This window comes from Xyrauchen texanus, chromosome 31, assembly GCF_025860055.1.
Source record: "Xyrauchen texanus isolate HMW12.3.18 chromosome 31, RBS_HiC_50CHRs, whole genome shotgun sequence".
Taxonomy (NCBI): domain Eukaryota; kingdom Metazoa; phylum Chordata; class Actinopteri; order Cypriniformes; family Catostomidae; genus Xyrauchen; species Xyrauchen texanus.
This window is the reverse complement of record NC_068306.1, coordinates 35,371,976-35,512,577: the sequence shown is the minus strand read 5'-3', so window position 1 is coordinate 35,512,577 and position 140,602 is coordinate 35,371,976. Positions and strand designations below refer to the sequence as shown.

Below are 140,602 nucleotides of genomic sequence, written 5' to 3'. Positions count from 1 at the left end.
CAGAGTTTTCCACGGCTCCGCCCCCGAAGTCCTCCACGGTTCCGCCCCCAGAGTCCTCCACGGTTCCGCCCCCAGAGTCCTCCACGGCTCCGCCCCCAGAGACTATTCTTATAGCGGCTCCACCTCCCAGGCCCCTTGACCCGTTCCCTGTCCTGTGGCCACCTCCCAGGCTTCCTGACCCGGTCCCTGTCCTGTGGCCACCTCCCAGGCTTCCTGACCCAGTCCCTGTCCTGTGACCACCTCCCAGGCCTCTTGACCCAGTCCCCGTCCTGTGGCCACCTCCCAGGCCTCCTGACCCAGTCCCTGTCCTATGGCTGCCTCCCAGGCCTCCTGATCCACTCCCTGTCCACCTCTCAGGCCTCCTGACCCTGGTGTTCCGCCTGGTCTCCCTGACCTTGCCTTGTTCCTCTGCTCCCCTTGTGCCCCCCTTGGACTGCCTGTTTGCCCCTTGTGCCCCCCTTGGACTGCCTGTTTGCCCCTTGAGCCTCATGTTTTCCCCTTCACCCCAGGACGATTTGTTTTTTGTTTTTGTGCTTTTTGGAGCATCTGGAATCCGCTCCTTAAAGCGGGGGCTCTGTCACATTCCCTGTTGTCTTTTGTTTTTGTTCTTTTATGTTGAAGTTCTTCTTCATTTATTTTTAACAATCCACACACCAAGTTGATTTTAATGCATGCGCCAATTATCTTGTTCGGTTATTCGGGTTTAGTCGGGATGTGGGAATAAAGAATGTTTATTGCAATGGATTTCCTCAAACGCAACTCAAAATAGCAGCGCTGTGAGTTATAAGTCTAAATAGCACTATACAAAGGTCTTCAAATAATGAATCTCACATCTCACAAGTCAGACAAATATGATAAAACTTTCACTACCTGTATTTGCGCTCTGCCCGTGCTGGTTCACATTTCCATGTCATGTTCGTGGAGATACACTGCTGCGTTTAAACAGCCCCTTTGAAGTACCTTGATTTTTAAATGGTTTAAAATCAAATGACATTGAACTTGTCTAATTATTGTACTTAATCTGCACACCAGAGCAAAAGGGAAAAAATACTGTCTTACCGTTTATCAAGCATTGGAACTTTGCTTTGTTAAAAACAACCTGGAATCATGAAACTCAATGCATGTGTTTCGAGATGCATTTTTAACTTTACTCTGTGATCCCACAATGGTGTTTTATTGGCACTTTAAATACAAATAAATAAATATGATTTTGATAATAAAGAATAAAGTAAAAATTATGAGAATAAAGTTGTAGTATTATGAGATTAAAGTTGTAATATTTTGAGAATAAAGTTGCAGCATTATAATATAAAATTTCATATGAGAATAATTCAAAATGATTAGAATAAAGTTGTAGCATTTTGATATTATAGTCATAATATTTTGAGTATAAAATAAATAATTATTAGAATCAATTTGTTGCATTGTGAGAATAAAGTAGTATATTAAAGGGAAAAAAATCTCAATATTAGGCTCAACAGAGCGTCATTATCACAATGATAGAATGAATGCAGAGCCAGCAGCTTTATTAATGCAAGAGATGGATGTGGAGGATGTTGTTAAATTTTAGTACTACTTTTGTTTAGGATTTAGTAATAAAGAAATCCTTGGTCTTTTGGCACATAAGCACAGAGTTATTAGTATCCGGACACTGCAGCGGTTAGGAAATGTAATTTATTCAGGAGAAAAAAACCAGACAGATTTGCACAGTCCCTCTCGGCATTGTCATTGGGTTTTCCTCTCTAAACAATACTGTTACTGAGGGGATGTTATCACATACAATACCTTGATATGGACTTATATAATTCACAGCAGTTCCAATTATTTTTCACTTCACTGAGTGCAAACCTTTATCTCAGCCCTCCCTTCACAGGCACACACTTGTTTAAAACTCGTTTACTCAGTCGCGTGATGCCATGTGAAGATCGGACGTGTGAATGGCGAGCTCTGCGCACTTTGCTAGTTTTAACACTTTGACATAAACTGGTGTGATTCGATGTACTCTGTTCCATTACTGTTCTAGGAGGACAATAAGTCAAAGAATTCCAAATCTTCTGGCTCTTACATGCTCAAGCTGATGCCCCTAAGCAGGCCACAAGCCTGGGAGTCAATTTAGTCAGGGAAGTGTGAGAAATGCGGTGAGAGATGCTGAACATGACGGCAATGCTGTTGAAGGTTGTTGCTGACTTGGAGGATCTTGATGTTATACGTCGATCGATCACTGCCATGGAGGCGAATTTCACAGAGGTGATTAAAAGAGTGGGGGATGTTGAGAAACTGAACGATTATCTGGAGTCTTCGGAGAGGGGATTACCTGCTAATCCGCTAGCGACCATGGTGGATTTGGAGCATGTCTTTGAGAAGTTGGAGGATATGGAGAACCATAGCCGGTGGAATAATGTTCGTATTATTGGAATACAATATTATTGGTCGAAGAGGGACAGGATATGGTGAAATACCTGGATGGGCTCCTTCCGAATATGCTCAATATAAGCAGGCCATAAGCTGGAAATCGAGCGAGCTTACAGGGTTCATGCTTGACGATCTGTGGAGGGAGGCAGGCCCCGATCAATTCTGGCCAAATTTCTGAGATCATCTGATAAAGATCTTGTGTTATGCATGGTGAGGTGTAAAGGAAGGCTTTCTTGGAAAAACCACAACATTTTCTCACAACTTTTGCTAAGGACAGCAAGCGATGTCCTTTATATGAAGTGAGTAACTCATCTTGTGGTACTCACGTTGCAGCCGAGTGGATCGGCTCACTGAACATTCACTTGACTGTTTGAGGAAACTGAGCACTTTTTTTTGTGCTGGTTCCACTTAGCAGCTTGAGTTTATTTTGTAGAGTAACACACCTACAGGACAGTTTTATGGATGAACCTTTTAGTTCTTTGTACTTATTCCTCCTATTGGCTGGAGTTTGATTTGTGGAGTATTCCTTGCAAATATATTGTGAGTGATTAAGCCATTTGTTTGCACTCATGTTGCAGTGGACTGTCTCACTGAACATTTGTTTGACTGTTTGATGAATCTGCACATTTTTAACACACCTTCAGGACAGTTTTATGGATGAATCTACAAGTTCTTTGTGTTTATTCTGCCTTTTGGCTTCAGTTTGTTTTATCTTTTGAAGCGTAATTCTGTTTCACAAAATTTAGAAACACAGGACTTGAGTAATCAATGGCAAAGTTGTCGTGGGGTTTCTCGTAGGCATGTATGGATTGTTTGAGTTTAGAGGGATGGACGCCTGTTGGCGCTCTCATGCGCGGGATTTTTCTGTTTGTTTGATTCTGGGGGATGTTCAGGATTTGATGCTTGGAATGTGGTCTTTATAATCTTGTTTTTGACAAACAATATATTTTTTTTATACATCAAAATGTTAAATGTAAATATGAGTGGAATGTCTATCTCCACGTTGAATATGAATGGGTTGGAGCACCCCATAAAAAGAAGGAACGTTATTTTTCTTCTTAAGCCTAAGAAATATGATCTAGTGTTTCTTCAAGAATCGCACCTTTCTCCACAGGAAGCTGAAAGATTTGGAGCAGGGGAGTCATTACACTGGTAAGTAAACATCTACAATTCAAATGTCTCAAACAGAGCAAAGATAAATTAGGAAGACTCATTATTGTTTTAGCTGAAATTCAGGGACAAAGTCTTATTTTGGGTAATATTTATGCTCCTAACATTGATGATAAGGCATGTTGCAAGCTACTGGCACCCCTTATTATATAATAACTGGAGGAGGCTTTAATCTTTTGATGGACTCAGTCCTTGATCATAGTGAAGCAAAAGTGAGCAAGCCCCCTAGAGCAACATTAATGCTTCACAGGATGTGTAAGCATTTTGGTTTTACAGATATTTGGAGACTTTTGAACCCATCTGGTAGGAACTATACATTTTTCATCAGTACATAAGCTTTACTCTTGAATAGATTTTTTTATATCTAAATCCCTGTTGTAAATATCTGTTGCTGATTGCTCAATTGGACATTTTTTAGCCTCAGATCACGCCCTGATGTGTTTAGTGGTGTTGCCACATATGGAGAAAAAGAAATCATATAGTTGGTGCTTTAATGTATCCCTTTTGCAAAATCATGAATTCCAACAAATGCTAAAGGCTGAAATCAATGTCTATATGGATACCAACTGGTCCTCAGTATCCTCTGTGGGTATGGCTTGGGAGGCACTTAAGGTGAGTTCATAAGGGCCAGATCATACAGTATACAGTAAAACATCCGAAGCACAAGAACTCGTAGAATTGGACGGGAATGTTAATAGTGCCGTGACAGAAGTGACACACCAAATGTTGTCTAATGGCCTCAGGGAAGTTACCTGATTGAAATACAGATATAATACTCTTTTGTATTATAAGGTGGAGTTTTGGCTGTTCAGGGCAAGACAGTCATACTTTGAGTTGGGGACAAGGCAGGAAACGTCTGGCTAGATATTTAAAACCATCTACCATTCCCTCAGTAAAATCAGCTGGTGGTGAAATATTTTGATATTAAAAGCTTTTAAAGAATTATATCTTGATATCTGTAGTTCCACATCTTAATCTGCTGATGAGGATATTAGAAACTTTGTGGAACCATTTGAACTTCCTAAACTGACGACTGAGCAAAAAAAATTATCTTGATTCTGAGATAACCTTGGAGGAGCTTGGCAAGGTAATTAAGGCCTTGCCTACAGGCAAGGCTCTGGGGCAGATGGCTTTGCCACTGAATGTTTTAGATCTTATGCTACAGAACTGGCTCCACTTTTTCTAGAAGTTTATACAGAATCATTAAAAAATGGAAAGCTTCCACCAACCATAAAACAAGATCAGATCAGTCTGATTCTTAAAAAAGACAAAGATCCAAGCGAGTATTAAAGTTATCGTCCAATTTCCCTGATCCAGCTAGACGTTAAAATATTGTCAAAAATTTTGGTAAAGTTATGACATCTCTTATACATATAGATCAGGTGTGGTTTATTCAGGTCTTTAGCTCTTCTGATAACATTAGGCATTTCATCAATATCAGCAACGAATGATCAGACTCCGGTCGCTGCCATCTCACGCCGCAAAGGCGCATGATATGGTAGAATAGGATTATCATTTTAAGATTTTGGAAATAACGGGTACGGGAATACTTTTATTGGATGGATTAAGTTACTTTATAGACATCCAGGGGCGGTACAAACAAATTGATTAAACTCAGATTATTTTACTCTAGTTAGGGGCACCCGGCAGGTTTGCCCACTTTCCCCTTTATTGTTCTGTCTTGCCCTGGAACCATTAGCAGCCGCGATAAGAAAGGAAGATGATTTTCTAGAGGTGATGGCAGGAGGTGTGGCGCATATGCTTTTGCTTTACACAGATTATATTTTATTTTTTGTTTCCGACCCTACTAGATCTATGCCTTGCCTCCACAGAATTATTAATTCCTTTTCTAAATTCTCAGGATACAGAGTCAATTTGTAATGGCTTTTCAGCCAGGCACCTTCCAGTGGCCCAAACAGGGCATTAAGTATTTGGGTATTTTATTCCCAGTACATTTGTATGATTTAGTTAGAGTTAATTTGGACCCTTTAATAAAAAGATTTCTGAGTGATGTGGGCAGGTGGGCTTCATTACATTTATATATGACTGGGAAGGTTAATGTTGTTAAAATTAATTGTATTCCAAAATTCAACTACTTGCTACAATTAGGGATGCACCGATACCACTTTTTCTCTTTCAATATGATTCCGATATCAGAAATCCAATACCAGTGTTGTTTTTATGCATAATCAGTTCACAATATCTTTACATTGTTGTGTGGAAATAATTGGGTGTGCTCTTTAATATGTAAAGAAACACAAACCTCTAACTACACATTATTTCAATAAATGTATAGCTTATTAAGAAATACTTTATTATTAACTAGTGTGCTGGATAATGTAGCAGCAAAAATAACTGTAATTCCAGTCTTCAGTTGAAAAGAAACCAGTGTTTGCCTTTTTTTTTTCATTTTCTTTTTTTACAGTTATTTTTTTGGAAACCATTCAATTTAATTGAACGCATTTGGGATGGAGTAAATGATGAGATTATTTACATTTTGGGGTGAACTATTCCTTAAATGTGTCTTGCGGTTTTCCATGTGGTTCTAGTGTAAAATAAAAAAATAAAAAAAAATAATAAAAGCGTACTCTATTTGGGGTTCTTCACATGCTACACTGGAACATCTGGAAATCCTGCACACACACACACACACATACACATACAAATATTATATATATTACGTTAAAAACATTTTTAGCTGTGGTTTTATACGTTGGTTAGTATGTTAAAGCTACTTTTTCTTTTTATTATGTCCTTCTAACAAAAAATGTTCTTAAAGCTGTTGGGTGAACACAATAAAATCAGTCTGGTATATACATTCAGGCAAGAGCCAGACAACTATAAAATGATGAAGTGCAGTTTTTTCTGTACTGTACTAACAATCCCCTCCAAACAAATGACAATCTGTGACTAATTAGTTTTGCAGATTTGTCTGTAAATGTGTCGGTTACCTAACGTAACCTCGGTTCTCTCTAGATGAGGGAACGAGTATTGCGTAAGCTAGCTTACGCTACGGGAAAGATTCATCTTTTCTGAGATATTGAAGCCAAAAAATTATCCTTAATTTTTGTATCCATTGTCAATGCAGTGCAGCAGCTGCAGACCTTGAGCGGGCTAGCTAGCGAGCTCATAGGTTGCTCTGTGGCAACTGCTGCAGCCTATAGACGAGCTTGGGCGTAACTCGCGATCCAATGAGAGGCGCCCAGCGCCACTGCATCAAAGCCCGCCAAAATGGGCGTGACTAGAGTGCATATAAGCGTAGTTCGTAGGCTGGAACCCTGGTTTTTATTGACTGAAGTGAAAAGTCGCCGTGGCGCGAAAGCACGGCCGGCTACGCAATACTTGTTCCTCATCTAGAGAGAACCGAGGTTACGCTAGGGTAACCGATACGTTCTCTTACGAGAGGTTCTCTCGTATTGTGTAAGCTAGCTTACGCTCACGGAACCCATTGTCAACGCCGCGCGCCAAGCATCCACTGTATGAGCCCCAGGGAATTAAGGGGGACCCGGGGAGCCCTTATGAGTGGGGAAATAATATTTGGCCAGCAAGAATGCGGGTCATTGATTGTGTAATACATAAGCACATAGTGGGAAGGGAATCGACAGAGGGCGGTGCCGGTCTGTGTGGAATGTGTCCCATCAGTGCAGCTCACCAGGGGAGCTGTAGCGTATTAAACCGCTAGTAGTTTTGCCTGCAGAGCGGGCAGTTCCATATTGTAAAACCTGACAAAGGTGGAGGGGGAAGTCCATCCCGCTGCCACACATGTCGTGAATGGAAATCCCGCTGGACCATGCCCACGAGGATGCCATGCCTCTAGTGTAGTGAGCCCTAATGCCCAACGGGCATGGCAGGTCTTTTGACGCATATGCAGCAGCAATAGCGTCCACTATCCATCTAGATAGTGTCTGTTTCGAGGCGGCGAGACCTTTGGTGCGCCCTCGAACTAAACTAAAAGCTGCTCAGAGCGCCTGAAAGCGGCGGAGCACGCAGTATACAATCTCAGTGCTCTGACCGGCAAAGGAGATTGGCGCCACGCTCACTATCGGTGCTGGCAGCGCCGATAGGGAAATGACCTGTGCTCTGAAATGAGTACCGATCACCTTGGGAACATAGCCGTGTCTAGGCTTTAAAATGACCTTGGAGTCACTCGGTCCAAACTCAAGACACGCAGCTGACAGACAGCACGTGAAGGTCTCCCACACGCTTGACTGATGACAGGGCAGTCAGAAAAACGGTTTTGAGTGAAAGGTATTTCAAATCCACGGATTGAAGTGGTTCGAAAGGGGGCTTTCATAGTTTCGAGAACTATAGAAAGATCCCAGATAGGAACCGATGGGGGCGCGGGGTTCATCCTTCTAGCTCCCTGAGGAAGCCGGATGACCAGCTCGCTTTTACTCCATGACTGGCCGTGCAGGGGTTCAGCTAACACCGCAACGGCCGCCACATACACTTTGAGCGTGGATGGGGATCTGCCCTTATCCAGCAGCTCTTGTAGAAATACGAGCAGCGATCGACACCCCACATGTCCGCGGGTCCAGGTCTCTGTCGGTGCACCATTTTGAGAACACAGACCATTTTGACGATAGAGTCTTCTTGTGGAAGGGGCTCTAGCGTGTATGATGGTGTTTATTACTCCTTCTGGCAGAGCGATGGGTAGTCGCTGATCACCCATGCATGCAGCCTCAGCTCTGGGTGGGGATCCCAGATTGTGCCGCGAGCTTGAGAGAGGAGATCTGCTCTCACTGGGATGAGCCACGCGCTGTCAGTGACAGCCGCGTAAGCTCCGGGAACCATGTCTGATTCTCCCAACGCGGGCTATGAGGAGCACCGAGTGACGCTGCTTCCTGATCCTCTGCATTACCTGTGGCAATAGCGAGACGGGAGGGAAGGCGTAAAGCGGGCGCCTGGGCCAGTCCTGGGCCAGCTGCCCTCGCTCGAGAAAAATATTGGGCAGTGAGAGTTCTCTTTGGACGCAAAGAGGTCTATCTCTGCTCTGCCGAATAGGTGCCATAAAGTCTGGACTGTTTGAGCGTGCAGGGACCATTCCCCTGGGGAATATTGTCTCTGGACAGTCTGTCCGGCCGCCGCTCAGGTGGCCTGGCACGCGCGTCGCCCTCAGCGAGCGCAGGTGGCACTGGGACCAACTCAGTATGCGTTCGGCCAGATGGAAGAGGTTCCTGGATCTGACACCGCCCTGACGGTTTAGGTAGGATACCACAGATCTGTTGTCCGAACGGACCAGGACGTGGTGACCCTGAATGACCGGGAGAAAGCGCACGAGCGCCGCACTCGACCGCTATCATTTCCAGACAATTTATGTGAAGGAGCTTTTCCTGAACTGACCATAGGCCGAAAACCGGAGAGCTCTCGCGAGACCGCGCTCCAACCCGTGTTGGACGCCGCCTGTTGAGACGACTTTTCGGCGAGACACAGCTCCCATTGTCACTCCCCGCTGATACCATTCGCCACTGTCCAGGGCTGCAGAGCTGATATACAGGTCTGAGTCACCTTGATGGGCTGGCGCCTGTGGCCCAAGCCCGGCGAGACGCCGGTGTTTAGCCAATGCTGAAGCGGGCGATGTGCAGTAAACCCAGCTGAAGTACTGCTGCGGCTGAGGCCATGTAACCTAGCGCTCTCTGGAATTTCTTCAGAGGCGTGAGGCTGTTCATCTGAAAAGATGCGGCTAGTCGCTGAACACGGCGCGCGCGCTGTGTAGATAAGCTGAGCCGCCATTGCCACGGAGTCTAGTTCTATTCCCAGGAAGGAAATGGTCTGACTGGGCTGTAGTGAGCTCTTGGTCCAATTGACTGCAAGACCCAAACTGTTCAGATGGCTGAGGAGAACTGCTCTGTGAGACAGAAGCTCCATATGTGACTGAGCCATAATCAGCCAGTCGTCCAAATAGTTCAGAATTCGCAAACCCTGACTCCGCAGGGGTGCGAAGCCGCGATCCATGCACTTCGTGAAAGTACGGGTGCTAAGGACAGGCCGAACGGAAGGACGGTGTATTGATAAACCTGGCCGCCGAGGCTAATCTCAAGAATGGCCTGTGACGGGATTTATCTGAATCTGAAAGTATGCATCTTTCAGATCGAGAGAAATAAACCAGTCCTCTGGCACATGTGCGAGGAGTTTCCTGATTGTAAGCATTTTTAATGGTCTTTTGCAAGCACCTTGTTCAAAACCCTGAGATCTAATATGGGTCTGAGGCCGCCGTCTTTCTTGGGAACAAGTAAATAACGGCTGTAAAGCCCCGACTCGCTCAGAGAGGGTGGCACTTTTTCTATGGCCCTTTGCACAGAAGGCTTGTTATTTCTGAACGAAGCATGCACGCTAAGCTTCCGTGTTCACAGTGGTTTCGAGCCAGCTCTGAAGCGAGGAGGGCGGCGATCGAACTGTAGCAAATAGCCCTGTTGTATTGTGCTTAACACCCACTTGGATATCCCTGGAATAGCTTCCCACGCTTTGAAGCGTAACGCTAGAGGGTGAATGGCCAATTCGCTCTGATTGCCGCACACAGAGCTGAACAAAATGTGTGAGCGCGTTTAGTGTGTTCATGCATGATTGCTCGCAGACAGCATGAACAGGCTGTTTTGTGAGTGACTTCCGATTGGAATGAATGGGGAAAGAGTCACATCTGTTATGTGATGCTAAGCATAGTCATGGGCACGGGACTTACACACAGAGGAATGTTTGCTGGCCGCTGTAACAGAGCGGGCAGAGAATGGACGCGCACGACGCATTTGTGGGCGCCTTCATTGACTCTGACGCTCGAGCGGTTCGTAACCGCTTTATGAGAGCGTGCTCTGATAGGGGCACGGGATGTGTTATGCTTGTGTGGGCACTTTTTCTACACATAAGACATGTTTGCTCTTTACAAGATTTATTTGGGTCGCCGTGAAAACGGCGTTTGAGTGCAGGCAAGCGGGCAGTGTCACCGGCTTGTTGGCTGCTAAATTCACCACTGTAGTAGCCTGAGAGAAGGGGACTGACAGGGGCAAAGCTTTGACGGTGGTCCGCCGCGGCGGACTGAGCCGCCGTTTGTTCAACAAAGTTAGGAAGACTTCGGTTGCTCTGGTTTCAGCGTTACCTTAAATCGAGGCCCGCGGGGGGGCGGCGGTCTGCGGCGGCTGTCTGAGCGCGATCGAGGGCGGCCGCCTGTCGACGCTGAGAAGTCTGAGTTTGTTGAACTGGGTGCTGTGAAGAGGCTCGTGCAGGAGGCTGATCATGTGAGCGGCCTGCAGAGGAGCTAGCGCGACGCGGCAGGAAGAGGTTCATGGCTTGGGTGGCTTTCTGGACTTCTGAGAAGCGGTCAACAATGCCACTCATCGCGGAGCCGAAGAGACCGGTCGGAGAGAGCGGTGCGTTGAGGAACGTGGAGCGCTCTGCTTCTCCCATGTCGGCTAGTGTTAGCCATAAGTGTCTCTCGGTCACAGTCAGCGAGGCCATGCACTTCCCTAGAGCTTGGGCTGCAGCTTTGGTAGCCTGAAGGGCGAGGTCTGTCGCGCCGTAGATCAGTAACAGCCTCTGGGTGCCTGCCTTTCTCATCCCACTCCCGAAGAAGGTCTGCTTGTAGGATCTGTAAAACGGCCATTGAGTGCAGAGCAGATGCGGCTTGGCCGGGCGGTGGAATAGGCGCGGCCAACATAGGCGGAAGTCGCTCTGCAGGCCTTAGACGGGAGCACAGGCTTGGAACGCCATCTCGTGGAGGGCGGACAAAGGTGTGCTGCTACCGAAGTCCTCGACCGGGGATGGAGGAGTAGCCTCTCTCAGTGGCGCCGGCCCACCGACGCCGAGAGGTGGAGACGTGGGAACGGGTCCTGGCTGAAAAAGGAGCGTTCCACGACTTTGCAAGCTCCGTATGTAATTCCGGCAGGAGGGGAGCGCCCGGCCGCGGGTGTAGAGCGGCGATGGCTTTGAAGAAAGCAGCCGCCGAAGTCTGTTGGGTGCCTGCTCAGGGGGCGGTGATCACTCGAGCCCGAGGCGGTCGACGGCCTGTGTGAGGAGGCGTGTTAACTCCCCTTCGACTCCGGCGCGGGTTCTGCTGGATTCCTGGGCCGAGGAGGAGGCTTGGGAGCCTGACCACTCCTCGCTGTCCGAAGCCATGATGGAGCCCGCAGGGTCGACATCGGTAGCTCCTCGCAGAAATTGCATCCGCCCTCAGTGAGGGCGAGCTCTGCGTGCCCCAGTCCCAGGCAGAGAGCGCAGATGATGTGGCGGTCTCCTGTGCTGAGAAGGGCGCAAGTGGAGCGAGGCATCTTGAAAAAGACGCTCATACTCTTTTGTGAATAGTTCGTGAGAACTAGCTTGCTGAATAAAAGGATACGTCGTCGGATGGCGTAGCTCGCAGGATGGCTGAAGGTGGCTGAGACGGCCGGCTTCTTCTAGCGCTGTCCACGCTTGCTTGATGCCCCTCGAACGGCGACGCGGCTTCCAGGTCAGAGATGAAAATCAGGGTTCCAGCCTACGAACTACGCTTATATGCACTCTAGTCACGCCCATTTTGGTGGGCTTTGATGCAGTGAGCGCGCGGACGCCTCTCATTGGATGCGAGTTCCCCAAGCTCGTCTATAGGCTGCAGCAGTTGCCACAGAGCAACCTATGAGCTCGCTAGCTAGCCCGCTCAAGGTCTGCAGCTGCCGCACTGCGTTGACAATGGATACAAAAATTAAGGATAATTTTTTGGCTTCAATATCTCAGAAAAGATGAATCTTTCCCGTAGCGTAAGCTAGCTTACGCAATACGAGAGAACCTCTCGTAAGAGAACTGTCTGTTTTTGTTTCACCCTTTAAACACAGGTTTCCTTTTTTAATTCTCCATTTATTTACTTTCTACTATTCTACTAATTATTGACTTGCAAACATATAAAATTTCTCTCTCTGGCATTGCCAAATACACTCAGTGTCATTACAGTTTGAAAAGTTATTTGCGAACATGAGTATAATGTAAACATATCACAGAAATTATACTATCTTCTACTCTTGCTGTTTTGCAGTCCATTCATAATGAAAAAAATTATGAATTGCCCTATTATAGGCAGAAACAAATCAAATAGCAGAGCTGGATCATGGTCATGTGCAGATGTATTAACAAAATATCATAACAATCTAAGAGTTAGTGGAAATAGTAGTCTTTTGTCTCTAATGATACAAAGGCCTTTGTTACTCATTTATTTACTCTAATACAGGGCCTTTAACCTGACTTCAAGCTAGTCTATCCAGGCATGAATGAAAACAAGTGGTTTGAATATGGCCACAATAACACTCTTAAAATCTTTGACGCACACACACACACACACACACACATTTGTCTTTTTATTTCTTTTTTTGTAAGCGCATATAACCACTAGATGTCATGCTACACACAGAGAACACTGTCTATTCTTGAGTTCCACTGTTGTTGTTTTGAGACACTCTCATGTTTGATTGACACAGTCCACAAGGAAAGCTTACCTTGTGAAAAAGAAAGAAAGAACGAAATAAAAGAAAATTGTTTCTCTCACATTAATTCAAACACATGCACAAATGCAACAGTGTCTTAAAGGTGTACTTTAGTTGTTTTTTCCTCATTGAAAAGTTTTACTGATAAAAAAATGAATTTTGAAACATATGTATACAATCATGAGCACTCACATGAAACGTTGACTCCAGTCACATCAGTTTTATTATTCATGGAAAGGGTCACCTCAAGGAGGATGACATGTTAGGATCACATGACCAGCCGAATACTACACACTCTATATAATACTACTGTTTTTAGACAATTTCACTTGTGGATTTAAATAATCATGGCTGGCTGTGAATAGTACTAGTGGATTTCTACAGTGGCATTGGTAACTGGAAACTATTGTATTCTGGGCCTCATGTACTCAGACAAGAGACAAAGGCAGGCCTACATACAGTCATAAAGCCTGACTCTGGCCTGTAGGACCACTAGAAGCCTGATAGCTTCAACAACGGTGCCAAAATCAAACAAAGGGAGTACAAAACTAACTACAGATTCCATCAAGTCTTGCTCACTTTACACCTATTTGTGAAATTTTGAAGGATCGAACTATCAACTCACATTGGATGAAACGTAAGACAGATCGCGTCCCTTAACCTTGACATCATCAAGAGTATAAAAACATAGGAGATCTTTCGAGCTTGGCTTCCAGCGACAGAATGTGCCATGTCTAGTTGCAGCCCTGCTGCTCCCAGGTGTAGCCTTGTTGCCCAAGGAAGTAACGTACATACCTGAATTTTGGCCATACGATCTCCATCTCGCTGGACAAGCTGAGATTTCTCCATCTTCCACCGAGCATGCTAACGGATCCGAAGGAGACTGCCGAGCAATCATGTCTTCACCCTTTTGCCTGCAGAGGAGAAGAAAGAAGATTTCTCTTCCTTCTTCAGCCGAGTCGACTTCACTGTCTTATCTCCGCCGTACCGCCCACCGACACAGCAAGAAAATGGACTCTCGTCATCACCCGAGCTTCAAGGAACAGAGTTGGAGTGAAACAACGGACGAACACACATTCTATCGATAAGCTAAAATGAGCCACCGCGTTAATAGCATAATGGACAACAAAACGGCGCCGCAATATGCAGAAAAGGACAGCGAGTTTTGGTAACTTACGAATGAGATTTGCTGTGTTGTCGTCCAACCATGTTGGACTGTTTGTGCATTTCCACCATCGTGGGTGAGACTGTCACACTGAGTTTATCCATTAAAGAACTGATAACCACGGTGGACAGATTACGAGTTGTTCACCACGTCTCTGAGTGATAAAACTAACGGTTGTCTTGTCTCCCACGATCGCTAAAACCTCTCTCTCGTACTAACCACACACACACAACCCCTCACAAGCATACCCGCACACACGTTTGGTGAGCAGATAACATGGCGATAGAGCCAAGCTATGTCCCTAAGTTATCATACCAACGGAGACATGCATTAAACAGGCAGACGCCATTAACCAGTCTCTCCACCCACATTCACGGCCACATTTTCTGGCCGGAAACCTCACGTGACATACTCTGCACGAGAGCCACCTCCACCATTTTGTGCCCTCCTTCCCTCATTACACACTTACACACACACACACACCTTCCTCTCATGTATTATAGGCTTATTTGTTACCATATCTAATCATGTTACTGTTTAGTTTGTAGTTGTAAGTCAGAAGTTTATTGACTGCATTGTATTAATTAATAATTGAAATTACTGCATCAATAAACTTTGTTATACTTTAAAGAGAACAATCCTATCTTGAGACTGTTATACTGTCTGGTTATTAGTCCTTGATTCCAGGGTGGTGCCCCGGCAATATTAATCCTTATTAATATTCTATTGATTTTGATAATTGATAGTTATCTTTGATGATTGTTGATTTGAAGGATTAATAAGCTAATGTTAATTCTATTAAATTTTCTATTGATTTGAATTAATAATTATCTTTGATAATTATTAAATATTGCTAATAACCAAACTGAACGAAGCACCCAACATTTGTTTTGAATTATGTTGCATTCAAGACCAAAGATGTCAGTGTTGGCCCAAGATGAAGTAAACAAAACAAACAAACACCAAAAATCACAGTAAGCTTTTATTTAAAAGAATATTGCCAAAGAAACGTATTTCATTAACATTATCAACATTAATGGAGAGCTCTATGAAGATAAAGTATAAGGAATAATTGAAATAAATGTGGCATCATAAAACTATACTGTGTAAATCTAACAAAACAACCAAATTCACAAAACAAATTAAAAACATATATATATTAATTAGGACATTAATTAGAATTTGCATTATTTATTTTTTTTGCATGGTGACATTATTTTCATGACAATTAAACTCATTTCCCCAAATTCCCATTACTGTAAATCCTCATACATTTGTATTTTACATTTTTAGTAATTAAACCAATTATTTTTAATTAGCTTCTTGTTACTGTAATGTATTAATCTTAATGGTTCCAAAATAGGAACAAATATTTTCTAAAATCCAAATATAATTACTTAATTAAAATATAATTCATTTATATATTTATTTAGAATATATATATATATATATATATATATATATATATATATATATATATATATATATATATTCTATATTAAATATCTCTAAAATTACAAATATTGCAATATGTTAATAAGCAATTTCAAACAAAAATCATAATGTTATTCTGAATATTGGCACATCTTGAACACACTTCTGCTGATATTTAGTACAATTGCAAGTGATATTGCGTAAATAAGTAACAAACATTGTTTGTTTATTGTATGAGGAGCCTAGAATCTATAATACCCTGTAAAGGGATCAATTGAAAGGAGGAGGTGAGAACCGGCTTTTCAATATAAATAATATTTTAATGAGAAACTTAAAAGACAACATAAACACACACGTCCGCTAACGATCTCTCTCTCCCGCACGATACTCTGCAGTCGACCTTTATACCTCAGAGGGTTGATTAGCCTTATACGGGACCGGGTGTGTATGATCACGACCCGGCCCCGGCCCCGCCCTCCGCCCTGCCACATACCCTCTGGACAATGAATGAATTGAAATATTTTGTATTATTATATGTGGTATATAAAAATATAGCCACTATAGGGAACAGCAAAAAATGTACATGATGAATTTGTGAGCAAAATTAAGACAAATATCAAAATGACTGCAACAAGATAACAATGTGCTTTCTTTGAGAGCCTTGGACTGAGTTACAGGACAATCAACATATTGTCTTTCTATTCATTTAGCTAGAGTAAAGGTTTCCCAGATGTACAAATGTTTCCAAACATATGTGATACTCTGGGGAATGACTTGCTAGTCGTGCGCAAGTGGTCATAAGGTCACAGATGCACACAGTTCAACAGACAAAATGGTCACAAAAGACAAACCACATTTTTATATAATTTTTTTTCCTATCGAGTCACTCAGTTTAACTTCTGAAATATAGTACAATGCTCATAAAGAAAAACAAAGAGATCCAAAATGGAGCCAAAACTGCAGGCCAGCTTTCTAGTGATATAATTTATTAAAATTGTATCACTTGTGCAGAGAGTTGCATACCGGTAATTGTATACAAGTTTTTTTTTACTGCTAAAATGGGTCTATCCATGTGTTACAAACAGGACAATTCAGCCTCAAAAAGGTAATTTGAAGACAGAACAACCTTGGCCACAATGCTGATGGGTCATTTCAAACTGAAATGCTCAAAATGAACTGCTTCAAAGGGCCCTTAAAAAAAAATATTGCTGTAGGGTTCATCTGATGGATACTCTCCTACCAAATTTCTACGAAAGGGGCTACAGAAGGGATAAGGTAAAGTAGGTGTTTATGTGTTGTGGAGGTGGTCAGATGCAAATGTCTAGCACAGTGTGACATCACAATGTGGAGGAAGTAGAGAACGAGTCTGAAAATGGAAGGACACCGGGAGCTGGATTCTTCAAAGACAGGTAGGGAACTTTTAATTGACCACTTCTCTGGTTTACAGCTTCACACTAACTCATCAGCTTCACACTAAATCAACAGCTTCACAATAACATGTCAACTTCACAATAACACATCAACTTCACAGTAAGGCTCTCGACCCAGTCTCTCTCTCTCTCAATCTGGCGCTGGCATGGTCCTTTTATGCCGCTCTCCCCAATCTCACTACAATTAGAGACAAATTATGACAGGTGTCATAATTTGGCTCAGGTGAATTCACCCTTACCGCTCTCTCTCTCTCGACGGATGCTCGACCATGTCCCCACTGCCACATATCCCCACTGCCTGACTAAGGCCGGGGAGACATCTGGACTGCTTACCAATCCCCGCCATTGGAAGTGGGCAGTGATCTGAGCAGAGATTGAAGACCCGACCCAGCAGGTAGTAACGGAGAGTGAGGACCACCCACTTGATGGTCAGAAACTCCTTATCCATGATGCTGTACTTTGTTTGTTTGCGGCTGATGTACAGCACCGGGCGCTCCTCCCCCTCCACCACCTGCGAAAGTATGCAAACATCACAGGGGCCGCCTCCTTCCACAATTTCAGGAGGTTGAGGTACATTTGACATGTGCCCCCCTATCAGTTCGCTTTTCGAGTTCCCCCACTTATCGTGTGACCTCAAAGGGTCCTAGCCACTTGTCGAGTAATTTGGAGCTCGATGTATGGAGTAATACAAGTACCTTAAACGAGTACCAAAATTCAAATTAATCAAACAGAATAAACACAAATAGACAATGATGAAAGCATGTGTGTCACATGATCTACAAATGCACATTCAATACTTCACATGACCATTTTTGTTTGATTTGGAAAATCTTCCTTTGTTTGTGTAGGGAGGATGTTATAAGGCTTCCACCCTCTAGGGGGAGCTGTAATTTCTTTTGTTCCAAATGGTGTTACTGAGCCTTTCATTAGAGTGTTGAAGCTGTTGCTATGCAACAGATTTGTGTTCCCTCTGGGAAGGTAAGAAGTGTGCTCTTTATCTGAGTGTTAATCTAATTAATTTCTTTATCAATATTGCCTATCCATGTTCTACAGTACAATTATTCACAGGTTAAAATGTTTGTAGAAAGGTAGATGTTGTTATTTGTGGCAGATGGGTGTTCTAATTAATTTTTTTGTACTGTGAGTAATTCCATGTGGCTGATTGCAATTCAGTATATCTAATCTTGTTTCTGAGACTCATTTAACAATTACATCTGTCTTTATTTTTGTATGTCAGACTATTTATCTTTGTTTGGTTTACTTTTATGTGTTTTAATAGTTTTGTGAACCATATTTAATTGTATATCATATCCAAATGACATATTACCACTTTTATTTAAATAGTTTTATGGGGAAATTTTTTTTTATTTGTTCTGTTACAATTAATATTTGAACTAAACAGATTGTGTTCCCTCTGGAAAGCCTGTTGTTCCCCTTATGCCTGATGTGGAGAGAGGGAAAATAATAAAAGAGAGTTGCGCTGCTTCAGACACAGCAATGCCTGGTGTCCCCTCTCCTTTCTCACACACACCCTAACACAACACAGAGACTAAACTAGTGAAGAAGAGGGGGCCTACGGTGCAGACATCGCCGAACAAGGGTTACATTTGCCTAAACAAATTGTGATACATTTGTTCAAAAAGGAACATTTGTGATCACAAATATGTCTCTATGTGTATAAATCCCAGCACATTAATTTAATTTTTAATTTCACAGACAAAAGTTGAAAGGCATTTGTCTGTTGATTGTAAGATACATTTGCAACATTTATCATATTGCCAGATAAGTATGCATACATTTGTTAATCATTTTGAGATAAATTTCATACCATAATTCTGTTAGTATAGAAGTATTTCCCCTTCTGTCACTCACTGGACGTTGTGTCGATGAAGTGACACTAGGGGTCGCTCTTGGGAGTCCGATTCACCTTCAGATCTTTGAGAAAAGGCCAATGAGAATTGGCGAGCTGAATTTGCATGCCACTCCCTCCGACATGCAGGTACAAAGGGAGGCCTGCAGGCAAGTTCATTTATACAGCCATCCATTCACCTCTCTGCGAAGCATGGCTGTTAGATATACGGCGCATTCCAGTGGTTCCTCTCCACTCTGCATTCCGCTGCAGACTACACCCCTGGGCGCTTCGACGGTGCTTTAAAGAGTTTTTCCTCTAAAAGTGTGTGTGTTTCCTCTATTAGAGCAGGCACAGTGATGTTGAAAGTTGTTTTAAAGACGTGTCATTTCAAAGATGCCTTTCCGTCTCTGTGCCGTTCCTGGATGCTGCCATTACCTCTCCGCCTCTGACGGTCACGATCACTCCCTCACGTGCCTGGGCTATAAGTGCGTTGAGGAAGCATTTGTGGATGGTTTATGTTCTCACTGCAAAAGTGGATCCATGGCAACGTTGCGGTTGCAACTTTCCTTCTTTCGAGGGAAAACCACTTCGGCTGTCCCCCTCGCGGCTTCTCTTACCTACAGGTACGAGACCACTTTGGTTTACACTGGAGGAGATTCCGGGTCTTCAGTGGTTATGGTTCCGCTGGGGGAATTCCCCAAGGACCGCCCACTCCCTGGTACACTTGTTTGCTTCTGTCCAGCACTGGGATGGGACACAGGCTTGCCTTATTGCCAGCCTTATGTCTCTTTCGGAGCTCGTGAGCCAGATGAGATGTTGATCACTGCATCGGAAAGTGCCTTGGTGATGTCAGATGCCGAGGACTCCACCGGGCTGCCGCCTTCGTGTGTGGCAGCCCAGTTTCAGACCGATGCGGAGCTGACCGCCACACTTGCCCAGGCTGCCGCGAGTTTTGGGCTTGAGTGGAACATTTCCCCTGCCCCTGAGCACTTGCTGCTTGTCTACTGGGTTTTGGGTTCGCTGCGCGGCTCGTGGCCACGCTCCCCTCCAGTCTCATTGTTCCCAGAAGTGCATGACGAGCTGACGTGATTGCGGAGGTCACCTTTTTACTTCCCGAACCTGGTCCTTTGGCTCGTCCGCTCTCACTACCTCGACGGGAGTTATGCCGCGATACCCCAAGTGGACAAAGCGATTTCGGCACATCTGCGCCCGCTGAACGCTAACACCTGGCGGACTCGCCCGGCACTCCCTTCACGAGCCTGTAGGGCAACATCGTCCCTGATGACAAAAAACCTACAGCGCTGCCGGGCAGGCCACTTCTACCATTCATGCCATGGCCCTTTCACAGGTACATCAGGCCGAAGCTGTCAAAGAGTTACACGAGGGTAGTTCTGATCCCCCATCGAAGAGACGATGTCCACACTCATGGTCCAAGATCAGCACCTATGACTGAACCTGGTCAAGATGAGGGAGGCAGACGAGGCATGGTTCCTAAATGCCCCCATCTCCCAGGCTGGCCTCTTCAGCGACACGTCGAGGTCTTTTCCCAGCAGTTCTCGGTGGTGAAGCAACAAACAGAGGCCATACAGCACATCTTGCCATGGCATGGCTCAAGAGTGAGCACCCCGTCTGTTCAACGAGGGTGTTCCCCTGCCACAAGACCCCTAAAAGGGCTCCCAAGCATCCCTGAGATGGGCCACCTGAGGAAGGAGCAGAAACACAGGAGCTGTGTACAGACCACTCTCTTCCCCGGTGAAGGGCCAGGAGGTAAATCTTTTGTTCCCTTCTTTTCTGTTCGCCGCACCCCGCATGGTACCCACTTTGTCAAGAAAAGAGCAGTCTCCTCTCTTCTCAGGTTAGATCGCCAGCGTTCCCGGTCGCCCCCGCTGCACCGCACAAACCACATCCCTGGCTGGCCACCGGTGAGTTTCGAGGACGCCCCGAGAGGCCCTCCTCCTCAGTCGCCGGCCGGCCTGCCTTGTGCCGGACACACGAAGCAAGGTAAGTGCCTGGAGGGTCACCTCAGCGCTCCCGCCTCAGCTCAGAGCCCCGCTCCCCAACACGGCACTCCTTGCTTCCAACTGCTGAGAGGCCCCACCCCAGAAACGTTGGATGCCATCCTTCCCTTAGTGCCCCTCACCCAGAGCTTTGGCGCATGGTTATTGCTTCCTAAACCATAGCACTGGCTGGCCAGAACCGTCCGACTCAGCTGTGCGATAATTTTGTATATTAAATTTTTACAAATTTTCAAAAAAGCATGTTGCTTCCTAGTGGTGAAACTTAAGAGAGTCTTAAGAGAGTTTTGTGACAGTGCCTCACCCAAGTGGGTGGATGACATGAAGGGATGGCCCTTGGTTAGTTACATTGACATAATTAACTACTTTGAGTTTTATTGACAGCCAACAACAGCAGAAATTGAGCCTGATTTTGACTCCAACTACTCAAACTGATGGTTGTTGTTCACCATCTGGTATTATTATCATGCCGTTCCAAAGTACCAGTATGTCTAAGCCGTACACCTTTTAACTATCCGAAGATCTTATGCTGGAAGGTAAACCCTTCGAAGAGGTTATGGCATAGGGATAAGCAATTTGCACTGTCCACACTTCCCCTTCAGTGGCTGAAGCTGGAAATAAAGTCATGAGCATGTGCAATCCTGTGACAAATATGTGATTTAGCTTATTTCTTTGAATGTATGTGATGTGAAAGGCATCGTGTGCCCTGTTTTTGTGAACATTTGAGAAGTAATTACATAAACATAGTCCTAACACTAAGCCAAACCTCAAACCCAGACCCCAAACCCAAGTCTTTGGAGTCTTTGCTATTACTATCACAATATCTCCAACCAATCTATAGAAACCTCACAGAACAGTACAAAGCATTCGAATAAAAATGATGGCATTAAATATATGGAAGCATTGTCATATTATAAAAATAATAAAATAAACTGATGAAGTCCATTAATTAAATATTCGATGAACCTTAAAAGATTCATTAAGATTTGTAGGCCTAAAGTTCTTCATACGCAAGAGGCTTAATGCTTATATGCAGAGGCACACTTTACGTACAAATACTAATGAGATGAAACTGATATTTGAGGAAGACAATGCTATATAATTTCAGAAAGAGAGCTGTAACATGCAGGGACAATTGTGAAAAATTGCTTCCTGTATGTGTTCAAGTCATCAGCAGTCAGTGTTTGCAGACATGGAAATTCTTCAAAGTGCAGTTTAGAGGGAAATAAAGACCCCTGAAACTCTGCACATATAATTCCTACACAAAGTTGACAATTTTGTGTCTGAGACACAAAAGTTGTGTCTAACTGAGACTTGGTTGAGCGAGAGAACGCCGGATTCGGTTGCGAAACTGGATTGCTTTCATCTTGTTCGAGCGGACAGGTGTGCTGCGGAGACGGGTAGGAAGAAAGGAGTGGGCTGGCACTGTTTGTAAATGAACGCTGGTGCAACCCGGCTCATATCACGATTAAAGAAAAACTGTGCAACAAGGATATTTAATTACTTGCGGTGGGGCTGAGACCGTACTATTTGCCAAGAGAATTTGCTTATGTGATAGCGATAACGGTGTATATCGCTCCTTCGGCCAATGTGACAAATGCTTGTGAATATATTAATACTGTTACAGCCAGGATTCAGTCAAAATATCCCCAATCACTGATTACTATCTCTAAAGATTTTAACCGAGCATCTCTACATGATATTCTCCCCACGTTTACTCAGTATGTGGACTGTGGAACGAGAGACAATAAAATCCTTGACTTGTTCTATGCAAATGTGAAAGAAGCCTACAGATTTTCACCACTTCCACCATTGGGATGATCGGATCATAACCTTGTTTATATTAGGTCTGTTTATGTGCCGGTTGTGAGGAAGCAACCACCAATAAGAAGAACAGTTAAGATATGGTCTGATTCAGTCTATGAAGCATTAATGGATTGTTTCGAAACAACTGATTGGGACGTTCTGTGTAAATCACATGATGAGGACATTGATAGCTTAACTGAGTGTATTACAGATTATATAAACTTTTGCGTTGATAATACAGTACCTACTAAAAAGATCAAATGTTATTCAAATAACAAACCTTGGGTCACCTCTGAGTTAAAAGTATTATTAAACGAGAAAAAGAGGGCCTTTCTAGCTGGTGATAAGGATGAGCAAAAGAGAGTACAGAGGTTACTAAAAGTAAAAATTAGAGAGGGAAAAGAGAGTTATAAGTTAAAAATGGAACGAAAATTACAACAAAAGAACGTGAGAGAGGTTTGGAAAGATCTAAATATGATGTCCGGACATGAGAACAAAGTAAGGAGATACATTGCCCCTGGTGGTCAGACATGGGCAGATGAATTAAATGTATTTTTCAATAGATTTGATGTTGGTTTTAATGATTTTGAACATTCTCCATTAAGTAGTTTACCACGGAGTTCTTCATCACATCCACCTCCAGCCCTAAGCTCATCCCTTTCTCCCATTTGTGAGTATGTCCCTGGTTTTTCCATATCAGTTGAACAAGTAAGAAGTGGGCTAAGGAGAATTAAGATGAAGAAATCTCCGGGTCCAGATGGTATTAATTCTAGCGTTCTAAAGGCCTGTGCTGATCAGATTTGCAGGGTGGTACATTATATTTTTAACTCGAGTTTGCGTTTAGAAAAATTACCTGTTTTATGGAAGACATCATGTGTAGTACCCGTACCTAAATTAACAAATCCCACTGAGTTCTCGCACTATAGGCCTATTGCATTAACAGCACAGCTAATGAAGGTTTTTGAGAGATTGGTATTAAACCATTTAAATTCAGTATTGTGTGGTGTTGAGGATAAACTACTATTCGCTTACAAAACTGGTGTTGGAGTGGATGATGCACTTATTTACCTCTTACATAAATCCTTAAGTCATTTAGAGACCTCGGACTGCACAGTTAGAATTACTTTCTTTGATTTCTCTAGTGCTTTTAACACTATTCAGCCTTCACTTCTACGAAGTAAGATGGAAAATGTTGGAGTACATCAGGGTATGGTCAATTGGATAATTGATTATCTCTCTAATAGACCACAGTATGTGAGGATGCAGGACTGTGTGTCTCAAATAGTGAAGTGCAGCACTGGAGTCACTGGAGGAATGGTTTTAGCACCATTTTTGTTCACTTTTTATACATCAGATTTTCAGTATAATTCTAAATCTTGTCATCTCCAGAAATTTTCAGATGATTCTGTAATAGTTGGCTGTATAAAGCACCACGACGAGACTGAATATAGGGAGCTAATAAAGAGTTTTGTGGACTGGTGTGATAAAAATGGCCTCAGGCTAAATGTTAAGGCTAAGTGGTTGATTTTAGTAGATTTCCCCAGAAAGCTGTACAAGTAAATTTAAAGAGTCAGAAGTTGAGATTGTAACAACTTACAAGTATTTGGGTGTATATCTGAACAACAAGCTCAACTGGTCTGATAATATGATGTATGTTTATAAGAAGGGTCAAAGTCGTATCCATTTATTAAGACGACTGAGATCCTTTGGGGTACGTCAGGTACTACTAAAGATATTCTATGATTCTGTAGTCTCATCTGTGATTTTGTACTCTATCACATGTTGGGGAGGGGGACTGTTGGAAAAGGAGAAGAATAAGTTAAACAAACTCATTAAGAAGGCAGGCTCTGTCGTGGGGAGTGTGTTACCCACTTTAGATGAGATGCAGGATAAAATGATTGGGAAACTTTCTCTTATGAATAATCATGACTGTCATCCTCTTAATGAAATATTTGGAGCTTTTGTGAGTACCTACAGCTCAAGATTAATTCATCCACGCTGCTACAAAGAGCATTTTAGAAAGTCTTTTTTCCCAACTGCGATTAGATTTTATAACCAGTGTTATATAAGATGATATATAGATAATGGTCATATATAATCATAATGCTTTGATGAAATTGATATTTGAGAACAAGACTTGTTGTTGTTGTGTATGTTGTCTGTTGTTGTTGTTGCTTATTTATTCATTGTATTTTTGTGCTGTTGTGACATAAATTTCCCCTTGGGGATTAATAAAGTAAATCAAATCAAATAAAATTTAAGCCCAAATTTATGTTTTATAAACCCCTGGCCCTGCATAACAGATCTCCCACTCATACAGTCTTGCATGCATGCTAATATAAACAATAAAGTTTAACATTTATTAGTTAACCTGGACTTGCTTTAAACAAATACAGCAGAACGGCTAATCCTCTTTGTAGGGTACTGCACACCCAGCTAACAATATTTGTTAGATTTCATTACTTAATATTTACATGGACGTACCTAATATGCGTGTTGCTTGATCGGTGGATGGTCACCTACATTGATGTCGACATCGAAAATAGAGTTGGATATAACTGAATAAGCTGAGTGATATCACTTCGAGGACCCTCAGACAAATATGACAAATTATATTTCAAGTCATTAAGGATTTCAGAATTCGGCAATCGAACACCAGCAACAGGAACACAATGTATGTTTAAACCATCTTCATTCGGATAACATGAAGCAGGCAACACAGTGGAAAGAGCAGTAGGGTCAACAGAGCATTTTGACAATTTGCTCTAGTCTCACAAGATATATGGTTTTAACATGTTGACATGACATATCTGAGTTTTCATTTTCGGTCAGGCGAATGAATTACGTAATCAAATCGCAATCAAGTTAAACAACAACTACGTATGGGCCAGAAAACCTCGCTTGTAGAACAGGGAGTACGACCAGTTCCATGTCACCTCGACTAAAAGAACAAGAAACAGCCTTCCTATAAAATAAAAAATAAAGTCTTAATTTGTATTTGACGTCAATAAAACATGAGCTAGATTTCAGGCACGACGCAAACATTTGCAAAGCGAACTAACAGTCCAACACATTGTTTTTTTTCAGACATCAGTTCCTCTTTTAATAGTTTCAAAGGGCCTCTCATGGGTAGGATTACTAAGGATACGTAGCATACGATGGCATGTCTTATTAATAAGAGTTGTGCAAAATTCAGAATTTCAGAACTAACTCCATTTCAATTCATTTTGAAATTTGAATTTGAAATGAATTGACCACGCCCCACAGTAAGTTTTTTTAATTTGACATTTTTCTAAAATTAAAAAAATTAATTAAAATAAAGCTAAAATTAACACAGCCATCAAAATAGATTTTGTTTTTGCTGTACAGCAATATAAATGGTCCAACACATTGTTTGCAAATAACTATTTGAATCTATTGATTGTTTAATATAATGAGCAAATTAGAGCATTCTGGGAATAGAAGTGTTCTTCCACCGTGTTCCATAAAATAAAAATGTATTAAATATAGTGAAATTAAAATGAAATACAAATTTATATAGGTGGCATTTAAAAAAATTATTACATTTTATTATATTTATTATTGATTATTAATACTGTAAAAAGTTGTGTTTGCAATTTCTTTTTTAAATAGTTTTACATATTAAATATAAAATATTTACATTTTAAACATACAAATTTAAAATGTTAACTTTACAAATATTTCTTAAACTCTGTGAACTTATTCCTACGACAATTTCTTTCTTTATTTACATGGTTTTAAACTGTTCAATATTCGGAGCATCAACATTTCTGTTACGTTTGGCAGAAGGAGGCAGACGAGGAGTGAGGATCTACTTTAATGAAATGAGCAAAAAAAAGTGAACAGGATAACTATAGTATGGTCTCAGCCCCACCGCAACTAAAATAAAACAACACCAGGAACAAACAAAACAACCACGAGGGGAAAACACAACATAAACATGAAAAACCATCAACGGAGAGTACGGGCAGGATTTAAACACACAGACTACCATGACATGCACAAACAACGATCGACAGGGGAATGGAGAAACAGCAGGGTTTAAATACACAGACACAGGATGATCACAAATGACATTCAGGTGCGAACAATGACAGAGTGCTGGCAGTGATGAGGGCCGGGAATTGTGGGAAGTGGAGTTTTTTTTTACAAAGACTAGTGAAGCACAGGGCAGACAACAAGGAATCGTGACAATTTCGATAAACATATTTCATGGAGAGTGATGTGTTTGCTGTCTTAAACCAATAATATTACATTTTTAGTCATCACATGAACACTTAGGAGAAAAGAAATACACATAAAGTATGTTAAAATGCCATGCACAAACCTCGTCACTGATCTAAGAATATTTACCTGATATAATAAATTTATTACACCATAATGTTTCTGGAGAAAAAAAAACCAATTTGTTATGCATGTGATAATATTATAACATGTTTCAATATATATACAGAAAAATCAATGTGATAATATTATAACATGCATGTGATAATATTATAACATGTTTCAATATATACAGAAAAATCAAATGTATTATTACAAATAAATTTCAAAACAGTCATATGAATGTCTTTGCATTCCATTCCATTTGAATTCTACTTCCTTAAATTCAAATTCAAATTGCAATTTTACATCCTTTTGGCTACTTCAAATCAAATTCAGGTATTGAACCGGAATTGAATTGGCATTCCTCGTTCAATTCTGAATGGTGCACAACCCTGTTATTGATACCTAAATGACCTGAAAAACTGTCATCTTGATCTAAATCAGCACCAGAACACGAAATTGAGCAGGTACCACCACCTGATCAACAACGGCATCTTCACACTCAGAAATAGATGTCCATTTCCACGTAAGTGACTCATTCTCCCAAAAGTAAGCTAAACAAACTTACATTTTTCACTGCTGAAGCTCTGCAGCAAAAAATGAAGCGTCCTTCTTTTCCACATTAAGTAACACACCCCTGTCGATTTCAACCCCTGCGCCTCAATTTTAGCACTAGCAATAATGGACAGCGACTCTGAATGCTTACACTCAGTCTTCATAGACAAGTACTGGGGACTTCTGACAAGTACTGGGGACATTGGAGGAGGCCAAAAAACTATCAGCAAGTTCAATCAGGTCACCATACTTACGTGATTGTACTCAAGTAGTGACAGAGAAAATCAGCTCTACAGAGATTTGAGGTTTAGAAAGCAAATCATCAATTACTGCTAGAAATGGCATCACTTTTTCTCTGGCAAGATCATTACAGAGGATAAGATCAACACATTCAACAGGCAATTGAGAATGAACAGCGATCTTAACAGAACCGGAAATCAGATCAGACTGAAGATTCACATGGTGCAGTGGAACTCTTGATTACTATGCCTAATTCAATACCTTGATCCAGTACATCTGAACCACAAAATTTCTTGTTTACTATTGTAACCTCCGTTCCCTGATGAATGTTGTGTCGATGTAGTGACACTAGGGGTCGCTCATGAGAGACCCGAACACTTCTATTCTTTTGAGGAAAGGCCAATGAGAATTGGCGAGTGGAAATGTCTCGCCACTCCCCCGGACATACGGATATAAATGGAGAAGGAATGCCCACTCTCATTCAGGTTTTGTGCTGAGGAGCCGAGACAAGGTCTGGCCATTTCAGTGGCTAGTACAGCGTTGAGGCAAGAGGGAAACAATATCCATCAGGGAACGGAGGTTACGACAGTAACCAAGATGTTCCCCTGCTGTCACTCACTCAACTTTGTGTCAATATAGTAACACTAGGGGTCCCTAGTCCCTGAACCGTGTTACGTGAACTGCTGATGTAGGTGCAAGCAAGCTGCTGCGTGCATAATAGCAGGTGCATCAACCTCCCCAAATGCCCCAAAAAGACGTAATTTAGTTCCCTACATCCCTGAGGGGGAGAAGCAACATAACTAGCATGGGAGCATTTTCTCTCTATGTTTTATCTCAACAGAGTATTAGATCCGGCTGGGGCAATCTAACGCTATTATACGCATCGGGGAAGGTGCTCTTTACTGTTTCTATTCTTTCATTGGAAAAGACCCCGCGGAGACCACATCCTGCCCAAAATGGAGGTCAACATGTGGCAATACGACACGTGGGCTCACCAGCCGCACATGGAAGGGGTGCGGTGGTATGTCCTGCCTCGAAGGGGAGGAGCTCTACAAACAAGGCGGCCAGGGGCAGAGAGGGCTCTGCCCAATTGAGACATGGGTCTGCCGACAGAGATACCGTACCGCTGAAAATACATAACAGGGGGTTACCTGAGTAATCGGCACCTGTGGAGCATCTATCCCAGTACAGGGCATATTAGTGCCCGTAGTGGGTCTAGCTGTGAACTCCTCTGCCAAATTTGCGAGCCACAGGGCTAAGAAGAACGTACATCCAGGGTCCACGACTTCATGAACTCGACTGGGGGTAAAATCACACACTTTCACTTTAGGAGAGGGGATGGGCGCTATACGCAAGCGATATACCCGGCCAGTTGTTCCTTAATACCAAACTCTACCTGTTTGTACCTGACAAAACACGGGACGAAACTGGCTTAACATGGAGATTGTAAAATCTTGCAAATGTATTGGGTGTAGCCCAGCCTGCTGCTCTCAGATGTCTGCTAGAGAGGTGCCATGGGCCAGTGCCCATGAGTATCCCACAGTCCTAGTACAGTGTGCTCGTATTCCCAAGGGGGACAAAGAGCTGCTCAGAGCGTCTAAAGCTCTGCGTGTGATCCAAGTAGGTGCGCAAAGCATGCACCAGACACAGCAACGACAGGGTTGGGTGTGCCTCCTCCCGGGGCAGCACTTGCAGGCTCACCACCTGATCCCTGAAGGGGGTCGTGGGAGCCTTGGGCACATAATCTACCAGACTGAACTCCAGGCAAAGTGTCGCTGACAGAAAAGGCTTTGAGGTCCCCAACCCTCTTGATGAAGGTGAGCGCAATCAGGAGGGCCATCTTCAAGGAGAGGGCTTTCAGCTCAGCTGACTCTAGCTGCTCAAAGGGGGCTCCCTGAAGGCCCAGGAGGGATCCCATGAGGGAAAAAGGCATGGCCCAGGAGGATTCAGCAGGCTTTTGGTCACCAGAGACAACGTAGTCCTTCAGGCTCTGGAGGGGAGTGCCAGATGATCCCCCAGGTGGCAGCATTTTGTGGGCACAGGTGCATCGCAACCACCTTATCCACCTACGGCATATGCTTCTTAAGAGGTGAATGGAACAGCAGTAGTATTCAGCTCGCTGATAGTACAACCGCTCGGCTCTGAAGCAAAATTCTGAATGAGATTGGCCATACCTTTTCCTTTTATAACCATATGTCCGGGGGAGTATCATGCAAATTCCACTTGCCAATTCTCATTGGCCTTTTCTCAAAAGAATAGAGGTGTTTGGGGCCCTTAAGAGCAACCCCTAGTGTCACTACATTGACACAACGTTGAGTGAGTGACAAAAGGGGAGCATATTTTCCATAAACTGTAAAAAGTAAGAATGACTGGGCCGCACAAGTATCTTGAAGAATGAGAATGGAGACTTTGTTTTCCTCTTGGCCGGTAAGGAAAACTACACCTTCAAAAACAAACAGATCAAAAAGAATAATTTTCTTGTCCATCCAAACCAAATTGTTGACTCCTGATGCATGCAAAACCAATCCTTTTTGGTGTCTGCCGTTTCAGGGACTAACTCCTCTTCCTCAAAGCAGGACAAACGGCAATGAGGTGGCCAACTTCATGATAAAAAAAAACATTTGTGTGATTCAGTCTGACTCAAAGGAATAGTTTAAAAAAAAATTCACATTTTACAGACCACAAATTAAGAAGATTCACTGCGTTTATGGGTCAACACAAAGCTTGTGCGAGTGTGTTACTCTTTTGCTCATTCAAATGCACCACATTTTTTCCTGGCAACATGTTCTTAAAATCTTCTAATAGCACAAGCTCGTGAAGTTGTTAGAAATTTCTCACCTTGCTGGACTGGCACCATTTATCAAAAAGTGTTTCCTTCTCTTGACAATCAAACAAATGTCAGATTGGCAGATTTTACATGGGTGCAAAATTTTTGCCAGTAAGCCTCAGGAACCAACTCATAGGCCCTGAGCACAGAGGCTTTTAGTGCAACATAATCAAAACTGTTCAATAGAAAAATCAGCACAGACCTCTTGAACTTTCCCAATTAATTGGCATTGGAGCAAGAGTGGCCAGTACACTTAAGGCAGGTGCAAAGCAGTTGCTATACGCTCAAACGCATTGAAATAAGAATCAATTTCAGTCTTTCTAAATGCGGGAACTAACTGAATTTTCCTAATGATATCAAACTCACCAGTACTTGTTGGAGTTGGTGGAACAGGAAAAGCAGCAGAAAGCCACAATCGGCGCAGGGGTTTGTATAGCATCCACCGGCTCTACCGAAGAACAGCGTGCACCATGAGCCTCAATCTTACACTCTCTTATCCACAGTAGCTCGGTATTATGCTATTGGCACTTAACTTGTAAATAAAGCTCTTTCAGCTGAATAGCCAACTTAAGGTCCTATGTAACCATACCTACACCATTGGATGCAGGTTTGGACCTTTGTCTGCAGACAACGCTTCAACAGGAGTGTCCATTGAAGTTCCAACACCCTGTAATTCCACCTCAATTTTCAAAACTCCAGCCAACACCAACATTTTCTGTAACACATCTCTTATTGCCTGCTTAGTGCCTGTTTTCATTATAATCTGCAACAAGAATTAAATCAGATTTACGGCACATCTGTGACACTTGCATAGAAGGAGAGCATTTAAAGGCCTCAATACTAAACTCCATAATTAAAATTTACACTCTTCCCCACACCAAAAAAATTAATATACTGCCAATCAGAACAAATCACATAAATAATCTACTAAAAAAGAAAAACTTTAGGACAAGCTCCCATAATGTTACATCCTGAAAAGAGTAGGACGAAATAAATAACAAAACTCCCACTCAGCCATCAGACAAAAGGAAAATGCCAAGACACAATTACATCAAAGGTAATTTATTAAGGAGAAATTACTTCATATATAAGCAGCAATATGGTAAATGGCTTAAGAGAGACTCAATGCCACTAAAAAGAAAAAACAAGCTAATAATTAAAAAAAAGAATAACTAACCTTACGTAAGAAAAGAAAATACAACCAACCTAACCTAAACGCTCTTACCCTAAAACTAAATCTAAAGGGAAACAGGTTTTAAAAACAACAAAGGCAGGGCCATTTACAATCAGCAGTGACAAAAGAAAGCAAAAGGGAGAGAGAGAGAGAGAGAGAGAGAGAGAAGACAGCAAACTTCACAAAGAGCACAAATTTCACATAACGTTACATTAATTTATCATTGAAATAAGTTATACATCATCACACATAAAATAAAGGATTAAATTAATATGCAAGATGTAATTCTTCTATTAATAATCTGTGTGACCTCAAAGGGTTCTTGCCACTTGGCGAGTAATTTGGAGCTCGAGGTGGGCAGCAATACAAGCACTTTATCTCCCTGTGCGAATTCCCATAGTCGAGTGCCCCTGTCATACAGTCTGCGTTGGCGTTCTTGTGCTTGGAGCAAATTCTCCTGTGTTACCCATCCCAAAGTGTGGAGTTTTGCTCAAAGGTCAAGAACGTATTGAATTAGATTTTTACTGTCCGAAGGTCCTTTCTCCCAAGCTTCCTGTATGACGTCAAGCCCGCCCCGTGGCCGGCGCCCATACAGTAGCTCAAATGGGGAAAAGCCAATGAAGGCTTGCGGGACCTCTCCTACTGCAAACAGCAGGGGTTCGAGCCACTTATTCCAGTTTTTAGCATCTTCGTGTACGGATTTACAAATCATGTTTTTTAAGGTCTTATTAAATCGTTCGACCAGTCCGTCGGTTTGCGGCTGGTAGACGCTGGTGCGAATCGACTTAATGCCTAATAATTCATATAGTTCGCGAAGTGTACGTGACATGAATGTTGTGCCTTGATCCGTGAGGATTTCCTTTGGAATCCCCACTCAGGAGATCATTTTGAAGAGTGCCTCCGCAACACCGCGTGCTGAGATGTTGCGTAGAGGCACAGCTTCCGGATATCGCGTTGCATAGTCCACCAGAACTAACACAAAGCGGTGCCCGAGTGCGGTCTTCTCTAATGGCCCGACGAGATCCATTCCAATTCTGTTGGAGGGGATCTCGATCAACGGCAGCGGGCACAATGGCGCTTTTGGGGTGGCCGGTGGGTTCACCAACTGACATTCCCGGCACACCACACACCACTAGCAAACGTCCCCGTGAATGCCCAGCCAAAAGAAACGGGCCATTATATGGTTCAAAGACTTTTCGTGACCTAAGTGGCCAGCCATTGGATTATAGTGAGCCGCCTGGAAGTGTGTTTCCCGACGGCTCTTCGGTACTAACAGCTGAGTTGTAATCTCTATGGTTTGCGTGTCCTGCGTCACTCGATACAACCGCTCTTTGATAATAGCAAAGTACGGGTATGTGAGAGCAAGACTGGGCTGGAGCTGTTGACCATCAATTACTTTCACTTGGTCGAAGGCGTGCCTGAGGGACTCGTCACGCGACTGCTCCAGAGGAAAGTCACCCTCAGGGAAGCACCTGAGAACAGGAATTCCCTCGTCTGCGTCATCCTGGAATAGCTGCCGACTCTGCTCCGGGGTCCGACTGACCCGTTAATGGATGGCCTTCTTGAGGTGATTATAATCCAGGAGGCTGGCGGCGGGGAGTTGTTGTGCTGCCAGCTGCGCCTCCCCGGAAAGCAGGGGCAATAGACGGGCCGCCCACTGATCGGGAAGCCACCCCTGCAGTTTTCTCGAACAGGTCGAGGAAGGCCTCCGGATCGTCGTTTGGCCCCATTTTCGCAAGGGCCAGCGGTGGGGCGGGCTCCGAGGAGGTCACAGCGCCAGCCCCCTCCCTGGCGATCAGGCTCTGCAGTGCCTGCCGGTCCTCCGCTTGTGCCTGGAGTAGGGCTTGGAAGCGTTGTTCTTGCTCCCGGCGAACCTCCAAGAGGGCATGGTGTTGCGCCTGCTGGATGTTGGTGAGGGCGTTGAAGACTTCGGCCAGCGGTGAAGACTCCATAGCAGCGTTCTCCTCCAAACCCGGGTTCTCAGCACCACTGTAACACACTTTGTTCGGCAATGGAGGAGTCAGGAGACAGCGAAGCAGGTTTGAGGTCAGTTTTAATTCTTATTTTTACACAATCGACGGTAACCGTCAATAACTCTGAGTCACGCATCAACAATGTCAGGCTTCAGGGTTCTCTCCCCCTCTCTGGGCACTCAGCGTTTCTTTTATGTCTCGCTCCGCATCACTATAACAAGACACAGGTGTTAGGGTTAATTACAAACCAGGTGACAAGCCTTACTGCTCTCTCTCTCCCGCAGACGACACATGACCATGTCCCCACGCCTCACACTTATTAGTTCATTTATTGAAGTCTCTATCAAAATACAAATGACCATTAATTTGGGAAAGTTGTATTACCACAGAGCGGCCACAAAGTAATAATTTTGCTATTTTTCTAACATTAAAATGCATTTTTTGCATTCTTATATAATAAAAATAAATATGATAAATCAAGACATTGTCTATTAAAACACATCAACAGATTCTAAATGTTCCATAGCTTGACCTGTGCTAGTTATCAATTTTTTCTTTAGTCTTAGCAACAAAAAAACAATTCAATATTTTCTCTGTTATTGCCCAGGGAAAATAATGAAGTTCACTAAACACACATTCACCTTATATCCACAAGGGATTAGTTGTCACAATGGAACCTGCCATTACACCAGTGGTATGGGATTCATGAGATCTTTGAACTACATACAAAACACTCTTTTGTGTAACTTTACTTTTAACTCCTTAAAGTCACTAAATTACAGCCCTTGTGTTAACTACCCCATGTGACAATTAGCCCCTTTCTTCCTATATCAAAATAATCATGCTTCAATAATTATATCCTTTTACAAAAATAATTAAAATAATTCACATATACAACTTGACAAATCTAAAGTCCATGAAAAGATCACATCAATGAGGTAGATGTAATAGGCAGAAACACAGGAAAAAAATAGAAAAAAACTGCGATTAACAATGACTGGTTATGTGAAGCAGGAGTGTGAAACAAATTTTAAATTAAGGGCCAGATTGGACTGAAAGTTGCCTAATGCAGGGTGAATTGTTTTGATTTGTTAAACCATGATGTACCCAATAAAAAGAGAGTGCATGCACAGAACATGTTATTCTAGAGATAAAGTCATTTATTATATTATAAAGTCCTTTGTAATAAGTCATCTGAAAGAGAACATAACACGATTGGCAGCAGCTATACTGAATCACGCGACTGGCCGCAGGCTGTACTGAATCACGCGATTGGCCGCAGCTATACTGAATCACGTGATTGGCCGCAGCTGTGCTGAATCATGCGATCGGCCGTGAGAGTCAAGGACCGCTGTGCTTTTGTCATTTTTGCTTTCAGTTAGAGTTAAGACAGTTCAATAAACACTTACATTACATCAGCATCAACTGTAATATACTTGCATTATATTTTATACTTTGGGATACAAAATACTGGGGTCGCAGATGGGGTGGCAATGCTTTTTCTTATGGTGGCACTTGCCACCCTATGCAATCCCAGTAGATCTGCACCTACTCTGGGATTAAAAGTTGTACATTCTTATATGAGCTAAGTCGTATGATATCTTCTGATTTTTAGCATCTTGTACGAATGATTATGAGTTGTCATGAGACTATGTTGTTTGTGCAGTGAATCTACTGTCTAAACTGCAGAGTAGAAACTGAACCATGATGCAGAAATGTTTTTCCTCCAAAAACAATCTTGCCCAAAATTTAAGACAATATAACATTTATATGTGCACTCAGTAATTATAGACTTAGGTAGAATGTAACCTAAATATTTATGGACGCCTCCGACCAGGAGTAATGGTTTGAAAAAAAAAGCAGACATTTACACTTGTTTACATTTACAAAAAAATTACTTTTAAGTGGCTCTACAGCATGGAACCGTTCAAACGGTGCAGTTTTCAGTGTGTGTCGTCCGGTGTCAAGTGTCAACACATTCAAAATATATATATATAGGATTTTAAAATGAATAAATGTCTATTTATCCAGCCTGTTGTATTAGTATTTATTTATCACCCCTTATTTATTTTAGAGACAGTTCCTCTATGTTGTTATTTATATAGAGTAATATACTATTTATCAAATTTACTTTTATTACGTATTGTATTTTAATGGCAGTTACATGAGCAAACAATGTTTGAACATCATCCGTAATAAGATCAAACTGAAATTCACAGCTGTAAACAGTTCAAAGGAATGAGTAAGCGGGCTGTTTATTGGATCAATACAGGTAAATGTTATATTATGTGACTATGCATTACTTTACAGAGAGCTTACAACCTATTAGTGAAATCTTGCCTTAAGAACAGGTGGTGCAACCAAATTAAGCACTGACTTCGTTACAAACTAACTAGAAGTTACTAAGCCCTTAGTGTGAACTTTACATCCCAATTTACGCGAGACCTTAAGCACAGCTGGTGCAACCCTACACAGAGCTCTAATTAAGATCTCACTTATGGGACAAGAACATTATGACAACATTGAGGAAAGCATTATAACGTGACTGGCACGGTATCTAGCATATTCACTGAGATAATCAAGCTGCTACAGGTCCTAGACTACACTGATAATAATTGTCACAAGATAACAGCATGTTGTGTGCTGATTCAACCAGCTCCACTCCCTCAAACACCGGTGCAGCTCCAGAATGAGAAGCAGAGCAGGAAAATTCCATCTGATTGCTTACACCACAGACACTTTCATAAACACGGACACTGTCATCTCTGTATCTAATATTTCATCTCGTTGAATTGCTCCTGACATCATCATAAAACTAAGTGCGGTAAAGTTAACGTTTGACATTGTTACGATCCTGTCTGGATGGCCCTTCCTTTTCTGTTGGTTTTGGTTTGTGTCTGTCTGTAGTGTGTTTGTGCACATGGCTTTGTCGTTGTTATTGTCTGCTATGTGAGCTCCCAACTCCACCCGCTTGTTTCCCCTTACCACACCCACTCGTTTAGACCTTGTTTAGTCCACATCATGTTAATTGGTGTCACCTGTGCCTTCATCCCTCTTTGTCAGATCATTTTGTTAGTCATTGTGTCCAGTCATTTCGTGTTTGATCAGATTTTTTCTTGTTTTGTTGTGTTTCTCCCTCATAAGAGTGTTATGTTTTTGGTTTTGCTAATATATTCATTGTTTTTGCATTCCTGCGCTTGGGACCTCTCTCCTGTTTCATGACATGAAATTACATTTCATTCCCAGCAGGAATTCGTTTTTTTGTCTTTTGAACCCCGTTCCCCTGCACTCGTAGAGCTTGGCAAACCATGAGGCTCTTCGGTCTCATCAGGGGGTATGTTGAGGGGGTATGTCCTGGAATATTTTTTGTTAATGTTATAAAACAGAAACCTCGGTCTGTCAGGTGATCTGAAACAAGATTCAGGGTTTGCAAGTATTCAGGAGTGTTCTAGTTAATCTTAAATCTTTGATTTATACAGTCAATCATCCTCTTTTACATATGTTTAAATGCCTTTGCCGATACCTTTTTATAGTGCATGTCTTTATTTTATTTTATTATTTAATTACATAGTAGTTTTACAATGTTCTTATTGTGTACATACAGTTGTTAAGCAAAACTTGCAAGATTCACACTTGCAGCTACCGAGTTTGGAGTACAAGTAATGTAAGGATTAAGTTATAATAACAGATGTAATTACATGCAGGTAATTTGAATGTTAGTACAATGTATCAACACATCTACACAATTAGAACATTGTATTAAATATTTAATATTTTTTAATGTAAGTACATAGTAGTTGAAGCTAAAGTGTGTAATTTCTGTGGCACAATTTCATTTTCAAACAGCTTTATAAACACACCCCTCCGTCTTTTGTTGATGAACAAACATACAGTCCCTCCCCCAACTGATACCATTGGTTATGTCAATGTTGCTGTGTCAGGCTGGACGGGTCGCTCAAAACAAACAGAGGGATTTTTATAGCGCCACAGAGACTCAGTGTTACAGTTATCGAGAAAATGTACCTACAAATGGCCTCCTTATAGTTGTCCTTGCATATTAAGCTGGGTTAAATACTGTTAAGTATTTTAACACAGAAAAAGTGACACACTTCAGCTTTAAAGACTTTTCAATGGCAGTCTTTGTGCCCTAATTGACAGCATGTCAAATTTTGTCGGACAGTAATGTGAAGCTACTGACACTGTCAAAACTGTGGCAGGATTCAAATAGCTGAAGTCAGGGGAAATTTTTAATGTTTTCATCATGAAGCAGCAATTATTACGTAGCTGGAAAATAGTAACAATAGAATCAACCATTGAAATGCCCAGGGCTGTTTGTCAGAGAGCATTATATTATTATTTGCCTTCCATCTGTGACACAGTTCAACAATTTTTTGAACACTCAACACTATTAAGTATTTATAACTGGGCCATCTGTCACACATGATCTTTTGTTTAACCAAACTATGCAAGGAGCAGAGAAATATAATGTCCAGACTACAATAATTACAGGTTAACTTGCAGCTATTTGCTTGCCACACTGTGTTTTGTGTGGTGAATTATTGGCTGAATTATTGGTCAAGAGACATTTTTAAAAACGATATTAATACATTTCATTATTTGATTGATATCAAATCAACTGAATTTGATTTTGTACTAAAACAATTTTTTTGGTATTGTGTTGGATCACCACTTGATGTCTAATTTAAAATCTGGGTTTTTAATAAAAAATAAATACATAAATAAAAAACAATTGTGAACTACTGTTTTAAGAGACCCTACAATTGACATTTTCTTATTCTTAACCAACATGATCAGATGGAAGTTGGCATGTTTTTCTCAGAGATTTTCGTTACCCTAAGATTGGCCACATTATGCCGAATCACCAACAAACCATATCTCCTTCAGACATTTTTGCTTCGGCTTTACTGTGCTTACCTCCCTCTGTGGTGCAACCTGAAACACATTGCTTCATCAGCAATAGAGACTCGGGTTCAGATCTCGCATTAAAACCAAGAAGTTATCGTGTTTGCTTAATCAGTTACGAGCGTGATTCTGAGGTTGTTGCATTTTTCCCTCTAACGTAAAATGTTTTACTCCACTGATGGTTAGGTTAGGGGTTTGGGTTGTGGGGTACAGTTTATAAAATATGCATTCCTCTTCACAGTATCACTGTCTGTTCAGCTGAAAACAATTCGCTTCATAACTCGCTTTTAGTGCCCCTCTGTGGACATTACACCCTGAAAATGGAGCTCACGTGGCACACCCAATAACAACAACACTTAGAACTTTGGCCACTGGAGGCAGTGTTTTGAATTTTGGTTATCACAGACATATTTTAGCCAAAGAAAAGTCAACCTACTGTATGCGATTTTACTGTGAGATCAGCGTGCCTTATCTGACACTCCCTATATAAGTTGATGCACATATTATATAATGTATAGTTTTATGGGTAACAGTTTAGATTAATGTTTTCTGTGTTAAGGGTTTATAAAGGGATTTATAAATGACTGATGAGACATTTTCAAATGCATTATAAATCATTGATATGTGGAAATAACAACATGCAACATACAACTTTTAATACAATACCTACCAACTAGTAAGCAATTTCTCCTCACATGTTATAAATGCTTAACCCTCCTGTTATATTTGGTAACATTTTGACCCAATTAAGAGTTAAAAACACTGAAAATCTAGACTACATTTCTTGAAGAAAATGTGAGTGGTGCTTGCTGTAGCAAAACTCGTCCCCACAATGTACCACATTGGGTGTCCTGGGTGGTTGCTAAGTTGTTGCTAGATGGCTGCTAGGTGGTTGCTATGCAGTTGCTTGGATGTTCTGGGTGGTCGATAAGATTTTGCTAAGTGGTTGCTAGGCGTTTGTTAGGGTGTTATTGGCAGTAGATGGTGGCTACTTCTAGGTGGTGGCTAGGCAGTAGCTAGGGGGCTTTTGGTGGTTGCTAGGGCATTGCAAGGCAGTTGTTAGGTTGTTCTGGGTGGTCACTAGGGCGTTGATGAGTGGTTGCGAGGGCACTGCTAGGTGGTTGCTAGGGTTTTCTGCATGGTCGCTATGGCACTGCTAGGTGGTTGCTAGGGTTATCTGGGTGGTTGCTAGGTGGTTGCTTGAGTGTTCTGGGGGCTGCTAGTGTGTTGCTATGTGGTTGATAGGCGGATGATTGGGTGTTCTAGGTGGTTGCTAGGCCATTGCTTGGTGGTTGCTACATGTTGCTAGGGTGTTCTGGGTGGTAGCACAGATGTCACTAATAAGCAGATCAATTTGAAACCTCATTCATGGGCATATGACAAATGGTGTGGGACGAGTTAGGTGCCACATTTTTGTACAGAATAATAATAATAAAAACTAGATTTTTTATTTAATTTTTATTTTTTTATAATTTGCTGATTACATTTTCTGTATTTCTAATTATTCTGACAGTGTGACTAAGTTTGAACTCCTTTCATCAGGTTTTATTAATTCAGATTCAGTCATTTCTTGGACATTCTGAAGGCAAACAAAACTTTTTATAAATATTTTAGCCAATTTTTTTTTTCAAGGATTTATGCATTTTCATTTATTCTTTAAAAAAGAGTGTATTTTGTATTTGCCCTTATGAAAATGTACCAGGTTTATATATATATATATATATAGTCATCATTTTTATTTGTGTAGCACCTTTCACAACACACATCATTTCAAAGCAGCTTTACAGAAGATCATGCTTTAGCAGAAAATGAAATTGTAATATCTATATGGAGTCATCATTGTGTAGTTTAATAAATTGTGAAATGTGTTTAAAATTAAGTAATTAAATAATAATTGTATTTATAACCCCAGTGAGCAAGCTGAAGGTGACTGTGGCAAGGAACACAAAACTCCATAAGATATTGGTTAATGGAGAAAAATAACCTTGGGAGAAACCAGGCTCACTGATGGTTGCAAGTGGTATGTATTTGTTCATTTCAGATTTTGTATTTGTTTGACAATCCTGTAGAATTTGTAGATTGTAATTATTTGTGATATATGATGAAATATTAAACAAGAGTTACTTAGGAGGTGAGGGTGTGGTTGAGCGCCCATCTGGGAAAAGAGAAAGCGGTAAGATGAATTGCTACTAATTACTGTTTCTATGTGCACAGTGAGATTCAGGGGAGATACAAGATGGCCCATCTCGATCGGGGGTGGCTTGTGGAGTGTCGGTTCCCGGATCAACATTCCCACCTCCATCACCGGGCATTATTCATGGACGTGACCAGGCTCCCTGCAACTCCAACAGACTTGCCCAGATCTCACACCCACACTTGTGGTGGCAGCTTCCCCACCTGATAGAAAGAATGGGTAGAGCTAGGGGAGAGAGAAACAGGAGGGTTAATAGACCCCAAAGGCCAGAGCATGTGTCTAGGGGGATTGTTCCACTGTTTCCAGGGGAATGGGATAGGTCAGAAGGAAGGAGGGGAAGGGGCAGGGGAGGGGGAGAGATCACAGAGAGAGAGAGAGAGAGAGAGAGAGAGAGAGAGAGAGAGAGAGAGAGAGAGAGAGACAGAACAGGGCACACGGCCCCCGGGTAAGCCTCTATATGGTCCTCCGCCAACTGTACTGCTTCATCCAGCGACACCAGATGGTGGCACTGGACCCACTCCACTGATCCTTTTGGTAGTTGGGAGCTGAATTGCTCCAGCACCACGAGATTGATGACATGCCGATGTCGCTGGGATCCTCAACCAGCACCCACTGCCGGCAGGCCTCACGGAGCTGTTGAGCAAAGGCAAACGGGTGGCCGACTTCGCTCAGTGTCAGGGATCTGACTCCTCTGGACTACGGCCAACCGGCTGCAGGATGGCTTTCTTCAGTTTGGGGTACCTCAGTAGGTTGTCGACCGGGAGCTGTTGGGCCACTAGTTGGGCCTCCTCAGTCAGCAGCAGTAAGAGGTGGACTTCCGATTGCGTCTGTGGCCATTCCAGAGCTTGAAGAGCTCCAGGAAAGCCTCCGGTTCGTCGTGCTCCCCAATCTTCGCGGTTTGCAACCCCTCCTGAGGCACCAGGCACCTCGAAGCGATGTTGCTGCTTCGCCCACAGATCCATGAGGTCCTGGCATTGAGCCCGGTGGATGCTGGCGCGGGTTTGGAAGACTTCCTCCAGTGGCAAAGATGACTCCATAGCAGCATACTGTCGTGCTCCCCAATCTTCGCGGTTTGCAACCCCTCCTGAGGCACCAGGCTCCGCATTGCCCATCGGTCCTCCTCTTGGCCTCGAAGGAGCACCTCGAAGCGATGTTGCTGCTTCGCCCACAGATCCATGAGGTCCTGGCATTGAGCCCGGTGGATGCTGGCGAGGGTTTGGAAGACTTCCTCCAGCGGCAAAGATGACTCCATAGCAGCATACTTCCCTCCTTATCACAGATTTCACCACCAGTGTAAAAAAGTTTCGTATTTGGATCAAAGGAGGAAGCGGGAGCCGGTTTTCACAGTCCACGTGAGTCAGTTTTATTAACAAAATAATAAAAAAAACGCTTTGCAGCTTCACACTCAAAACCAAAAGTCTGCTTTGCGGCATAAATCAAAACACTCTCAATAACAGACAGTCTCAATAACAACAGGCAGTCTCTGGTGTGTATCTCACTCTCCTATATCTCCCCACTACTCTTCTCGCTCTACACAAATGACTGCACCACCAAGGACCCCTCTGTCAAGCTCCTGAAGTTTGCAGACGACACCACTATCATCGGCCTCATCCGAGATGATGATGAATCTGCATATAGAAAGGAGGTTGAATGGCTGGCTGTCTGGTGCATTCAAAACAACCTGGAGCTGAACACGCTCAAAACGGTGGAGATGATTGTGGACTTTAGGAGGAACACCCCAACATTGTCCCCCCTCACCATTCTAAACAGCACTGTGGCAGCAGTGGAGTCATTCAGGTTCCTGGGCACTACCATCTCACAGGACCTGAAGTGGGAGATACACATCGACTCCATTGTGAAAAAGGTCCAGCAGAGGTTGTACTTCCTTCACCAGCTGAGGAAGATCAACCTGCCACAGGTGCTGCTGAAACAGTTCTACTCAGCAGTCATTGAGTCTGTCCTCTGCACTTCAATAACTGTGTGGTTTGGTGTAGCTACGAAATCAGACATCAGAAGACTACAAAGGACAGTTCGGTCTGCTGAGAAGATTATTGGTTGCCCCCTGCCCCCCCTTCAAGAACTATACACTTCCAGAGTGAAGAAAAAGGCTGTAAACCCCACTCACCCTGCCCAGTGCCCACTACCTTTTTGAACTGTTGCCTTCTGGCCGGTGCTTCAGAGCTCTGAACACCAGAACCGTCAGACACAGGAACAGTTTTTTTCCTCAGGCTATCCATCTAATGAACAATTAAATTGCCCCATTGAGCAATAATTATGTGCAATACACAGTTTAAGTCTATTTATATTATCCAAAATATCCACTTCTGCCATTACTTACATTGCTCTGTACATAATATACTGTATTTTTGTTCTTTATATAACAGATTGTAATTGATTTGCACTACGTGTGTGTATGTGGGTATGTATGAAGGTGAGTGTATGTACGTATATGTATAATAATTGTTTATTCTTTTTTGTTTTTTGTTTTAATTACCTGTCTTGCTGCTGTTTTTGGTATTGTTTGTATTGTTGTACACTGGAAACTCCTGTCACCAAGACAAATTCCTTGGCAATAAAGCTGATTCTGATTCTGATTCTGAATATCAACAAAGTCACCTCATGACCCAGGATGACACAGGGTCCTCCCCTATTTGACCCCATTACTTCCAGCAAACTGTCCCTACAGTATCTTCTCTCAGTCAGTCTTCCAGAACTCATAGAACCGCAGTTACATACGTAACTCTCCTTCTATTTTGTTCTTACTGACCGCAAGAGGCAGTTCTTCACAGTGGATGACTCATAACAACAAGGTCATGAGGAGGCATGTTTATCCCTAAGAGGAAATTGAAGTCCCCAATTGGACGGCTATTTCAATAGTGCCCGGGGCAGCCACATTAAATCTATAATATCTGGAGAAAGTATCTGTAGATGACCAATTAGCTGCTGCAAAAATATCACTTAGGGGCATGCCCATCAGTTCTGTCCAAGACATAGAGATACCTCTAGTCAAGTGGCATCTTAAACCATTTGGCATCGAATGGTTACTGATCTTATAAGCCTGGGTGATTACCTCCACCACCCAGTGCGACAACCTCTGCTTCTTAAGAGGCTGACCCTTTTTGACCCACTGTAGCAGAGGAAAAGTTGGTCTAATTGCGGCAAGCTTTCTGTGGCCCTTAAGTATCCACGAAGGGCTCACAATGGGCATAAAAATTCAATTTGACTGCTCTCCTGTGTCTTTGACATAGGAGGATTAAACACTGCCAGCTCGATTACCTGGTTCCTAAATAAGGTCGGTAGCCTCTTGGGGAGGAATGTCAGGTTGGGCAACAATGTCACTACTGGGCCATCCGCATTGCAGCGCATGTAAGATGCATTAACTGATAATGCATGGAGCTCACTTACGTGTTTAGCTGAAGTAATAGCCAGGAGAAATGCAGTCTTTAATGAAAGCCACTTCAGGTTACTCTGCTCCATGGGCTCAAAGGGGTGCTGTGTAAGCGACCTTAAAATCAGACTCAGATTTTAATTAGGGCACTTGTATGGTCTGGGGCAGTCACTGACCTCCTCCAAGAAAACTAGTAATTAAAATGTGAGACCCCAATGGTTGACCGTCTACCTTTGTGTTGTGCTGAAATTGCAGCCTCATATACTCATAGGGTAGAGACCACCCTGTTGCTTTCTAGCGGAGACTACAGAAAACGTAATACAAAGGGTATGGCGCAGCATTCTGGGACCATTTTTTGTTCCCTACACCAGATAACAGCTTCCACCAACAAGTATAGGCACTCTTGGTGGAGGATGCTCTAAAGTTCAAGATTTTATTTTGCACATCTTGGTCACAAGCCCTTCATAGTGATTCTGGCTCCTCAGAGGCCAAACACAGAGCTGCAGACGGTCTAGGTCTGGGTGCCAAATCTGCCCTTTTAACTGGTGGAGGAGATCCTGCCTCTTGGGAAGGCTCCAGGTTTCCCCCTCAAGGAGCTTGAACAATACAGGAAACCATGTCCTCCTGGGCCAATTCGGTGCCACTAGGAGCAGCATGAGGTGCCCTTGACAGATCCTGTGAAGAGTCGCCAGTATTAAGGGGGTCGGAGGAAAGGCATAAAGTTACAGGTCTGGTCAGGGATGCGCTAGCACATCCTGACCCAGGGGGCTGGACTCATTTGTCAGAGAGAACCAGAGGGGACATTGGGTTGAGGACGCTGAGTTGAAGAGGTCCACCTCTGCTCTGCCAAATTGTTGTCATTAAATTTCTACTACCTTCAGGTTGAGTCTCCATTCTTCTGGGGGAATTCTGTGGCTGGGAGGTGCATCGCTCTGATGCTCGTGAACTGAGGAAAGGCCCGTGTCAGGAGGTCCTGTGCCACCTTCAAGGATTGGCTGAAACTGGTGCCAACCTGATGGTTGATGTGATAGACCTCCGATGTGTTGTCTGTCTGATAAGGACATGCCTACCCTCTAGTAATAGTCCAAAGTACCTCAGAGCTAGTAGTACTGCTCACAACTCCAAGGTATTTATACTTTCGAAAGAGCCCTTTTCCCCTTGACTTCTAAAATAATTGTTGTCCCTGTTCCCGAGGGTGTTGAACAAATCGGTCTAAGTGCTGTGGCTGGTTCCTCTGAACAGCACCTTAGCATGTTAAAGGCTAAATGCGAGTCAGATGCTGCCCCCAGGGGGCTGTCAATATTGAAATTGAGATGATGGAACTCCTCTTAAGTCAGCCAACTGCTTCCTGGTCTGGTTCATCTGAATGGTGCGTTCACATTGTTTGCCTGGAACTACTGGGAGTTTGCGAAGTGTCCTCCTACAAGTTTCAGATAGTGGTGATTGTGCAAGCCAGACCTGATGGCGTGTCTGTGCAAGTGTTGACATAAGTCTGCCAAGTTCTCTTGACATGAATGTTAATGTCTGCAGTGAAGCATCACTTTGGTTTTGGGCTGAAGGATCAACCCCCATGGACTGGAGAGTGTGAGATAGCGCTAACATAATATGGGAGAGTGAATTCCCAATACAACTCACGTGTGCTGCTGTTTTGTATGCCTGGATGAGAATATAATCTGTAATTCGGCCTTGAGGTCATGGGCAGAAAGCATTAGGCCTCAAGGCCTCCTCTGGCGAGAGAACAAAAGAGGCAATAAGCATCTGTCCCAAGCCATAAGAATCTGCCTTCTGAATTGCAGCCAAGGCCCTGCTCATGCTGGTATGGTGTGTAAGAGTCTTGGGATTCACCCAGCACTTCTGTAGCTCGTCAATGTAGTCCTTGGATGGTGGAACACTAAGAGAAGAAGGTTGTGAGTCTCTTCTGAAAAAGGCACTGGTGAGGGCTGCCACCGTAAGGGCTGTGTCTAGGCTTAAACGTGCTATTGCAATACAGAGAGCTTGCTTTACTACATCCTGATCTGACTCTAGTCCTTCAACAAACCCATGCATGGTGTCCTGGGAACCATCATGGGAGAGGTGAGAGTTAAGTTCAGATAAGACCTCCTCCCTTTCCTCCTCACAAAACTGGCTATGAGAGACCACCATCGATAGGCCATCATGCACACGGTGCAGTCATGGATTAATTGTTCCATCCTGACATGTACAGCACTTCATTGAGGCTGAGCAAATACAATCTGGCTATCACTGTGACTCCTTGAACAAGCCAGAAACCAGGCTTTCCTATTCAAATATATAATATAAATAGCTCACAGAGACGCATACACAGAGTGCAAACACTCAACATAAGTATTGTACAGCTGAATGATCAGGTATGTTAGCAAACTGGCTTTTAGCAAGCACTGTAGGCTGTTCCATATACCGTATATATATAATTATTTTTATTTTTTTATCAATCTGGAATTCTTGCATGTATGCGAAAAGATTATAGGGACAGTTTGCTGGAAGTCACAGGGTTAAATAGGGGAGGACCCTGTGTCATCCTGGGTAATGATGTGACTTGATATTAGACTCCACCTGAGTTTGAGCAAAGAGATTTAATATCTGTGTGAAACACTGCCTTTGGCGGTCAATAGGAACGAAATACTAGAACACATTTTTTTATATTTGTAGCACATCACATTTGTTTGTTAAGCCAAGTGGCACAGGACAACTACCCTTCATTTTCTCACAAATGGCCCTTTGTATTTGCCAATCGCTTTCTGATTGTTTGAGAGTCGAGTTTTCCTATGCAAACCAGACTGTGTTTGTTTGCAAAACATTAGATTTGTTTGTTTACTTTTGGCAGAAATCTGGCTCCTGATAGCGATGCGCGTTTTAGAGGTCCATAGCGGTCTGCGAGTATGTTTTTTAATATGTGTGTGTGTGTGTGGTGTTGAATGCCTTGTTGTCATGGCGCATTGGCCCTCCCTCTGCACTCGTGTGAGTTCAGCTCCTCCTCTCTCCAGCGCTGGAGTATTATTTAAAGAGTGAATGAAGAGAGCGCAGACCTTCTCTTCTGTGGAGCTGCTGTGACTCTCAGTCGGATACTGTTGAATCGACCATGTCTCACACCGTGACTCTCAGCGGTCCTTCGCCGTGGGGTTTTCGGCTGGTGGGTGGACGGGACTTCAGCTCACCGCTCACCATCTCCAGAGTACGTCTTTTATTCTTCCTTTTCAACTCAATGATTAACTTAATAGTTTGGCTGTGAATGCGCGTCTATTACCGATGGCGTTGTGTTTTTGTAATGGTTTGATATGAAGGTATTTTTGGAGCAATACAACTGAGCACCTGTGACAGTGTTATTTGTAGTTGTAGAGATTAGCCACACATGTGTATCAGTAAATTTGAAGTCACAGAGAAAAATGTTTTAAGAGTTGCAAACTAGTAGAATTTTTTTTCTCTCCCACAAACACAACACAACAGCTACACCTTCTCAAATTATTCATTGCAGGTGCACAGATCCTATTTTACGAATCACAATTTAAAAAACTCATACGCTCACATTTTGCTACAGTTGTTGTAGTAAATATGGTGCAAAACACATTCACACACCCGCATCAAAAAATGCACAGTCACAGACAAATTTTGCTCATCCGCAAATCAGTGTGAATTCATCCAACGAGACTTGCACACTTGTAGAATATTTTCTCAAAAATATATTTTTTTTCTTTGATATTTTTCTCACGCAAACACAAGTACAAAACTACAACTGCTTGAAACTGCTGCTACGAGTCTCAAACACTGTTTTTCGCGCGATCTCCCTTCTGCACCACATGTCTGTGTAAAATATGGAGCAAAAGTGATTTGTGCATCTGTAGAGTCAGCAGGCGGGCACTGTTCAGAGATCAGAGAATTTTGGCCAATCAGAAGAGCTAGTTTGGGCGCCTATCCGTTGGTGGAACTTCCATGAGCATCTTCCCGAGCTGGCAGTGGCAAATACCAATAAAGATATGTTTAATTTTTTTCTTTATTTTTTTCTGAAATCACTCACCGTTATATTTGTTTATATTTTAAATATGTGCGCTGGTTAGCTGCGGTTGAGTGTTTCTTAGTTAGCTTAGCCTTTCTTGTTTCACGAAAGTTTTTCTACTCCGTCATCTATATTAAACTATTTATTCCTTATTATCTTCTGCTTTACCTTCTAGAAAAATAACAGAACAGGGTGGGTCTTCACAGGTGAGTATCATATCATAAGTATGCACCTAATGTAAGTTTACCCTTAAGAGAATTTGGATAGTAATTTTTATATGAATACCATAGTAAAGTAAAGGGATGTCAGAGTTGGCACGTGATTTAGTGGGACACTGCACATGGGAGTGAGCATGGTTCGAATTACGTGGGAGCCAGTGGGAGCTGAGCTCCCATAGAGAGAGGATGAGCTCCCATGAAAGCAGTAAAATCATACACCTGTGGGGGTCTCTAAAAATCATCAGCACCATTATTTTAAATTACAAATAAAGCATTTTTTCCTTCAATATATTCCTTCAATGTTTATGTTAACCCTTTTGCACGTATGATCGATCAACACCGGTGTGATTAGAACGGTCAGTGCATCACGTGATCAACTGCTAAATTCAAACGTGCTTTCGCGCTTTGGCTGGCGCTGAGCCAGAGACAGACGCGCTCAGTGCTGCTGTCATGTATCACAACCATAGACAGATCAACTGTTCTGTGTTTTCAACCACATAATGTTTATTTTAGGTTTCAGACATTTAAATACACATAAGTACTAGCAAAAAAATATTTTGAGTTTGTAAAATACACACTGATGTCTAGGGAAGCGGCAATAATAATCCTTTCCATTAACGTTACGTTACAATAAGACACGTTTTCATATCAGATACACATTGTGTAAGTAGCTTTACATTTTACTCTATTCTTCTCCTAGTTCACCGGCCACTTACTTTCATGTATTTCGTGAGAAGTTCAGGAATTGACGTGTTGTAAAATAACATGGCGCCGCCCATCGCACATACAGCTCAACTAACTTAACGCGATCGTTATAAAGGCGTTTAAACAACAAAACACATCCACTTGCACATATTTGACAATCGGAATATCAGTGTTTCATGTTATAGCTAATACATTTGTGAATATTTTGTATAAAAAAGGAAAAATGACATAAAAGCAGATCATCATTCATTCAGCGCTGTGTTGTGGTTGCGCTGTGTAACGTGACAAGCAATGATGCGTCACCATGGAAACATTAAAGTGACAGGTTCTAAATAACGGTCACTAGAATAACTCACGCTGGGGGATCAGTTAGAATATTTTAGAAATAGTGTAAAGTTCAGAACCAGCAACCATGCCACCAAAAATAAAAAGACTGCTACCAACATCAGGTACAACTTTGGCAAAATTCGGGTTTATTTCACAAAAACAAAAAACATCATCAGAGGACAGTCTAAATCCACCTGCTAGCATGGTGCATAGCACTGCTTATAGGCTACTTTTTTTTTTTTTTTAAGAGACCCCCACAAAGATGAAATCATAATTCGAACCCTGGGAGTGAGATTATGTAAATATTGATTTTATATTATATGGAACACCTATTTGCATTGACGTTGAAAAACATGCTTTAAATGCTTTATAAAATGTTAATTAATCCGCTCTGTGACTCACTGCAGCTTCCAATCTTAGGACCGCTTTCCTATGGGAGTAATAATTACTGGACAAATTGCCTACTGTAGTGCAAACTCTGACATCCATTTACTTTTCTATGGTATTCATATAAAAACTATCCACCAAAAAAAATAAAAAAACATTGTAGCCATGGTAAATTCTCATAATCTTACATTAGGTGCAAAAATGTGAGCGTATGAGTTTCTTAATTTATGATTCGTAGAATAGGATTTGAGCACCTGCAATGAATAATTTGAGGTGTAGCTGTTGTGTTGTGTTGTGTTTGTGGAGAGAGAAAAAAATCTACAAGTTTGCAACTCTTAAAATTGTTTTCCTTGTGACTTCAAATTTACTGATACACATGCGTGGCTAATCTCTACAATTACAAATCACAGGCGCTCAGTTGTTTTGCTCCAAAAATATCTTCATTATGAAAGTTTTGGGGTATATCTCTAAATGTAGAAGAAGTGAGGTTTAGTTGGAACCGTTGCGACCTACTATGAAAAAACGGTGCATGGAATGTCAATTCTCCCGTCTACAGTGGACGATGAAACGTGAGCGCGGCCATTTTCATCACACCGCAAGTTTACACAGTTCAACTGTTTGTTAAATGGGAATGTCAGTTTTGTCGCGTCATGTCGGTTCTCTGACAGGGTCTTTGCTTTTAAGGCAAATTATGACTGCATTGTAAAAAAAACAAAAAAAAAAAAACAGGAATTGACTTTATCTCAGATGTTCTCCTTAAATTCCTAAAGAGAAATGAGTCAGTAGTTGAAACACACAGGAGTATAGTGATATTTAAAATCAAATAATTTGGTCTTGTGAGAATTTGAGATTTTATTTTTGGGTTGAGTTGATATTGAATTCGCTGACTTTTGATTGCAGTCTGATATCTTGAAACCTTATTGCTCTTTTAAAACTCCAAAGGAGACATGTGTATTTATAATTTTTTTCCAGGAGAAACTTTTGAGAAGCAAGACACAAGCAAAATTCTTAATTTTTCTCTCCATATAATCACATGGCTGTCTAGAAGAAACAATTTGAGATATTAGGTATTTTCCTTACCACTGACATTGACACCAATACTTCAGTGAATGAAAAGCTGAATCATGCTCTACAAACCCTATCATTTACTTCATGTTTGCGGTCAGCAAATGTCTATGGCGGAAGAAGTCTTATTCTGCTGTCCTCCACTTACAGAAAAGCTGCAACCTTTTCCACCTATTAAAGGAAATCCTTTATACTGTTATTTTTTTCTGTGGAACCCAAATTGAGCATTTTGAAGTATCTGTACACAGAGATTTCCATGCAAGTTAACCCTGAAATGCATGGGAATTACATTGCATCATTTCAGTAGTACACCCAAATAGTAATAGCCATATCATACTGTTCATGAATGCAAATTAAATGGTGACCAGACCTTTTGAAGCTCAAAAAAGCACAAAGGCGGTAGAAAAGTAATCCATAAGCGATATGATAGGTGTAGGTGAGAAACAGATCTATATTTAAGTCCTATTTAACTGTAAATCTACACTTTCACATTCAGCCACCTACTGGTCAAAGGTGCAGATTGATTGCAAAAAAGGACTTAAATATTGATCTGTTTTTCACCGTCACCTATCATATCGCTTAAGATATGGATTTCATTACTGGAGTCCTATGGATTACATCTATGCTGCCTTTCCATTCTTTTCTGACCTTTTGAGATCTGGTCACCATTCACTTGCATTGTATGGACCTACAGAGCTGAGATATTCTTCTAAAAATCTTCATTTGTGTTCTGCAGAAGAAGAAAGTCATACACATCTGGGATGGTATGAGGGTAAATCATGAGAATCTTCATTTTTGGGTGAACTATCCCTTTAAGCCATTATAAAAAAGAATCTTGCAATTTTTCCTTTTTTATTACACCATGAGAGAGATTGAGCATCAGTCAATGAGAGCTGGTGGAAAATTACCAATTAAGAACTAAAGAAAATGATAAATTTAAACAAGAATATATTACAATAATTGTCATTATAGGATCATAAATTACCTTGTGCTCCCAAAATAATGCTGCCAAATGTGCGTTCTTATCGAATTTGTGTTTGTATTGCAGTTTGGTAATACAATTTGGTAATGCCTAAAGACTAGAAAATAGAAAAAAAAATTTGGTTCAAGGTGAATGTGTCTTGTATTATTATATGATTTAATAATTTTCGTCTTTGTTTCTTTAATAGAAAGATATTTATTATTTATTAAACATTTGCATTTAAAGTACAACTTTTTATTGTATATAAACAAAGTGCATATCAATCTAACCATTCAAAATGAATACAAAAGTCTGAACAGCATAATAGACAGGGCCACCGCTGGCCAAATTGATGCCTATGCAGAGTTCCAAGGGGGGAGGGGATTCATGTGTTATTATCGTGATGTGATCGTCTGTGTTCCGCAACTGCTTTTCGGGTCCTTGAATAATGTATGACGTGCGAGTAAGGGCAGCCGGTGGAATTTCTGGTGCCCTCCTAGGGTAAGATGGCACCCCCTTAGGGAATTGGTGCCCTACGCAGACTGCTTAGTATGCGTGTAGGGAGCGACAGTACTGATAATAGAATATTGCACCATATCAAAGACAAATAAATCACAATTTGCAAAACTGCAGCATCCAACAAATTGAAATAAATGTAAAAAAGAAGGATGCTATTTCACATGTGCATTTAAAGTATATATTTTATATGTATATATATATTATAAGTATATATGTATATATATAAGTGCATATAAATGTAACCATTCAAAAGGAATACAATCTGAACAACATAAGTGACCTATATGAGAGTGGAGTGTTGAGATGTTTTGAAAATATGGTTCAACATTTTGGGATTATCAGATCTCAGTTATTTAGGTATTTACAGCTGTGCTAAGAGATTATGGGAATAAGATTTAAACTTGGTATTGGAGGAGGGAGTGTGGACTAGGATTCTAAAAAAACGTCAAGTCTACATCTAGAGAGGCAAGGGTGCATATTATGCAATTTAAGATTTTACATCGAGTCTATTGGACCCCGTCTAGATTTTATAGGCTTGGTCTTAAAGACACACCCATCAGAAAATGGTGACCCAACCAGTGTATTTTGATGGTGTGTTAAGATCCAAGAATTTTGGTTGAGGGTTCAGAGTTTTATGTGTGATGTATTGGACACTCAATTTTATTTCATTTTGACTCCGTAATCATTAATATAGGGGATAGATATATAAAACGTTGGGTCCTAGCCTGTGCTATGATCGGCAGACGGATCATTCTTGGGGGATGGAAGTTGGCTGGAGCACCCTAATTTCAGGAGTGGTGCACAGAGATGGGCGGGGTGGCGGCATTCGATGAGGTGATATATAGATGGATTTGTTTGCTGGTGGGGGAAATGGGATTTGTTTTAATAGTAAGTGGGGTAGATATTTGGCCTTTTTGGAGAGATTTAAAATTAAGAGAGAGGGATTTATCTGTGGTGTTTCTGAAAGAAATGGTCATGGATGTTTGGTCTGCACCATCCATTCATCAAGCCTTTCATGAAGGATCTAGTTGGTTTTTGGAGCTGCTATATAGGTTTAAAAGTCCTCTACGAATTCAATTATCCTTACCAGAGAAACAAACTCGCCGGTGAATCAATATTAGTCTACTTTTGATGTTGTGCAGGCCAGAGAACCATCTGTAACTTGTAAAGGCAGCAGTTTGATCTAACTGAAAGCTGGTGAAAGGCTCATCAGCACTATGAACAGCAGTATAAAGCTAGTGAAGTGAAGCCACCGCAGTACAGCTCAGCTTTGGAAATTTTCCATTCACATCGTATGAAGAATTCCATCTGGCACTGTGTATAGAGTTCCCTCAGTGAATGGCGAGATTGCTGGGTCAGCCACAGGTTTTGTTAGGGAAAGTGTCTATTATGGTCACAGATGTTAAAGCTGTCCGCTGCCATAATTACAATTTTTCCCAAATCAAAATGTATCATTGGTCACAAACCTCTGAATGAAATGGGGTTAACGGTTTAAACAACTCAAGATGCAATTTTAGTAAGATGCAGGTAATATGGGGACTTTAAAGGCATATAAAAAAAATTGCAAAATATTATACTGCCTTCTAATCTCTCTTTTTTTTCAAATTTAAGGCCGTCTCCATGAATTTATTCTTCATGGAGAGGGCAAAACCACACTAAAGAAAAAGGTTTAAAAATGTTCTTCATGTGTTAACATCTAAATGAGTCAACCTGAACACATTAGGTTACACCAACAAATCTACAGTAATTTTGATGGTAAGATCAGGTAGAAATAGTTAAAGAAATTGTAGGATACCAATTTTTAAGTTTCATGAAAATAATTTAAAAAAATCATCCAAAATGGTGGACGAAGTGAGTGACATATTTAATGTAACTCAGTCAATTCTGAATTTTATTAAAAAATAAATTAAAGAGGAAGACTGAGTGGTGGTGGTGTAGTGGTCTAAAGCACATAACTGGTAATCTGGTAATCAGAAGGTCGCTGGTTCGACCCCCACAGCCACCACCACCGCTCCGTAAATGTAAGATTTTTGGAATAAGCTGATTTTGGTAGTTAGCACACTCAATGTTTCTCAATTCTTTAATCGTTAAATCCTACACAATCTGCTGATAACTTCCAAAAATCAGTTGATTTATAAAATCTGTTTATTTAAAAAAATCAACGCAAGAAATCCACATTTAGAATCCGAATGGGCTTTATTACCAAGTGTTGTCATGTACACAAGGAATTGTTTTTGGTTATAGGAGAAACAAGTGTACACAGAACATTACAGTAAGACAGACCATAAAATAAGGTAAGAGTAAAAATAGACATAAATAATAGGACATATAGCATAGAATGGCATATGTAAATGTGTAAGTGCTAGGTAGGGGTATGTACAGTTCTTGAATTTAATATGTGAATTTACATATTTACATGAGATATGTATTTACATTATTGCACTATGGGGGAGTCCTGAGGCAGTTTAGTTGTTCATGAGAAAAATGGCCTGAGGGTAAAAACTGTTCTTCCTTCCTTGCGCTTGGTGCGCTGTAGCGCTGGCCAGAGGGCAACAGTTCAAAGAGGGAGTGGGCAGGGTTTGTGGGGTCCAGAGGGATTCTACCTGCAAGTTTCCTCCACTCTGGAGATGACCAGGTCTTGTAGGGTGGGCAGGGGGGCACCAATAATCCTCTCTGCAGTCCTGACAGTCCGTTGTTGCAACCCTGAGGAGCACCAGTGCTAATAGTGAGGATCCCGGATGTGAGTATCCCCAGTTTTACTAGATGCTGCCTATCTGTCAGAAAGCTGTTGATGCACCGTCAGATTGTAGTTGGCATGGATGGCTGGGTCAGTTTGGATGAGAGAAGATCAGGCATGATGTTACTGAAGTCTGAACTGAAGTTCACACATGGGATTCTTGCATAAGTCCCAGATCTTTTGAGGTCTGTTGCTGGATATAATGCAGTCCCATATTGACCGCATCATCCACAGACCTGTTTGCTCTTTAAGCAAACTTAAGGGACTCCAGTGATCTATTGAAGATCTGTGAAGATCTTCAATAGAAGATCGGGGCCAGTTGTTCAGCACAGGCTTTCAGACCGGGAGGTGAAACCCTGTCTGGGCTTGAAGCTTTCCTAGTCTTTTGTTTATGAAAAACCTAGCACACAACCTCCTCCCAGATCATAAGTGCAGATTGAGTAGCAGGAGGGTGAGGAGGGGGGTTCCAGGAGGTGTGTGTGTGTGTGTGTGTGTGTGTGTATGTGTGCGTGTGAGCGAGTATTTATCACTTAGTGGGGACCAAATGTCCCCATAAGGATAGTAAAACCCGAAATGTTTGACCTTGTGGGGACATTTTGTCGGTCCCCATGAGGAAAACAGCTTATAAATCACACTAAATTATGTTTTTTGAAAATGTAAAAATGCAGAATGTTTTCTGTGAGGGTTAGGTTTAGGGGTAGGGTTAGGTTTAGGTGTGTGTGTGTGTGTGTGTGTGTGTGTGTGTGTGTGTGTGTGTGTGTGTGTGTGTGTGTGTGTGTGTGTGTGTGTGTGTGTGTGTGTGTGTGTGGTGAAGATCAAAGCGGGGAAGGGGTGTGAGAATGGGCTTTTCAAACCTGCAGTAAAACACATTCAGTTCATCAGCCATTAGTTGACTCTACAGAGCGAGGGGAGGTGTCTTGTACTTGGTGATGCTTTTTAGGCCTTTCCACACAGATAAATGTTTGTTGGCAGAAAACAGTTCTTTCAGCTTTTCAAAGTAGCTACTTTTAGCCACTATGATTTCCTTTGTAAGAATTTTCCTGCCGTGGTTATACAATGTTTTATCCCCACTTCTGTAAGCATCCTCTTTGGCATGATGAAGCTGTCTGAGTTTTCCTGTGAACCATGGTTTATATTTATTGAATGATACAAATGTCCTAGTAGGGAAGCACATATACTCACAAAAACTGATATATGATGTCACAGTATCTGTGAGATCGTCCAGGTCTGTAGCTGCAGCTTCAAAAACACTCCAATCAGTGGACTGTTTACATGATATGTGAACTAATCACGTTATTCTCTGCTTCCATGAAGAGGCGTGTTGTGCGCACATTGGATAAGCTGGTAAGAATGCCAGTTAAGATGTCTACATGCAACGCCAAATCGTTGTAATGGGCGTTGTGTCGAATCAGTGTCGATCAGTTTATTCTTATGCCATTTATGACTTTACACCTCACATGTTGTCTGATTATTAAGCATAATCAGTGTAAGAATGTTCATGCAAACACTCATTTTCGATGTGTCCTTCATCTAACACACCAAAATGTAATTGTGCCTGAGCTACTAGCTTAGAGATTTTGTGTTTTCCTGTTGAATATGACATTGAACAGGCAAGTGTTTGTTAATTCATTGCCAAGTGCAATATATAACAAATTGCCAGTGGTTGCCTAGACTGACAAAAGTTGCTATTCATTGACAGGAACTCACAACCCCATAACATCAAGATGCTAGAATGAAGCAATACTTTCACTTTTTGACAAGTTTATCGTATCTATTAAATAAGACTGTTTAGAAGAAAGTAATTGAGAAGATGCTGTCTGTTTGTTATTAACATATTTTCCCTGCTGATCTTCAATGTCTGGCTGGCTCCCTTGAGGATTTGACAGGGCTAATTTATCACATCCTGATCCGTCCTCTTGTTATTGCTCTGTAAGGGCATTGCAGTCATTGTAGCATGCCGAAATGCATTGTCCACAGTCCTTGCATTTGTAACACAGCCACATTCCAGCTAGTCATGTGATGTTATTCAAAGTGAGATTAAGTAGCAACGAGGAGATTTTGATGCACAAGACCATGTTGCAAGTAATAATTGTATTTTCCTCCACTGGTTTCTATCAGAAAGAAAAAGCATTCTGTCTTTCTATAAGAACTAGTGGGTTAAGAATTTGTCATAGTGACGGCTTGGAAGACATTTAAAGGAATATTCTGGGGTTCAGTACAAGTTCAATCAACAGCATTTGTTGCACAATGTTGATTACCTCTTAAATTATTTCGACTCGACCCTCATTTTCCCAAAGCCAAAATCAATGTTACAGTGAGGCTAGTGGGCACACAATTTTTGGGGGGTTTAAAAGGCAGAAATGTGAATTGTATCATTGTTGGAAACCTCTTATATTAATTCATGTGGTAAAACTTGGAGATTACTAAAGCTGTAAAATAGTTGTTTTTACAGTCATTTTAGTGTTCGTGGCATTATGTCATAATGACAGTGAAGCTGTATAATTTGCCAAAACCTTACATTTAGAAAAGTTTTGTAAGTGATTTTATCACAAAAATAGTGTAAACACACATATTGTCTGTCTTCTTTTGGCTATACTGTTAAAACCGTGAATATTTTATTGTCCCAATTCACTTCCACAAGTGCCTCACTGTAACACAGAAAAGGAAGGAGTCAAAATGAACTTTTGTGGTAATCAACATTATACCACAAATGCTGTTGATAGAGCATAACTTGTACTGAACGTGGAATGATCCATTAAACCATAAGATTTTTTTGTGTACCGCAGCTCAAATGAATGCCACCACAAAGGCGTAATTATGAATCGCGATTTTCTCAGAGCCCTGACATTCCGAGTTGGGGGGGGCGTGCCAATTTCAGAATTATGGCGGAAGCAAATCGTGTTTTACTTAAGGATTTTGACTGTGCAGTTTACTTTCTATGCATTTTTTTTATTGTTAATGAAGAATAACAATAAAACTTGCTAGAAAATAAGACTACAAAACTACAGTACATTTTCCATCATTACAGTATTCAGTATGTGGCCGCACAAAAATAATAAAATAGATAAAGCATTAATTACACACCTGATGCATGGCTTTGCTCTTCATTTTCCTGCATTCGTGCTAGTAAGTGAAAAATAGAGAAAATGGCAAAACAGATCCATTCTTTATAATAACATATTTAAATGTACAATAACATATTTTACCAAAGCTGTTGGGTAAACAAGTGAAAATAATTAAATCACACTAGCATACATTCAGACAAGAGTCAACTGTATAAAGAAGGTCGTTTTTAACCAAAGTTTGAACTGTATTCTTGGTTGACACACTCATAAGGATGTCATTTTCATTACTTTTGGCCAGCAGCACCAATATGTCTCCCTTTGTCCTTATTTCAAATGTCACTCTAATACGGTATTCAACTTATTTAGATGGAATACAATACTTTACCCAAAGCTCATTTTGAAATTAAAGGAATTGATGCTTATACTTGTTATATACTTGTTACTTTTATCATTTCATTTTGATATTGTTTACTATGTAACACAAAGGTAGCTTTCTGAATGTCTGAGAAAATTATGAAATCATGAGAAAAGTACCATAACTTGATCATAAAAAGTAATCCTCTAATCATGCGCTATATTCTGGATCTTCCGAGGATGTGTGATGGCTTTGTATGATGAACAGATCTGAAGTTAAGACTTCATCGTTCCCATTCCCTTCATAATCAAATGCCATTGGTTCTTCTTGCCTAAGAAGTCTTGTGACCAATTGCAACATGATTTTCAGTGATTAAAACCTTCAGTTTCAGTCTGAAGCTACTGTATGGTTTCAGGAGTCTTTTTAAATAGTTTTACAGTGCTTTTTTGTCATTTTGTTGAATAAGTTAATGTGACTGTACTTTTATCTGCTTGTTGTCTTTTTTTTTTTTTATTGTTGGTTGGTCATGCATTATCGGTTATGTTTTGGTGTAAGGGTATAGGGTTAGGTGTTCAAACATATCTACTGTATATAACAGTGTAACAAATTATTGTTACTACATTTACCTGCCCATTACCCATGTTATATTATTTATGTTTTTAGATGGATCGGGTTTCGGTCCGACGAGCTTGATTCAAATCCGATACTATGTGTTAGTCATGATCGTTAATGTCAAGTTTCAAAAATGACATAAAAGAACCATAAAAAAAATTAAGTATTTCATATGACTCGTTCGTTTTAATCAAAGCCACTTGAAGGCGTGTGATAGCTCTGTGAATCACAAAATACTTTTTTTAATAAGTAAATATATTGTATGCACTCGCATCATCAGCGCATTAGTGAATGGTGCTGCTCTGTTTACACTCACTCGTGGCTATATTTAGCCTTCACGTGATGCTCAAAATTTGAGTGCTACTCGCGAACAACATCTCCGATGTAAATGCTCAATAGTTCGGTTCACTTATAGTATGCATTTTAGAATGGCACCGACAATTTTTTGTTCATTCAATTTGAATAAGAAGCGAGTTAAAATACTGTGCACTTGATTACAAACAGACACATACAGGACTTCCTGGAGCGTTCAGAATGTCAAAATAAAAGCCAGAGGGTTTTAATGATAAAGGTGCACAATTGAAATATATTACTGTTGTATTTAAAATTCTAAAAGTCAATAATAATAATAATAATAATAATAATAATAATAATTTATTATTTCTTTACAAATTATAACAATATTTAAGTTGAATGGGTTCCAAAACATAACTGTGTGAATGAAAAGTGAACCGATTTCTTACAACAAAATTGATGAAAAAGGAGATCCGAATCCTTTAATGTCCAGATACAAGTTGAATAAATAAATAAATAAATGGCTTCTTTTCTACAGAACACTTAGACTAGAATTACTGTTAATTTTGCTGCTACATTATCCAGTATACTAGTTAATAATAAAGTGTTTCTTAATATGCTATACATTTATATTGAAATAATGTGTAGTTCGAGGTTTGTGTTTCTTTACATATAAAAGAGTACTTCCAATTAGTTCCACACAATAATGTAAAGAGAACCTAAACTATTATGCAAAAAAAACAAGAACACTGGTATCCGTATCGGCCGATACTGTGATTTCTGATATCGGACTTGGATCAGAAGAGAAAAAGTGGCATCGGTGCATTTCTTTTTATTAGTGGTTAGGTTTTGGAATTGGTTGGGTTGGGTACATGTCGATATGATTGTATAATGTAACTAACCCCAATATGGTTTAAAATACTCATTATATTAGTTTAAACACATGATAAATACAAACATTGCCATGCCTGTGAAGGAATTTTCCAAACTATACCTGAAAGTATACTTTGGTTTTGACGTGAATGATAAGTGTCTGCATACAGCTGAACGCTCAGCGTTTCAAAGTATACTTAATTTGACTGTGCAGGCATTCACCGGTGCATACATGCTACAATTGCTATGAGATACCAAACTATTTCTCTTCAAGAGTTTAGACCCATAAATATGTCTTTATAGTTCTTCAGACTCAACTTATACAAATGCAGGTATCTCCTGGCCTCTTCACTCACGTGCTCTTGAGGTTGTTGCACTGTTGTTGTTTCCACATTTATCTCCTGTTGTGTAGTGACTATTACATCTTCTAGCCGTTATTGCTGTTGCTCTTTCATGAATTGTGAAACACTATGCGAGTTAAATTAACTGCTATTTTATTCTGGGCAATACATGTTCAATAGATTTTTTTCTTTTTTGTAGTCTATTTATCATGTTTAAACCTATATCATATCCTCACAAGCCCTCCAGTAAGGTCATGTCACATATTGTGTCCTCAGTGGGTAGTCATTTTCTCAGCAGGGTAAACCAAGATAAAACAGCATGTGTACTAAAATTAGTATGGACAGCCATACAGATGGTAATGAGGCTTGTTAAAATGGGATGAATTGGTCTTATTTACTTGGCCAAAAGCTTCTGTTTGCTAAATATTGAAGGTTGTACTTGTGTGCTTGGCTAATAAAAGGCTGTTTAATGAAGTAGTGAAGTGAATTAGTCATGTAGTAATGATTTGAGGTGGGCTCAAACACTGTAACAAAAGTTACTCTTAGTGGCCATGTAACAAGTTACTCTTAGTGACCATACACTTAAGTCAAGTGGGAAACACCGTAACAATGTGTTCTGTATTTACGAATTTCAAACCTTTTAAATTTGCTAAACTTCCTGACTGAAAGTTTATACTGTTCTTGTTAGGGCAGCCCCCGACCAAAGATTTTCCTAGTCAACTAGTAGTCGTTTGTTAAAGCCATTAGTCGACTATATTAACGGCCTGTGGCCTCATGCCTGCGGCCGAATCACAGCAGTGCTGATGTAGGGCCATATCACACTCTTGCTCGTGTGATATTGCTTATATACAACAGTTCAATGAACAAGTAAATAAAAAAAAATTAGCAAAAAACTGAGTACTGTCATAAAAACGCATTTGTGCACGGAACTGCTTTCTTACACGACCGATCAGAATCTGCCGTTGCTGGTTCAAAACAAATTATGCGACCAAGATTCTGTTAGTAATTCAAAAATGTTACTTCAGGAAAAGTATCATGGCTTGTGCTGTTTCTAACAATTTATTGGATAAACAAGGATGTGTGTGAGATCACATGTTGCCACACCCAAGCAGAGATGCTGTCAGCTTTCTGGAGATCAGCTTTCTCAGTGGAAATATAGCCGTCCAAACGGGGGTAATTCTCCCTATTTCGCGGTAACCGGTGAAAAAGACTTTCACTATAGAAACCACAATGTCCTCTGCCATTTTAAATAGTACTTTTTCTTCTATGTGGAAACTCAAGTAGGAGGTAAGTAATGAGTTGTGTAAATAATCTGTCTGTTGTGTCTCTCAGCTGTGATGAGCCATAATGCTGAAGTTGTTTGTTTAAAGCTCTTTTCTAGCTGTAGATGTGTAGTAGTAGTAATACAAGTATAATATGACATATTCAATATTCAGACTTATTAACAGCCAATTTAAATTCACCAAGTTACTTATTGCGTTCAGTAAGCCATTTAGTGGCGAGACATGTGACCATTTGATCCCATTAGATCTTCAATCGTGATCTTGTTCATGTAAGATGATCGTTAGATAATTTTTGGCCTCACTTTGGAAATTAAAAACAGTCATTTGCAATAGAAGATTGCGCCATTCGTGAAAATATGAACTCTATTAATACCAGCTGCATGGCAAATGGGTCTTATTAGAGCAGATGTGAGAACAATGATGGTGATTCCTGAAATATGCAATTCATGCCATATTCTTTATGTTGGTGTAGTGACCATCCTTAAACAAATTGTCCATTTGGTCACTCCTTGGTCCTCCTAACAAATTAAACAAACATCCAGCACACAAACAAAGGTAAAGGTCTAAAGACCGTCTGCTCCCAGCAGGCCACCTCTCAACAAACAACGCCTGGGCTTTTAAGGCATCACCTCATCTGCAGAGGGCACACAACTAAAGAAATACAAGTTTATACAAAAAATAATAATAAATGGCTCCTACAGTTGGCTACATCTCCAAAACAAACTTGGAACAGTTAAGCTCAATTACATTATTGCTATTTTGTACAAATCATATTCACATTGGCCTAACTATTAACATGACAAAACTGTTATTACATTTTTAATAAATTGTACACCGAAATCGAGCAACACTACAACTCTCCCATTACAGTGATTGCTGTCAATCACTGCAGGTTAACACTGTTTGAGACCTGTATTTTAATTCAAGCTCAGTGACTATACGCAAAAAGTTCTGCACTCTTGCGAATGCTCTCATTAAAAACAAAGCTGTCTAATCGGCATAATAAATCAATCATTTACACTGCATCTGTGCCTTGATTAAAACTGGAGCATTTTAGTTTTGTCCTGTAGTTCATTTGAAGTATATTTAACATGCATTCAAAGTGAGAGGTGCAATATGCAATGAATCCAAAATAATTCCAAGGTGCTTTTCACTCTTGTTCTACAGCTTCTTTTCAGGTGTCAGATGATGTTTCTTCAGTATTAATTTTCGTGTGCCTCCGAGAACAGAGGTGGAACATACAGCAACTGGGCACTAAAGTTCATTGAAATAAAAGATCAGTTGGCATTACTGATTGGACAGAAGACTATTTTAAGCGGCTCTGATTGGCCATTGCCATTTCATTACTCAACGAATATGTTAGTGATTGGTTTGAATATTTAACCTCTGCAAAAACAAGTTGTAAATAGAAACCATTGACTATTTAAATTGAACTCTGTAAACGCCGGTTTTCACAACTACATAATAGTGGCAGCCGTAATCGTAATCTCGATTAGTTTTTAGATTAATTGTGCAGCCCTAATATAAATATATATACAGTGTATATATATCGTAAAGGAGGGAACAAAATAAATGTATTCGCATACAATGTATTTTCCCAGACAACGAAATACCCGTCCAGTAGAGACTGCACAGATGAAGATGATTTTTAGTTAAAATGATTTAAAAGTTTGAAATCAAGGTGTCTTGCTTTATTGTGTAAGCTTAACCCTAACCCTGCTTAACGAAAATTACACCATAGTACCAGCGTCCAACCAGCAGTAATAGCAGTGTTCGTTGGTTTCCTTTTGGAGTTTATTTTTTTTAGCGGCCAACCGACCAATCAACTTTGTTGACCAAGACTCTTCTCATCGACTAACGTTTGGTCGACTATCAGGGGGCAGCCCTAGTTCTTTTAGAGCTCTCTGAATACTTAAAGGTGTACACAATAATTTTACGCTCTAAAAAGTTAATTAACTCATTATGTCTCCTTTAACCATTTGGATGGAGTAGCCATATCATTAATTCAACCACAGATTGCTGTCAGGATGTGTGATAAGAGTGTGTTTGAGGATATATTGACTGATAATTGTTGTCATGTGTGGAGAACATAAGCTGGGTGAAGGTCAACACCTCTGCAGGAGATCATCTCTTACAGCCTCCACTCAATCAGAAAACATGAGGGTTGAAGATTTGCAGAGACAGACCTGCTTTCTGTTAGACACGTGTCTCAGATGAATGTCTAAGAGTCATGACTGTTTCAAACCATCTTTTAGAGGATACGAAAAATTGCATATTTGAAGGAATTTAGTCATTTTCCAGTGAACAAAGTGCTGTTAAATGTTGGATAAATGCCATGAAACTTGTGACCAATGGATATAATGCAGAGGCCAAAAAATCGGTAGATATACAGAAGTTGCAATATATCGCATTGGCCAATATCATTATCGTTTGGCTGGTTTCTCAAACCACGACGGTGCAGAGGATCGCCTGCTTGCACGAGAAGAAGCCATGTTGTTCCCTATCTGTCACTCACTCGACATTGTGTCAAAACTGCACTACGGGAGCTGGTATGCAGACCACTCCCTCCCCCACCGGAGGGACAGGTGGAGAATCCTTGGTTTCATTTAAATTTTGTTTTGTTGTGGTACCCATTCTCAATAAAAGAGCTGTTTCCTCATTCCCTGGGCCCTATTTCCAGTCTCCCCGGTTCTCTTTGGCAGGTACGGCGCCCCAGAACCGACCCTCCCTCTTCCGCGCGCCCAGCCGTGGCACAAACCCACCCCCGATGTGATGGTCTCCACGGGCTACGAGGACTAAGATCTTCCTCCCCGTCCCAGGCTGTTCCGGGAGCGGTCACAAGGAGTGCAGTGGATGGTAAGTATTTAGGGAAGCTCGATTAGATCTGAGAGGTGCGAGGAGGTTAACCCCCCCCAGGCTACACCTCGTTCCCTCATGGGACCTCTCCGTGGGCCTTCGAGCCCCTTGAGTCATCTGAGCTAAAGGCGCTCTCTCTAAAGACCGCCCTCCTGATGGGGTTCACCTCCATCAAGAGGGTAGGGGACCTGCAGGCATTCTCGGTCAGCGAACTGTGCCTGGAGCTCGGTCTGGCTTACTCTTACGTCATCCTGAGACACAGACCGATCTACGTGCCCAAGGTTCCCACGACCCCTTTCAGGGATCAGGTGCTGAACATGCAAGCGCTGCCCCTGGAGGAGGCAGACCCAGCCTTGGCGTTGCTGGGTCCGGTGCATGCTCTTCTCATCTACTTGGAGCTTTAGAAGCTCCGAGCAGCTCTTTGTCTGCTTCGGTGGACAGCAGAAAGGAAGCGCTGTCTCCAAACAGAGGATCGCTCACAGGGTCACTATGGCATACCATGCACAGCATTTGCTGCCCCTGCTGGACTGTGAGCCCATTCTACCAGGGGTGTTACGGCTTCTTGGGCATTGTCCCGCGGCACCTCTCTAGCAGACATCTGCGGGCTGGGCAACACCTAACACCTTTGCAAGGTTATATAACCTCAGGGTTGAGCCAGTTTCAAACCGTGTGTTATCAGGTGACACAAACGGTTAAGTTCGGGTCAGCTGGACAGGTTTACTGCTTGTGCATAGCGCCTTTCCCCTCCCTTGAGGCAAAGATGTGCGCTCTTTTCCAAGTTGCGTTTGCAAAAAAGTGAGTTCTTCCTCAGCTCAGTGGCCGACAAGCGGCCGTAAAGGCTTGCCACTGCCCCAGTACATGTGTCACTTAGGCCCCCATACTGAGGTAAGTGCTCCTCATGTCTACTTAGGTAAACTTGTGTGACGTATATTCTGCTAAATTGTTTCCCCGCTGGTAATCCCCATCTTCCTTGGGCAGAGGGCCCTTTGTCCTTTTTCACCGTGTTTGTAGTAACTCCTCGCCTCCTTGGGTAGGACCTAAGCACGACGTGCTTACGCTTCGACCTGGTAAGACCATGTGTTGTATTCACTTAGAGTAAAAAGGCAAATAGCAATACGGAATGCACCGATGTATCGGCTGCCGATATTTATTGACCAAATTAAAACATCAGCATTTTTGTTACACCTTGTCATAAATAGATGCAACACGATAAGATTCCCATGACAAGCAATCTGTATGTCCACACTAGATGAGAAATTGCTAAATATTTGACAATAAAATGTAGAAATCAGAACAATCACTGATGGAACAGTCTGTTCAATGAACTCATTTTCTCACTGAAGCTGCATATTGGAATATGCTTTCTATGGCAACCCGAGGGGATAAATGCACAATCACACATACACCGGGCAAAGTTACTTTATGAATTGTGTCCAAATTCATTCTGGTACCATTCTTTCTGTTCATGCAATGCTCCTGTTATTATTTGGCCGATCTCACGTGACAGGGAAGGGACATTTGAATATGCTTAACATGAAAAAGGTTTAATGTGGCTTAATGTACTAATAGTGATTTTTGAAGAAAAAATTCAGTGTGCACCGTATTAATGATGCATACTATATACAGGCATGCAGATGAGCCCATAATCTAAAAGCAACTTGCAATGTGCAAAGTGGCACATTAAGCGTTTTCTATGGGGGAAAAACACTTAACGTGCAACTTTGCTGGGCTCATTTAATGTCTCATTTAATTCATTTGAATTATATCTCATTTCATTCATTTTAATTATATCTCATTTCATTTAATGAAATGTAATTAACCAAACAGTGACTATGTCCACACTAGATGCGAAATTGCTAAATACCCTGTTGTCATTATTGCCACTGTGACTCAAGTTAAAGTTTTCTGTGAAAAGTTTGAGTTAATAAAATGCTAAATAAATAAAGTAAATAATTTAAGAAAATGTAGGTAGATGTAATTTACTGTTATATAAAATTGTAAACTATGTTGGCATTATATCAGCCTATCTGCCACTATGTTCTCTGAATACTGGCATTAACCATTAAAAAACCCATATCGGTCGACCTCTACATCAAACCTGCCTAGAACCCAAGTCTGTGTAATATTTGACCTCAAAATGAAAGTAATGAAACAAAACATTTGATTGTGAACTAATTAAACAAAGCTTAATTTTCGCATATGGAATTTTCCATATCACCTAGTATAGTCACCACATTAATCAGTAAACCGATTGTTCATGTGTTATTGATCTATTTGTTGGCTCTGAAATGGTACCCGTGGCTCCAGGCACTGCAGGGTTTGGCTGGGGCATGGTGCTCATTTAACCGTTCTTCTGTTTGGCTTTTGTCAGATAACACCTGCGAGTAAAGCAGCACTGAGCGACCTGTGCCCGGGAGACACCATCCTGACCATCAATGGAGACAGCACAGAGAGTATGACACACATGGATGCCCAGAACTACATCAAAGCCTCCACAGATCAGCTTGTGCTGGTTATCAGCAGGTAATGCCCTATGGCATTTATATCTGTAAATGTGAATGAAGTGTCCAAAAGAATGCAATGATGGTTTGTAATTTCCACAATTGAAAGAATGCCATTCAGGTTTGGACCCACATGTGATAGAAAATGAGAGAATTTTTTATTTTGCGTGAACCTTGAAGCTGTCAGCATACCTGGCTTTGCTGTAGAAATGACAATATGATAAAAGACTGGATCCTTTTTACACAAATAAAATTAATTTCAGTGTGAGATTCTCTGAGAGGTATCATATACTACATCTTGCCATATTTGGTATGTTTTCTCCGAGCGAGCTGCACTTGTTATTTAGAAAAGCCCTGAACTCTTGGTAGAACTGCTCATTTATCAGCTTTGGACACTAAGTGGTACATTCACACAGAGGTAGTAAATTTATTTAAGGATACCCTGGGTTGTGTTTACAGAGTGCTGAACTGGGAGCATGGAAACTCTGTTACTCCAGTAAATCCACATTGATTAACACTAGAGCGTCTTAAAGTAGTTTTTTTTTCTTCCATTTCTTATTTTTCTACTCTTGAACAGGAAAGGAATTAATATTCTGAAATATGAAGCGTAGCATAAGTTCAGGCAGGTCACGTTAGTCAAGCTGCATTCAGCTGACACTCTGCTGATCATGACGACTAACAAAACAATGCAGATGCTTATCAGAGCGGTTACATTTATGTCCTCCATTTATTCATTGCATTAGCTGCCTTTCCATTGCATGGATCCAAGCTGCACTTAACACCCTCCTCCATCCCCAGCTCCTCCTGGCAGATCTGCCTTTGAGATTTCTTTACATCTGTCTTGTGTTCTGTGCTCTAAGACTATGATTGATTGGTAGTTTGGAATTCTTATCTTCAATGTGTTTTTGTGCCTTGTTCTTGATTTACCAACTTGACGTATTTGAAGTTAACCACATTGAAGTTACCGCCAACACCAACAGCTTGCTTCAAGTGTCTATAAGTGTTCATTCAATTATTCAAGTCAAGGACTGATTTGACGAAAATGGTCCTGACTCCTGACTGAACGTTAATGCATTTTGGGTTCCCTCACAATAGCTTTATCCATTCCTCATGAAAATTAACCTTGGTTTTGCTATGGTAACTATAGCTCAGCTAAAACCATCACAATTTACCTTTGTTTTTCTACAGTAACCATATTTTAACCATGATATTTGTGGTAAAAATAATATAATGATTAAAATAAGTAAATAATGGTTTTCAGGAAAACCAAAACTATGGTTATAAAAATCCTAATCATTCTGCCAAAGAAACATGGCTAGTTTTTCCATAGTAACACCACGATTAATTTGTGTTATTTGCACTAAGGTTGCTATTTTTGTTTGATAATCTCAACCGTCCTTACACAACATTGACTCAATGGGACTATTGGTTTGTTCGACTAATGGCAGATGAAAGGTGTGTTCAGGAAAGCTGTTTGAAAACAGTTTATTTTTGCCATTTTGTTTGTTAAATTTAGTGGCACTGAAATTACAGACTTCAGCTTTAAAACATCACAAAACAATTTGCCAATGGGGTAAGTACTCCGAGGAGCACCATTCTTTTGACATTAACGTGACAAGGAAAATGACAACACAAGTTAATCAAGACGTTACAGATTATAAACTCAAGGTGAACTGGAGCAAAATTACATAATCCCTCCTTTTATTCTCACTATATAATAGTCTATTTTTACTACACTGAATATAAAGTGGGACAATTTTAATTTATATGTTATAAATGCTAAATAATACACTTATTCATACTTGTATTAAATCAAAACAGTAAAATTGCATAACTCATGATTTTACAATGCACTTAACCTACTGTGCACTTAACCATTTGATGCAATATAATGAATTATTTACGTATGTGTTGTTGTATTGAATTTAAATTTAAAATTCCTACATTTATTTACATTTGTAGTTGCACTGTTAACCTTACCTCTAACCCTTAACCTTAACCCAACCCTTAGCCTAAAACCCAAGTCTAACCCCTAACCCTAACTCTACTCCTAAACCCGTAACTCAACCTCAGTTGCTGCAAATGTGAATGATGTGATAATTTTTAGTTCAACATGTAGTTACACAGTAGATACATTGTATTGTGTTGTGTTTTAATGGTAGTACATAAACTCAACAAAAAAGAAACATCCCTTTTTAAGGACACTGTGTTTAAAAGGTCATTTCGTATAAATCCAAATAACTTTACAGATCTTTATCGTAAAGGGTTTAAACAATGTTTTCCATGCTTGTTCAATGAACCATAAACAATTCAAGAACATGCACCTGTACATCCGAATATCACACCTGTGGGACAGGTACAGGATGGCAACAACATGTGCCCGAGTTACACCAGGAACGCCACAAACCCTCCATTAGTTTTCAGACTGTCTGCAATAGGCTGATTGAGGCTGGACTGAGGACATGTAGGCCTGTTGTAAGGTAGGTCCTTACCAGACATCACCGGCAACAACCTATGGGCACAAACCCACCTTCGCTGGACCAGACAGGACAGGTAAAAAGTGCTCTTCACTGAGGAGTCGTGGTTTTGTCTCACCAGGGGTGATGGTCGGACTCACGTTTATCGTCGAAGGAATGAGCATTACACCGAGGACTGTACTCTGGAGCGGGATCGATTTGGAGGTGGAGGGTCCTTCATGGTCTGGGGCAGTGTGTCACCGCATCATCGGACTGAGCTTGTCGTCATTGCAGGCAATCTCAGTGCTGTGTGTTACAGGGAAGACATCCTCCTCGCTCATGTGGTACCCATCCGTCCAGCATGACAATGCCACCAGCCATACTGCTCATTCTGTGCGTGATTTCCTGCAAGACAGGAATATCAGTGTTCTGCCATGGCCAGCGACGAGCCCGGATCTCAATCCCTTTGAGCACATCTGGGACCTGTTTGATTGGAGGGTGAGGGCTAGGGCCATTCCCCCCAGAAATGTCCAGAAATGGTCAAGTGCCTTGGTGTAAGAGTGGGATAACATCTCACAGCAAGAACTGGCAAATCTGGTGCAGTCCATGAGGAGGAGATGCACTGCAGTACTTAATGCAGCTGGTGGCCACACCAGATACTGACTGTTAATTTTGACAACCCCCCCCCCCCCTTTGTTCAGGGACACATTATTCAATTTCTGTTAGTCACGTGTCTGTGAAACTTGTTCAGTTTATGTCTTAGTTGTTGAATCTTTTTATGTTCATACAAATATTTACACATGTTACGCTTGCTGAAAGTAAAAGCAGTTGAAAGTGAGAGGACGTTTCTTTTTTGCTGAGTTTAGTAGTTAAAGATACCAAAGATAAAGTGTGACCCAATAAAATGCTCACTATTTGGAAGATATTGGATGAAAGTTGATCTTTTTTTACAAATGCCACCATAACCCTATCTAAATGATTTATAAAGCATTTGTTAATGACTTATTAGCCATAAATTAACCTCTTTATAAACCCTTAACAAAGGGCACATTCCTTTTGAAGTGTCACCCAAATTTATGTTGTTGTAAGGATCTTTAGACATTAGGAAATTATATTTTTACAGTGAGTGTTTTTAGTTTATTGCTATACCATTGCTTGGGTCTTTTGGATGGCTGTAAGAGCATTGTTGCTTCCTGTCCCAAGTCAAAAGGTTCCTCCTTAAATATAGGTCTATAGAATTTATTTCACCCATTTTACCATCTACTATGTGAAAATGTACATACCTCTCCACAACATGGGACATGGTATGCACCAGAGTTTAATTGTCATGGTTTGTTACTTTGTGATGTTTTCAGCATAAATAATCAAAGGTCTAACTAATCTGTGCCGTTTGGGAATTGAAACAACCTGTTACGAAGAGAACTGTACGCCACCTCACAGTTTGTCACTGTTTTAATCCATACAGGGCTGTCTTCATATATCATTTTTATGGTCTGCCATGATACCTCTGGGAAGGTCATGTGGAAATGCAAAAACATGGTCCCCTGTATCTATCGGTGTGTGACCTTTAGCATATGCCATTGAGTAATTTCTATTGAGTGGTGTGCTGGCGAGATAAGTCCTGTTTCATTCCACTTGAAAGTCATGGAAGGGAGGGAGTGAAGTAGATGACAGAATACAGGTTCTGTTTTCTGTGTGTTACATGGAGCACACCACCCAGAGTCATATTTAAGTTCTCCTCTTGACCTTTAGAGATGTGAAAATATTTGTCTAAGTTTCCTACATTCAGTTGCATGTACAAACACATTTATTTATTAACACACACTCAAGTAAATCACATGATGCCTTTTATGCCAAATTCTTGTCTATACTGTATCTTGTCTATTGAGCAAAAATGAATTCAATGTTATCTCCACCGTTTGAGTTGAGAGATTGATGATATGATAAATTATCTAAATTTATGATAAATGATCAGTAAACTAGTCAAGACATTGCCAAAAAATTTGCCGCATCTTTGAAATATAAAACGCCCAGTATCTCATGTCAAAAAACTGGCTCTTCCAGATAAGTCAAATGTGCATTACAGTTTAGAGGATTTAGTCCATTTGTAAGGTAAGCTCACAATATATGAAGGCAAACATGTTATTTGCTTATTTACTGGAAACAGTGCCATTTTTGCCAGATTATTACAACAACAACAATAAACATCATCCAATATTCAGATTAGTGGTCAACAAAAATGGGTTTTTCAATGTCAAGTCGAGTCAAATTTATTTGTATAGCGCTTTTCACAACAGCCATTGTTTCAAAGCAGCTGTATGTGAAAATATGCTATAACAGAAAAATAATTATTATAATACCAATATTAGTTGTGTTTAGAACTATTAGTGGTTAAAATTAGTAAACCAAAGCCCTATTTGGACGGCAATTGTTCATCAGGGTGGCATCTGTAAAAGTACATTTCTATGGCTCCTCTGTGATAAAACTCATGCGTTCGGATGACAATTAAATCATGGGGACGAGCGAGACTTTTTGTCAATCACATGTTGGCAGTTGCGCTTGTTATATGGAAAATTAATCAATCCACAAACTGTGTCCCCTGTATTGGCTTTTAAATATGTTTGGAATTACGTTAAAGTGAAAATAAATTTTTTTAAAGTATTAGGGCACTGCAGACATTTACAGTGTACATTTTCACGTACTGATCAAGCCAGCATTCTTGCAAAGAGCAATTGTAATTGTAGGGACAAGACTGTTTATCAACGCAGCCAAATAAATCTGTCAATGTGGGTATGCATGTTTCGTCACCTGCATCACCTCCGTTGCGCAAGCAAGGAGATCTAGAAGCTGCACATATCAAGGACAGTAAAGATAGTTTAAATTAAATTTGAGGAGCTATGTTAAAAATGGTTTTCTTGTGTTTTATCTATCAAAATGACAGACATCACTTGGAATTATCTGTCATTGCTTAAAAAGTGGAGGTGGATATTAAACCTTTTAAACAATATAGACATTAACCCGGCAAATCTTCTGGGAATACTCGACCCATATAAATAAGTAGTCATGCAAGCCCTATGTATAAATGTATTTAATAAACGTTTCTTCATTAAAATGTGATATATTAAAATTGCATTATAGTTTAAATCGTTTACTTGATCTAGCTCTCATTTTCCTTTCCCTTCTGCTTAAAGAGTTCGCACTCACTGTGGTGGAGTGGCGACATAATTTTATTATTGTGAATTATGAAAACATTTCTTGTACACAATCCTCCAATTTTCACAACTGTCCATTACAGCCAGAGCCATTACCTTGTGCAGCACAAACGTACGGCACTTAGCAGTGGACAAAAAGGATATCCATAATGACTTTTGTATTATAAACTTAGAGATGTGGATTCGGATGGTAATTAAATTACCACACAACCTTGGTGTTTGTCAAAAAACAGGCTGGGAATTTTCTTGTGGGAGAAAAACACAGACATTTCAGATTCAGACTGTAACGAATGGTTGCTGAGTTGAGACAGGAGACATAGGATTAATGTGCAGGCTTTAATAAAAATAATGACTGTCAAACAGCAAATGGGAACTCAATACACAACAAACAAGAACTGAAAAAGGAATGCAAAAACTAAAGGTTATTTATACAAACAAAAGCTAATGAGGGAATTGGAAACAGGTGAGAACAACCAGGAACGGATGGCAGTGATGAGGGCAGTGCATACTGAGAAATGTAGGGACACAATACATTCCCTGTAAATGCTGTATAATTACCTCATTTTTTAAAATGTAAAAATGTTACAGGGTTAAAGGTTAGTGCAAAAATGGCTAAAATGTACCTTATCACAGCACGATGTTGCAGTAAGTACTCTTTTTCTATGTACAAAAAGCAATAATTTTCCTGTAAAACAAAATAATTAAATATTTTAGCTTTTCTATAAGCTAAATTTAGGTTTAACTCAGACTTTTTAATATATGTTTATTAAATATAACCTATTAAAATGGTAATGAATGGATCTGCAAATTAGCCAAAATTGTATTCCGATAAATAAAATGGTGTATTGTTTGCAGTTATTTTGCATTACACACACACACACACACACACACACACACACAAAAGAGTCTAACCAATCAAATAGTGTGACTTAAAGGGAAAGTTCACCTACAAGGGAAAATCATCTAATTGTTTACTCACCCTCATGCCATCCCAGATTTGCATGACTTTGTCTTCTGGCTCTAGTCTAGTTGTTTTGACTCCTTTACACATTTTATTTGCTCTTCATTTGTTCTCAGCTGGTAAAAAACACCATATATATATATCCAACGAGCGAATTTAGCCCAGCAGCCAGCAAGTTTTTGGATGTTCGGCAAGTTCCATCGCAAAATATACACCATAAAGTTGTCCAATCAGGTTGTGACCTTATGATTATGCCATTTGTTTTGTATCTTTAGGTTCGGTGTTAAAAATGCCAGTGTGAACACTAAGTGAACCTGGACTACATGTATCATATCAAGAACATTTTACATGCTTTTAGCAGCACACAGTGGATATTTCACCTTGGAACTGACATGAATCATGTTACGAACCACCTAATGTCATATTGCAAAAATGTTATTGCCACAGTCGGGTAATTTTCATGAGATCATGCTGATTGGGGTGGTTTCATATGGTTCTAAATATGGTCCTAAAAATCTTAATTTTGAATAAATGTAAGTGTGAACTTTTTGATGAATCTTGATTTTGGTATGAAAACTTTTGCAGATTATATATGCGCAAACACAGGGTGAGTGAATGACATCAGTGTCTCGTTATCGGATGTGCTGGATGTGTTACCAGGACACATCGTTATGGTCTATTGGAACATGTCATACAAACTCACCCTGGCAGCATATCCCCACTGTGAGGACAGACAACAGCTGCTGTGAATCTCTCTGTATCTCCTCCAACTCCTCATTCCTCTATAAGGAAAGCTGCAGTCTGATAAAGGCTGTGAATCCGGATGACGAAGATTGGTTTCCACAAGTCATGGAGCTGTCGGAAAGAGCGTGCTTTGCCAGCGAGTTAAAACCGAGTGAGTCATAAGACTCGGGTCATGAAAGAGCAGGGAAGCAGAAAAAAAGAGGAATTAAGGGAAAGAGAAAACGCGGGCAAAGCTCTCCATCCCAGTTCTGCTTACTGGACTATGACTCGTGAATGAAGGATTATGTGTAGATTTGAAAGATCAGAGAAAGAAAGAAAGAGAGTGAAGACTTACATTTGCCATTTAAAATTCTTCCCTGATGGTTTTAAAGGGAATATCGAGGTATGGGGGAGCTGGTGGGGTGATGATGTCATTGATCTTTTCCACTCGTCCAGACAAATAATGGCCATTAGTGATACTCAAAAACCTGTTAGTGTTTGAAATAAAAACAGATTTGTTATTAAGTGATGAGTCCTCTTTGTTTAGTCCAATTCGAATATAAACCGGAAATGAAAAGGGAATCTGCTCTATTAAAACATGTTATTCTTGTTGCAAATGATTAATTCGAGCATGTTATTGTGCTCAATATGCATTTTATTTTAAAAAAAAATACTTGACAAATAAATAAATACACATGAAACATTGATTTTAAAGTTAAAATTATGTCAATAATGAGTTGAGTTCAAATAATTGTATTAGCTTAATTGTTCAAATCAAACAGTGATCCGAGAAGTGGGTAAGATGGGCTATGACTCATGAATGAAGGATTGTGTGTAGATTTGAAAGATCAGTGAAATAAATAAAGAGAGGGTAGACTTACATTTGCCATTTTAAAATTCTTCCCTGATGGTTTTAAAGGGAATATCGAGGTATGGGGGAGCTGGTCGGGTGATGATGTCATTGATCTTATCCACTAAAATTATATAATGCACAGACACAATAACGGTTACATACAACCATATTATGCACATAATCTTCTTAAATCTGTTTTGCATTACTGGGCCACAGCAAAGTGCCAAATACTCACTTTGAATGCAAGAGCCTGCTTGGGAAATATGAGATTTCACAAGCAATTTCAACCGTTCATTACTGTGTTTTCTGGAAGGGTCTGTGTATTAGACACCTTCCTGAAAATGGAAGCACAGCCAAAGTAAACCCTTAACTATTGTGATTTAATCGTTCAGTGAAGACATCCTGGCCAGAGGGAGTTAATTATAGTGACTTAAGTTTAACCGACAGAGCTGTATGACTCTTAAGTGATGATGTGAAGATCTGAAACAGTTATGGTATTTTCTAAATAGTATAATACCATACTATAGATAGAATTTATATTGTGCATGGAATATACATTTTCAGAATTTTGTTCTGAGTCGTTGACAAATGAGGTTGACAAATATTTAAAAATTAAATAAGACACTTTAAAAAATCAAGTTGAGACATGTCTCAAGTTAGTAAGATGTCCTGGTTACTTTCGTAACCTCTGTTCCCTGATGGAGGGAACGAGACATTGTGTCGATGTAGTGACACTAGAGATAACCCTTGGGAGCCCAAAACACTTTGAGAAAGGGCCAATTGGAATTGGCGAGTGGACATCTAAGGAGCTGGCTTGCAACCACTCATTCAGGTTTTGTGCTGAGGAGCCGAGACAAAGTCCCGGCCATTTCAGCGGGTAGCTCAGTGTTGTGGCAGGAGGGAAACTGTCAATCCCTATCTGTCAATCACTCGACGTTGTGTCAATGAAGTGACACTAGGGATTATTATACAAAGTGCCACAACTAGCTGAACTGTGTTAGGTGGACTGGCGATGCGAGATGGGCAGACCGTTGTGTGGCTCGTTGCCAGCACACACGGCCATCATGTAACCTCCCCCAATGCTCTTACAGGTGTCATACGGTCCCCTGCACCTCGGGGACAAGTAGACTGCCAAAAAATAGGGACCGGCTGGCCCATGGCCTCTTCTCCTTTTTTCTCCCCAAACGGTACAAAATCGCTCAGCTGGGGGCCATATAGGGTCCACATCTGGGGATGTCCTTCCCAAGGGGAAGGCAACGTGGAGATCACACACCGCCCGAAGGGGGAAATTGAGTGGAAATGCATCACATGGTCTGACCGAGTCTTGTCGGCAATGTCTCATGTGGAGAAGTCCCGTGGTAGGTCCTACCCCGGTGGGGGGAGGAGTTCTTTAAACACTGTGACAGAGGGCAGAGGAGTCTCTGCCCAAGAAAGACACTGGTTTACCAATGGGGAAACCGTTTCATGGGAGATACGTCACACAGGGTTACCTACGTGCATGCCACCTGCATGTGGAGCACCTACCCCAGTACAGGGCCTAGTTAGCACATGTACTGGGCCGGCAGCGAGTTTCTGCGGCCAACTGCCCCGGAACTTATCTGCTCGTACCTGACAACACACAGGCTCAACCCGGAGATTGTAAAACCTTGCAAAGGTGTTGGGTGTTGCCCAACCTGCTCCTCTGCAGATGTCTGCTAAAGAGGTGCCATTGGTCAGAGCCCAGGAGGCCACAACACTCCTAGTAGAGTGTGCTCGTAGCCCCAAGGGGGGGGCGGCACATCCTAGGCGTGATATGCTATAGCGATGGTGTTAATGACCCAGTAGGCGATCCTTTGTTTGGAGACAGCGCTCCCTTTCCGCTGTCCACCAAAGCAGACAAAGAGCTGCTCAGAGCATCTAAAGCTCTGCGTACGATCCAAATAGATGTGTAAAGCAAGCGCTGGACACAGTAATGCCAAGGCTGTCATGAGGAGCGTGAGGTCCGAGAACCAAGTCTGGTTGGGCAGTAGGGTGCTACTAAGATGACCTGCTCCTTGTCCTCCCTGACCTTGCACAATGTCAGTGCAAGTAGGCTCACTGGGGGGAATGCATACTTGCATAGCAAGCTTGACCGAATCAACTCCAAATCAGCTGGACCACCTGGGGGTGGAGTCTCCAATCGAGACTGAGTCTAAGTCCATGCCGAGAAAAGAGATGCTCTGAACCGGGGAGAGCTTGCTCTTTTTTCAGTTGACCCGAAGGCTGGCTGAGGTGCCTGAGCACCAGGTCCCTTTGTGCACACAAGTTCCACAAGTGAGCTGGAGTCTGCCAGTCGTCGAGATAGTTGAGGATGCGGATGCCCACTTCCCTTATCGGAGCAAGGGCTGCCTCTGCAACTTTAATGAAGGCGCAAGGAGACAGGGACAGACAAAGGGGAGGACCGTGTACTGGTACACCTGGCCCTCAAAAGCAAATCATAGGAAGAGTCTGTGTCAAGGGAAAACTGAGACGTCGAAGTACGCGTCCTTCAGGTCTACTGCCGCGAACCAATCTTGATGCCAGACGCTTGCTAAAATGCATCTTTGCATCAGCATCTTGAACGGGAGCAAGGCCCAGTTCAGAACTCACAGGTCCAAAATTGGCCACAACCCAACGCTTTTTTTGGTTCAATGAAGTAGGGGCTGTAAAACCCCTTCTTCATCTCGGCTGAAGGGACAGGCTGTATTTCCGCATGCAATGCAGTGGCATTGTCACCTTTCACCGAGGTGAAACGGACGCCGTTCAACCTAGCTGGGCACCTGGCAAACTGAATTGTGTAGCCGAGTCGGATGGTCCTGATCAGCCACCACAACGGGTTGGTGGACCAAGGGAACGATCGTGTCGGACATACCGGCAGGTAGAGCCTCGCTGCAGGGCTTGAGGCGCCACTCGTGGCCATGCTGAGTCCGGAGACATCAAAGCACTTACCTGGCTCTGTATACCCACCGTTGGAGCGGTCTGGGATGGGGGAACCAGTTGGGTATGCGGTGAAATTAAAAGAAAAGGAAAACAAGGATTTTCCACCCAGCCCTCCACTGGGGATGGAGTGGTCTTCTTACCAGGTCCTGTGTAGCGGGTCTGTGACTCCATGGGTCGCCCGACTCAGGCGTGCTTTGAAGCCTTCCTTGGGTTCTTGGCGGCCGGTCGTGAGATCTGCATCCTATGGGTGGCTCCACGCTGGGGCCGGCCTACTGGGGCGGGCTATGTGGCGGACCCTGGTTGTACTGCCTCAGGGGGACGCCCTTGGTGATGAGCTGCACCGGAGTAGGATGTGTTGGATTGCCTCAGTCTGCTTCTTGACCATTGAGAACTGCTGGGCAATGTCCTCGATGGTGTCGCTGAATAGGCCAACCTGGGAGATGGGGGCGTCAAGGAATCGAACCTTGTCAGCCTCCTTCGTCTCGACCAGGTTGCGCCAAAGGTGATGCTTCTGAACCACCAGGGCGAGATCGGTCGCCGAGCGCAGCACATTCATCAATCCCGGGTCAGGGCTACCCTTGTGCAGTTCTTTCAGCGCCATGGCTTGGTGCACTTACGGGAGATTCATGGCGTAGGTGGCCTGTCCAGCAGCACTGTAGGCCTTAGCCGCCTTATTTCAGGTCTGGGCAGTAAAAGGTGCCCACCATGATCTTGGGAAGAAACCGGGGCAGGGCATGGCCGTGAGCGGTGCTCATAGCCTCCCGGGCAAGCATGGCCACCAGCTCCACGTCAGCCTGCGACTGGGTGACCGCACCCGAGGGTGGGAGCCCAGCCGAGTTCTGACTGGACGAGCCCGCTCTCCGATGCTGTGATGGAGAGCTCATCCTCTTCGCAAGCACTGAATGCCCTGAGATGAGCTGGCGGTCTCATCCCAGAACTCGACCAGGACACTCGAGCGTGCTGGGGAATGGGAGGTCCTTGGGGGTTAACTGCCGGAGAAGCTCCCATTGAGGTCCCAGCCTCATACCCGTAGGTAGAAGGACCGAGGCGGGGAGCTGCTGGCTTGGCTTTCCCTCTGACGAAAGTAAGCCATGACCGCAACGTTGCCATGGTCATGTTCTTGCAATGAGGACATGAACCATCCACGAAAGCTGTCTCCGTGTGGGAGGCGCACAAACACATGAGACAGCGATCATGGCCATCAGAAGCGTAGAGATAGCGACAGCAACCAGGAATTATACACTGAAGGAAAGGCATCTTGAAAAAGACACTCCGTCAGTGAGACTCTTTTAGTAGGAAATATACTCTTTATTAAGCGCCCAGGGGAGTTCTCTGCACAACGCCGGTTACAGCTACACTGGCTAAGAGGCTAATGGACCGCAGAGGCTATATTAAAATGCGTAAATCTTGAAATTATTTTTTGGAGTGAACACACATTCGTATACTATATACTCATATGTTCTATGTACACTTTGCACATCTTTCACAACTAATCTATACCCTCTCAAGATTTACAGGTATTCTGCATCTAATAGTGCAACCTAATGGTGTTTTGGTGGGGTTTATGGCTTTTCTCAGGGGTCCTTTAGCTCCAACATCTAGGGTAGGGCTGGGACGACGCATCGACGTAATCGATGACGTCGACGCAAAAAATACGTCGACGCAAAATATGCGCGTCGATTCGTCAGACCAAAACAAAGATGGCGGCACCGGAGAGTAGAAGCAAAACGAGTGGCTCCTCAGACTGCCAGAAGTGCAAGGCGGCACGCACTCGTTCATCTAAAGTGTGGGAATTCTTTAATTTAAAAGGAAAAAATTATGTGATATGTCGTCTTTGCAAAATGGAGATGGCTTTCCATTCTAGCACCACGGCAATGCACCAGCACTAGGGCTGGGATGACGTTGACGCAAAAAATACGTTGACGCAAAATATGCGCGTCGAATTGTCAGACCCAAAACAAAGTTGGCGGCGCCGGCGCCAACACGAGTGGCTCCTCAGACTATCAGAAGTGCAAGGCGGCATGCACTCGTTCCTCTAACATATGGGAATTATTTAATTTAAAAGGAAAAAATTCTGTGATATGTCATCTTTGCAAAATGGAGATGGCCTTCCATTCTAGCGCCACCCGGGAGCAGCCGCAGATGACAGAGCACCGTAAGTTTTTTTTCAACTCCCCACTTTGCACTCGATGTTGGAGTAGGCTATAATACGTTGTCGACACCTAAAGTTTTCGCTTATAGCTATTAATAATGCGCTTATAGCTATGAATGTCGTGAAAAATACATAGAGGACACTGACAACGCGCTGACAGACAGGACCAAGCAGGTAACATTTAATAAAGTCTCAACTTTCAAATTTGGTCATTCAAAGAAAATTAAACCATAAATAGGCCTACTATTTTGTGGTTCTTTAATGTGTCGTGACAGATTGCCTCAGTTAAAGCTGCTCGTGAACCGATCATCTTTTCCTTGGTTAATTTATAGCATCAAATAGGCTAAACATGAATGTAGCCTACATCAGAAGGACTGTTGTTTTAACCGCGGAAAGATGTCAGTACAGTAGCCTACAATCCATTATTCAAATTCACCGACGTTAATCTTCTCTCTCCTGACTACTTTGTCGGACAAAAATGGCGTATTATGATTGATTGATCAGATCGCCAGTCAATCAAACTCCCGGCAAATGTTTTTTTTTTTTTTTTTACATTTTATACACCCCTACCCCCGATGAAACAGGTATTACCGGTGTAGTCACAAGTCGATTAATCGAATCGGACTGAAAAAATGAATCGTTAGATTAATCGATGCATCGAAAAAATAATTGCTAGATTAATCGTTTAAAAAATAATCGTTTATCCCAGCCCTAATCTAGGGGGCTTTTTACCCCAAATACCACCCTTTCAAAATGCGGAAATTATCTGTAGTCATTTTGTACCCTACCTATATTAAATAATAGTAATCATTATTCAGTGTGTACTGTGCAGAATTCAGAAGTCCTTCATTTGCACCACTAGAGGTGTAATCTGTAAAGAAGACATCTTTCTCCATCCATGTGTTTATGTCTTTGTGTCTTAGTGATGATAGAAGACACAGTACTACTGCCTATTGCACCATATTCTGAATTGAAAATTGCAAGGAGAGAAAAGGAGATAAAACACAACACACAAGTACATTGTGTCCTGACACTTGAATCATCTGTGCCCACTACATCTGCCCCACTCATTTTCCATTTTATTCCTCAACACAGTACTTCAGTGACACTTTCAAGGATGTGCCACAAAGAATCAGATGCTCCAAATTATTCAGTGAGCGAGTCATTAGACCGATTCTAACCAATAACTTACGAGTTCAAGATTCAAGTCTTTTTAACCCATTCATTAAAGAGAACAAAATCATTAGAGTCATTTGTTCATGACGTGAGCTACACTGGTTGTGATATACTGTATGTTTGCTGTTGCGTCCAACTAGCGAGCGAGGTCATAACAGCAAAAATATGTCTATTTATTTGACTTGTTTTACGGTGATTCTGAATGAGAACAAGTTCTCTTTTCCCAACCCTCATGACAAATGTAATGTTCCAACATAAACCATTGTCAAGGCTTCTGTCTGCTGAAAGAGTCTCTTCATGTGAGTGGGTATAGTATGGAAACCTTTCAGAAATCAGTCACATCCAGATGGCCTTAAGTGACTTTGACAGTCATATGTGAGTCATCGCCTCAACCGATCACATACATGACAACTCATAATGGGTATATTCATGCTTCAGTGATGGATTTTCCAGTAGGGAGGGGCCACAGACATTTTCTTTGTTTCTCAGAGTTGTGTATTGATGTGTGGATGTAGGTGGGATTGCTGTATGGGCAGATGGAAGGGGAAGATCGTTGCATTTTGTTCTTTACAGATGTTCTTTGGAGGCACATTGGAGTCCATTTGGTCAAAAGGTCGGAATGCCAGTGACCTTTGTAGACACTTTAGATTCACCCACTTATTGGCTATATAAATAAGTTCTGAAAGACACAATCTGCTCAAGTCTTGATATAAGTTCAAGTATAAAAGTAGTTTGAAACTACTCTCACGAAGGAATGTCCAAATCATATTTTAACTCAAATCAAATGGAAAATATGAACTTAATGAAGAAAATAAGAAACTACATTTTGGATTAAGAAAAGAATGTCTATTTCTAGGAACATTAAGATTCTATCCATTACTTTTCATTACAATTAAGCACATTGTAAAGAGGCAAGAACCAGATTGACGACATAAATAATATTTTAATGATTAAACTTAAAGAAAAGACAAACACACACACGACGGACATGTCCGTAAATGATCTCTCTCTCCCGCACCATCCTCCGCAGTCGACCTTTATCCCTCACGGAGGCTTGATTAGCCTAATAAGGGACCGGGTGTGTAGAATCATGACCGGCCCCACCCTCCGCCCTGCCACACACATTTTCACCTATTTTTCATTACTGTAAACACATCCAACTTTAGATGAGATTAAACCATCAAGTATTTAAAAAAATAAAGAGGTAGATCTTCAAACTGATGCAAAATTTGTGTGAATGAGCAGCATTTCACGATATTGATATTGATATTAATCTTGAAGATATATTCAACTGTGATGAGAAGTGGGGTCAGGAATAGGCCACACTGTAAATTGTTTTTTTTTTTTTCAGATAAACCAGAAAATAACTTTTGATTGAATGAGTAACCAAAATTATTCACTGATATTTATTTTCTTAAAATAAAATGGTGGGTAGGAGGCTAGCCAAAATTTGATGCCTGTTGTATTGATTCGAAATTCAGCTTGTTGATTTGGTTTGTTAATCCACCCCCATTTTGCGTTAAAGATCTGTCAGCCTATATTTTGTAAGAAATTAAAGGAATATTCAGGGTTCAAGGGTAATATTGATTACCACAAAAACTAATTTCCAGTCCCTCCTTTTCTTTATAAAAATAAAATTAAATAAAAGCAAAAATAGAGGTTACAGTGAGGCACTTACATTAATTCCTCCTATTAAAATGATTTGTAATGATTTGTTGACATTACATCGTCATGGTAACGAAGTTGTACAATTGTCTTTAATGTTACACAGAAAAGGTTAGTAAGTGATTTTATCACATTAAAATCATGTTTACGCACATATTTTTAGACATTGTGGCTATAATTTTTAAAAAGTAGTTTAACGTTAGAAAATTGTCCCCCATTCACTTCTGTTGTGAGTGTTTCACTGTAACCCAGATTTTTGCTTTTTTTAAAGAAAAGGAGGAACGAGTCGAAATAAATTTTTGTGGTAATCAGTATTATGCCACAAATACTGTTGAGCTTAACTTTTATTGAACCCAGAATATTCCTTTCACGTCTGACTGCTCATTACCTATTTTATAATAGAGTAGAAAGATAACTCGCAATACCCAGATGACCAGTCTGATATGTCTTAATCCCCGGATGTGCGGTTGCTATTCAGAGAAATCAGACCACTAGATGGTGTCATTGACCAATCAGAATTCAGTATTCCAGAGTGCCGAATAATAATTTTTTATAATGGCCACTAAATTGTGTAACTGACTGTTGACCCTGGCAAGTAGTTTTGTACATAGCTAGTTTTATTGCTCTTTTATCACTCTTTATATTTCTACTAAGTAGTTGTGTAATAAGCAATAATGTACAATCAGCCAGTTACGCCAAATAACAATACAATACAAATGATACAAATCCCCTTTTCACCTGATCACCCTGTTAAAAGTCCTGATCACCCTGTTAAAAGTCCTGATCACCCTGTTAAAAGTCCTGATCACCCTGTTAAAATGTAACTGGAACTGTAAAAGTAGGCTGCTTTGGTTTGTCGTTCAGTCTGTGGAACTCCAAACTGTAAGAAAAACATTTTATGTACAGCGGACATTTGGTGAAACATATTTTGCTTTACGTCAGGTTAAATTGTGTTTAGAACATTTAGACTTGGTTTTCCATTTGTTGCTGACATTTTGACTGCCAGAGTCTAGATTTCATTCCAGTTTACGGCAACTTTGACAGCAGCCCCCAGAGTGAGGGCATGAAGATGCCCCTACTACCAAAACAACTGAAGACAATCAGATGTGCTCGAAAAAGGATACAATTCTGCTTCAAGTTTTTTTTTTGCCGAATGACGTGACTTGGATGAAAACAAAAATCTAGTAGCGGCACCAAATGCTACAACAAAGATTGCAGCACTGACTGAGCACTCCCAAATGCCATTGAATAATGTTACCAGTTTCCTATAAATACAGAAAGGAAGGTTGTTTTCACTGATGTACACAGCTACATGGATTAACACACCATTAACTGCTTTTATTGTTTTTTGTTTTCAGAACTGGAAGAGTTTGGTCTCCAACTGGAAAAGAAGAAAACAAGAGCAGTTCATACAGTGGCACACTGGAGGCTGAATCACAGGTATGAAAGGTGTTGATATAAAAGTCTAATGCACAATACCAGTTGAAAGTTGACTGGACACACTTGACTGAACTCTCTGTTGAACCAAGTGGCATTCTGTATTTTCTTTTTTTAGAAGATGCACACTATGAAAAATCTTTTGTCAGGTAACCTGAATAATGTGCTTCATGTGGTAACAAATACATTAAAATCAAAAATATTATTTAACATGTCTGAATCAACCTGAATACATTAGGTTATGCTAGTAAAACTATTTATAAGGGTTAGATCAGTTAGAAATAGCTCTGTAAGATAATATTAAATATTAAAGATAATTGTAGGTTGCCACTTTTTTTCAGTGTGGTGTTCTTGCATCTTACATTCAATGGTTGTGAGTGCTGCTTTGTGAAATAAAAAGGCACATTTAAAGTGCTGACTATTCCCTAGTATTTGTTTTTATTTTTTGGGGGGTGCCTAATGCTATGAAGAACTCAGAAACTTAAGAAGGATATTCCAATTTTGTTAATGGTAGATTAAAGAAATAGTTCACTTAAAAATACAAATTTACTCACCCTCATGCCATCCCACATGTGTATGACTTTTTTTTCTTCTGCAGAACACAAATTAAGATTTATAGAAGAATATCTCAGCTCTGATGGTCTTCACAATACACGTCAATGGTGACTAAAACTTTGAAACTTCAAAAAGCACATAAAGCCAGCGTAAAAGTAATCCATATGACTCCAGTTGTTAAATTCATGTCTTCTGGAGCGATATGATAGAGAAACAGATCAATATTTAAGTCCTTTTTATTATAAATCTACACTTTCACTTTCAGATTCTTCTTTTGTTTTGCATTCTTCATGCATATCACATCCTACTGGTTGGGGCCAGGGGAGGAAAGAGTACTGCAAAATCATACTCAAGTAGAAGTACTGTTACTTCTCAAAAATGTTGTGTAAGTAGAGTAAAAGTAGCTGTTCTAAAAACTACTCAAGTAAGAGTAAAAGAGTATCTCATTTATCTCAAGTACTCATGAGTAGTGAGTATTGAGAACTGAGTTGCAAAACCTATGCCCCATTATAATGAACACTGTATGCCAACTTTTAAAATACATCAATTATCTATGATAAACACTACATGAATCTGATTCCAAAAACTAGAAGTGAGACATGATAACATAAATGAAAAGATGAAACAGTTATTTTCAATACACTGATCACCATTTTAAATAGTAATGTATGATACAATTACATTAAAATCAGTTTACGTGTAGGGTCTAAATTTCCCTTAATGCAGACAGAGCGTTATTGTTGTGCGTAAAACATGTTCAAACAATGCAAGGAATGCAAAAAAATGCTAAATAAGCAGGATTACTTGGCACGTCATGTCCTGCACAATAGAGGAGGTAGAGCAAGCATGGGAAAATTTGTTTGGTACAGGGATGCTACATCACGCTTAAAAAGGAATAATTCACCCAAAAATGACAATTCTCTCATCATTTACTCGCCATCATGCCATTCTGAATGTGTATGACTTTCTTTCTTCTGCAGAACACAAATGAAGGTTTTTAGAAGAATATCTCTTTTGGTCCATACAATGAAAGTGAATTGGTGCTAAAATATTGAAGCTCCACAAATCACATAAATCAGCATAAATGTGCTCTAATCCATGTGACTCCAGTGGTTTAATCTATGTCTACAGAAGCGATATGATAGATGAGGTGAGAAACAGATCAATATTTAATTCCTTTTTTATTATTAATTCTCCTCCCTGCTCAGTAAATCTCCACTTTAAATTTCACATTGTTCTTCTTGTATTTTTGGTGATTCACAATCTTCATGCATATCGCCACCTACTGGGCAGAGAGAAGAATTTCTAGACTTAAATATTGATCTGTTTCTCACCCACACATATCATATCACTTCTGAAGTCATGGATTAAACCACAGGAGTTGTATGTATTGCTTTTATGTGCTTTTTGGAGTGTCAAATTGTCGGCACCCATTCACTTACATTGAATGGACATACAGAGCTGAACTATTTTTCTAAAAATCTTAATTTGTGTTCTGAAGTAAGAAAGTCAGAGACAGATGACCTGAGGGTGAGTAAATGATAAGATCATTTTCATTTTGAGAACTATTTCTTTAAGTAGCAAATGGGGGGCCACACTCCTCCTTTTGAGACACAATATTCAACATTTATTTAGTTCTTGTATCTTTTAAGCCAAGAAATAGTTGTGTTCTCATTCTAATGCATGATGCAAAATTTTCTAAAGTATGTGACTGGTGGAATGTTCTGCGGAAGCATTACTCTGCAAATGTTGATAATTTTCTATTTTATAAAGGCAAAGCATAATTATAAATTATTTTATCATCTCTACTTTCCTGATAATTTATTATTCCAATTAACACTCTACATCAGGGGTCAGTATTATTAAAAAACGTTTCGTTTTATTCTATTACATTAATCATTTTAAAGCTACTCAATTTATTCAGCCAAAAGTAGTGAGTGATTTTTCTGGTTTCCTTGTTATTGTTGTTTGATTAATTGCCTTTATGTGACATGGACTACTAGACAGTACTCAATTCACATACATGTACATTTCAAGTCCAACATTTTGATGCAAATACGCTTTTTGTCCCAAAAAGCGTTTAAGTTCACTTTAGACATAAACGATTGCGTTTACATTAAATCCTCACGAAGACAGGCATTGGTGGAATTATGAAGTGTATTTGACCATTTTGGCGTGAACTCGCATTAGTGCTCAAACATCAGCCACCTGTCAATCAAACAGCACTCAGCTACAGACGCCAGGAAATAAAAAGTAAATATTTTATATTTAATCTAGATCAACCAACCAGTGGTGCTCTTGCTATCATGATTGATGTAATGAACACCCCTGTTCTAGATGTAGAATATAGGCAAAATATAAAAATTATTCAAAAGTTTGATCTAAGACATCTCTTTTTCTGATAAACATCTAGATCATTTTATTGCCCAGCCCTATTGATAACATTGCATTAATCTCTCACAGCAGCCCAATAATCTCAGTGATAGTTCAATTACAGGCTGCGTTATAGACACACAGAATCTAGTAAGCAGAAATATGAAATTGACCTTGATATGTTTCTTCACTTTAGAGGCAGGATTAATGCTGATATATGGCTTGAGCAAATTAAACTCTCATGACACGATCAAGCAATTGGCCTTATTCACTGCGAAAAGCCCTTTCAGGTGCGGCCGGTTATGTTCAGCTGTAAACTTTGCTTGAGGCATTCTCCACATTTGGCGCCAGATCTGCAGCTGCCGTTCAGCTGCCGTTTTTTAAGCGTGATTTGATTTGATGGGAGTCGCAACACTCCCTAGCCAATCATGTTGATAGATAAAAATGTAATCAGGACAGGGAAGTAGCGAACACAGGCGGTGGGAAAAAAGCGCAGTAAAAGTACAGTTACAGCACATAAAATGTACTTAAGTAAAAGCATACCATTTTTAAACTACTTAAAATTGCAATTCTCAGGAAAAAGTAGTTAATTACAGTAACATGAGTATTTGATAGATGAAATAAAAGTCATACACATCTGCGATGGAATGAGGGAGAGTAAATTATGAGAGAATTTTCATTTTTGGGTGAAAAACCAAATGCCTTTTTGTAAGAGCTCTATGTAAATTTAATGTAACAGTCTACATTACTGCTTGGCTCTTTAGAATACTTGATTCTGATTGGTCAATGACAGAATTGTGTGGTCTTGTATAATGACCACTAAACTTTATAATTGCCCGTTGACCTTGGGAAGAGATTTCCTACATAGCTATTTTCATGTCTCTTTTATCACTCTTCATCTTCTGATTAAGTCCTGATGACCCTGTCAGGGTTTAGGACCGACTGACTGTACATTATCCCTACATAATGCCTTACATTTGAAATCATCCAACCTATGGTACAATTTCAACATACTGTAATGCTAAAGTTTTCCTTTTACTCTCTTAGTTGCAAATGAGATAGATGGTCTCAAATGGCTCTTTGCTTTGACTTTTGAATAATTTGGAAGACTTGGATCAAATCTTCAGTAAAATAACATTCACATTTGGTGATTGTGTGTCGTAAAATCTAGAAAGAGTGTTTGAGTAATTTCTAGAGTAGATGTGGGCCTCATGCCGAGATGCAAGTCACTGCGTCTTGCGCTGCAGCCACTGGAAAATGTGAATGTTGGGAATCTGAAAGAATAGCATTCGAACCCATCACGTCATTTCCAATGAAAGCAGACATGGCCAAACGTGTGGTAGAGCCAACAAATTTTTCAGAGGCCGTATTTTACCCCTGACTGTTTAGGTCAGAGCGTAATTCAGGACTGGGATTGTCTCATTGCTTGGAATTCGTGTTACCTCAGAGTCGTAACATGAGACTGAATGTCTTTTATGAATGGAAAAAAGTTGCCCATTTCCTAAAGTCTTTCATGTATGATCCACTGGGTTGTTCAGGCACGTATTACTACAGTCATGGTTACTACAATATTACTATAGTAAAACCATGGTTACATTGTGTAAGGGAAGCCCAAATATATATTGCACTATCACGTATCTCGGGGCTCTAATGATTCTATACATTTTTGGTAAGCAAGCAATAGAATTTTTTTTTTGCAATTTTGCATTTTCTTTTTTCTGTTACACTATTTTTAAGAGAAAGTTAGAGGAATACTAAATAGGTGGGGACATAACGCCAAACATTTATGAGATAAAGGGGGTAGAATAAGGTTCCGATTCATTTAAGCATTTTCTGATTTATGTGTTAGGTTAAAGTTATTAAGCGTTATATGTTTGATTTTATGTGTTTAGAGGGGGAAGGGTGGTGTTATGGTGGTTGGATGCTGGGTGGGGGTTCTTTACGTTTGTCAGCAGTAGACATATGGTTTCAATCAGGTCCTCCTTCAAATTCTATATCTCCCTAGCAGTGTTCAAGCCGATATAAATCGCTATAATTCAGGATGTCAATTCCTCGAGACAAGACTTAATTAATAAAGCTATGTTTGTGTCGGATTGATTTATTCAGTTCATTGCTAGCAGTTACTACAGTAGAAGGATGGTTTGTATGGTTCTACATGTTCCAGCTCTATGGGCAGTCACCCAGAAACAAAGGGCATGCTGGGATAGTGTTGTAAAACAGGTCAGTGAAACATGATGATGGTCAGGATTAATGATCAGACTCAAACACTCCTCATAGATATTTCTTCTGGACATTTTGTGTTCCTGGCACACAATAACCATATAATCTGGGGATATTTTAACCTAAAATATTGTATTTTTGGATTGTCATTGATGTCTGGACAAATCTCACGAAAACATGTCCAGGTCACATTTAACCCAAAAAGAAAAGAAATTAAATAATAGATGATTTAGTTTACAATAAATACTGTACTACAATTGTATATAAATACTTCAAAGTGTAAATAATATTTAATTGTTTTTAGTTTTTTCACACATAGAATATGATTTTCTGCAGATTGGTAGTGAGATTTTTTCACATTTGAGGTAATGAGAATTAGTTTTGTGTTACAATAATGAGAATTAGTTTTGTGTTACAATAATAAGAGATTTTTAACATTACGGTAATGACAATATGATTTATTTTGCATACTGGCAGTGAGATTTTTCACATTTAGGTAATGAGAATGATAAAAAAAAATTGCATTACAGTAAGGAAACTTTGTTTTGTATTACAATAATGAGAATTTGATTTTTTAACATTTCGTTATTGACATGATTTCGCAAACTGGTAATGAGATTTTTCACATTTTGGTAATGAGAATTAAGTCTTTTTTGCATTATGGAAATTAGAATTAATTTTTTGCATACTGGTAATGAGATTGAGATATTTAATTTCAGTAATGATAAATTTTTTTTGCATTACAATGAGAATGAGATTTGTTTGCGTTACGGTAATGACAATACCATTTTTGGCATACTGGTAATGAGTCTTTTTGCAATACAGTTTGTCTAATAAGAATTTGTTTTGAACTATAATATTAATAATTAGATTTTGTTACCACATTACGGTAATGAAAATACAAATGTTCACATACTGGTAATTACATTTTTCATTACAGTAATGAGAATTTGTTTTGCATTGCAATAACAATACTGAGATTTTTTTTAAAAATATTGCAGTAATCAGAATGCCATTTTCACATACTGGTAATGACTGCATTGTGAGAATCAGCTTTTTTTTTCATTACAGTAATAAGAATTTGTTGCAGAAATGTGTTTTAGTATGTATACAAATAACATCACAATGCACAAAATGTAATCATAATGGTCCTTAGAATTGTTTTTTTTTTTTTTTTTCTTTAAGCAAAACATAGTGTCTTATTTTATCATTTTGATTTGGGAAAGAACAGACATGTTTTTCATTGTTTTCGTGAGATTCACCCATCTGCTAATAGGCCTCTTAATCATTCCTGCCCTTTTCAGAACATGAGAGGTTAGATCTTAGCAACCACTCTGTTTGTAATCTGTGTTTTATAGTTGTCTGATATAGTTGCCATATATGATATATTTTCCCAGATAGGAGAAGTGATCAGACATGGCATGGAGAGTCAGTTTCAACCATTGCTGCTGTAAAGTCTTTCAGCGCTCCTCTACATTCACTGCACACTACTGCATATAACAAATAAATCAGTTTAATGAGACAAAAGCCTTATCCAGGTTATTAAATAAAAAAATCATGGTTAAAAGGGTAGAGAAGTACAAATTATTGGTTTTCATTGTTAGACAAAGCTGGCACTTTTATAAGCTATACGCCAGATGTGTAGACCAGTAAATCTGCCATTTTTATTGCAGTAACACCCATTTGTGGCAGAAATGTGAACTAAAGACAAAGGTCTTTAACAGTTATGTTCACTTGTTGGTAAATAGTGTTTTTGATCACTTTCTTTTTTTGGAAATGGGTTAATGACAATTAAGGACAATTATATAAATATATCTTGGGTTTATATATACAGTATATACTGATATATATATATATATATATATATATATATATATATATATATCTATCTTTAACCTAAATCTAACCAGTAGTGTACTAAAAGCAAATCAAAGGTGAAGAAAACAGACATCTTTACCCTAAAGTCATCCTTACCCTAGAGTCTTAAAAGCAAATGCAAGATGAAATGCTAATTGTCTGAAGCAACCATGTCATGTCCTGTCACTTCTTTGACACTTTCATCTCACGTGTCAGCTAGCGTGCTTGACTGATCTCGAACTGCGAATTTCAGTGTGCTTCAAGTCCAACACTCAATCGGGTGACCTTCAGCGCAATCTAATCACATTAGAATAAGTGTGTAAGTGTAAATAAGTCTGTATTACATGCGTTAAAATAGTAAAAGTGTGTTTATAAAGTCATAATCAGCCATTATTTTCATGATTTGTGTGAAAGTGAATAAAACGCACAATTGCTGTAAGACCTCATGTGTTAATTTCACCAGGAAACTGCAGCGAAACGTAGAACATGGCACGTAAAAGTCAGTTTGCAAAAATTTTGTTATTGTAAAGTTCATTCTATGAGACTAGGTTGAGCACATTATGTTAACGCTAGTTAATGTACTCTTTGTATTCATGTTGGTTCATTTATACCATTTTCATTTAAAGTTTTTATTTAATGACTCAAAAAAATTATTTCCCAATTAATCTTACATTTCCTTTTGATTTTTTCAAGGCAAAAAAAGAAGGATTTCATATAAAAATTATATAATGTCCATGAATATTATTAAGTTTCATGGAGTTTTAACATCTGACAACCTGAATTAACTTTGCCATGACCCATTTGAAAAGATATAAGAGACTTGTTGAGGGTCTACAGGAGTTATTTGATATTATTTTCTGTTTTGTGTTTTTCTGCAACATTTCTGAATTTGGATGGAATTTATTTGAGGGAAATTGTTTTAAAAATATTAATACATTTTAAAACAACATATCTTCAAGTACTACTTAATTTTAATAAATTATAAAAAAAAAAAAAAAAAAATGATAAAGCTAAACTACTCAATAAAATGTTCTTTTCAAGATTTTCAAGATGTTTTTCTTCATTACAATCTCAGAATAAATCTTTTGTCAAATTGAGCCCACAAAAATTATCTAAATCAATTTTGTTTCTGACATTGAAAACATGGTAATAATAGAAGAGGTATTCAAGTCCGAATAAAGAACTTGCAATAAAAGTAAAGTCTTTCAAACACTGTGCTCATTCTGGTTGTGTGTAGCACCTGCACACTGCAGATCCTTTCTGAATAATACCAAAGTTCAGAGGCTGAAGTTTATTTATTAATCAAGACTTGAGTGGCACATTTTAGCATAGATCTGTCACTGTGAAATGCAGACTTTGCAAAGAGGCTGTTAGAGCCACTAGACCAGATAACTGGACCCTTTTAAATTATAAACTTGGAGAGCAGCTGGCTTCTATCCACTTAAAGATGAGAATGCAATAAAACTCCTGTCTTGTTGCCCTTGGAACTCTTTGTACTATAATACTGGGAATTTGAGATGGGTTTTTGTTTTTCTTTGTCACAGCGTTGAAACAACAATGAACAGAAAGGGATGAAAGTCTAGCCTCACTGCCCCCAACATTGAAGTTGAACATAGTGAAACATAGTTCTTTATTTGGGTGGTTTATACCAGGCTCAGTTGGAATCTACTGTATAGTGAGGCATCAGAGAACATTTATTTCTTAGTTGTCCAAGCCTTTAAGACTTGGAAACACCCTCTTCAAACATGATATGAGAAACAGCACCTTGCTACGCTCACATATGAGCTGTGGATTCGCTGTAATTTTTTATTCATCGTTTTAATTGATCAACACATTTACCAACACAGATAATATGTACATTAGTATGTACAGTCAGAAAAACAGTTTATTTTTCTTTTACTGGTTGTCTGAGTGTATGGACATAATATTGATTTGAGAATTAGGATCCAAACTTTTTGCTTCAGACTAAATATTTTCAGAATGAGAAATTATGTCCCATCTCCAGAATTGAAGGAGAACGTCACGGTTACTGTTGTAACCTTCGTTCCCTGAGGGAGGGAACGAGACGTTGTGTCGAATGAAGTGACACAAGGGGTCTTCCTTGGGAGCCTCGTGTACCTCTGAACTTGAGAAAAGGTCTATGAGAAATTGGCAGACAGAATTTGCATGTCCCGCCCCCGGAGATACAGGTATAAAGAGAAGCGTGCGTGCGTCTGTCAGTCAGGTTTTTGAATTGAGGAGCCGAGAATAAGGTACGGCCGTTTACAGTGGTAGGTCTAGTGTCGTGGCAGAAGGGACAGAACATCTCGTTCCCTCCCTCTGGGAATGGAGGTTACAACAGTAATGACGTTGGTTTGCACCCGTGATGACACAGGTGCAAGCAGGCTGCTGCGTGCTAGAAGCAACTGTATCGGCTGCACGTAACACTCCCCAACATCCCCAGAAGAAGGTGTCATATACAGACATATACAGACCTTAGTTTCTCAGCACCCCTGAGGGGAAACAGGTGCTACATGACTAGCATGGGAGCAAACCCGGCAGCCGTGGCCTTTTCTCTAACCATGTCTCTCGCATAGAGTGTGAAGCGGCTGGGGCTATCTTAAAGCTATGAAATGCGTCTAGGAAGGCGGTATTTCCTTTCAACGACCCAGTGAGCTAAGCTCTGTTTGGAGATGGTGTTTCCTTTCCATCATCCACCAAAGCAGACAAAGTGCTGCTCAGAACATCTTAAGCTCTGTGTGTGGTCCAAATAGATACGCAAAGCATGTACCGGACACAGCAACGAAAGGGCTGGGTCTGCCTCCTCCCGGGGCAGCGCTTGCAGGTTCATGACCTGATCCCTGAAAGGGGTCATAGGAACCTTGGGCATGTAGCCCGGTCGCAGCCTCAGGATAACTTGAGTATGTGCCAGACCAAACTCCAGGCAGGTGTCGCTGACAGAGAACGCTTGCAGTTCCCCAACCCTCTTGATGGAAGCTAGAACTATCAGGAGGGCCGTCTTCAGGTAGAGGGCCTTGAGCTCAACTGAGTCAAGTGGCTCGAAGGAGGGTCTCTGAAGGCCCAAGACGACGACTGAGAGATCCCAGAACGGGAACAGGCTTGGCTGGGGAGGGTTCCAGGTGCCTCTAAGGAACCTGCTAATCAAGTCGTGCTTACCCAAGGACTTGCCGTCCACTACGTTGTGGTGGGCCACGATAGCAGGACAGCGCTGGCCTGCCGGGGCTGAGCAGTCGTGGGTCTGAAGGCAAGGTGACTGCGTCCGGGGAGCCGGGACTGTAGGAGTTTGGAGCCGGGGCACCATGAGTACGGCGTGCACTGGCAAGATGAGGAAATCACTCTTTTATTGAGAATAGGGGTACCACAGCCAGAAGGTGGTGTGGCAAAAGAAAATAAGGGAAACAAGGATTCTCCTCCCGACCCTCCACCGGGGGACAGATTGGTCTTGGTACCAGCTCATCAGCAAATGCCTGACTGTCCGGGTAATCCATCTCAGGAGCGGTTAGGAGCTTTCCTGGTCCTGGAAGGGTTCCTGGAGATGGGGGGGCCTGCGAGGTGCTCAACGCTGGGACTGAGAGCTGGGCCGGGTTGAGGCAGAGCTGCCTGTTGTTTAACCGCAGGGAGACGTCCTCAGCGGGTAGGCGGGGTGTGCTGGTTTACCGACGCCACAGCATGATGTGAGAAATCGCCTCCGACTGCCTTTTCACTGCCGAAAACTGCTGGGCGAAGTCTTCGACGGTGTCGCCGAAGAGGCCAAGCTGGGAGACGGGGGCGTTGAGAAAACATGCCTTGTCAACGTCGTGCATCTCGACCATGTTCAGCCAGAGGTGGCGCTCCTGGACAACGAGGGTGGCCATCACCCGCCCGAGTGCCTGCGCTGTGACCTTCGCGGCTCTGAGAACTAGGACGGTGGCAGAGCACAGTTCCTGCAGCATGTGGGGGTCGGGACTACCCAGGTGCAGATCTTTAAGTGCCATGCACTGCAGGACCTGCAGGAGAGCCATGGTATGCAGGGCAGAGGCAGCCTGTCCGGTGGCACTGTAGGCATTCGAGGTCAGTGATGACGTCATCCTACAGGCTCAGGAGGGGAGTACCGGGCGTTCTTGCCAAGTGGCGGCATTCTCGGGACACCGGTGGATCGCAACTGCTCTGTCCACCTGAGGGACCTCCGTGTACCCGTTGGCCGCCCCACCGTCCAGTGTAGTGAGACCGGACGAGCGGAGGGGCCGGTTCCGGGCAGTAAAAGTTGCCCTCCACGACCGCGTCAGCTCGTCATGCACTTCCGGGAAGAACGGTACGTGGGTGGGGTGTGGCTGGGAGCGACGCCTTGAGCCGATGTACCAGTCGTCAAGCCATGAAGGCTGTGGGGAGGACGGAGGTTTCCAGTCCAAGCCCACGCTCACGGCAGCCCGGGCAAGCATGTCGGCCATCTGCGTGTCAGCCTCAGACTGGGCGAGCTGGCCCGAAGGCGGCAGCCCAGTAGAGTCCTCTGCATCAGATGCCTGGATGCTCTCCGATGCAGTGGCAATGTCATCATCCAATTCCAGGGGCTCAAGGGAGAATTCCGGCTGGCCGCAAGGCGAGCTGCATTAATCCCGAGCAGGCGGAAGGAAGCAAGCGAGTGTGCCAGGGGGTGGGAGGTTTGTGGGGATTTACCCGGCGAAACGGAGCCCGTCGTCATCCCCAAATCACCTTCATCGCCAGCCGGGTCGTCCTCAATCTTGTGGGAAGGAGTGACACTGGGGGCAGCTGAAATGAAGGAGAGCCGTGATTGCAACGCTGCCATGATCATGTTCTTGCAGTGAGTACATGAACCATCCACAAACGCCACCTCAGTGTGACAGCTGCCCAGGCACACGAGGCAGCGTCTGTGGTTGTCGGTCTTGGAGAGATATTGACCGCATTCAGGAACTACACAGTGGCGGAAGGGCCTTCAAAAAGACACGTCCTGAAAAGGAGATTCAACGCCTGTCTGTGTTTTGCTCTTTTATGAGTGGAATCTCTAACTCTTTAAGCAAATAAAAACTTTTTTAGGAGGGGAAAACACTCTTTTAGGCATTGAAAGCGCTGTTGAAGCGCCCAGGGGTGTGGACTGCACAGCGTGCAGAGAGCGAGAACGCCAGCTGGAAACACGCCGTAAGATCCAACATTAGTGCTTCCTGCCAACAGAGGTGAGTGGAACAGTGGTGAACTTCAGCTTGCTGTTGCACAACCGCTCGGCTCAGAAGAAAAAATTCTGACTTACAGACACACGCCCACTTCCCTTTATTACCGTATGTCTGGGGGCGGGACATGCAAATTCTGTCTGTCAATTTCTCATTGGCCTTTTCTCAAGTTCAGAGATACGCTAGGCTCCCAAGGAAGACCCTTGTGTCACTTCATTCGACACAATGTCGAGTGAGTGACAGAAGGGGAACACTATTTTGCTAAAACAAAAAGAAATCCCCCTAAATCACTGCAGAAAAAATTCAACTATACAGCTTGACATCAAAAGCAGAGTTGATCTGAGATGTTGTTTTTGTGGAGTGCTCACATATTGTACGGTGCTCTGAGAGCTGAAAACAGCAGTGCATCATGAGCGCCACGTGTGCTGAAAGGATGTGACGCAACAGAGCAGCCCTCATTAACTCTGAAGTGGGGTGCTTGCAAACTATATGGATTACTTTAATGGCACTTTTATGGTTATTTTATGTCATTTCTAGAGCTCTACAGTAATGAATGTGACTAACACACATTATCGGATTTGAACCATTTGTTTGACCAATAACCAATCCATCTATCAGTATCGGATTGGTGCATCCCATGTCTTGGCAAACTAGACCTGCTTACACTACAGCTGCTGCTGCTGCAGAGCAAGTACGAAGACTTGTTACTGCTATAACATACACAGACATGCTGCTACACCTTGTATCAGATATAGATATTGGTGTTGGGGAGGAGAAGGGTTTCAGAGAAAAACCTCTGTAATTTAAATGTTAGACAATGAGAGAGCTTGCTCAATGTAGAGTTCCAAAACTAAACTTAAAATAATTTAAATATCCTAAAATATGCAGTGAAATAGTTTCTTATAATTCTAATCACTCATGTATTTTTATTTTTTTTATTAGATCTTCCGACCAATCAGCAGTGGATATAGCTCCTTTCCCAAGAGCCCATCCCCCAAGAGTCCCATTACCAGCAGCATGCCCTATAACAATGGCAACTCAAGACCTGTGTACAACAATCCAACTGGGCTATATTCACACAACAATGGCAACGGTGCCCTACCGAAGCAGATGGCATGCCTCAGTCTGTGCTCTCCAAACAGGTGTGTCATTTAATGCAGGAAAAAATGTTTTTGCATGATGTCACATACACAACCCCCCGAGAGGATTCCCAATATTGCAACGTTTTTGCTGGCCATGTTCACATGCCATGCACTTCTCGTTCAATACTGAGTCAAGCTAATTTCTATAGCCAACACAAACTATTCCAGACTTGCAATGGTACTGCTGCCAGAAACGTATATTTATGTTTCACACAAGGCCGTGAAAAACATAGTGATTTATCAAGGAAGTGATCGTCAGGATTTTCCCATGTTGGAATTAAAAATGGTAATTTTAAAGGAATTTTTACCTTTTATAAAAATAATTCTGTCATAATGTCGTTCATGTTGTTCCAAACCTTTATGACGTTCTTTCTTAAGGCTAATTTGTACATATGAAAATGCTAATTATAATGAAATGCACTGACATTTGTGTTCTGCTAAGGTGTTTTTTGGTGGTATTTCACTGGCTTGCACACATCCATAAAATCGATTGAGGTACGAGATCTCTCTGTCAAAGATTATTTATGGTTGGTTAAAAATAATTACAGGTGGGGTTTGGACATGACGTTCTATATTTATAATTACACGTGTCAGTTGAAAAGATTGTAGCTAGCTAGGTTATCATTTTACCTTTAAAAATTGGTACCTTTGAAGACGGTCTCCTCAAGGTTGAGGTCACCCTCAATTAACTAATCTTAAAATAAAGGCAGATTATGTTCTCCTAGGGTTCTTTATTTCATTCAGGATAAGAAACGTTTGGCTTCTTCCATTATAGAAATTAGGCTTTATTCAGAACACAAAATGAAATGTTGCACAAAATAAATAATATTTAACATCCCAGGCTGACTTCTCAATGCAATGACAGTTAATATAGGGACTCACTTAAAGCTTAAAGCACCCAAAATGTGGCTTGTACTTCATTTTGCAAGTGTTTTGGTGAAAAACATCTAATTTTCCAATGAGAAGTTAGACTTTTCATGAGACAACAAAATCTTGTTCTCAGTGGCACGTGTTCACGTGAGAACTTTGAGTTGTTTAGCATTATAAACCAGTGTTTGGTGTTATTGATTACAAAGTAATAAGAAAACATTTCTTTTCAAAGTCAAATCAAAATGAAATCCCTTTATTGTCACAACCATATGCAACAGTGGGTGAAAGTGTTGGGTGCGATTCCAAGCAATATAGTAGTATGACAATTACAATAAACATTTGGGGTTATAGTAAGTAAAGTAATGCGAGTACTTTTTGATAAAGTTTTATATATATATATATATATATATATATATATATATATATATATATATATAAAACTATATATATATATATCAAGAAAGTAATCATCTTACTCATTACTTTTATTTTACTTCCTAAATCACTTTGGAAGACCAACAATGTGAAAATATCCCAGATTGCTCCAGAAGTAGATGTGTATATTTTTTCCTCGGTTTCAGCCCTGAACCACTAGTGAATTCATCAGGCAGCAGCAATGGGTTCGACACACAGTCAGATGTGTACAGGATGCTTCAGGACATTGAAGAACCGGTGTCAGCTCCCAAACAATCTGGCTCCTTTAAATACCTGCAGGGAATCCTGGAAGCCGAGGATGGAGGTTAGTTTTATTTGTTTATTTCTCTCTTAAAATGTATATACAGTATATTAGTAACACAGCCTGATCTCATGAACAATACATGACTGTAGAAAAAATTTTCACAATGAAAATACGTGCTTCAGTAAAAAAAAACTGTCGCAGTTTCCCAGTGAAATGTTCAGTGGGTGGGCACCAAATGTGAGTGAAATGGTGTCGTAATAAGACGTGTTTTTAGGTGAATATTAGATTGAGGTTTTAATTAGTAAACCTTTCCTCCCTAACCTAAAGTTGAAACTAAACCTAAGCAATAGTGTCCTAAAAGCAAATGAGAGTTAAACAAAACCGAAAACAGGGAAAAACTCAGGGGAGCGAATCTAAAAGTTGCCCTTCTGGTCATCCTGAAAAAAAGTATAAATTTTTATAATTACTTTAAAATTGTAAAATAAAACAAAATTGACACGTTTTTTGCCCATATAATCTTTAAGCTATTAAGGTTAAACTTATTTGGCTTACTGTCCGCGGTGGAGGGGCTCGAGGAAGCAGCTTCAACTCAAGCTCTGAAGTACCCACGCATCTCGCCACTGCGTTTATCGACGCGAGTGAGCACTGCTGCGGCAGTGACACTTTGAAATTGCTCCTGCGGGAGCAGCGTTTGGACTGGAGGATTTAAAGTAGTAGAACTGGAGTATGTCCTGCCGCAGTGTCCATGACATGGAGCCCATGAATCAAAGGTACATGGGCTCTTAAATGTCACATATGGGGAAGGAGGTCCTCGTCCCCAGTGGAAGAAGATGAACAATATCCAAAGCAAAACCACCCAGTATCAGAAGGAGGGAGACTACGGTATATAGATAAGATGCAGAGCTACAATCCTTCCAACGCGAGGGCCTGGATCACATAAGGAGTATGGGGGCCTGCTGCGCTCGGGGGGCAAACAAATCATGGTACCTCCAGTGCACTGTTCAGATAGGAGGACACACACTGCGATCCGAATGAGAAATCCTCCATGGTAGAGAACATGAAGGATCACACTGCAATTCGGAAGGGGAGAGCCCCAACGGCACCTGAACGAAGGGCTCACACTGCGATTTGAATGGGAGAGCTCCCGCTGTGCTTCGAAAGGGAGAGCCTCCGATATATATCAACGGGAAAGCTCACTCAGCGATCGAACCAGAGAGCATAGTGCGTAATGTTAGGGAGGTGTGTTCCGGGTGTTTGGTGTGCTTGTCTGATGTGATGGAGGTTGGATCGAACATAAGTTTTGAAGGTGTGGGATGACCACTGACCAAGCATTTTTTTGTTGTTCAGATAGGCCTTTCTGGGTGGCTGTAGTAGCGGCCCATATGCGGAAGGAATGGGAAGAGATATGTTCAGGGAAGAGAAAAGGATCAGTTGAGGATGATTTTTTGATTTTTTTTTTTAAACCAATGTCTAGAAGCAGGGAGGTTTTTGTCGTGGACAAATAGAGGGTTCAGCAAAGAGGTTATTTGAGAGTATGGCTGAAAGGGGGTTGGCAGATTGAAAATTAAAAGTGAATGTCCATGTTTCAGTTGATCAGTTTACTCTTTCATGTTGAACCGGATTGTGTCATGGTTTAAGACAGGGGTGTCAAACTCGGTTCCTGGAGGGCCACAGTCCACAAGAGTTTAGCTCCAACCCTAATTAAACACACCTGAAGCAGCTAATCAAGGTCTTCAGGAGTGCTTAAAGATAACAAGAAGGCATTTTTCCAGGGCTGGAACTAAACTCTGCAGGGCTGTGGCCCTCAAGGAACTGAGTTTGACACCCCTGGTTTAAGAATTTAAAGTCTGAGAAGGTGGGATGGATGGCTGGGTTGAAAGTTGATGGTGAGTTCTGAGACTCTGAGGAAGCTGAAGAAAGCTAAATTGAACATAGCGTCTAGGGTTCTTGTATTTTTGGGGGGAAATAAACCAGAGCGAAGAGTAGCAAGGCATTTGCTTTGGATGTCGATGGTTAGTGGTTGTCTGGTGTCGGGACGGGTGGGATTTGTTTTTTGTAAACCCATGATAAGGAGATATATCTGGGGGTTTGTAATGGTAGGGAATTGTTGGCCATGGATGAGTTTAAAGAAGAAATGTATGCCGCTGAGGTAGACTTTGATTGTTCCTGGCTGAACTGATTTGGTATTATGGAGGTGAGAGATGAAAGAGGATATGGAGAGGAGGGAAAAATCTGGAAAAACAAAAAAAGTTGTTTGCTTAGGAACTCCAAGCTCTCCAGTAAATTTGTAGTGTTTGGGAGAGACAGCTTGTGATATTGAGGGTGTGTAGATGTCTAAGAGGGTGGTTTAAAGGAATTTGAACTCTGAATAGGGAGGAGTTGGGTTGGTGTCTGCTTCCGGAGCCAATGTTCTGAATTTCTGAAAGAGAAAACGGGATCAGTGATTTGATTTTGGTGACATGAAATATGATCAGCTTTGATGATGAATTGGTTGCTGGCAGAAATCCAAATAAGTAATCTCAGAAGGGGCATGAATTTTGGAACGTTTGTTTTTGTTGACCATTTGGATCCTCATAGATGGGCTGCTATGAGGATGGGATACATCTCAAACAGGGTGGTCGATTCGGCAGGCTGGGGGGGAGAGGTGAGCTCGGGTGTCCAGGTTGCGGTGAACCACCATCCTTTGTAGTCACTTCCGAAACCTATGGAGGAGGCGGCATCAGTAAACAGGGTTGGTACAAAATATTGTAGTAGAAAAAGGTTAGCCCATTCCATTGCTTTAGGAACATGGTCCAGAATTTCAAATCTGCCTGGCCAGAGTTAAATTAGTGATGTTGTCTAGACCTGGAACTGAGGTACCGAGTGTAAGCAGTTGGGAAATGAAAGGCCGATCTTTGGAAATTATGCACATAGCGTAATTTAAGTGGCCTAGGAGAGAAAGCAAATGTCACTTTTCTGCAATGGGTTGTTTCTAGCAGATTGGATGCAATGGCTATTATTCTGTATATTTTTTTCTTTAAGAAGGGAGGCTTGGAATTTGACAGAACTAGGAGGAATTCCAGCGATGTACATGGGCCTGAGGTTTTCTTAGGAGAGAGTGGAATTCCTAGATCAGAGAAGACTTTTATGACAGTTTAAAATGTTTTGCTGCAGGAAAATGGCTTGGGGAAATTACAAGGAAGCCATCAAGGAGATGAATAAGGTAGGGGATTGCATAATTGTTTTGTAGAATCCAGGTCTTTGGAGAGCTTGTCAAATATTTTGGGACTGCTTTTGCAGCCGATTCAATTCAAATGGGCGGAAATCAAAAGGATCAATCATGAATCCAGAATCTATTTCTTTGTTGATGAAGGCCTCTATTATGTTGGGTTCGGCTGTCACAGACTGCAAGTTGTTGCAGATCAAACTGGAGTTGTGTAGGCTTTTTTCCAGAGGCAGCCTCATGCTAGGGTCCGCTTCATGAAAAGGATTCGGAGCAGAAGAGAGAAGAGTGGAGTGGAGGGGGTGGGGGCATTTGTGGAGGCAGCCTCATGGTAGGTTCCACTCTCTTCTTAGATGCAGTAGGTTGAATGGGGGAGTGACAGTTTGCAGAGGCATACTCACACAAGTGTCAGCTCTTTGAAAAGGGTTAGAATTAAATGGAAAAATAGAATAGTGTAAAAGTGCTGGTTCTTGCCTGGAAATTGAAGGGAATAACGGAGAGGGGTGGATGAGAGCCGGATTAGCAACAGAACTATTTTGAGCGGTCACTGTATTTGGCTGGGAGGAAAATGGCGGACGAGGAAGTGTGAGCGGCTGCATCTGGATTAGCGCACTGTGGACGAGAGTGTCCTGAGCATCAAGACAGGAGGGAGATCGAGGTGGATAAGAGCTGAGTTTTGCTCTTAGGAGGTTTTGGGGAGATTTTTGGGATGTTTGAACGGTTATGGGAGCTCACGAGAAGTTTGTATAGTTGAAATTTTGAAGATCTGCAGGAGAAATAGATTCCGGAACTGGAGAGGGCTTGACGTAGGCTGTTGACAGAACATTTTGAAATGGGGGGGGGCATGATGGAGTAATGGCGAGAGTATGAGGAGATGATGTCCGGGAAGATGGGGAACGAGACGTGGTTAAAGTTGGCTGCCTTGGATGAGGGGAGAGCGGTCTTCTGGAGTGTGGTTTGTAGGAGCGCTGGATTTTGCAGCTTGAACGCTCAGAAGGGGTATCTGTGCTTGGAAAAGGAGGATCCAATCTTGCATGAGTGGAGATTGTTGGTGACTCAGCAAGAAAAGATAGTCCCTCGACTGACAGGAATAGCTGGATTTCCAGGAGGTTGGACATGTTACAGGGATGGAATGACCGGATGCTGGAAACACCTGAGACCGAAGAGAGGTAAACAGCTGCTTATAGACTCTGGCTGTTAATTGAAAGATTAGATGGGCTTCCTCCTCCCGAATTTACATTTAGGAACTTCATTTAAAAACTCGTAATAATCTCACAATAACAGTAGTAATGTGTTATTATGAGGCTTCTTTGTAAATTGCAGGTGTATTAAAGAAAATAATGTGTAGGTGCCTTTAACAGCGCATGCTACAGCAGATAGGGGGCGTATGGGAGCGTTCACATAATTTTCAGTGATAGAAATTGAATACGCCTTTTATAGATTACTGACATTAACTGAAGAAGCTGTCTGATGAAGTCAATTTGTTTTTTGTTTAAACTAATAGACTAATGTCTATCAGAAAAATACCATGGATTACCATTTTTTGACATATAGGCTACCCATTCAAAACCACGATGACGAGGTCAGAATGGAAATAGCAGAGATAAAATGATAAAGTGAGAATGCAGAGATAAGAAAAGTGAAAAGAGCAATGAGACAAGAAAAAATTAGAGCCCTATAACAAAAAAAAAGGCACTGTGCCATTACCAGGGTAATACCATGGTACTGAATGATTATATTCATATTTCATGATACTGTCATATTACTCCAAGATACTTCAAACGATTTCATGGTTTTACTATGGCACATGTCAAAAACATGGTGTGGAGCGGAGGGGGGCGGGGCCGGGCCGGGCTGGAATGTCGCACACCCGGTCCCCAATTGGCCTGATGGGGCACGCGAGGGATAAAGGCGGCCGGTGACGACGTTTGGGAAGGAGAGAGAATTACGGGCATGTCCGTCATGTGTGTGTTTATGTTTGTGTTTTGGTTTAAGTTTTCATTAAATTATTATTTATATTGACAAGCTGGTTCTCGCCTCCTCCTTGCCCATCTTAACCCCCTTACATTGGTGCTGAAACCCGGGAAGGAGGAGGGATGCCCGTTGCAGAGTCCTCTACACTGCCGTCGACCCAGGGGAGCGCCGCTGCTATCTGCTATCTGCCGGGTGACGGAGTAGCCCGACCACCCGGACGCGGGGAACGGCGGCCGTCTGCGGGGCGAGTGGGGACTGGATTCCCCGACCGCCTGGAGCGAGGGAGCCGCTGCCGGGGGCGGAGGAGTGCCCTGCTGTCCCCAGAGACATGGAGGGGTCGAGGGAAGACCCCCGTCCACGAGGGGAGGAGGGAAGCAACTCCACGACCGCCTGGAGCGGTAGGGCCACTGCCAGGGGCGGAGGAGTGTCCCCACGTGCCGCCAGAAAAGGTGCGTTCTGTCCGCTGGGGTTCGGAGGTTTGACTCCGGTTCGCCCGGAGAGGTCGAGAAAAGCTTCCGGATCGTCCGCCGCCCCCATCTTCTGTAACGTGGGCGGCGGCAAAGAGGCGCGTGGGTCCGGGGTCGCGGCTGTGGCTGTAGCGGCCTCCTGGCTGAGGAGACTCCGGATTGCATGCCGGTCCTCTGCTTGAGCCCGCATGATCTTGAAGAGCCGACGATCTTGGTCCTGCCGGAGCTCAAGCAGGGACTGTTGGTGGCTCTGATGTATCGCAGCGAGGGACTGGAGGACCTCCACCAGCTGGGAGGACTCCACGGGGCGATTTCCTTCCATGACTTGGATAATTCTTTCCCGGGTTTTGGCACCAATGTAAGGGGGTTAAGATGGGCAAGGAGGAGGCGAGAACCGGCTTGTCAATATAAATAATAACTTAATGAAATCTTAAACCAGAACACACAAACATAAAAACACACATGACGGACATTCCCGTAATTCTCTCTCTCTCGATCCTTCTTCACCGGCCGCCTTTATCCCTCGAGCACCCCATCAGGCCAATTGGGGACCGGGCGTGCGACATTCCAGCCCGGCCCCGCCCCCCTCCGCTCCACACTTGGGATTATCATAGACCATGTGTGTAAAAAAAAAGTTACAAATATGGTGCTTTTTGTTAGAAATATAACCGAATAGGATATTATTTGTCAAAAAGGAAATAAGGGATAAAAAAAATTATAATACAAGAAAAATGCTTAAATACTTAAAAAGCAAAGAATAAGTTATAGATAAGTGCTTCTCTTTAAAAAATAAATAAATAATAATAATTATAATAATAAAACTCTGGGCCTTTTTTTTATCCTTTCACACCTGTCACTGCTGAGGTCTGTGCGTGCCGTTGTCTTTAACTAATTAACACATTTTCTGAAGCAACCATGTTATTTTGTGTTGCTTCTATTACACATTGTCATATGGCTCTTACCGTAATCTTCCATGTTCAATTCCAACACTATTAAGTGAGCTACTGTGGAGGCTACTCACATTGAAAAATGTGTGTAAATGTAGATGGATCTGTAATGCATAACATTGCAGTGTGTGAGTAACAGTGTGAAAAATAAGTGTTTATAAATTCATAATCAGCCGTTGTAGTAGTGATTTGTTAAACGCTCAGTTGTTGTAGCACCTCTAGTATTAATTTCACTAGGAAACTGCAGCGAAATGAAGAACGTGGCACGTAAAAGTCAGTTTGCAAAAATGTAATTATAAAAACATTCATTCAATGAGATTAGGTTGTAATAACATCCACAATTGACACACTGCCAAAGACCATTTATTAAGTTGCCACTTCATCACAATGTTCTTCAAGTCTGTTATTTTTAACATTTTGAAGAAGTGCCATTTAATAAATTAAGTTTGAAGGCTCTTGACCTCTTTACCTTTGGATTTCCCATGTTCCTTTCCTTCCAATCATCTGTTGGATGATTTCACCCAACAGATGTCCACCCTACTAATATTGATTCATAAAACACAGCTTCTTTATTGCCAATATGTCGATCATGAGTCATTAGAATGAAATCTCAAACTGACTGAATTAGGAGCTGCTTGCATCTAAAAACAGAAGTAATTTCTCCAACATTAAGCACTATTTATCTGCTTTCCATCAAACACAACCATACACCTACATAATTTATCTTAGTTAACATGCTTTTTTTTAAGCTTCACATACAAATTTGCATTCAGAACATTCGCCCACATTAATCTTACTGTCTTTATGTCTCAGTCATATTCTGTTTTGTTATCATTGTTATCATAATCTTGATGAATGTATGAGAGCACTCCACATAGAAAGGATAAATATGTTAGAGAAAAAAAAATCTTGACAAGAAGTGATCAAGTCAAAATAAAACTGCGTTTGCATACCAAGGGGTATTCAACAAAAATAAAATGTTGGGCAAGACTTGATTGTAACCATCAGGAATGGATTGGATCATGAAAAGTGACCTATATATGAAAGGTGATTGAATGGGAGGAGTTGAAAAAGGGGAATTTTACTTTGTATCACATAAGCCCAAAATGTGTTTTTTCAAAGGCAAAACAAAAAGAGCCATATCCCGTGGAAAGCCTCCTAGGCCAGCACTATACTTCTGTCCTACCATCTCTCACATGCTAAAATAAACCAGAATGAAGACACAGGGCTTATTGCTCAACTGTTTAAATGTGTAATTAGAGGTATTTGTCAACAGGTTTGAAGTTGCCCGGCAAGTGATTGGGAGTAACTCAGAGTTAACAATCTCACTTTTACAAAACAACAGTCAGATAGCTGAGGCTGGTGCCATTGTCAAAATGTATTCGTAGTTGTTCTGCCCTTAAAGGGATCGATCACCCAAAATTGAAAATAGACAGTATTATATAGCTGCAAGCAGCAATTACGGGTCCAAGCAAGTAGCAACATACCAAAGCGAAAGCTAAGTAAAGTGAAATAAATAGGATATTAGCATCACGGGTGACGGTTTCTGGCAAAGCAGATTAAAGCTGAAGTGTTTAACTTTTTTCTGTGTTAAAATACTTTCTCCAAACCCAGCTTAATATGCAGAGACAACTAGAAGGAATCCATATGAAGGTTAATTTTCTCAAAAAATGTAAACACTGTTTCTGTGGCACTATGAAAATGTATCTTTGTTTTGAGTCACATGTATAGTTCTACACAACAACTTTGACTCGACCGATGGTTTGAGTTGGGGGTGGGACTATCTGTTTGTTTGATCAACAGAGGCAGTAACGAATTTGGGAAAGTTTATTTTCACAATTCTATTGGGTGGCGCAGAAAGTAAACCCGCTTTAAAAGCGATAAGAAGAATTCCTTATAACACTATACAATTGCTACTAACTTTTGTCTAGTAGGTTTCAATGACCCCAAACTGCTCAGGTAGCCTCTGGGCACGGTGATGATATAAGTGTTGTAAAGATAGAGCCTCACTTCCTGTTTGGGGTTTCACATTTGTGAGGCCATTTCTCGGCAACTCTGCAAATATCACAAATTCAATTGATAACTTTGTGTGGCATTCAATTGATAAATTTGGTAAGGATTGCAAGCCAATGACACACACCAAGTTTCGTCTAGATACGGTAAATCGTTCAAAAAGAAATTGCAATGGCCATAGCGCAACATGGTTTAAATTGGAACACTAGGTATAATTCAACTCTGTATTGCTCAATGAATCTAAAGAGACAATTCCCTTGACATTAGGCCAAACTATTCACAAGTTATAAGGGTCATGTCAGGATGAGCCTGCAGAAAGTATACCACATGAGGGAGCAGGATGTCTTTCCTGTAACGCACAGCGTTGAGAACGCGTATATCCTGAAGCTCAGTGTGGATTCAGAGCAGGGAGATCAACAATTGACATGATCTTCTCACTGAGGCAGCTACAAGAGAAATGTCGCGAGCAGAGGCGACCATTGTACATCGCCTTTATCGATTTGACTAAGGCATTCGATCTAGTCAGCCGGAAAGGCCTCTTCACCCTTCTGCAAAGAATAGGATGCCCCCACAAGCTCCTGAGGATCATCACTTCTTTTCATGATGATATGCAAGGCATCGTCCAGTATGATGGCTCTTCCTCGGACCCATTCCCTATCAGAGGTGGAGTGAAGCAGGGCTGCGTACTCGCTCCAACGCTCTTCGGCATTTTCTTTTCCTTGCTGCTGACCCATGCCTTTAGCAAAGCAGAAGAAGGCATATATATCTACACTCGAACCGATAGAAACCTGTACAACATTGCACGCCTCCGAGCAAAAACCAAGGTGCGTAAGGTTCTGATACGGGAGATGCTTTTTGCAGATGACGCTGCCTTGACTGCACACTCTGAGGTAGCTCTACAGCAACTCATCAACTACTTCATGGATGCCTGTAGAGATTTTGGCCTCACCATCAGTCTTAAAAAGACCAACATAATGGGCCAAGATGTTAGCAGCATCCCAAACATCTCCATTGCTGACTACACCCTTGAAGTGGTAGATAACTTTACCTACCTTGGCTCTACCATCTCCAGCAACCTCTCCCTGGATGCCGAACTAAACACTCGGATTGGAAAGGCAGCAGCAGCTATGGCCCGCCTAGCAAAGAGAGCTTGGGATAATTCCATGCTGACAAACCACACCAAGATGAGGGTATATCAAGCTTGCGTGCTCAGTACTCTACTCTATGGTAGTGAAGCATGGACCCTGTACTCCCGGCAAGAACGCAGACTCAACTCATTCCACATGCGCTTGTTATTCCAGGCTGGAATAACAAGCATGTTTGCATTACTCTCCCAGAAACGCCTGCGCTGGCTAGGCCACGTCAGTCGCATGCAGGATGGTCGTATACCCAAGGATCTACTCTACAGTGAGCTTGCTACGGGCTCCAGACCTATAGGAAGGCCTGTTCTTTGCTACAAAGACGTTTGTAAACGTGATTTGAAAGCAGGCAACGTCAACCCAGCAGTCTGGGAAGTAGAAGCTGCAGATCGCTGCAGATGGAGGCAAGTGGTTAAAGCAAGCATCAAGGTGTCTGAGAAGAAAAGAGAGCACGAGTGGGAAGAGCGGAAAAAGCACAGACGGCAGAGGGTTGCATTAGCAGATATAGGACAAATAGACCCAGGCACATGCTACATCTGCAGCAACTGCAATAGAGCCTGCCGCTCCAAAATCGGACTGTACAGTCACAGCAGGCGCTGCAAACCAACCACAGAGACTCCTTGACGCATATTCCATTGTCTCCAGAGACAGACGGATGCCAAGAAGACAGCGTTGAGATTGCCTGCAATCATAACAAGCTCAGTCCGGTGATGCTGTGACACACTGCCCCAGATGCCAATCGATCCCACTCCAGAGTATAGGCCTTAGTGTAACGCTCATTCCTGAAAAATGCGAGTCAGACCATCACCCCTGGTGAGACAAATTGCAGCTAGTCAGTGAAGAGCACTTTTTGCCAGTCCTGTCTGGTCCAGCGAAGGTGGGTTTGTGCCCATAGGCGATGTTGTTTCCAGTGATGTCTGGTAAGGACCTGCCTTACAAATGGCCTACAAGCCCTCAGTCCATATATACATATATATACTTAGGAAAACGAACATGTACAATCTTGGCCCCTAATAACAGTGCTGATAAAGCAAGTGCAGATATCAAGATTTTCAGTAAATAATAACTTAAATTTGTATTTCACACAAAGCTGTCTCCAGTCCCCATTCCTTGCCATTTCATGATTTAAAAAAAAATGACAAGCACATTCTCTATAATTATTTTTATAATGTTTTGCAGAAGAATGTCGTACAGGTTTAGAATGACATGAGGGTTACTTATTAATGACAGTATTTTCATTTTTGGGTGAACCATCTCTCTAATAAAAGATTTTTCTTCCGACAGCATCAAGAGTAATTTTCTTCTCTGAGCTCATGATCTGCCAGGACTGGATTTAGACTGGGCTTGAAAGAGAGGCAATAGGAGGCCTTGGCAGCTGTAGTCCATACTTGGCCCAGTGCCTCTACCCCAGCCAGGCCCTGTAACTAACACGCACCCACGATTTTCAGTAATGTCTATGTGGTGAATAGTATCTGACCTGGGATTGAATTGTGAAGAGCATTAATTTTGTCCAGCTCTCATTTCTGGGACAGGTGCTAAAGGCATTTGTTTTCTGGTCTTGCGTATTAAGAGATTTCTTTGTCTGAGGCCAAACAAACCTTAGTAAAATACTGTACGTTGGATATGCTGTTAAAAGGAATAGTTCATCCAAAAATTATATTGTGTATATATTGTCATTATTTACCCACTGTAATGAAGACTCAGGTGAGTTGGGATCCATAAGCGGTTTATTTAATGAGGAATACTCAGGTCGTACAGGCAGGGTCGAGCAACAGGCAGACAGAGATATTGTAGATAGGCAGAGTCGAGATAAGAGCAGGCAGAGGATCAGGGCAGGCAGCAAAACAGCGATAATCAAAGACAGGCAAAGATATTAACAGGGCAGGTGGCAAACAAACGTGGTCGAGGAAACAAAGCAAGGTTGGTACACGGTATATCAAAAGTTCAGACAGGATAACGCTCGGTAATGTAACCGGAGCAAACAAGACTTCGCAATGACGGAGTAAACAGACATGATTTAATTAGGGTAGAGACAACAAGGAACAGCTGTAGCATAATCAGACCAGGTATACAGGCTTATGCGGGCTTTGAGGTCAATACTCCGGTGAATCCGATCTCTGGTGGCCGAAGGAGGAGGCGCATTCCCCGGAGTTCATGAAACCCACCCTTATGTCTTTCCAAACCTGTGTGCTGTAATTCTTTTTCAAGGAACAAAAGGAGAACTTTTAAAGAATACAGATATATATCGAGCATATTCTGCGGAAAGGGAAAGACACACAGTGGCTTCACATCATATGTCCTATGACAGATAGGTTTAAATATGCTTTAAGAGAAGGTTAAGAGAATGCAGAGTGAGACTATTTTATCATTCACATTTGGCTGGACAATTAAAAAACTTTGAAGCCAGTTTTCTCAGTATTATTGTTGGCTTTCTCAGTTACTACATTTTGGCTTTTTAGGGCAGCATATACAGCACAATACATTTCTGGCAAGGCAATTACAATGCCCTCTTTTGAGGTCATGTCTCATAGTACTGGGTAGATTACTTCTGAAATGTAATTCAATACTTTAATTGTAATTAGTAACAATATGTCAGATTATTTTTATGTGTAACCTAGTCTGATTACTTTTGGATTACTCATTGCAAGTTTTGATAAAATCAATCATTTTAAATGTATTTAATCCCAATTAACACTTTTTGTCATTGTACATTTGTAAACAAAAAGCATCAAATCAAACAGAAACTTCCTATTTACAAGTTGCAGAGTAAAACAATGTGGTTAAAGGGCCAATTTACCCAAAAATGAAAATTCCCCTCATTTACTCATCCCAGATGTGTATGGCATTTTTTCTTCTGCAGAACACAAATGAAGATTTTTGGAAGAATATTTCAGTTCTGTAGGTCCATACAGTGCTAGTGAATGGGTGGCAATATTTTGAAGCTCCAAAAAGCACTCAAAGGCAGCATAAAAGTACTACAAACATCTCCAGTAATTAAATCCATGTCTTCAGAAACTATATGATAGGTTGGGTGAGAAACAGGTTAATATTAAAGTCCTTTTTTTACTATAAATTCTCCTCCCTGCTCAGTCAATCCTCCACTTTATCTTTCACATTCTTCTTCCTATGCTTTTGGCTATTCACATTCTTCATGCATATCGCCCCCTACTGGTCAAGGAGAACAATATCAAGCAAAAAATGACTTAAATATTTAACTGTTTCTCACCCACACCTATAATATCACTTCTGAATATCTGGATTAAAACATTGGAGTCATATGGATTACATTTATGATGCTTGTTTGTGCATTTTGGAGCATAAAACCTTTAGCACCCACTCACTTGTGTTGCATGGACCAACAGAGCTTAAATATTCTTCTAAAAATCTTTGTTTTGTCATCTGGGATGTCAATGAGAGTATTTTTATTTTTGGGTGAATTAAATCGGTCCAAAAACATGACACTATGTTACCGAAGATAGAAGATAATGAGAATGTGCTGCATTTTTAATAGAATTTAAGTTATTTAGTAAATTAAGAATATGGATTGGACAATTTATTATCCAGCTTTGAAATCAATAATGAGAGAATGTCTATAGATAAGATCTAGTTATGTACGATATGTACCTCCTCACAATTATAAATGAGAAGGTGTGGCCTTAACCTATGACATTAGCTTTTTTGCCAGGGTGCATTCGTATGGTGCAAAAGCACAAAGTTGCATGTGAACGACACCTCTGAAAAGTTTGTTTGCAAAATTTGTTTTTACAGAAGAATGTCTAGAATTACGGATAGGTGGGTGAGGGCTTGTTTAAAACACTTGAAACATAATTTTTCTCTTTTATTTGTGGATTCATTTTGAAAGTTTATTTACAGAAATCAAATGTCCTGTGTGTATTTATGGACTGTATTAAGCACTTATAATGCAGAGTATCAATTTAATAATTATAAATTATTAAAATATTTATATTATACTATAAGTATAATATATAATTTTTATGTTTATATACATAACCTCCAAGTGCTTCTCGTTATTGGATGTACAGTCTTTTTCAATGGATAACATTTTTTTAAAGGCAAAGATTGTATTGCTTAGTTATTTCAAATGTTCAAATACATGCTTGACCCCCTTTATACAGGTACAGTATATCAATACATTTTTCACTATTTGACTTTCAGGGATTTCTGCAGTAGAAAGACACTCCGTAAGAGGCTTGCGTTCTCCAGTGAAATCTCCAGGGCCAAAACAGGGCAGCCCCATCAGCGCTCCTTTCACGCCCATTCCTGGACTACAGAAGCTGCCCCAGTGCACGCACTGTGCCAATGGCATTGTGTAAGTGTGTCAAACAGTGCTGCTTATCAATTTGTCTAATGTTTGAAAAAACAGCGTTTGAACCATTTATTGTAAGTACCAGTTCAGTTGATCCAGTTGAACTAGTTTCAATGGCTATTGTAACACTCTTACTTAAATAAAGATTTTAACAGCACATGCTACCAACATACAGTTGGTACAATATGTAATTATCGAATGAAACTAGACCTTCTGCAACATGTGGCCACACCCCTTTGCACCGGTGATCCAGGTTAGAGGGTTACTGATATATCTGTTTTGCCGATTAATCGCCACCGATAACAGATTTCTGGAACTATCGGTTATCTGTAAAAATCCACACCGTTAGTTTTTCCCTGTTGCGTGCGTCCAGTGCTGGAGCGGCTGGGAAGGGTCCGCTGTCGTTTACAGTATAAGAGCAGCCTCTGGTGGCAAAATAAAAACTATCACTTCACTGATGCCTTGTGGTGTTTGTTTTGATATGTGAGACTACACACTGCATGGAGTGGAACACTTCAGATGCGGCTTTAAAACATCAACAACTAAAAGATATGTATACAGTACACTACAGTACACATTGTCATATCATATAAAGTAATTAATTTGTTTACTAGATCTGCTACATTAGTAGAGAACAGCATTATGTTTACCGACAAGGCTGAGAGGACACTAACATTAAAGCTAACCTCAAGCGGTTAGAACAATGTGACAAAAATACACGCAAGTCCTACCCAAATGTTTAAATGTCACGTTTGTTACCATCTATTACCATCAGTTTGCATTAGTTTATATCCAGCTGTTCACGTTTATGTATTTGTTAGCCAGCTAAGTTGCATATTAAAAGCTAGTGATGTGAGAAAGCACATTAATATCTTCAGGCAGCCGAAAGACATGTAAACAAATCAGAAATGCATCTGATTTCAATTCGATTTTTTTATCCTCACTGTAATACGATGACTTCAGATTGATCCCATTCTTGCACTAAAAAGGCTATACACAGTGCTACAAATGCAGTTTAACAAAAAGCAGGTGTCTCAATATGCTTTTAAAGTTCTTTTTAATTAGAAATATCATCTAAAAAACAGCGCTCTTGCACAAGACACTGATTAAACAAAAACAAAGTCAAACAAAGACGTTCATCTAGAGTGCGTTTACATAGAAAAAAACATTTATGGTTGCAAAAGCGTTCGGTGTGAACAGTCTCTTACTGTTGGTGGAGGTCTTTGGCCATTGCATCTTGCTCTCTTATAAGCATTTTTCAGATTAAGTGATGAGTTGTTTAAATGCTTTATCAGGAAAGATGTTCAACTTTGAAATGTCTCAAGATTCTTGCATTCGGTTTCAGTCTGTTGTGTTCTGTCTGTTTGAACAGCCCCTGGCATGTGCTCATAGTCTGAGCCGCTGCACCACCGTGTTCAGCCAAATACCACTGATATCTGGGAATTTTGCTACTCTACATACTGATTATAAAACAATGTGGTATTTTGCTGTTATTATGAGTAGTAGGAATCAGTGCAAATGTAACACCTTGTGAACTGTCTATTGAAGCATTTTCCCCCCTCAATTAACTTTTGACTTAACATTGTCAATGTTATGGACCGACTAAAACTTTTATGCACATTAGTTGAAAATGTAATGCTCTTTTTTTAAAAGCCAGGATAGGAATGTTCTATGCAATAATATAATGGTGCTGAATGGTTTATGTATTTATTGTGCCCTCTTGTGTACCAAGGAAACAACAAATTAAAAAGCAACTAACTTTAAAATTTGAATATTACTTCATATATATTCATATTTATATATTTATTCCATTTAAAAAAGTACAATACATTTTCATGGTTCAGTCAATACTGTTTATTTTTGTAATAAATTTTAGCACTACTTTGAGTATTATTTTTTCATTCAGTTTAAAATGTAAAAACTGTCGGTTGATTAATCGGTTATCAGCAGGTACTGTCCAACTTAGTTATCGGTATCTGTAAAACTCTAATCCAGGTATTTGTTACGATCCCATGTTGTCTGCCCCGTGTTTTCTGTTTCACTCGTCACTGATCACGCTCCATGTCACGTTTTCCTTGTTGTCCGCCCCGTGTTTCACTGTCCTTGTCTAAAAACTACAATTCCCACAATTCCCGGCCTCCCTCACTGCCTGCACTCATCATTGTTCTCACCTGTGTCTCGTTCAGTCCTCATTGTGTCTGTGTATTTAAACCCTGGTTCTTTGTTTAGTGACTGTCGATCGTTATATGTAGATGTATGCCTGTTCCTGTAGGTGTTTTGACCCTGTGCCTCAGTCGTGTTCATGTTTACTCTTGTTTAGATTTCAGTTTCCCATCGTGGATGTTTGTTTTGTTCCAGTGTCTACCTGTCATTTGTATTCATTTATAGTTTCATTAAAACATTAGCCGCACCTGGATCCAGCCCTCTTGTCTTCCCTTCTTCAATCCATAACAGAACGATTGACCAACTATGGATACAGCGGTCCAACGAGCGAACTTCCGGCTGCTCAGTCTGAAACAGGGGGACCGACCGGTGGAGGACCACATTGGCGACTTTCTTGAGCTGGCCAACGTCTCTGACTTCCCGGACTCTGCCCTGACGGTCTTCTTCAGGGGCAATCTTAACGCCTCACTAAGGGAGCGGTTGCCACCGGCAACGCGAGAGTGGACTCTTTGCAGCTTCATGGAGGTGACTTTGCGGGTCTGCGGTTCGCCGTTGACCGTGGGCCTCGCTGAGGAGGACCCTACCTCTCCTCCCTCAGTGGTGACTCTCCAGTCACCTTCCACGCCAGTCGCCTTCCACGAGCCAGCGCGGTCCACTTCGTCTGCCCGGAGGAGGAAGAGAAGACAGGCTTCCGCCTCCCAGCTATCGCCTGCCCCGGTCTGAGAGCCAGTGCCCACGCCAGCCACGGTCAGCGAGCCTGAGCCTACGTCAGCCACGGTCAGCGAGCCTGGAACCCCAAACTTCAGTGAGCCAGTGCCAGAAGACTCATACGTCAGTGAGCCAGCGCCTGTAGCCTCGAACGTCCCTGAGCCAGCGCCTGTAGCCATGACCGTCCCAGAGCCAGCGCCAGTAGCCATGACCGTCCCAGAGCCAGCGCCAGTAGCCATGACCGTCCAAGAGCCAGCGCCAGTAGCCATGACCGTCCAAGAGCCAACGCCCCTCGAGCCTTTCAAGGCTCCGCCTCTCAAGTCTCATGAGTCTTGCAGGGCTTCGCCTCTCAAGTCTCTCGAGTCTTCCAAGGCTCCTCCTCCCGAGCCTCCCAGGGCTCTGCCTCTCAAGTCTCTCGAGCCTCCCGAGCCTTCCAGGGCTCCGCCTCCCGAGCCTCTCGAGCCTCCCAGGGCTCCACCTATCGAGCCTTCCAGGGCTCCGCCTCTCGAGCCTTCCAGGGCTCCACATCTCGAGCCTCCTAGGGCTCCGCTCCTCAAGTCTCTCGAGCCTTCCAGGCAGAGTCCTGCAACGGGTCGCGTACCCGCGGGTACCCGCATAAAAGTGTCTAAAACGGGTGGATTGTGACATTCCTAAAATTCACGGGCGGGGATGCGGGTGGATAATGAACTCCTTGCGGGCGGGTAGTAGCGGATGAAAAATATGTGCAATATTTGTGTCTAAATTACCATTACACATTCGCAACAATGATATGACCTTTGGACCCATTACATCACCACTGCGACAGTGCGACTTTCGTTGATGCTTCTCGTAGCCTAGTTGGAGCGTTGCAGGAGTAGCTATGGATGAAGTAAAAGTAAAGTTGGTGAGCGGAGTATATAAAATTGTTGACAACGAGTCTTTAAAGGCAAAATCGGATGTGTGGAGAAAGTGTGGTGTAATACGTGATCAGGAAAATAACATCATTAGCGGATTTGCGGCTTGCAAAACATGCCATAAAGTTTTGGCGTTTGATAGCCGGAAGCTGGGCACGTAGGAAGCATGTCGAGACTTGCAGGAGCACAGCAGGGGTTTCCAGTGCTACAGGTATTTTGCCAAAGGGTACAAACCTCCAAGAGGGGAAGACAAGGAGGCGATAACACAATTTTTTTCTTGTTCTTTTTTTAAATTTTTTATTAATGGGTCTATTTGCGTTATCAGGTTCCATAGCCTATTTAGGTGCCGATGTAGGCTACTTGAATGGCGCAAAACAAAGCGCACTTTAGCCTGTTTCATTTGCCCATTCATGAGGCTATTGTGATGTTGAGAGAGGTGCGAGATAAAAAATAAATCACTTTAATTGGAATGATTTTAGTGTGTGTGAGTTATCGCGGGCACGGGTCAAATATTAACGGGTCTGGGCGGGTGCAGATTTAATTTTGATATTATCACGGGTGACGGGTCGGATCTGGTGCTGAACTTTGCGGGTACGGGCGGGGGCGGGTCTCCAAAAATGGACCCGTGCAGGACTCTGCTTCCAGGGCTCCGCCTCTCAAGTCTCTCGAGCCTTCCAGGGCTCCGCCTCTCAAGCCTCTCAAGCCTTCCAGGGCTTCGCCTCTCGAGCCTCCCAGGGCTCTGCCTCTCGAGCTTCCCGAGCCTCCCAGGGCTCTGCCTCTCGAGCTTCCCGAGCCTCCCAGGGCTCTGCCTCTCGAACCTTTCAGAACTCCGCCTCTCGAGCCTTCCAGGGCTCCGCCTCTCAAGACTCGAGCCTCCCAGGGCTCCGCCCCTCAAGTCACTCGAGTCTTCTAGGGCTCCGCCCCTCAAGCCTTCCAGGGCTCCGCCTCTCAAGCCTCTCGGGCCCTCCAGGGCTCCGCCTCTCAAGCCTCTTGAAACTTCCAGGGCTCCGCCTCCAGAGCCTCTCAAGTCTTCCACGGCTCCGCCTCCCGAGCCTCCTACGGCCCTTCTCCCCAAGCCTCCTACGGCTCTGCCTCCCGAGCCTCCTGCGGCTCCACCTCCAGAGCCTCCTGCGGCTCTGCCTCCTGAGCCTCCAGAGCTTTCCATGGTTCTGCCTCCCACAGCTCTGCCTCCTGAGGCCCCTGAGCCTCCCTCAGCTCCGCCTCCTGAGGCCCATGAGCCTCCCTCAGCTCCGCCTCCTGAGGCCCCTGAGCCTCCCTCAGCTCCGCCTCCTGAGTCTTCTACGGCTCTGCCTCCAAAGTCCTCCTTGGCTCCGCCCACCACGGTTCCGCCTCCTGGTCCACCCAAGGCCTTACCACCTGAGTCTGCCACGGCTCAACCTGCCTCTGCTCCGCCCACAGTGTCTCCCACGGCTCTGCCTGCCTCTGCTCCGCCCCCAGGGTCTCCTGCGGCCTTGCCTACGCCTCCTTCGGCGCCGCCACCCAAGTCTTCGACTGCTCTGCCTCAGAAATCCTCCTTGGCTCCGCGGCTCCCCTAGTGGCCACTCCTCCTCCCAGGCCCCCTGAACCAGCCCTTGCCCTATGGCCACCTCCTAGGCCACCTAAACCTGTCCCTGCCCTATGGCCACCTCCTAGGCCACCTAAACCTGTCCCTGTCCTGTGGCCACCTCCCAGACCTCCTGAACCGGTCCTTGCCTTGTGGCCACCTCCCTGGCCTCCTAAACCTGTTCCTACCCGGTGGAGGCTCCCCAGGCCACCTGACTCTGGCCCCGTCTCACAACCCCATAGACTGTCTGCCTGCCCTCTCGTCCTCCCTGGTCTACCTGTCGGCCCCTTGCGCCTCCGTGGACTGCCTGTCTGCCCTCTTGGCCTCCCTGGTCTGCCTGTCTGCCCCTTGTGCCCCGGTGGACTGCCTAATTGCCCCTTTTGCCCCCATGGACTGCCTAATTGTCCCTTGTGCCTCCTTGGACTGTCTCTGTGCCCCCTTTCGTCTGTCTGTTTTCTCCCCGGGTCTACCCCCTCACTCCTTGGTCATTTTTTGTTTTTGTGGGTCTTTCCCCTCTAGGACCGTCTGGAATTCGGTCCTTTTGAGGGGGGCCTATGTTACGATCCTGTGTTGTCTGTCCCGTGTTTTCTGTTTCACTCGTCACTGATCACGCTCCATGTCACGTTTTCCTTGTTGTCCGCCCCGTGTTTCACTGTCCTTGTCTAAAAACTACAATTCCCACAATTCCCGGCCTCCCTCACTGCCTGCACTCATCATTGTTCTCACCTGTGTCTCGTTCAGTCCTCATTGTGTCTGTGTATTTAAACCCTGGTTCTTTGTTTAGTGACTGTCGATCGTTATATGTAGATGTATACCTGTTCCTGTATGTGTTTTGACCCTGTGCCTCAGTCGTGTTCATGTTTGCTCTTGTTTAGATTTCAGTTTCCCATCGTGGATGTTTGTTTTGTTCCAGTGTCTACTTGTCATTTGTATTCATTTATAGTTTCATTAAAACATTAGCCGCACTTGGATCCAGCCCTCTTGTCTTCCCTTCTTCAATCCATAACAGTATTAATGTAAATAACTTTTTTACCATCTGCACATTCCCCCAGGACACAAGTTCTCAGTTGTTCCCCTAATGCTCTTTAAGTAAACAGTGATGTCATATGATAAGAAACTTCTACAAAAGAGTGAAACAATGTATTTTTTGTAATAGTTTGAATCAGCTGCAGTAAACAGAGGTAAAGTGCAGCAATGACAATATAATTATAATATATAATAAATTGTAATGAATGCTGTAATATACAGTGCCTTCAAATGTAAAATTAATTTTGAGAAACGTTCTAGCATAGTTTTTTTGGAGATAACTCTTGCTTTTTCATTAAGCATTATTAGTTCAAAAGACTTACATTTATATCCTGTCCTCTGAGCAACACCAAAAACTTCACTATAAATTATATCAAAACCTCCTCCTCGACCCATCAGACGAGTCTCATGTTTATAACAATAACCTGGGGGAGTAGATACATTTAAACTAATATATTCATCCAGTTTAAGCCAGGATTCAGTCAAACAGTGCGCATGCAAACTATGATCTGTAATAATTGAATTTACAGTTAGTGCTTTGGTAGAAAGAGATCTAAAGTTTAGTAGCCCTACCTTCATATGATGTTTATCTTTCATTTTAATTTTTTCAAGTTTTCCCTTAATTTTTTTTCTAAATTATTTATTGAGAGTTTTGTGTTTGGAAGTTGGCGAACAGACACAGTTCTCTATATGATATCTAGTGTAATGTTTCAAGGCAGCTTGCAGATGTTTAGATTAACCAGTTTGTCTGCTTCCTGACCTGGGCTCCAGTTAGTCAAATACTATCATTATTAAGACTATGAGCCAAATTATTAGAGAGGAGAGTGGCACCTTCTCTTTAGCATGTCAGTTCTAACCCAAAAACACTTCCAAATATCTATAAATCCTATGTTATTCTCCGAACACCTCTCCGACATCCAGCCATTCAGTTGCACTAATCTACTATAAACAGGGTTGGGAGGGTTACTTTTGAAATGTATTCCACTACAGATTACAGAATACATGCAGTAAAATGACATTTGCAACATATTCCGTTAGATTACTCATGGTCAGTAATGTATTCTAAATACTTTGGATTACTCCTTCAGCACTGGTAGATTTTTTTTCACTTGTTTTGACTATTAAAACTCTGCCAGTACAGTAAGACAAAATACACATGTTAAAAATACATTAACTGAAAAACCTAAATAGCTTATGCAGGAAGTTAAATCAAATTAATCTTGTTTTAAAGATGTTTTTATATTTTTACAGGAAAACAATACAAAAATGATTATCAAGAATACGACTTTTGCACTAATATCAAAGGTCTTACTAGAAAAAAAGGAATTATGATCCAACGTAAATTTTCTTGATAAAAAAAATTATCGTGCCTTGTAGCATGTGCATGTAAAATGGCTAGAGATAACATTTTAGCTTAGCATAAAGCTGACAATTTACACAAGGTTTATTTCTATTTCTTCTGCTGCAAACTTACTTCAAACTTACTTCTCTGTCTGCTCGTATGAATGTAACACATCATAAGAAAGTGTTTCACCGCTGTTCAAATGCTCATCGCATAATTTATATGTATACATTTTCCCTATCTGTCAATCACTCGACGTTGTGTCGATGTAGTGACACTAGGGGTCGCCCTTTGGAGCCCCAAACACCTCTGATCTTTGAGAAAAGGCCAATGGAAATTGGCAAGTGGAATTTGCATGCCACTCCCCCAGACATACAGGTATAAAAGGAGCTGGCTCGCTACCACTCATTCAGTGAGCTGAATTCCTCCACCGATCCATTCACCTCTGCAAAGCTGTTGGATTTACGGTGGATTACAGCGGTTTCTCCCCTCTTGCACCGGTGGAGTGCAGAGAACACCACTGGGCGCTTCAGCAGTCTAAAAGAGTGTATTCTTCCTCTAAAAGAGTATATATTCTCCCTCTAAAAGAGAGCAGGTCTCCAGGCGAGTTTTCGTCATGATAGTCTCCTCCAAGTTTGGCTGGGGTGCCGTGTGCAACGTGCACACGCCGGTTCCTGGACTGGTCCGCGACTGCATTGGCACATCAACTGTCTCGAGTTGCTGGCAGTGTTGCTCGCCCTGCAGAGGCTTTGACCATTGATCCAGGGCAAGTACGTGATGGCAGTGTACATCAACCGCCAAGGTGCAGTGCACACTCGTCGCATGTCGTGACTCACCCGCCGTCTTCTCCGTTGGAGTCAGCAGCAGCTCAAGTCGTTGCAAGCCACTCACTTGGCAGACGCACTGTCATGGTAGGTCACGCTCAGGGGAGAGTGGAGACTCCACCCCCATGTGGTCCAGATGGTTTGGAGTCGATTCGGTCAAGAGCAGGTAGACCTGTTCGCTTCCCGGGAATTGTCCCACTGCCCGCTCTGATACGCCCAGACGCACAGCTGGCCCCGGGGCTACGTAAGTATGCGTTCCCCCAGTGAGCCTAGGACAAGGAGCAGGTTGTCCTAATAGCACCCTACTGGTCCACCCAGACGTGGTTCTCGGACCTCACGCCCCCTCACGACAGTCCCCCCCAACCCCCACCCACTCGGCGAATTCCCCTGAGGAGTAACTGACTATAAACCTCATCACCACAATGAGCAGAGAGGGGGCCAGAGCATATTACAGTGTGTGACTTTGTGTAGTCATTGATAAGAGTTTATAACGGCTGTGGCTCAGTTGGTAGAGTGGGTTGGCCACTAATCGCAGGGTTGGTGGTTTGAATCCCGGCCCACATGACTCCACATGCCGAAGTGTTCTTGGCCAAGACACTGAACCCCAAGTTTCTCCCAATGGCAGGCTAGCTTACATACCTTACATAGCAGCTCTGCTGCCATTGGTGTGTGTGTGTGTGTGTGTGTGTGTGTGTGGGTGAATTAGACGCAGTGTAAAGCGCTTTGAATACTGTTAAGGCTTTAAAAGGTGCTATATAAGTGCAGACCATTTACCATTTATAACATCACTTAAAGTTATAAATGCTTAATAAATTATCTGGATCAACAAATCAAAAACATAAAATGCCCTTGAGATTTATTTCACATTCCAGCAAAAATAGACTATTATAGTGAGATTAAAACAAGGGAAATTGTCATTTTGCTGCAGTTCGCTTTGTGTTTATACTGTAATGTCTTGACTCAATTGTGTTGTCACTTTCCTTGTCACGTTGATGTCAAATGAATGGTGCTACTCCAACTTCTGTTCCAACTTACCTAGTCCTAGTTACCTAAAGTCAAAAACACTTCAAGTCTTCATGCTCATTCACAGCATATATCAGTGTTTCCCAACCTTTTTTCTGCCATGGCACACTTTTTATGACTAAAAAATGCTACGACACACCACTATCCCACACTGGCTAACAATCGTCAATATTTTTCCTTTTCAAGAACTTGTCCATGTTTTCTGTCCATCTTAGTAGCATAATGTTTGAAATTCGGCTATGCAACAAAAAAAAAAGTCACAATCAGTGCTTGCGTTAGTCTTGCTCATCATCCGTCATATTGATGGACAGGGTTGTAAAAATTCCGTCATAATCTATTATTACCCATCATTTTAATTTTCATATTTTAATGATAATACAACATTTAATAGCTTTTATTTTCATTCACGTTTTCATTTTTAATCATGAACTTACAGGACGATCATATAGCAGATTATGCATTTATTTATTTATGAAGAGAACAGATGAATAACAGAGACACCACATGAAGCAGATGATTGTTTTTTCCCATGCTGTGACAGCGGAAGCCACTAAAACACGACATATGATCAACACAATATTACAAAAAACAAATATGATCATATGAAAAACTGAACAGAACTCAATCGACAACTCAAACCTTCCTCCTTTTCCGCATCGATTTAAACTGGGTGCTCGCCTGTGCGTAATCAATCGCATCAAGGGAGACTGATGCTGAGGCAATTGTCATTAGATTTTTTGTCTTTGCCTCAGACAGACAACTTCTCTTGGCAGTTTTAATTTGGTTCTGGAGGCTGAACCCAGCGTCAAGCGCCGCATCGCCCTCCACATGACAAGAGTTGCAGAAAGCGTCACAGGGGTGATTTTACGAGTTTGCCACGTAAAAAAGCGTGAGGTGTGCACAATAAACATTGAAAATGTGTTTTGGAAGAGAGAAAAAAGCTTTAACCAATAAAGACATTATTGGTGAAGCAAAAACGTGTGTGAAAAACACTTTGGTGTGTTGTTACTTCATAGATTCAATGTATTCTGCAGCGCTGACACGAGTCATGTGAGAGACCCTTAACGCGTATAAACATCACTCACTTTTGCACATTAATCATTGTTCTTCACAATCACAAAAGTGATTGATTATGGCTTCAAAAGGAGTTTGGATCCCTGAAATTATGAATAATTTTTTTCATGCATTTATTTATTTTGTGCAATTTGATAATTTTCCACGGCACACCTGACAATCTTTCACGACACACAAGTGTTGGGAAACACTGGTATATATCATATCTGTTGAAGGTCAATATCAGGGTCTGTTGAATTCTTGATTCTAATTGGTTGATGGACGTTCTAAGGCATGCAATTCTTTTTCAAGTAAATGCACTGCTATGAAGTAGTTCCAGGTCTTGTCCGCATAACAGTTCCACATCACTTTGCCAAATTATTTTCGTTATTTCAAAGAGCTCTACAGGCTACCACAACAAAATAACAAAATAAAACAAAGACATTGGTTAAGTGCATTTGATAAGAATGACCATGTCTATAATATCCTACATTTTTTTACATTTCTCGCTCTTGCTCTCGTCTCTCACACACACACACACACACACACACACACTGGTGTAGAATTGGGGGAGACGGTGGCACACGTGAAGGGGGTGATTTTTTTCTGAAACATTAACCCTAATGCTTATTCTGAATGTTTTATATGATACTGTGTATAAATATTTAAGAGTATGCATTGAATTAGTGATGACATGATTATAAGGGTTTACCGCAATTAAAAATATCACAGTTAATTTAACCATAAGAATTTAGAATCCACAGTTAAAAACCGTGAAATGCTTTAATTACACATGGCAAAAATATTTTATAATGTATAAATATATAATATAAAAGAGTATTTTGTAAGATTTTGTAAGCCTAAATGGGAAAACACTTTGTGGGTAACCATAGCTGTTGCTATGGTTATGGAAGGCGGCCATGTGGTGTTTGGCCAGGTGTCACAAACTGAATGTGAACTTTCAATTTACATGAAACTGAAGCTTAAACACACACAAACTCCTAAATATAACAGAGGAATTCAATATACCAGATTCATATCCATCATAAAAGCGACTTAAATCGGCTGTTTGGCAGCATTTAAATGGCAAGATGATGGATGTAAAACAAGCAGACAATTCTTAGAAAGACACATTCTACAAATGGGACAGGATGCTCCACTAATTGTCTAACAACAAACTAGTATGTTTAATATTTTTAGCTGTGGGGATTTTAAAGTGATGAATTAAAATATGCTACTTTTTGTAATGTTTAAGTTAATGTTTAAGAAAATGTGCATATAATTGTAAAACCGGTTAACCACGATTTCATTCTCAGATGATAATCTAACCATCAAAATCTCACACCGAGGCATCCCTACATTGAATATACTTTTTCTTTTATTTATCTGTTCATTAATTTGAACTTTTATTATCCATTATGTTATAATGAATTGACACACCCTCCACACACACACACACACACACACACACACACACACACACACACACACACACTCACACGCTACTAGCAATGAAGGATATATACACTTGATCAATACAACAGTTTCTATATCATCTGAAATATCTGTGGGAAACTCATTAATGTTTCATGTGTACATTTTACATTAAGGTACATTTTCTTAGTCTACTAATGTTGAATAGGTGTTATTAAACATTTATAATGTCTGAGGTAAAACGACTCACTAGTTAGCATCTTCTTAAATGAATAGTTATGAAAAAATTTAAATTCTCATCACCCTCATGCCATGCCAGATATGCATGACATTCTTCTGAAGATGAACAAATGAAGATTTTTAGAAGAATATTTCAGCTCTGTAGGTCCATACCATGCAAGTGAATGGTGACCAGAACTCAGAAGCTCCAAAAGCACATAAATACAGCATAAAAGTAATCCATATGATTCCAGTGGTTCAAGTCATGTCTTCAGAAGTCCTTTTTTGCTATCAATCTCTACCTTTGACCAGCCCAGACAAGTAGGTGGCTGATTGTGAAAATAATATACTATTAAATCTATCTTAAGTTATTAAATATATATAATATAAAATCTTAAATATGTATCTGTTTCTCACTCACACCTATCATATCGCTTCTGAAGACATTGATTTAATCACTGGAGTCTTATGGATTGCGTTTATGTGCTTTTTTGAGCTTCAAAGTTTTGGTCACCATTCACTTGCATTGTATGGACCAACAGAGCTGAAATATTCTTTTAAAAATCTTTGTTTGTGTTTTGCAGAAGAAAGTAAGTCACACATCTGGGATGGTATGAGGGTGAGTAAATGATGAGAGAATTCTCCTTTTTGGGTGAACTATCCCTTTAACAAGGGGGACATTAATGTTAAGTGTACCCTTTAAATAATTCTTTAGAATAAGGTAATATGATCATGTTTTGGATTAAACTATGTGTCAGCATCACTCCCAAATAACATAACAATAAGAACACTTACATGTGCTTCAAGGTAAATGAATGCCTTTAATTTAACATTAGTTTATTTACATATTGATTCCGGTCATAAAAGAGGGGATACTGTAGGAAATAAAGAGTTCACAGCACGGCCATGTTCTCCTCCTCGTCACACTCCTCCGCTGCATGATTCAGGCTGGGAAACCGACACACTCCTTTCCTGGAGGGGAGGTGTTGCCCTTCCGGCCATCCTTCTGCCGGCAGGTCTTCCCCGCCTCTCTGGAGCCCTGGGAGAGATGAGGGGAGAAGGAAAGAGCGAGGGGAGAGAGAGAGAGAGAGAGAAATAAACACTTGCTCGCCAGTCCCCAGACACGCTGTCACCTGGTCCTCAGCCACTCCTCCGCCCTCTTTGGGCGGCAGCAAGTCCTCTGACCCCTGGGAGATGGAATGGCTCCTCCCCTTCCTGGCAGAGGAACTGGCATCCACGGCTCCTCTTTATCCCTCCCCCGCTGATTGGGCTGATTCAGCACTGGCTGTCCATCGTTATGGCCCGACCACACCCTCCTCCTTATCACAGGCTATCAAAGGAGTCTTATCTGCAGTGTTTGCCTTGATTTTTATCACTTTATGATTGTTACTACATTACTTAGCAATTTCTTATAAGAAAATTGGAAGATAAAATTGCCACACTTCATTCCAGCTATCTTTTTTGTTTTAAGCATTTTTAAGCACATTTTACTGAAAATTGCACTGTATTTTGCACAATACAGAAATCTTAAATTCCTTATTATAGAACGGAGGACAGAGCTTACCAAAGGGTCAAATGGATTTAAATGCTTTCCACATTTGAAATTTCTTGGCTAATTCTGTCTGTCTGAATTTCCAAATATTACTTTAAAGTGACATTAAAGTACAAGCACAATAAGTTATAATAACTTGTATATGAGAACTGTCTTTCATATAGTCACATATATTTGTCTTTACACACACAGGGGAACCATCGTGAAGGCCAGAGACAAGCTCTATCATCCTGATTGTTTCATATGTGATGACTGTGGGCTCAATCTAAAGCAAAGAGGGTATTTCTTCATTGATGACAATCTGTATTGTGAGACCCACGCCAAGGAGCGCGTGCAGCCTCCTGAGGGTTATGATGTGGTGGCCGTGTACCCTAACTCCAAAGTGGAACTGGTGTGAACATATACCTTAACATACAGTATAACACAAACACACTCACAAGCTCTTGGGCAAGGATTCGACATGACCAACCCAGTCCTGCAATCCAGAAAGTTGAGACTGCTCCAGTTCATGTTCTGCTTTTTAACCTGCTGTGTTGTCACTGAACTCAAAAGAAGAGCTGTTTTCTAGGCCAGAAGCACTTTTTCCAATGTAAGAAAGTCAACAACATTCTTGCTGAGTGATTCTGCTGTTGTTTTAAGGAGGAAAATGGAAATGTAAGGTAACGGTGTAGAAAAATAAACCATGACCCAGATACTTTGATGAACATCTGTTCACCTAAATTCCAGTGGCACTCCAGAGATTTGTTGTTCTGAAAGATGTGATGGACTGATGTGTTCAAAAAGGCCATGAAAATGCCTCAAGCCATATGGAAAATGGAAATGGAATTCATTTATTCAGTTTGGGACATTGTGTTTATTCTTTGGCTTAGAAGTGTATTATATCATTAGCATCGGTTACCAAATCCAACTTCATATAACACAACTATGAGTTGCATTCTTGGAAGTACATAAACGCAACTGCTTCTACTTCAATGTTGGGTGTAATCTAATTACAACATAAAAGTAATTTAGTACAGTAACTAATTAAGTCAAAAGTAGTGGAACATGACATTTTAAAATCTAGTAATCAGATTACAGTTACTTGCAAATAAGTGAATTACAAGTAATTAATTAATTATGAATTAACCATTCTAATAATCTCATTACAATATTTATAGAGGTGATTTGTAGTATATACATTTTTAATAACTTGGCGCTGTTCTGTTTCATGTGTCATGTTCGGAAATGCATCATAACTGAACGCAACTAAACATTGCATTCTCAGAAGGACATGAATGCAAACACTTCTAACAGCACAAGCTTGATTTCACATGTGGTAGCATTCTGCACATACCACCTTTTATTATGTATTTCCTTCTTTCGTTTATTTAGTAAATACTCTAGCACACACTCATATGTCAACATGTTCATAGCTAGCTACGTGAAAAATAACACATTATGTTTAATGGCCTAGACCAGGGGTCGGCAACCTATGGCATGCGTGCCAGCATTGGCACGAGGAGGGGTAATCACTGGCACGCCAGCAACTGTGAGAGAGAGGAGTAGACTATTTTATTTATATAAATTTCGCTCCTGCATTCCAATCTACATCTTGATGTAATCCTTCCTCATGATCACACAGTGTGTTTTCATCAGCTGAATGACTAAACTCTATTAAAGATTGACGAGACTCGCTGCACACGCAAGCCATTCGCACAACACAAGCCCGCAGCGCTTCACATTCGGTTAATCGTGCGTAACCACCTGCTAATCGTAAATCGTCAGGTTGCACGGATGGCAGCCTACATTCCCTGTTTCATTCATTTCTTTTTGCTTTCAAAACAACACATGATGTAATAAGGAAAACACCATTATTAATCCTTGAGATTTCACATACAGGTACACCCTCATTAAACCATAGTCACACACAAAATTACATGAAATGAATAAAAGAGAAAACATAAACCCACATTGTGCTGTTCAAAAGTTTATTTAAAATATAAATTCAACCTGGAAATAAAGTTTTAGGATTTTGCAGATGTGATTCACCGAAAAGGGCTAAATAGTTGATCGGCTTGTGTTGCCCGAATGGCAGCGAGAGGTTCCTCACACTTTAGCCTCCCATTCATCTGATGAAAACAAACTGCATGATCATGAGGAAGGATTACATCAAGATGTAGATTGGAATGCAGGTATGTAAAACTTAATATAAATAAAATAGCCTGCTCCTCTCTCTGTTGCTTGTGTGCTAGAGATAACATAATTACAATGACATAATATAAGAAATATTTAATATTCCACACAATTTCGTGATCAGTAATCAAATAAGCAAATTTGTGACATTAGCTGTAACTCATTTTGTACAAAAGAACAGGTTTTCTTTCATTAAAGCACTTAAGATGCTCAGTGAAAATGTACCTGCAGTATCATGATTGTATCATAATCATCACGTTTAGCACAACTTTTTCACTCAAACTGTTATGCTGATAATATCATTTGTAATGAAAAATAAACAAATTAGAAAAATGCAAAATAGGAACATTTGGACTCACATAAATGACCCCCTTTTTTTTCTTCTTTTGGCACAGCCATTGATTGACCAGGAAAATAACAATTGGCACTCCTTGTCAAGGCTGCTGACCCCTGGCCTAGATATTTGAAGTGAACTCTATCGCCCCCTTGAATACTGATGCTCCTTACCACCAGATTAAGACGACAATGCTTGTTATATGCAATAGGACCATGGGCTTACAATGCGTTGACTAAGCAGTTGCATCTATGTTTTCACACTTCCGTAGAGTATGTTTCTGGCCTTTTTAACAGATGTAAATTATTAATATAATTTTTTTCTTTTTTTTTTAAGAGGGCTGCTTTATGTTTTATCAATGAAACCGATGACAAGAAACAAAGATTACTTAAGTAGAGATGCTTTTATTTTTATTTTTTGGGGGCTGCTTTTCTTTACCACAGAGACTGCAGAGATTTGTTGATGCTTTTGTACATTCTGTAAAAAAATAACAAATGTTAGTTTTGGTAGTTTCTTATGAATTACATAAATGTGTGCCTTTTTTAAAATTCATAACACATTGTATAACTGCCTCCTTGTACTTAGAGACATCTGTAAATAATTTGGATGCTAACAGATTGTTAGTCTTTTAAATGACAAGGAACTAAATAAATATTCACTGTCAAGGCTCTATGAAACACAAAAAGATTTTTCATGCAGAAATTTTCATCATCTTATCCATATAACAAAAGTGATCGGTGACGGATGCTGTCGAGCTACAAAAATTTGAAATAAATAAATATAATAAAAGTAAATAATATAACCAAAAGTTTACATTCAGACTCAGAATCGAATCATTATTCTCTGAGAATCTTCCCTTGCCCTTTCAAATCTTATTGATGTTTGTGCCCATTAAAATATGGCTCGTCAAGACACGTTGCACCAGGTTTAACACAGACTGATCTTACAGTGAAATCGGAAACAGTGGGTTGACTTTTGTTAAGTTGAAATCAGTCTGTGTTTACCAAAATTCGAGACACTGCCCCCACTGTCCAAAGTGGTAAGTGTTTTGGACACATGTTTGCGCTCCATTTTCCATGTATAATGTCCAAAGAGGGGTGCCAAAAGCGAGTTGTGAAGGGAGTTGTTTTCAGCTGTACAGGCTGTGATAGAGTGAAGATGAATGCATATTTTATAAACTGAACACTTTAAACCTAAACCTAACCATCAGTGGAGGAAAAAATTATATTAGAGGGGGAAATGTAACCTCTTAATCATGCTCGTTGCTGAATATGAGAACGTGATTACTTCCTGGTAATGCAGGATCTTAACCTGGGTCTCCAACGCTCCTGACACAAAGCATTTGTTGTCACACCACAGGGGAAATTAAATACACTGGAGCCAATGTAAACATTTCAGATGGAAGATGGCGCTTGTCAATAAGTCGGCACAATGTGGCCAATCCAATATGCTGACTTTCCATGTGATCAAGTTGGTTGATGCCATTGACATGACTGACAATTAACATAATTAATTGTCTTGTGTCCAATAATCAGCAAGTGATTACTGAAATTTCAATCTGTTCATCACAAAAAGCTTTTGAATGGCATCAGAAGACTTGCAAATAATAGGCATATGGGCTACTTTTATGTTTTGTTTTTGAGCTTGACATCCATGGTCAATATGAACTGTCATAATAAGGAAAAGAGAGAAAAAAAACTCATTTTGTGTTTCACTGATGTAAAAAGGCATGCCTTTTTCTTTCACTACAGTTGGCTTGTTATTCAAAGATCCTGATGGAAACATGTTTGCCATGCGGTTCGATGAACATGTTTTCTTGAAGAAATTCCTCCTCTATCACAGTCCAGAAGTCCATGTTTACTTTGCATGCAAAATTAGAGGAGTTTTGAGTTTTCAGGACAGCTGTAAAGACCAAATTGCAGTTCTGATGCATGGAGAGCATTCAGTGGCCTCTCCATAGTCAAATCCAAGAGCAGCTCACACTTCAGTTGTGCTTCACATTCCATTTCTTCTCTTTCCCTCACAATCTCCAGCCACAACTGTTATATCTTTGCTTCAACAAGCTAAAGATTCATTGAATCAGATGTAAGACAAGTTACCATTGAACTGCTTTCTTTGAACTGCTTTCTTTTCAGGCCATGATGCCTGAAAACTTCCTCCAAGCTGTCAATGTAGTAAACTTAAGTATGGTGTAAGCGTAATATCGGCTGTAGTAGTCAACAACAACTAATATGGACTCTCCTGTTGGCAGCAGGCCTAGTAAATCTGTGGCTTGATCCTGCCAGGGTCCTTCAGGTAGAGTTGTTGGCCTCAGTGGCTCTGTCCCATCAGGTCTCATGACTATTTGGCACCCATGACATGATCTGACATGTCTCTCTGCGTCTTTGTCAATTGCTGGCCACCACACTTTACTATGAAGATATTGTTTGGTGCCCACAATGCCCAAGTGTCTCTTATGAGCTAAATGTAAAGCTCTAGCACAAAGTGACTGGGGTAGCACAATGTGTGTCCCTCTCAAGACTAATTGTCTAATCACACTCAACTCACTGGCAATGTGTGCGTATGATTTGCGCACATCCAAACAACCATGTATGGCCTGTCTGACTTCTCCCAGTTCATTATCCTTGGCTGATGCTTCCTCAACAGTCCTTATTGTGAGTGCCCTTGGTGTGATGTTCACTGCAACAAATCATACATATTCCTCCGAACCATGCTCATGCGTCTGCTTTTCCAGCTTTTGCAGATGAGACGTGAGAGTGGATCTGCTATGTTCTGCTTTCTGGGAATGTCAACCACACGTTAAATGGTTGCAGCCTTAACACCCACCTTTCAATGCGGGCACATGGCTTTGTGTGCAGACTGTAAATTGCTTCAAGTGGTTTATGGTCTGTGACTAAATAACATTTTTTGATTTACATGTATTAATTTGGCAGACACTTTTATTCAAAGCATCTTACAAAAGAAGAATACATCATAAGCAAATCATCTTAAGGAGACAGGGGTATGAAAAGCGCTGCATTACAAAGTTTCACTGTCATCAGAATGGTAGTATTCAAGACAGATCATAGTGCCACAAGAATATATATAATTTTTTGTGAGAGAGAACGGAAGTTATGGAAAAAGGAACCCAAAGATGGAGTCTGTTTTAAGATAGATGGAAGAGTCATGTTGAATCAAATAGTGATCAGAGACATGTAAAGGAGTAACAAGAATATTTACATTTATGCATTTGGCAGATGCTTTTATCCAAAGCGACTTACAGAGCCCTTATTACAGGGACAATCCCCCCGGAGCAACCTGGAGTTAAGTGCCTTGCTCAAGGACACAATGGTGGTGACTGTGGGGCTCGAGCCAGCGTCCTTTTGATTACCAGATTACCAGTTATGTGCTTAGACCACTACACCACCACCACTCCACATGCTTTCTTTTCTTTGAATATTTGTGTTGGTACAGTTACATGTAAAAATGAGGTCCAGCTGGTTGCCCGATCTGTGAGTTGCTGTGGTGCTTAGTCTTTCCAAGTCAAACGAGGCAAGAAAAGAAAGAAGTTCAGTGGCCTGGGGATTGTCTTGGTGTGGCCTACCATCTTCAGGGAAGTAAGACAGCAGGACATCCAACTCCTTAAGAAAGTTTGCCAGCTGACCTGGAGGGCGATAGAAATCAACAACGTGGATTTTTGTGGGTTGCATTGTAGTAAGAGCATGGAATTCAAATGAAGTATTGTTACATAGAGAGTAGTGTGGTGAAAATGTCCAGTTGTTTGGAATGAGCAAACCTGTTCCCCCTCCCCTGCCGGTATGTCGAGGGGTGTGAGAGAAGAAGTTGTTGTTGGAGAGAGCAGCGAGTGTTGCTGTATCCTCTGGAAGTATCCATGTCTCCGTCAGTGCAAGGATGCTGAGGGTGGACTGTGTGGTGAAGGCTGGAATGAAGTCAGCTTTTTTCACAGCTGACTGGCAGTTCCAGCATCCCACTGAAAAAGAGAGTGGAGCGGAGTGTGGGTTGTGTTGTGTCTACATTTGGCCCCGATATACTTTTGCCCATACACTGTATAAATGGATGAAGTCTCTTGCATGCCCAAACTAAGGACAGCGCCTTGCGCACAGTCTGCTAGTATCTACGCTCACATTCGTTCAGGCTGTGACTGACATAGCATATGGGGGTACTTTCTCCTTTCTGTTCCTGAATCAGTACAACTCATATACCTACAGGGCTTGCATCTGCAATGACCTTGGTAGGCACTTTTTTGTCAAAGTAGGTGAGGGTTTCAGCTTCAGCTATTTTTTGTTTCAAGGCTTGGAATGCGTTTGTTCGGGGCCAAATGTGTCTTTCTTTGTCAATCTCCTCAGTGGTTCTTTGACTGATGCAAATTGTGGGATAAACCAGCTGCTATATCCCACAAGACCCAAGAAACTTTGCACTTCTGATGTGTTCTCTGGTTCTCTGGCTCTCTGGCCTCAACCACAGCATGGACCCTCTCAGCTGTTGGGCCAATCCCCTTTTCTGAAAGAAGCATTCACATGAAATCTAGCTTGTTCATATTGTACTGACAGTTTTCCCAATTGAGTGTCAATCCGCAGTCTACCAGCCTCCACAGGACTGCATGCAGTCTGATAATGTGTCTCTTGGTTTAGAGCAAGCGCAATAATGTTAATTGAAATCTCCACACCCTCAGTGCCTGTGAGTGCTAATGCAACTTCATGTTGGTATCGCTCAATGGTCCCAAAAATCTCTTTTTAAAATGATAAAAGTCTCTTGTGTCTGTATGTGCCATTGTGTACAGCGAATGTTGTGATGCCTCTGGACTCTGGCGTAAGCTCAAGCTGATGTTAACCCCCTTTAAGATCAAGCTTACTAAATATGGCGGACCCATTCATGCCTTGCAGTAGCTCATCTACTGTTGGAATTGGATATCGGCCTCATGTTACTGCTCTATTTGCCTGCCTCATATCCAGGCAGATCCTAATGTCATTATTGGGCTTAGGTATGACTACCACCAGATTTACCCATGGTATGACTTGTTCTATGATATCTAGATGTAGAAGAGATGTAGAAGCTTCTGGATCTTATTTTCAACTGCTTCTCTCAGGTGAAATGGAATTCGGCGTAGCGGTTGAGCTACGGGAGTCACTTTCTCATCAGTGCGTAGGCTGACCTACTTAGTGTTTAACTTGCCCACTCCTTTAAATAGAGCTGGATCCTGTTCCGGAATCTGATTTGCTACATCCCTAACTGCGGCTATACTGACAACAACTCTCAATAAACCCAGCTTGATGGCTGTATCTTTCCCCAGTAGAGGCTCTCCCTTTGCATTAATGACAGTAAATTCATCCCGGGCATGCTGTCTTCCACATTTTACCACACACGTGAATGCTCCCTTTACAGGCTGGGGTTCTTTGGATGCATACATGTATAGCTTTTTATCAGTCTTGAAAGAGTGACGTGGAATTCTTTTGCTTTTCAGCATCTCCCATATCGCTTTATCAATGATGTTGCTTGTAGCCCCAGAATTAATTTACATCTTTAAATCGACTCCTCCAACTGAAAATACAAATCTGTTCGGATCACAGTCTTTCACCACAAATGCATAGTGATGGTTGTCGGTTCTCTCCATTTCTCCACTAACATATTTAGCTGTCTGTTTAGTCACACTTTTGGTCTTGCATATTTTAGCAAAGTGGTTGGTGCTCTTGTATTTTCTGCATTCCTGACCCGATGCAGGAAATGTTGGATCTTTGGCAAAATGATCACTTCGCATCTACAGCATTGTCTCTTTTTTTTTCTCCACCTTGTTTTGGCATTTTCTTTTGATACTTCTCCCTTTTCTCACAACGTGATGTGCAATCTCTGCCTCGTTCTCAGGTGCACCGACATGCATGGCAGACATTTGCAACTCCACACACTCGCACTGAATGGCTATTTTGAGCATGCATGTTAGCGTTAGTTCTGTGCCTTCTAATAGTTTTCTCTGAATGTAATCAGAATTGCATTTTCTCAAAATGGCATCACGGAACTGATTGTCTTTATCAGATCCGAAGTTACTGTCTTTAGCAGCCTGCCTAAGCCGTATAACAAGCTGTTTTTACAGTCTCATCTTGTTTTTGTGCAATCAGATAGAAGGTCTCGCAATGCAGTGTTTACTCTGGGTACAAAGTTTTCATTCAGAGCGGTCACTGCAGTGTCGTAATCCATAGCAGTTCCATATTCTCCAAAGTTGAGGATATATCTTGCACATCCATGCCAGCATGATGTAGGAGTAATGCCCATCTCCATTGTTTGGTTGCATCGGTTGTGATACAAGTTGCCATTGAACTGCTTTCTTTACTGAGCTTCCTTTTCTGAGCTGCATAGACTCTGTATTGAAAACAGAAATTAGTTCATAGCTCCAAACCTTCCTTAAATACAAGCAGTTATTTTGATTGTATTTTTGCTTTTACTGTTTCACGAAGTGTTTCTGGTGTCAAATTTTTGCTTCTTTATTACTTTCAATGAATACATTTTTGAATGTTTCTGTCATGATTATAGTTGAAGCTTTAAACTTTCTGAATGATGGGAAAAAATTATATTTATAAAGTATGATGCCTTAAATTCAAGTCCAGTCCCAGACTTTACAACTTTAATCTTTTCTACATAAAATATCATAGACTATAAAAGCTATTGGAAGACCCCATATTATTGACTTGACAACTGAATTGATTCAGTTGTCAAGTCCATTTATTTTTCACTAATGATGCATAATCTTTTTGTATTAATTACAGTATGTCCTAATTGTGAACTGTAGACCCAAATCAAATATGGCTTAAATAATGTCCCTGAATATAATGAATATACTGGTAGTCATCTAAGATCATCTTGTAAACACTTCCTGCATTATATACATGAAAACTATGGTATTTGTTGTAAAACCATAGTAACCACAAAATTATGACTTTTATTACCATAGTAAGTTTTTTGTTTTACTTCATAATTACTATGGTTTCACTACGAATATCATGGTTTAAATATGGTTTCTATTGTATAAAACAATGTAAATTTATTGCGATGGAATGAAAAATGGATTGCTAGAACATGCAAAACTTTTTCAGAAGAAAAATTCCCACCGTTTCCTCTAAGGGGCTTTGTAGCTTTTTACCTCGATTGGCAAATGGATAAAGATAAGCATTTGGTACAGTAAATGCTGTTTTTCATGCAATTTAGAGGCTGCATTTAAAGAAAATATTTAAAATATATATATTTAATTTTTACATTTAACTATGAATTCAATATTTTAAATGTATTTATTTGGCGATTTTAAAAGTAAATCTTTTTTTTTTTTTTTAGAAGTGGAACTTGTTCTTGATAAGGTTGCATACTTGATAATGTACACTTCTTTGCTGTCATTATAAAACAGTTTTGGGCAAACATGTACAATACAACAGCATGATGAAACCTTGGGTTCATGGAAAGAATATTTCTCGTCTAAACATCTCATTTTGCTGTGTAATCAGTGATGTCAGGTACCAGATGAATGCTTCACCTCTCTTAGCAAGGTCCCAGTGGCACCATATTTCATCTACCTCTTGATTTGGCATCCTAATATATACCAGTCTGCTTGCAAGTAGATCTATATTCACCATGGCCTTCTAATGATGACAAGCTTCTCTTGCATTAGCAAATAATTATTTTTATAACAGCCTTTAAACATCAGAAATAACAGTTCAGAATCACCTTTTCAGTCTTGAATGGACAACTCAAATTTGCCCATAGGAACATTTTTACTCGGTAGACTTCATTTAAGTGTCAACATTCTCTCTAAAATTCCTTAGGAGAAATAAAAATCCAGAAATATTAGTTAATTGTTTATGTATAGTAAGAGTTGAGCTATAAAATGAATGTGGGTTCCCCTTCTGTCACTCACTCGACATTGGGTCGATGTAGTGACACTAGGGGTCTCTCTTGAGAGCCTCGGTTACCTCTTATCTTTGAGAAAAGGCCAATGAGAATTGGTGAACGGAATTTGCATGCCCCTCCCCAGCCATACGGGTATAAAAGGAGGGGGGGGGGGGGTCTGTTCAGACAGATTTTTTCTTCGGAGTGGAGCGGTTGTGTTTCAGTGAACTGAATAAATCCACTGCTGTTCCACTCACCTCTATTAAGAGCGTATGCTCTAAATCAGCGGCTTTTCTCTTCTCTGCACCCCAGTGCAGACTATGCACCTGGGCACTTCAACAGCCACCAAAAAGAGTTTAATTATTTACAAGAGTTTATTTTCTTTTAAAGAGCAAGCACTTGGACGTTGAATGTCTTTTTAAAGACGCGTCTTTTTCAAGATGCCTTTCTGTCCTTGTATTATCTCTACTTCAGAAGGCTACGGGCGATGCCTCACGTGTCTGTGCAGAGAACACACTGAGGCAGCGTTTGTGGATGGTTCATTGTGAGAACATGACCATGGCAACGTTGTGGTCGCGGCTTTCCTTCTTCTAGGGGAAAGCCACTCCTGCCGGCTGGCGCTGGGGGTGATTTTGGGAGTGCAATGGGCGCAGGCACACTCGTCTGCCTCCATCCGGGTCTGAGATGAGGCCGGCTTACCTTATGGCCAGTCCGATGTCTCTTTCGGACCCCTCAAGCTGGATAAGAGTTTCACCGCTGCATCGGAGAGCGTCATGGTGGACTCCGACGCTGAGGACTCGACCGGGCTGGTGCCTTCGGGCATACTCGGCCAGTCTGAGGCCGACGCTGAGCTGTCCGCCATGCTTGCCCGGGCCGCCGCGATTGTTGGGTTGGACTGGAACCCTCTGTCCTCCCCTCAGCCCCACTCACAGCCAGGAAGGACCTTCTTTCTCAGGGACGGGTCATCCTCTGTGAACCTCCATGTCTGGCCCTTGGAAGGGATGTGGAAGGTCTAAAATGGTCTAACACAAGCCGTCGTAGACACGACCACTCAAGCCAGAGCTCCCTCTACCAGGCTTTATGCCCTGAATGACAAAGAAGCTGTGAGGGATAGACTTAAGAGTCTCTTCAACTGGCTGTACTGCAGTTTAAATTTTAAAGTTTTTTTGGATTGTTCCGCAGACAAGTTTTTAAATAAAATATCTGTCCAAGAACATTCAGTATACAAAGATCTCCAGACAACATGAGTTGTGGGAAAGTGATCTTTGAGCTTTATACAGCTTCATACCATCTGTGCCATTGAAGAGATTGTAAGTCTATCTCTCACAGCCTCGTTGTCATTCCCATTAAAAATCAAAGATGGTGCTAGTGTGAATATGGTCTATAGCTGCATTTTCACCATAAGGCCAAATGGTTCTCATCACAGAACTGTTACGTTCTGAGCTCGTTGGCCAGGTTACAGTTTCTTTTCTTCCACTGTGGTGCTGTGAAATCAGGATTAGAATGGACTGACTGGGTAAGTGACCAAGTGAATCTAGAGTCGGCACATCACTACAGGTGTTCCATCAGCTCATATTTCTGTTCTGAGCGCGGTTAACTAACAGTGTCGAGAGATCCGTTCTGGGAATGGTTTATAATCATACCATCCCGAACCATGCTCAAGTGGAAATGTTACTGGAGCCATTAGTGTGCTCAGTGTGCTCAGAACATTTCAGCCTGATGCTCGGCCACAGATTTGCTCAACCGTGCTGGTGGAACACCTTTATTTACATGGCGATTCACAACTGGACAATTGCCCAGTCAGTCCATTCTAATCCTGATTTTTCAGCACTTCAGTAGAAGAAGAATATTCAATAAAAAAGAACACTTCAGCTTAATGGTACAAAAGAGTCTTAGGTTTTAAAACAGAGCCGGTGTATCTTGTCTAGTTTTGAAGCACTCTGGACAACGGTATGATTTTGTGCTGAGTCAGGGAGTGATACACTTTGCAAGACCAAGTTTGGACAAAACTGTGGAGGGCAGATGTAGAGAGCTCTGTGATGGAGTATGGTTTATATCAAGAGCATAATACATAAGAAGCCAATATCTGTGGATCTCTCTTTGCAGGGTAGCTAAAAATAAACTAAAAGATTTGTGCATTATAAAGATGACTCAGCTAAAGTATACAGTATTGCACAGCTGGCAAACATAATCAGAAGATGACTTTGTTCCAAAAACTACAGAGCTGACTATGTAGAGAGCATTTTAAAGGCATCAAGGCATGAAGTCTGTTCCAGAAGATATGCAGCTATACAGTAAAATTATGCTGCCTGCTTAGATAACTCCTTTTGGTCCAATTCAAAGGTAGCATCGTGTTTCACCACTTAAATATGGAACGTCCCACCTGTGTGTATGTGTGTGCTTGCGTGACTAAATTTCCAACAAAAAGTGGATTAGTGGTTCCACAGAATTCAGTATCCAATGGCTTTTCAAAACAG

At 41.3% G+C, this 140,602-nt stretch overlaps 1 protein-coding gene across 1 annotated transcript; it reads left to right on the top strand.

Annotated features, from left to right (window-relative positions):
* The first annotated feature begins 47,383 nt into the window (after positions 1-47,383).
* On the top strand, positions 47,384-130,944 carry LOC127625239 (PDZ and LIM domain protein 4-like). The gene is made up of 7 exons (XM_052100400.1): positions 47,384-47,535; positions 67,324-67,475; positions 84,947-85,028; positions 98,135-98,334; positions 99,786-99,943; positions 113,802-113,955; positions 127,946-130,944. Exons 1-7 carry the CDS (start codon positions 47,443-47,445, stop codon positions 128,148-128,150), a joined length of 1,044 nt encoding a protein of 347 aa, XP_051956360.1. The 5' UTR covers positions 47,384-47,442; the 3' UTR covers positions 128,151-130,944.
* Positions 130,945-140,602: the final 9,658 nt, after the last annotated feature.

What these genes read in the sequence shown, in the direction of transcription:
- LOC127625239 (XM_052100400.1), top strand. Translation starts at nt 47,443, where the DNA reads ATGTCTCACACCGTGACTCTCAGCGGTCCTTCGCCGTGGGGTTTTCGG. An exon ending in CTTGTGCTGGTTATCAGCAG is followed by an intron (nt 67,476 to 84,946) that starts GTAATGCCCTAT and finishes TTTTGTTTTCAG; the next exon opens with AACTGGAAGAGTTTGGTCTC. An exon ending in CCTGGAAGCCGAGGATGGAG is followed by an intron (nt 99,944 to 113,801) that starts GTTAGTTTTATT and finishes TTTGACTTTCAG; the next exon opens with GGATTTCTGCAGTAGAAAGA.